The following is a 144,179-nucleotide window of genomic DNA, read 5'->3' as shown; positions in this document are numbered from 1 at the left end:
GATTGATAATTTGAAATACGCTCACACTCGAGAGTGTTACATGTTAATTATTATGCGTACTTGCCTATAAAAATTTTGTTTCTTTGAACTTTTCTGGAATATAAATAATTGACTCCACCACGGGATTTTGATCGCTGCGTAAATTTGTCCAATTAACTACTTCTAATAATATAGATTCATTATGCTCTTCTTATCATTATTACTTAGGTTATGGAATTTTATTGAAACGGAGCTATAATAATAAAGCAACATTTCAAACTTGAATTATATGGACACATTTGGATTACACCTTTTAAATTTATCAGTAATGACTGCAGTGATATTTGTGGATATTTGGATGGTAGACTTTTGCTGTAACTATTATGATATCAAGTTTTGAACAAGTCATGTCCAATGATTTTTGCTGTGTTTTCTAATCATCGTTCAAGTTTGTGCTAATCGATTGTTGTTATTTTCTGTTTTCGTCAGCACAGTGAGATGTTTTGTTATATTTTCGACTGTCATACTTAATGACAGAATAATTCGGAGTGACAATTATCATTAATTAATCAGCAAGATCTACACACGAAGGCGATACATATCTTCTTGTTTCATTAATTTTTGATAAGTAAATTTAATAAATTGAAGTCCATTTTTGTGATTTGCTTTGATGGTGAATTATCTGTTATTAATTTTTACCTTTCTTAAATTTTTGAAAGTTTTACTTCGGCTACAAGCTCCACAAAGTCAATTCTTGTGAAATGGAGAATTAATATTAAATAATAATAATAATAATAATAATAATATTCTAATGTACCGGAATGAAATGTGACTTATTAGTTATGATCGTTAGAGATTATTTTGTGTACCCCATTTATTTGGAAGATGGCCCGAATACTTGGCTGAATGGTCAGAGTTGAGGTTTTCGGTTCAGAAGGTCCCAGGTTCGAGTCACGACTGGGTCGGAAATTTTAATCGAGTCTGATTAATTCCTCTGACTAGGGGCTGAATGTTTGTCCTAACACTTTCCTCTTCATATTCAGACAACATGCCACATTACCAACCACCACAGAATCACGCAGTAGTGATTACATCCATCCACATAGGATCGGTGTCAGGAAAGGCATCCGGCCGTAACACAGGGCCAGATCCACGTGCGCTGCACAGTTCGCGCCCGACACCACATAGGTATGGGAAAAGAGGTAGAAGAAGAAGATTCATTCGGAAGATTATTTTGTAATTTAGCTTCTCATTCATTATGTGGTTAAGCATTCTCCATCATCATGCATTCAGTTAGGATTTTCTTTCAAACTTATTCTTTTACCATATTAGGAATAAATGAAAATGAAACATGAAAATGCACAGCCAGTTTCTAGTCATTCAACCAGGTCAGGAATGGAATGAATCAAGCCCCCAGATAGCGGCGAGGAGAGGAATTGTGCCGGCTGCCGAAGCCTGTCGCACTCCTCTGGGGCAATGATTAATGATTGACAGATGAAATGGAATGATATTGGAGAGTGTTGCTGGAATGAAATATAACAGGGAAAACCGGAGTACCCAGAGGAAAAACCCGTCCGCCTCCGCTTTGTCCAGCACAAATCTCACATGGAGTGACCGGGATTTGAACCACGGAACCCAGCGGTGAGTGGCCGACGCGCTGCCGCCTGAGCCAGGGATGCTACTTAGGAATAAATAATGACGTTTATTTTAACAGCCTAATAATCATTTTATCACTTAATTAACAAAGTGTACTTTTTGTACTCTATGTCCCCTGACGTTGAGATACTCATATGGGCTCAATATATCATAAATATTAATTAATAAGCACACTTAACTATATGTGACCGAAAAGGATACAACATGTATTTTGTGGAAAGTTCTCATTTACTGGAATCATTAAAGCTCCATTGGAGAATAGTAGCTTTTAGATCAGTAACAGCCAGCAACTTGTTGATAAGGTTGTGCGTCCTTAATTTCCGCGAGAAACACAGTATTACTTGTGCAGTTCTGTAAGGCTCCGAGTGACAATATTCTTGACTAATGGAAGGCATTACTGTGTCCTAGTTTCCGTGTTCTAACTGTTGTTGAAGTTATCTTCATGTTCTATCGTCTAGTCTGTCGAGACACATACGTACAGGGGTGTAACAAGGTCGCAGAAAAGAAACAAGTTCACGTTGTGTGAATTGCTATCGGAGAAGAGATGCATAATTTTACCAGATAGGCAAAGCAGTATAGGATGACAGAGACCACCATAAATTTAACTAAGTAATTCCTCGTGAATTAGAGATAAGATCGTTCAGATTCAAATTTTAATAACAACAATATTATGAAGAGGTTTTGGGAGCGAACGAGACAGGAAGCCGAGAAGCAGGAGCATAAGCTATGCGGGGTCCATAGAAGGCCAAAACGAATGTGTAATAATAATAATAATAATACTAATAATAATAATAATAATAATAATAATAATAATAATAATAGGCTACTTAAGTTGGCAGGTTACATCCAGGTTTCTTCAGTGGTATTTGAAAGAGTTCAAACACGCCAGTCTGGAATCGGTATATTTACTGGCACATGGGAGAACTTCTGCGGAACAAATTTGCCGCACCTAGGTATCTCATGAAACTGGGAAGGTAATTAGAGGGACGTAAAATTAATAACATTTCAATAATAATAATAAAATTATTATGATCAAAATAATTCTTTATTTTTATACGTATCGTCGTGAGATCCAAGACTAAACAAAGCGAAACAAATATGAACTTCGTTCTGAGCTCACAATTTGTAAATAAATATTTAATAAATATTTCACAGAAACGTTATTACGAATGGTATTCATGTGTCCCTATTAATAAGCATTTGTAAATTATTATTATTATTATTATTATTATTATTATTATTATTATTATTATTATTATTATTGTTGTATTTTTATATGTATTTTGAAGTATTTGTGTAATGGTCGAAAACATGAAGCATTAAGTGTAGGGATTAAAATACGAGGGCTGATCAAGAAAGCCAGAGACTGATTTCTTCCTGTAGCTTCCGTGATGGTTTCCTATGTGTAACATACATATATTAAAAGAGCTGGTTTTCATGTACAATATCTGTAGGCGGCAGCACTCTGGTTTCGGTAGGTTGGTAGTAATGCTCTATTTTGTAGACGCTACGTGCATTTCGCATACCAGACAATGTAGGTGACGCGAGAGGAGCAATACAGCGCAATCAAATTATGTTTTCGTTTAAACCATACAGCCACTGAAACTTACGAAAAGCTGAACCATCATTATGATCTTGAAGGAAAACAAGCCAGCACAGTGTGGAATTCGGCAAAAAAGGCAAAAGTTGTTCCATCTGCAGGGAAAGTGATGGTGATCACATTTATTGACTGTAATGGAATGATTTACCGACATGCAGTTCCCCCTCACACTACTATTACTACACGTCAGTATTGGCTACACTGAGGAAGCACATTGCAAAGGAACGACCAGAGCTTTCTCGGACTGGGTGGCGACTTCATCACGACAATGCACGACCTCACGTCGCAAATCAATTCATGCAGTTTCTGGCTTGATTCAGCATTACCTGTGTACCACATCCACCTTATAGGCCTGATCTTGCACCTTGTGATTTTTTAAATTTCCATCACCAAAGGCAAAGCTTAAGGGCATTCGATTTGAGAACTCTGAAGCAGAGCTCAGGAAAAGTATGGCGACCTGACAAAGAATGGTCTGCAGCATATGTCAAGGACTGGTAGAGGTGCTATGAATTGCTATGCATTAAAGTAGGAGGGGACTACTTTGAAGAAGATCATGTAAACATTGAAATGGAGTAATAAACATTTGTAAAAAAAAACCAGTCTCGTTCGTTGTTGATCAGGCTTCGTATATGAAATCACACTAAACGAAATTTCTTCTTCTTCTTCTTTTCGTTTCAGCCATCTATGGGCTGCAATTACGCAACTTCCATACCTTTCTCAAGTTCTTTGTCCTTCCTCTTTCGCCAGTATTCCTCCATCCGTTGGCTTGCTCGTGCTCGTTCTTCTGCCGAGAATACTCTATCCTTCCTCGTTTTCTCATCAGCTAGGTCCTTCACCTCCGCAATTATCTGCCTGAAGATTTTTCTGTTTGTTATATCTTCTGCCGTGATCCCACATTTTTCTAAATCTCGGTGGACTTCTTTTACCCATGGGACTTGTGTCTTCCTGTTGTCTTGGAAGGTGAGGATCCTGTTGGCGAGTCTCTCCGATCCCATCTATTTAATATGTCCGTAGAACGTCAATCATCTCTTTTTCATTGTGGTGGTGATGTTTTCAAATTGTTGGTATAGTTCTCGGTTTGGCCTCATGCGAAACGTAAACTTGTCTGATGATTTTATGGGTCCAAGAATCTTTCTAAGGAACCTCCTTGCTTTCTTTTCCAAATCTGAGAGACCCTTCGTGGCTATTATCTCAGCTGCGTATAAACATTCAGATTTGACTATCGTGCTGTATTGCTTGAATTTGGCCTGGTAGGAGAGTGACTTAAATTTGTAGGTGTTTTGACATAATCTAATCGCAGTTTACATCTTTCTTGCACGTTCTTGAATTGCTGCTTCCTCATTCATGTTTGGAGTCAAAATCTCTCCTAGGTACTTGAATTTTGTAGTTCTTTTTATGTCACCGTACTTCGTCCTCATTGTCCAGGTTGGGTCAGTGGTATTTATGTTCATGTACTCTGTTTTCTCAAAAGATATTTGCAATCCTGTTTTGTCTGATGTTTCTTCGAGGAGTTCAATCTGCTTAATTGCAATTTGCAAAATTCTGCAAAAAAAGACTATATCATGTGCAAATGCGAGGCATTGAAATTTAAGCCCATTTCTCTTGTGACCTAATCTAATTCCATTTTGAAAGTTGAATTTGCTCATTTATTTTCGCCATTGCCTGATAACTTTCTCTAAAACACAGTTGAACAAAATTGGAGAGAGGCCATCTACTTGTCTCAAACCTGTTTTGATTTCAAAGGGCTCCGACAGTTCTCCTAAATATTTTACCTGTGATCGCGTGTTTTTTAATGTTTGATGAATCACGATTGTTGTCTTATTGTCTATTTCAAATTCCTTAAGCACTTCAATTAGTGTGTCCCGGTCTATGGAGTCGTATGCTTTTTTGAAATCCACGAATGTCATTATCACTTTCTAATCTGCTGCTAATGTCTTAGTTTTGATTAAGGTCTTAATGGTAAAAACCTGTTCTGCACATGAGCGCCCCTTTCGAAAGCCAGATTGATATTCTCCTAATTGTTTATCTCTATGTCCTCCTATCCTACGCTTGAGTGCTATAGAATGTATCTTGTAGGCTAGTGGTAAACGTGATATCCCTCTATAGTTATTGACATTCGTTCTGTCTCCTTTCTTGTTCAGGGGGTGGATGATAGCCTCCCTCCATTCATCTGGAATCTCTCCTGTGGACCAGATCTGTTGAAAGAGTGTTTGAAGTTGTTCCAGGAAGTTATCCCCTGCATATTTCAGAATTTCAGCAACAATTGAGTCCTTGCCAGATGCTTTGTTATTTTTCAAGCTTTTGATGATTTCCTTTATTTCGTTCTTATCTGGCGGGGTTGATTCATGCAGTGTGATTTCTGGTTTCTGGAACGTCAGTTGTTCTTGAGGTGTCTTGAGGTGGATAACAGTTGAGCAGTTCTTTGAAATATTTAGCCAAGTGTTCACAGTTCTGTTTGTTGCTCTTAATCAGCTTACCTTGATCATTTCTGAAACAAATGTTGGGTGACGAGTAACCTCGAAGTTTTGTCTTAAACGTCTAGTAGAAGTTCCTGGTGGTGTTTTTCTTGAAATTCTCTTCTAACTCTCTCAGCTGGTCTCTTTCGAATCTTCTTTTGAAACTCTTGAACAACTTTGCTGTCGTTTCCCTTTGGATCTTAAATTTTTCCAATTTCTGTTTGTTGGAGTTCCACTTGTTCCAAGCTTCTGATCGTCTTCGTAGAGCATCTTCACAATTATAATTCCACCATGGATTTTTCTTTTTCTTAGAAGAAAAATGTTTGTTTCGCTGTTTCCTGAATCTTTCGAGCCATTTTGTCCCACTCATAGGACTCCAAGGTGTCGAGTTCTTTCTGATATTTCACTACTATTTCTTCGCTGACTTTGAGTTCTTCAATTCTGTACTTCTGTATTCTGAGGGGTTTCTTTCTACGGTTACAAGGTGTGGGCTTCACTTTTATCCTTGTTAGATGGTGGTCGGAATAAAAATTAGCAGCTTTTTGGACTCTGACATTCATTATTTCCTTCGGGCTGTTGGTCACTACTTGGTCAATTTGGAATTCTCCTAACATGGATTTAGGTGATCGCCATGTCATCATCCGCTTGGGAGCTCTCTTGAATTGAGTGGACATAAGTTTCATGCCAAATGATTCACAAACATCTATCAGTCTTTCACCATTTTTGTTTGTCCTTTTATGAGCCGTGTATGTTCCAACGATGTTTCGAAATTTCTTCTCTTTTCCAATCTGAGCATTAAAATCACCCATCAAGATCTTGACACGTTTTTCTGGGGTTCTGAACAGTTCTTATTCAAGTTGTGACCAAAATTCGTCTACTTTCTCTGGATTCTTTCTGTTATCTTCATTAATTGGAGCATGAACATTGAAGATGGAGTACAATTGGTTTCCACTTTTTAGAGTTAGTACAGACAGTCTGGGAGATGGAGATCTGAAGTCTACTATAGATTCTGTTATAGGGTTGTGAATAAAGAAGGCTGTCCCGAGTATTAACACTGGATTCTTGGTTTTCTCTGACTTCTTAACTTTTATATCTGGCCGTCCTTTCAGTATTCTGTAGTTTCTAATAGCCGAAATTTCATCTGAAATAAATCTTGTTTCTTGAACCACAAGAACATTGATCTTATATTCATCGAGTACTTTGATCAGCTCCTTTTGTTTACCAACTTTTGAAAGGGTGTTCACATTGAGTGTGCCAAAGAAGTGCTTTTCTTTCGTTCTGAGTTTGCGGGGTGATAGATCCTCCGACTGATCCAAACATGATGGTGTAGGTCCGCCAGAATCCTTAGCCCTACTTGAACCAGAACTCTGGCCCCGGATGTTACCGGCTGGGGTACTACAGATTCCGTACGTTTTGTCATCATGTTAGTTGCGGGGAATAGGGTAGAACCCGATCCAAAAGGTAAAACCAAGTTGGTGAGACCTGGAGTTTTTGAATAGCCGTCCCTAACATGGAATCCGACGCTGACGAGGAAGCCGCCCGATTCGGGAACAGTCGCGCCTGGATTTTAAGTCGCTTTTCTTTTCGGGGTGTGCTCCCTTAGGTTCTTCCTCTCTCTGTGCCGTTGGAAAATAGATTACTCTTCCGCCGCTGAGACCGTTGACCAGTTTCGCCTAGTAACCCTAGGTAGGGGCCCTGTAATCGGGTGCTACCATCCGGAGCCAGATGGGCCCTGTTTTTTTTTTACGAGGTTGATACTCCTCCCGCTCCTCCGTCCTCATCACTTGCAAAATGAGGCCCCGGGCTTGCGACCGACACTGGCGGAGTTAAAGTACATTTCATTAATTATGAATTAGTTTGTTAGTTGCAGAAATTGCTATGAATTAAACGTGTTCAAAATACTATTGTAAAAACGGTCTTTAAGTATTGAGCAGTCTTTCTCAGAAATCATCAGCATGAATTGCATGACACTGCGCTATGGCACATCCTTAAATGTAAATATAAATTTATTATTATTATTATTATTATTATTATTATTATTATTATTATTATTATTATTATACATTCTTCCTGCAACAGCTGCAGGTTGCCTAAAGACAAAGAGTAAATTAACAACAGTAACGGATATGGATACAGTAGATAATGTGTTCGTATGATAAGTGTAGGTAATGGAGTGAGGCATGTCAAACATTTATTTGAGGTCCGCAAGCATGGTTCTTGAAGATCATGATGGGACTTCTTGAGCGTGGTAATCGCGATGTTATAGATGAAATCTCTATTCAGCCCAAAGGTATTGCAGAAGTTGACAAAAAAAATGTGGGTATGGTTCCTCGAGCACCTAACATCAAGACGATTACAGAGATGGATGACAGCTTATACTCTCGCTTATAGAAGTCCACCGTTTCTTCAAAATTATTCTGATGGAATACGTATCAATATGTAGCTGGAAGGCGTGACCAGTCTTAAGGGAAATAATGGATAGGAAGAGCATTGTCACATTCGCCGTTTTGGCAAAACAGGGACGATATGATTTATGAAATTTGAATTTTTGGTGGCGCAGAGACCACGAGAGCCCCAGTTTGAAGTTTGAAGTAGACCAGTCTACTTTCGCAAAAGGACCTGAAAGTCAAGATATTTTTTTTATGATATTCGAGTGGGAATATGAACCTTCTCATACTGTAGTAAAATCAAGTCTTGGTATCGATAATGGAAGAAGAGCGTAGTTGATTTCCGTGATACAGTAACAGAAAGTCAAACTCACATTGTGACGATTTTACATATAACTGTATTATTATTATTATTATTATTATTATTATTATTATTATTATTATTATTATTATTATTATTTTGTGAATTCACATTATTACCGTTGACATTGATAACCTCCTTACCACCAGGTACAGAGAAAAGATACTTTGTACAGATTACTGTTTTTTGTCTGTACATTGCTCAGAATTTGAAAATAATGTTATTTCTGTATCGATCATGACCACAGTAAAAAGGAAATGTACATATAACTTTTCCGTAATTTCTCTATGTCTGTCTGTCTGTCTGTCTGTTCACGTATCACGAGAAAACGGCTGAATAGAATTTAATGAAAATGGGTATGTAAAGTCGGGAGATGAGCCACTACACTCTAGGCTATAAATAATCTTATTCACGCTGAGTGAAATGGTACCTTAAGGGAAGGCATAAAATCGAATTCTCAAATATTTGTATTATTAATGGTCGTATCGATAAATGTCACATAACTAAAGTTATATAGAATTAAATTTCCGATCATTTATGTCTTATACATTTTTACCGTACTGATTATGATAACAAAGATATTCATGAATTTGTATTTTTGTTGCTAAGTCCATATCAATTTTCACCCACGAGAAAATGGGTAAACAGAATTTAATGAGAATCGGTATATAGAGTCTGGGAATAAGAAAATACACTCTAAGGTATAAACAAATGTATTCCCCCTTGATGAAATTGTACTTAAGGGAAGGCGCCTAAAATGTAATTTTTAAGTACCTATATTATTAGACCTATCGAAAAGTACTACATAAAAAAGTTATAGAAATTAAAATTTCTGATAATTTATGTTTCATTCAGTTTTACCGTACCGACTATGATAAGAGTGGTATTTCAAAGTCGGAAAGAAACTAAATGTGAAGGCCTACAATATCGAAATATCAACGATAACATTGTCCGACTCGTTGGCTGAATGTTCAGCGTACTGGCCTTCGGTTCAGAGGGTCCCGGGTTCGATTCCCGGCCGGTTCGGGGACTTTAACCTTCATTGGTTAATTCCAGTGGCTCGGGGGCTGGATGTTTGTGCTGTCCCCAACATCCATGCAACTCGCACACCACACTTAACACTATCCTCCACAACAATAACACGCAGTTACCTACACATGGCAGATGCCGCCCACCCTCATCGGAGGATCTGCCTTACAAGGGCTGCACTCGGCTAGAAATAGCCACACGAAATTATTATCATTATTATTATTATTATTATTATTATTATTATTACGATAACATTACATTGACCATTGTTTTTTTGTAATGTTCTGTCTCTTATGCTGCCACTCAATTCCGGTAGATGGGATTCCTGGTGCGTACCGAATATAACAGCCTGACTGAATATTGGCGGGACATACGGTAGTCGGGGAGTTAGAAAACTTCCTTCTTTAGCATGCCATTCGTCTGGTTCATACATTTTCTGATACTGCTCGTACGTAACACACTGCTTCATCATTGCATTCTAGCTATTCGATCCCTACTCTGACGCGCTGTTTTGAATGAGCAGTGTACACACATAAGGCAGAGGCTCACTTGGAGCGGTATCGGTACTCCACATACCACCCATCTCTCTGGAGATGGGTAACACATACGGAAAACCAGGGTGTAGTAGCAGCAGCAGAGTGCCTTGTTATATAATTGCAATTTAGGCTTATTCCAAATTATAGGACCACAATTCACTAAATAACTCAAAATTCAACCCTGAAAAGAGCCATTTCTTAAGAATAGCTTCGTACTCTTCACTTAAGTTCTACATTCGTTTTATTCCAAATTAGCAGTGAAGAGGGGTTTATCCTCTGGCTCGGAGGAAAACTTTGTCTACAAGTCAGATAGATTTTTCCGCCGCCAGTGTAGTGAACTGAGATTTTCCGACTCATCGATTACTCCTAGGAAACAGATTAGTAAAAGGGTATAGTTATCACACTGGGACTCTCCACTATTCGACACACATATCCCCCCCCACCGCCTCTAAAAGACGAAGAGTGTTCACGGATCACGGCTCTCTGCGGCTTGGTCATTCCAGCTCTGGAACTATGGACTGGTAGATCGGCAGCGTAGTACTGTTCGTTAAAAGTGAGAAAATCTGTAGTTTTTCACATGATCGAGTATTTCATATGAAAGCATTGCTATTAATCGCGCCATTGCTGCTGACGTCATTGTAATGGTCTATGTTCATTTCAGTTGCAAAAACCACTAAGACAGTTTTTCTGAGGATGTAAAAAGGAAGGTGGAGATTGAGTGTCTGCAATTATCAGTCTGAATGTGACTCATGGTAGGCAAGCGGGCCTACCATTACAATGAAAATTCCCTAACCCAGTCCGTATGAGAAAAGACTTTTGATGACTTGCCCGTCGCGTTAAGAGCCATGCAATATAATACGATCTTGCTCACAACGTGTACACTACCCAACCTGGAATTCAATATACAACATAGAATTCCGTAGCGTAGCACGGGTACATCAGCTAGTATGTATATATTTATATACAATCTCTTTACAAACCTACAGTTATGCAGTGGATGTTCCATCTCCAACAATATCCGAACATTGTGACAAGTGTCTGTTATGCCTTCTCTTTGGAATAAGACCATTACACGCTATAATTATTGGCACAGTGATAACCTCCTTAGCCCTTCACTTTGCTTTAATTTCCGCCAACAAATTCTTCCATTTCCTTTTATTCTTATTGTAGTGAATAAGCGAGCCTTGGTGGCTCAAATGTCAATGTGCGGCTTCAAAACACTGGGTTCCGTGGTTCAAATCTCGGTGTCTCCCTGTGAGATTTGTGCTAGATAAAGTGCAGGCAGGACAGGTTTTTCTACGGGTACTGCAGCTTTCCCTGTCATATTTCATTAAAGACTGCCTGCTGTAATTTCTTGATGGATACAGTACTTTTGCATCCATCTCTTGGCACAGGCCAGAGTAAAGTGTAGCTTCCCCCGAAGTCCCAGTCAACATCCATGGCTGTGACAATATGGAAGTTGCTGGGGTATGGGTAGTGCTGAGTAATGACATTCAGAGCATGACTAGTGCATCTGAGTGTTATGAAAGGTGCAGCTCATAGGGTCAGTTGTGCTGCAACAGTACTTTCTGACCCAGTGAGGAAAGCAATGGCAAACTACCTCACTCCTCATCTTGCCTAGTACGCCTCATTTTGGTGCTGCCATTGGTTTTTGGGGTTTCCTTATAACCGCATAACCTTTGGTGGTGCTATTTGAGGATCCAACCAGCCTGTGGGCTGATGACCTAACAGACAGATTTCGTTAAAGAAAAACTCTCCAGTAACATTTCTTTTCATCCATGAGTCATTAATCACTGCCCCAGAGGAGTACGTCAGCCTTCGGCAGCCGGTAAAATTCCTATCCTCGTCACTAGATGGGGGTCATTCATTTCCTTCCTCACGCGGTCGAATGACTGGAAACAGGCTGTGAAATTACAATGAAATCTCCGTGCATCTATTACCGATACAACGATAACTACCTTGATAAAGATAAAATATTCTGGTCCCATCATTAATTCAATGTAAAATTCATCATAATTTAATGATGCTCACGATAACGATAAATCTTAATATTACGATTGCTTTTCCAGAACACACTGGCGTGCTTTTCTCCCGGTACTAAGGAAATGTGATCAGGGAGAGACTCACGAAAACATATCGCCATAATTATCGAAGAGCAAACATTTGAATGAACCACCTTTATTACTGTATGTAATATTAATATTCATGTTATGAATAGTGAGCGTAATTAATTCAGCTGAATTGTAGGATATTTACAAATACACCTGTCGCAATGAAAAAAGAATTCTAGCTAAATCCTCGATATAACGATAATTCCTTCTACAACAATTTTTTTATCTTGTAGGCTCGGTATTGTTATATCGAGATTTTACCATGTTTTGTTTACTGCCTACCGTTACATAGACCGTCGTAATCAACAGGAAGAATGGTTTTGCTTTGGCGACTTTAAATATATATTATATAGGTATATATAATATATATGTGATTTGGATATATTACCAAGAACTTGAAGTTACGTTATAGCATTTCACTTGAGTAAAGTATGGATAAACTCAAGAGGAAATCTGTCTCCTTTATCCGAACACAAAACTGGTATTCCAGTATCTAGTCTCCCAGCGCTTTTCCCCCTCAGTTCTATCACAGAGATGTGGCTTCATTTTTTTAAAAAGGAATTCAATGAATGCCGATGTGCTCTTGCCAAACTTAAGCTATTTGTACTTCTAAAGAAAAATTACATCCTGCGTATATTTAGCTGAAAACATATCTCCATAATTTAGTCATTGTTTCGAGTGAAGTTGTTTGAGTGGGAAGACAATGCTGAATGTTGTCTTTCATCTTCACTGAGCCCAGACGATTGAGACGAGACGAAGCGGGATTCAACTTTAACACAGAGCATAGCCTCCTGCTCTAAACAAAGCTGCGAACTTGCTGCCATTACATTACGAAGATGTCATGTTTACTTTCTACAGCAGTCGAAATTTACTGATGGAGATGAAAGAAAGAACAGAAATGACAAGACAATGAGTTCATTTATAAAAAGAATCCGAACTTACAACTTTTAACAAGCATTTTAACACGCTAATGTCTAAGTTCGTTTCATGGTACATCAGAATCCCTCGATTTTCTTGGAAACGTTCAAGTAAACCATTTCTCATTTACAAACAATTACAAAGATAATTCACTTTAACTCTGGTAGATCCGGAACTATAAAGAATACAAACAAGCAAGTAAACTTGCAGTTTTAAGTGATTACTAAACTCCGGATTTTTGACAGAAATCTGTATAAAATCAGTCTGCAGTGATAAGAATCGAGGGCTTTGAAAAAGAAGCAGCAATCCAGAAAGGAGTGAGGCAAGGCTGCAGTTTGTCCCCTCTCCTTTTCAATGTTTACATAGAACAGGCAGTAAAGGAAATCAAAGAGAAATTTGGAAAGGGAATCACAGTCCAAGGAGAGGAAATCAAAACCTTGAGATTTGCCGATGATATTGTTATTTTATCTGAGACTGCAGAAGATCTCGAGAAGTTGCTGAATGGTATGGATGAAGTCTTGGGTAAGGAGTACAAGATGAAAATAAATAAGTCCAAAACAAAAGTAATGGAGTGCAGTCGAACGAAGGCAGGTGATGCAGGAAATATTAGATTAGGAAATGAAGTCTTAAAGGAAGTAGATGAATATTGTTACTTGGGTAGTAAAATAACTAACGATGGCAGAAGTAAGGAGGACATAAAATGCAGACTAGCACAAGCAAGGAAGAGCTTTCTTAAGAAAAGAAATTTGCTCACTTCAAACATTGATATCGGAAATTATTTTTGCTAGGGGCTTTACGTCGCACCGACACAGATAGGTCTTATGGCGACGATGGGATAGGAATGGCCTAGGAGTTGGAAGGAAGCGGCCGTGGCCTTAATTAAAGTACAGCCCCAGCATTTGCCTGGTGTGAAAATGGGAAACCACGGAAAACCATCTTCAGGGCTGCCGACAGTGGGATTCGAACCCCTATCTCCCGGATGCAAGCTCACAGCCGCGCGCCTCAACGCGCACGGCCAAATCGCCCGGTGATATCGGAATTAGAAAGGTGTTTTTGAAGACTTTCGTGTGGAGCGTGGCATTGTATGGAAGTGAAACATGGACGATAACTAGCTCAGAAAGAAAGAGAATAGAAGCTTTTGAAATGTGGTGTTACAGAAGAATGCTGAAGGTGAGATGGATAGATCGAATCACGAATGAAGAGATACTGAATCGAATTGGTGAGAGGAGATCGATTTGGCTAAATTTGACGAGAAGAAGAGATAGAATGATAGGACACATCTTAAGACACCCAGGGCTTGTTCAGTTGGTTTTTGAAGGAAGTGTAGGTGGTAAGAACGGTAGGGGTAGACCAAGGTATGAATATGACAAACAGATTAGAGCAGATGTAGGATGCAATAGTTACGTAGAAATGAAAAGGTTAGCATAGGATAGGGTGGCATGGAGAGTTGCATCAAACCAGTCTATGGACTGATGACTCAAACACAACAATGTTAGAATGCGAACTAATTTGGTTATTAGGAAGTGTCGACTAGCCCGTTCTTCAGTTATGTAGCAAGAGTAACATAAATTCCAGGGGTTCTGATAGGTGTACCCCTAAATTTTATGCAAGATTCATAACATAACCGTTGTGCAGGTAGACTATATTTGTTACCAGCTTCAGTATGTTTGCATTCTAACCTATTACTGCTTAAAACACCGGAGTCTAATGATTACTGACACCATGTTCCGGTGTGAAATGAAATAACTTAATAAACACGGAGAGACAGCAAAAACTTGCCGCCATTTTAGACGGTGTTGCCAAAACAGGTGGGTTGAGGAAAAGCTTGCTTTGTTTCTGAGTGGTGGAGATAGAGTGAGCCCTGGGGCAGCCCAGTGATCATGGTTAGTGGTAAGAGTACGGAATCTAATATCAGACCGGATGGTTACAACGACTTTATAAATAATTAGAATAAACTAAATCATTTTCTTGTAGGTTCGTGGAGATTGAGTACAAAGTATCTGAAGGTGCTCCGAAAAGGTGAAAATTCTCGAGTTTTTCATATTTCTTAATTTTCCATAAATAATAACTCCATTAAATCTCCGCTTTCCAGTAGTATGCAATACATGCAGTTATCTTATTACATTGTAATTATTTTGAAAGAGAAACTGTAGGTGCGTGGGCCGTGAGGAGCAATCAAAATAGCACTGATTCCCGAAAGAATACTTTTTGTTGTATATCATCCAAAAATTTGTCTAACAGAAATGGTTAATATAACAAACTGTACAATGGAAGTGAAACCTAGCAACTGTGCATTAAGACATATTTATGATATGATCATTATTGATTTTCCCGTAGGGAAAATATTTTTCTCCGAATTGTTGAAGAAATATCTCCATGGACAAAAGCCCAATCCAGACGAGAGTGTAATTTGGAATGTAATTTTACGAACAACTTATGTGGTCATAAAACAATGCGTTTTGATATGCAATACGCCGCTGTATGGTCCAAATTCAAGAGGATGGAACTAAATGCTGGTAGCAGTCGCAAGGGACGTGTAAGGGCTTTTGATAGGGCAATTAGAAGCGTTGAAATGTTATGCAGAATAAGAAGTAAACACTGACAACTAGAAGACGTGCACCTCGAATGTATTAAGAGGCTTTTCCAAAGTTCGATGCTTGATTTCCGAAAATTTTCTGTTGTACGAAGAACAGTTTTTTCAGGATCTGATTCATGGATTTGTTTCAAATACTTGTGTACATTAATCGACATTCAATATGTTTATGTTTACAATAGGCTTTACGTCACACCGACACAGATAGTTCTTATGGCGACGACTGGATAGGAAAGGGCTAGGAGTGGGAAGGAAGCGACCGTAGCACTGATTATGGTACAGCCCCAGTATTTGATTGGTGTGAAAATGGGAAACCACGAAATACCATATTAAGGGCTGTTAACAGTCCGAAATAAAAATCACAGGTGCACTCTCCTAACCGCACGACCAACTTACTTGGTGTAGAAATAAATATTATTGAAATTAGAAAAAATAAGTGCCAGAAAGTAGGCAAGCATTATCACGAAAGATATTATTTATATGAAGAATAAAAGTATGTAAGAAAGCTTATGTTTCGTTATAGATTGGTCATCAATGTCTAAGCTGTACAAAAATAATTGCACATTTTCCAGCACTTTTCGAATAAATGTGTACTTTACAAAAACTGTTTTAGCTTAAACAAGGATTTTCTAGAAATGACAAAAGCATCCGTTAAAAAAGGAAGGGGTAATGAATCATTAATGAAGAGGACTTCTTTGGGACTCTGTGACCGGTCATCGTTCTCTTGTTTGTGAGTGGTCCCCCAACGGGAGCAGCAGTAGGCGAAACAGCCATTAACAACCTCGAACTGATGCATAATTGATGCTCCGGGCAAAATGAAGCACTTGGGAGGGAAGACTATCGCTCTACGTCGCTCTCTCCTCGCTCATCGCCCAATACGGGAACGCAGTGGGCTCTTTTTTTTTTAAATAAAAAAGGCCAGAGAAAATTGGACAGGGCAGCAGGCCCACGGACCGATATTAGATGTCACGTAACGATGATCGAAAGTGAAGAAGCACCTTAACTGTCCACGATAAGGCAGCGGAGAAAGTTCACAGAAATAACATGTCATGTCTTATCAACCAGTAATAATAATAATAATAATAATAATAATAATAATAATAATAATAATAATAATAATAACAATAATAATAATAATAATAATAATAATAATAATAATAATAATAATAATAATTGTACCGGGCGGTACACCTCTACTCTGTTTATTTAAAAGTTGCGCCAGTTGAAACACCTCTTCTGGAGGAAGGTTGAACTTTATCTATTCTATTAATTCTCTACTTTCTCAGAAGATGTCACCACGTGGAAAATTTTGAGTTTTTGAACTGTGTCACTTTTGATGTGTTTTTGTTTCGCTTGAAGTAAGAAGTGGGAACTTTCTCTTCTAGAGGACACTACTGAAGAATTACAATAGTGCAACCTAGTGCGAAATCAAAGAACTATTTTGTTGGAGAAATTTTTATTTCAAAAGTTTGTTTCTTGTTAAATTTCTTTCTGTTATTGTTTAAGTTGGCTGTATACCCCTCTTTTTCCCCTTAGTTTGGATCTAGCCAATCCCGAATTTCTTTAATTAATTTTCCACCAATAATGTGTTTCTTTTTCCTCTATGTAGGGGTTTCTTTTCCCGAACCAATAAAGATTTTGTGGGAGGGTGTTTTATTTCCCCTAACGCCTAGAATCTTCCGCGAGAGGATATAAACTGCTGATTTTGGGGTCTCCGGGCCACTTCTGTTCCATCTTTCAGTGTATTAAGTACATTGCAGGAGGCGGGAAGCGCCTCTTTCCTCGGCAGCGATCTACTACCAGGTAATGGCCTATTAATATCTTCTTTTCTTGCTAGGTCGGCAGTTTAACTCTCGCGGCGGGTTCGAAGCGTTTTCCATCATGTAACCTTTTCCTAAAATGTAACTACTCTTTTCTTCTTTTTCTTGTAAAGTTACATATTGGGATAGAGAGTGCTAACCCTCTCGAGCTCCCACTCACATTTGTTTTGAGGTGAACTTATTTTCTCAAACTTTTCTTCGTTTATGTAATGTAAAGTGTTCTTCTCTAAGTCACCTCTGTAGTATGGGATTAGCCCTTGCGTTAGTGGCCCAGAGCCAGATTAGGTTTTAAAAGCAAAGTGTATTAGGAGTGCAAGTTCGCCTCCTCTCAAGTTGTATTTTAGAGGTCATGTATTAATCTTTTCTCCCCTAATAGACCTCAGTAGGTTGGGTATTTTACCCCTGTGTATATGTCCTTTGAGGACAACTTGAAAGTTGAGTTTGGTGTGGCCTGGGAGAGGCTTAACTTTAAGAGCGAGTGGCTCTTTTCTAAAACTGAGAGTTGTATGCCTCGAGGAGGCTTTGCTGTGTAATTTGGAGCAAAGGCTCCAGGGTTTGAGTGGGGTCTTCTGCCCCTTTTGTTAAAATTGGTATATCGTAAAGTTGAGCTAGTTGCTCAAGAATTGTGTTTTCAGGGCTCGAAGCCCAAATTCTTTAATCCCTGTAATTGTACATTTCAAGTTGTATTTCGGCTACTAAGTACCTGTTCTATTTGTTGTTACCTAATTTTGAAAAGAAAATATAACCTTGTTAAATTTTAAAATTTAATTTCTCTTTAGTAGCTTGAGACCTATTCACCACCCAGCACCTTCTTTCATGCTTAACTACCACAAAAACTCGGTAACAAGTGGTAGCAGAGCGTGGTTGAATGGGTCTCAATTTAGCCCCTTTTGACGGCTAAACATTGCTTTGATTCGAACTCTAACAATTTTCTCAGTTGCTGGAATTTTTTGAGTTTTTCAAAATTGTTCTGTCATCATGCCCGGCCCTCGCGATGTTCTCCTCCTTAACTACTTGCGCAAAGAGGAGTTAACTATCAGAAACGTTCAATCTGGAGGCACGGTTGCAATAGACACTAACAAGCTTAGAGAGTCCCTTGATTTGCCCATTTCCATCCCCAATTTGGGAGAGAAAGAAATTGACGACTCTCTTTCCACGATTGTCGAGAATATTACTGGGCTAGCATCGGTAGTCAGCTTTTTTGATGAAAACGATCCATCTCCTAATCAAATTAAGCGTGTGCAAGGCAGGCTGTATCACTTTGCAAATAGAGTTAATGATCTATTGTCTCTAAAGGTGAATGACGTTCAGAGGAAGCAAGCTAATACGCTCCTTGAAACTATTTCTGAATTGTCTAATAAGGTCACTCAATTGCTAACCGGCGAAGCTCCTCCCAAAACTGATCAACCCGCCACGGTGAATGTAGGTAACGAGGAAGAGCCTCCTCAGGGAGAAGTCAATAGGATAACCGTTGCTGCTCAAACTATCTCTGCCCCATCGAACAACGAATCTGAACGCCGTGCGTCATTGAGTAACATCCGCTCTGAATTAACTTCCTTGCCCTTGAAACCTTTAACGACTATGACACCTGGGTTCAGCAGCTTGCCTCATCCATTGGCAATGTTGCTTAGAGGTATCTCTAAGTTTTCCGTCAACACCACCAGTGACGTAATTTCATTTTTAAGATTTCTAGTGGAATTTCAGGATCATGCCCTTGTGTTTTCTCTTTCCCCATGTCAAATTTTGCAAATTATCTATCCTTATGCTATTGGTGTTCTATCTGACAAAATAGTTAGAGTCATTGCCGAGCAATCTTCTATTGAGGATTTCCACGCCCATTTGCTAGCTAACTTCATCCCGGCTAGGGCCAGGTCCTCCCTTATTCAGAAATACTATTATCGGGTACAGCGCTTGGATGAAAACCTGGCAGACTTCATCCAAGATATTAAGTTTTATACTAGGGTGTTTGCTCTCCACTTCCCTGAGGATCAGATCGTGCAAGCTATTGTTGAAGGGATTTCACCACCCTACAGGTCATATTTGTGTTTCGCGGCGTGCCCGCAAACCTTCTCTGAACTGGAAGCATTAGCCGTCTCTGCGGAAGGAGTTAGGTATGCCGATTCCTTGCGTGTGGCGAAAGAACCCCCGCCTTCCTTTAGTAACACTCGGCCTCCACCTCGCCGACCAGTCAATCCCCGTAAATGTTATGCTTGTGGGTCGCCTGACCATCTGCGGAATAAGTGTCCTCTGATCAAGTCAAGTGGGACAAGGAATGGAGTAGGGTCATCACAAGGCTGTTTTAAGTGTGGGGCCTTCTCACATATCGCCAAGAATTGCCCAAACTCAAATAGCACCCCCTCCTGCTCAACTTCTGGTGCAAATTCCAGCTATTCCAATAATAAAAAGTGACTAGTGGCGTCGGCTGAGCCGACTAATCCATCTTCCCGAGACTTAGCCCCTAGTAAACAGGTTGTAAATGCAGAGAACGACCAGCCTTCAAATTCATCTTTTGAATGCCCTAAAGAGTGTCTTAGGATTGCGGCGGATACCCCCGCACCTGTTCCTTTTCTTAAGATTGAGTTAAATAACGAGCCTATAACAGCTCTCTTAGATTCAGGCAGTGTTTGTTCCATTATTTCGGCTGATTGGTATTCTAAATTGAAATCTGTTTGTAAACTCCCTGACTATGTCTCTTCTCCTGTTCAATATGTTTCGGCTAATTCATCTCCATTAGAAATTCTAGGTTCCATACATGTCAAAATTCGGGTTTTTAAGTTTACATGGAAGATCAAATTGTTTGTGGCCAAGCGTTTGTCTTGCCCCATCATATTGGGAGCGGACTTCATTTCTCACACTGGTCTTGTGCTCGATCTCCAGAGTAGGTCGTGCATATTCAAATTTGCGTCCAATTGTAGAATTCCCTTGTTAATGTGTAATTCTGTATCATGTTCATCTATTTCGCCTACCCAGGATGAGATGTTGTTAGACCTTAGACATCTACCTGAGGAGCAGGCTGATAGTATTCGGAAACTGTGTCAGTCGTTTCCCGAGGTGTTCTCTGATACTCTTGGTGTTACTGACCTTATTGAATACAAAATTGAGGTCACGGATTCAATTCCTGTCCGTTTTCCACCGTATAGGCTATCTCCACCTAAAATGAAGGCTCTGAAAGAAATCATCGATCAGATGTTGAAGGATGGTATTATTAGGCCCTCTAAGTCAGCGTATTCTTCGCCTATTTTTCTAGTCCCGAAACCCCAAGGAGGCTTCAGGCCTGTCATTGATTACAGGGCTCTCAATCGGAAGGTGGTGTTGCAATCTGTGCCCCTTCCCGACCTTCATTCTTGCTTTTCATGGTTTCGTAAGGCCAAGTTCTTCACCATCTTGGACTTGAATCAGGCCTATAATCAAATTCCCCTTGCCGAAGAGTCTAAACATCTTACAGCGTTTGCCACGGACTGGAATTTATATGAATACAACCGCGTGCCTTTCGGGCTCCCCACGGGGGCAGCTGTGCTCACTAGGCTACTAGATAGGGTCTTTTCCGACATCAAATTTGAGTACTTATATCACTATTTGGATGATGTCGTCGTATTTTCCGAAACCTTTGAAGAACATCTAGATCATTTGCGAGAAGTTCTCAATCGCCTTCGTAAGGCTGGGTTAACTGTTAAGTTGTCCAAGGTTGCCTTTGCTAAGCCCTCTATGTCATTCCTAGGGCATATTGTGTCACCTGATGGTGTAGCAGTCGATCATTCTAGAACACAGGCCATCCGTGATTTTAAACCTCCTAAGGACATCAAAGGTATCGCTAGATTCATTGGTATGGTGAATTTCTTCAGGAAGTTTATTCCTAACTTCGCTAATAGAGCGGCGCCCTTAAACCTTCTTCGTAGGAAAGGCATCAAATTCGAGTGGGGACCTTCTCAACAAGCCGCTTTCGAAGATCTTAAATTAGCTCTCTGTAATGCCCCTGTACTTGCTATGCCTGATTTCTCGAAGAAATTCATCGTCCAAACGGACGCGTCGTCGTCAGCTGTAGCTGCAGTCCTTCTTCAAGAGACTGAACTAGGGAGGCGTCCCATCGCCTAGGCATCTAGGACTCTATCGGTTCAAGAAGCCAAGTATTCCATCTATGAGCTCGAAGGGTTGGCAGTCTTATTCGCCTTAGAAAAGTTCCGTCTCTATCTGGAACATGTCAAATTCGACCTGGAGACAGATAATCAAGCCTTAAGCTGGGTCTTAGGTAGGCCGCGTCGTACTGGTCGTATAGCCCGTTGGGCCATCCGTATTTCTGCCTTCCAATTTGATGTACGACATATCAGAGGTACCGAAAATGTTGTTGCTGATGGACTCAGCCGTATGTTTCATAACGACGTCGAGACCCACGAACCGGTCGATAGTTCATCACCTTCCGAGTCCATACTATCTGGTGTTAATGCCATCTTAACAGGTGCTCCCATGCTTTTTAGGGATATTGAGAAATACCAACGTGAAGATCCGACGCTGGCTCCTATAATGGAAACCCTTTCTTCTGGGGAACATGTTGTCCCTTATGTTCTGAGGAATGGTGTTCTATGTTGCCCTTCGAGGCATGATAAGTTGATGAAAGTTGTTGTTCCAGCGGTTCTTGTACCTATGATCTTCAAATACTATCATGAGACCCCATTGGGGGGGCATCTTGGAATCTTTAAAACTCGTGAAAAGATTCGTGAAATGTTCATATGGAAAGGTATGGACGGTGAAATTCGAGAACTTGTAAAAGCTTGTAAATCTTGTTTGATCAGTAAACCCACCATGTCCACTAAAGTAGGCCTTTTGTCTTCTCATCAAGCGTCGCGCCCCATGGAACGCCTGTATATCGATTATGTGGGACCCTTCCCCCAGTCAAAGGGTAATGCCAACAAGTTCATCTTTGTGTGTGTAGATGGTTTTACAAGATTTTCCTGGTTATTTCCGACTAAGCTGGCTACCGCTCAGTCCACCATTACTTGCCTAAATTCTATTTTTGCTTCTTTTGGTCCGTGCCAATACATTGTATCTGATAATGCTAAAGCTTTTACATCAAATCTGTTTCGTAAATTCTGTTTTGACTTGTCCATCTCTCATGTAACTACATCTGCTTATTACCCTCAACCATCTCTGGCTGAACGGGTTAACCGCAATCTCAGGTCCGCACTTATTGCCTATCATCATGAAGATCATTCTAGGTGGGACACGTCCCTGCATTGGTTAGCTTTTGCTTTGAATTCGGCGGTTCATGAATCTCACAAATTTACTCCAGCTTCTTTGATGTTTAAGTTCGTTCCCAACACGCCGCTCTCTAACCTCTGGTCTCTGAATGACATTCTGCCCGAGACAATAGATCCGGACAACATTAAAGATCTTTGGAAGAAGGCTAAAGCTAATCTTAAAGTGTCTCATGAAAAGGTTAGGGAAAGGTATGATCGTGGACGGAGACCCACCACTTTGAAGGTAGGTGACCAGGTTATGGTCAAAAATTTTGTTCCCGCGGGCAAGCTTGCCCCCAGATTTCATGGGCCTTGTATCATTCTCGATTTTCTTACGCCGGTTACCTTATTGCTAAGTAATCCAGCCACCGAGAGGATATTTAGAGTTCACCTGTCCCAGGTGAAACCGGTGTAATTTCTGTGTTAACTTGCTCCATATTATTTTGAAAGGATATGAAGGTTATATTTTTTTTGAGTTTCACTTTTAAGGCATTCTGCCCCTTCTGTAATATTTTGGTTTTAGATGTAAGCCTTATGTAAAACCTGCCCCGACCCGTTAAACTGCCATCCTGTTCTTGCCACGGCCATTACCACGCTCCCGTCTCCTGCCCGACTCTACACAGTGGCTTAATGAATACCATGAATATCTGCACGCCGCTGGCCCCTCACTCTCTCTACAAGCCTGTACCCTCAAAGAAAATAATTGTCCAACACAATTCTGCCGCCTAGCTTTAATGTTTCAGCGCCCCCGCAGCCGCGCAGCGCCGTGCAGCGACTGGGGAGGGGGATGGGCCCACTCCTCTCCAGCGAGGACGACATGTGCACGGCGAGCCGGAGCTCACCTCCCGGCCAAGGCTGATGTGCGGCGCACGACCTGCTACATGCCCGCAGCCTGTATCTGTTCACCGCGGGCGCGGCGTACTTCAACACCTCTGCTCCCCTCATAGTGCGGGCGAGCGGTATCTCAGGGTACTTGAGGGGTCCGAGCGGCCTCCGTTGGACGCAAGCTGCAACGGCCGGTCTGGCCATCCGACTCAATCTACATCAACTACATGGACAGTCACCATAAGCAATAATTACATTTGGGAATTTAACAACAATATTTGGTGGACATTGCAAAATTTTTCTTCACCTTTAAGTATTAAAAGTTTATCTTCAGAAATACAAACACTACAAACATAAAAACTTTACTGCACCGGCAACAACAAAATTTTGAAATTGCAACCAACCAAATTACTAAAATCTTATAAATGCTTCCGCAATTAATCTTAATATCAACATCAAAACTTAGACCTTATTTTGGAAACAAAGCTTATGTTCTTCTGTGTTACCCCTTGGAGGAACTTTTGGGGGGGGAGGTCTGTACCGGGCGGTACACCTCTACTCTGTTTATTTAAAAGTTGCGCCAGTTGAAACACCTCTTCTGGAGGAAGGTTGAACTTTATCTATTCTATTAATTCTCTACTTTCTCAGAAGATGTCACCACGTGGAAAATTTTGAGTTTTTGAACTGTGTCACTTTTGATGTGTTTTTGTTTCGCTTGAAGTAAGAAGTGGGAACTTTCTCTTCTAGAGGACACTACTGAAGAATTACAATAGTGCAACCTAGTGCGAAATCAAAGAACTATTTTGTTGGAGAAATTTTTATTTCAAAAGTTTGTTTCTTGTTAAATTTCTTTCTGTTATTGTTTAAGTTGGCTGTATACCCCTCTTTTTCCCCTTAGTTTGGATCTAGCCAATCCCGAATTTCTTTAATTAATTTTCCACCAATAATGTGTTTCTTTTTCCTCTATGTAGGGGTTTCTTTTCCCGAACCAATAAAGATTTTGTGGGAGGGTGTTTTATTTCCCCTAACGCCTAGAATCTTCCGCGAGAGGATATAAACTGCTGATTTTGGGGTCTCCGGGCCACTTCTGTTCCATCTTTCAGTGTATTAAGTACATTGCAGGAGGCGGGAAGCGCCTCTTTCCTCGGCAGCGATCTACTACCAGGTAATGGCCTATTAATATCTTCTTTTCTTGCTAGGTCGGCAGTTTAACTCTCGCGGCGGGTTCGAAGCGTTTTCCATCATGTAACCTTTTCCTAAAATGTAACTACTCTTTTCTTCTTTTTCTTGTAAAGTTACATATTGGGATAGAGAGTGCTAACCCTCTCGAGCTCCCACTCACATTTGTTTTGAGGTGAACTTATTTTCTCAAACTTTTCTTCGTTTATGTAATGTAAAGTGTTCTTCTCTAAGTCACCTCTGTAGTATGGGATTAGCCCTTGCGTTAGTGGCCCAGAGCCAGATTAGGTTTTAAAAGCAAAGTGTATTAGGAGTGCAAGTTCGCCTCCTCTCAAGTTGTATTTTAGAGGTCATGTATTAATCTTTTCTCCCCTAATAGACCTCAGTAGGTTGGGTATTTTACCCCTGTGTATATGTCCTTTGAGGACAACTTGAAAGTTGAGTTTGGTGTGGCCTGGGAGAGGCTTAACTTTAAGAGCGAGTGGCTCTTTTCTAAAACTGAGAGTTGTATGCCTCGAGGAGGCTTTGCTGTGTAATTTGGAGCAAAGGCTCCAGGGTTTGAGTGGGGTCTTCTGCCCCTTTTGTTAAAATTGGTATATCGTAAAGTTGAGCTAGTTGCTCAAGAATTGTGTTTTCAGGGCTCGAAGCCCAAATTCTTTAATCCCTGTAATTGTACATTTCAAGTTGTATTTCGGCTACTAAGTACCTGTTCTATTTGTTGTTACCTAATTTTGAAAAGAAAATATAACCTTGTTAAATTTTAAAATTTAATTTCTCTTTAGTAGCTTGAGACCTATTCACCACCCAGCACCTTCTTTCATGCTTAACTACCACAAAAACTCGGTAACAATAATAATAATAATAATAATAATAATAATAATAATAATAATAATAATAATAATAATAACATACATACATACATTACCATTATAGACTGTTATGCCTTTCAGCGTTCAGTCTGCAAGCCTCTGAGAATTTACTAAACGTCGCCACAATCCTCGATTTGCAACTAGTGTTGTGGCCTCATTTAGTTCTATACCTCTTATCTTTAAATCGTTAGAAACCGAGTCTAACCATCGTCGTCTTGGTCTCCCTCTACTTCTCTTACCCTCCATAACAGAGTCCATTATCCTCCTAGGTAACCTATCCTCCTCCATTCGTCTCACATGATCCCACCACCGAAGCCGGTTTATGCGTACAGCTTCATCCATCGAGTTCATTCCTAAATTAGCCTTTATCTTCTCATTCCGAGTACCTTCCTGCCATTGTTCCCACCTGTTTGTACCAGCAATCATTCTCGCTACTTTCATGTCTATTACTTCTAACTTATGAATAAGATATCCTGAGTCCACCCACCTTTGGCTCCCGTAAAGCAATGTTGGTCTGAAAACAGACCGATGTAAAGATAGTTTCGTCTGGGAGCTGACTTCCTTCTTACAGAATAATAATAATAATAATAATAATAATAATAATAATAATAATAATAATAATAATAATAATAATAATAATAATAATAATAATAATAATAATTGTACCGGGCGGTACACCTCCACTCCGCTAATTTAAAATGTGCGCCTGTGGAAACTCCTCTGCTGGAGGAAGTCTGAACTTTAGTTACCCTATTAATTTTCTAGTTTCTCAGAAGATGTCACCACCTGGAAATTTTTGAGTTTGTGAACGGTGTCTTTTCGACGTACTTTTGTTTTGCTTGAAGTAAGAAGTGTGAACTTTCTCTTCTAGAGGACACCACTGAAAAACTACTATAGTGCACCCTAGTGGGAAGAAAAATAACTGTTCTTTGGAGAAAATTTTATTTCAAAAGTTTGTTCTTTGTTAAATTTCTTTCTGTTATTGTTTAAGTTGGCTGTATACCCGTCTCTTTCCCCTTGTTTTGCATTTGACCAATCCCGAATTTCTGTTATTAATTTCTGACCAATCATTGGTATCTTCCCCCAACTTGAATATGTTTCTATACCCTAGCCAATAAAAAGTTTGTGGGAGGGTGTTTTCTTTCCCCTAACACCTAGAACCTTCCGCGAGAGGATATAAACTGCTGATTTTTGGGTCTCCGGGCCACTTCTGTTCCATCTTTCAGTGTATTAAGTACATAGCAGGAGGCGGGAAGCACCTCTTTCTCCGGCAGCGGTCAACTATAAGGTAATGGCCGATTAATATATTCTTTCTTTGCTAGCTCAGCAGTTTAACTCTCGGGGCGGGTGCGAAGCGTTCCACCATGTAACCTTTTCCTAAAATGTAAATGTAACTACTCTTTTCATCTATTCTCTTGGAAAGCTACATTCTGGGATAGAGAGTGCTAACCCTCTCGAGCTCCCACTCATATTGTTTTGAGGTGAACTTATTTTTCTCAACCTATTCCTCGTTAATGTAAAACAAATTGTTCTCTTCTTAAGTCACCTCTTTAGTATGGGATTAGCCCTTGTATTAACGGCCTAGCGCCAAGTAGGTCTTAATCTAGTGTATTAGGAGTGCAAGTTCGCCTCCTCTCAAATTGTTATTTTAGAGGTCATTTAATTAACATTCTTTTCATTTAATAGACCTCAGTAGATTGGGTATTTTACCCCTGTGTTTATGCCCGTTGAGGACAGCTTGAAGGTGGAGTTTGGTGTGGCCTGGGAGAGGCTAAAATTTGAGAGCGAGTGGCTCTTTTGAAAATTGTATGTTGTATGCCTCGAGGAGGCTTTTCAGTGTAATTTGGAGCAAGGGCTCCTAGGTATGAATGGGGTTTTCTGCCCATCTGTTAAAACTTGTGTTTGGGGTAAAACTGAGCTCATTGTCCAAGCATTGTGAACTCGGGGCGCGAAGCCCAAATTCTGTAAATATTGTAACTACCTTATTTTGACTTGCTATTCTGTACCTGCCATGCTTGTTACTTATTTATTTTGAAAAGAAAATATAACCGTATTAAATTTTAAATTTACTTTACAGGCACTATAATTTCGTAGCTTGAGATCCATTCACACCCGCACCTTCTTTCACCTCTACCTACCGCTAAAACACGGTAACAATAATAATAATAATAATAATAATAATAATAATAATAATAATAATAATAATAATAATAATAATAATAATGTGCCTTTTCACTGTTTGTAGTGAAGTTTATTTGGAGCAAAAATTGTGTTTAGGCCGTGAGAACGTCAGTAATGAAACGTCAAAGTATTCATAAATGTTAAGAGAAGGATGCTCTCATCAGGTGCTTGAGGGGAATGAAATATAGAAGGCGGTGAGAAAGAAAGACGTCAGAATATTGTTAAAATTTATTATTGAAAAATAACATTCGATTTCACTGGAGACATACTAGCAGAACGCTACGCAAATCAATTTGAGAAGAAGGCTAGTCCTAAACAAAGAAGACCAACATTAAAGATTATATTATAATAATTGTTCATGGGAACATCGCTAGACATCGTCCATAAAGGATTTACTCAACTCTGTAGAATAAAACTGTACAGGCGGATCGGAAAATTTCCGCATTGCTACGTCACGAGATCCCAGCAAGGCGACGTATCAAACGATAAAGTTTAACCTTAAGAAGCTAGATAATAATAACGGTTGCGCAAGACAAAGAAAACGTTTGATTACAGTCAGATTGAAGCTTACTAGACATATTGAAAGAGTCTAAAACATCATAAGAGATCATTTTAAGAAGCGGTAGTCACAAATTATCAATAGATCATAGCAGGCTGTGTGTCCGTGAGATGACGACAATCACCATGTTGACGTAATTTTCTGTTCCAACTGCGTAAGAAACCGGAGACATCATGTGCTAAAGATGCAACGGTGGAGCTATCTGGGTTATGGTGACACGAACAGACAAATCAAGCCCATGACGACCGGCGATGACCTAAGACCGTGAACCCAAACACAGCATGTCCTAGCCAGCTGGACATGTGACAACAGCAATGGAAGCAAGAGGAAAGATAATTCATTAGCGTTATTTCTTATGTGAGTAAATGAAATATATATTTGTTTTAAAAAGTGACATTCTATATTTTATGTTTCTTTATTGAAAGATATCGCTATGAGCCCGGATGTTTCAAGATGGCGTCCCTACGCTGTGCCGGCGTAATTTAGACTCTCAGAAAAAAATCACAGTTCTGTCAGTTTTCGCATTATAAATTAACAAATTTATATACATATTGTACAAAGAGTGGGCTATCCCACGAAATTAAATAAAAAATGCTTATCTTCAGCATTGGAAAGAAAAACTTAGGCTACATTATTGGTCCATTCTGATATACTTGTTCACACACTTGAATTACTAATTTACTAGAAAAGTTCGATAGTTTTTAGTCACTGAATAACAAAATTACACATTGTTATTCCCAATACTTAGCTTTGGTATGGTAACACTCAAAACACTCTCCTATGCAAAATCCTACGTCACATTTACGACAATATATGGTTGTCATTTTCTTCACAGCACGACCGGTGTTATGTTTGGACTTGTCGTAGCAAACCTTGCACGTACGCTGCGCGTGTCCTTCCTTCTTCACGCCTACTGCAGGTATTCTGTGTGGAAAATGATCTCTACCTACTAGCCTTCCCGCAGTTGATGCTCGTGATTCTTCAGTCATTTCGGCCCCTACACTAATCACCAAATCATCCCCTAAACGTTCACAAAATTTTGAAAGGGGAAGTTTTTGTGAAGAAGCCTTACGATACAGTATATAGGCATTCACTATGGCAAGATCAAACAGATGGAAGAATATTTTTTCCACCACTTGATCGATGTCCTTGTGAATGCATAGTATGCCAACAATTGGTCGGACTTATCAACACCAATTTTGAATTTATTATATTCTACTACTGCTGATGGTTTGGATTTCTCGTGGCTCCCTCTTGCTGCGGGTACTTCAGTCATCTCCTCATCATGTGCAGTGCTCAGCATATACACGTCTCGAACATCTCGCCACTTTATTGCTAGAAGGTGTTCTTTCTGCAATGACATTTTTTCACCCTTTTTCAGTTTTTTTCACGAACTCTGATTTTGGCATTCCTTTCCGATTTGGCATCACGGTGCCAGCTGCTTTAGTCTGACAGTCCCACAGATGAAAACTATCTGTCCATATACACTGTGTGCCCCCTATTTTTTACTGGTTCGCACAGTCTGTCAACAACATTGAAGGAAGAATTTTAATCCTCCACTGTGACTTGGGCCCCATGTTGCACACGTAACCACTCCTCGCTTCACAGAGTTGAAAGGTCTTGATTCCATACTTCTGTAGCTTTCCTCTCATGAACACACGAAACAATATACGTCCCCGAAATGGACATATTGCTTCATCGATTGTCAATGATTCATCAGGAGAGTAACAATTCTGAAAACTTGTTTTCAGGCAATCTAGTATTCGTCGGATTTTGAACAGAGGACCGTAGCCTGGATGGCCCCTTTATTTTTGCTTATCATTGTCGTTCAGATGCAACATTGTCAGAAAAGCTAGAAATCGGTCTCTCGACATTCCAATGGACTTTGCGTAGTCAGTTTTTAGAATTGGTGTTGTGCTCCAGTAGTCCCGGAGGAAAGGTTTCACTACTGCAAAAAAATAACTTTAGTTCATTCAGAGTCACTGGTTTCCACTGCGCATCCGCTGATTTAGGTTTCAGAGGGCCTTCTTGCTTCTTTATATGTATTTGCTGTAGGGCATATCTGTTACTTTCCACTCGGATAACATTCAGTACATTACTGTCAAAAATAAACTAAAGAAATCTAGAGGTGAAGTTTCTGCATAAATACCAAGGTTATTAGCATTCAGTCCTGGTGCGCCTGTTCACAGGAGTAATATCTTGTTTCCATTGTGTTCCCGTGCTTCTCACCTCCCTTCGTCTTTTTGCGACTGGTTCTTCTGGTGATGAATCTGATGATTCAGCATCCTGAGGGACTTGTATATTTTCATTTTCTTCTTCACAATCACTTTCATACATATCAGAATCTGAATCGTTCACAAGTTCCGTAATAATCTGTTCTTTTATCCGTGGGCTGTATGCGCGCGTAGGATTTCCTTTACTTGTACAAGGTCCGGGATCCACATCTCAATAATTATACAGTATAAATCGACTACTTGAGAGATGATTGCAGACTGTTGCCTCACTACACTTTCATTCTAAACCTGTGAAGTTATATAATATATCTTTAGAACACATGCACATAAATTCGAGCTTGTCTAACCGGAGCGCGCGAGGAGTACGTATGTCAGCAATTACGTAAGATCTAACTGAGCGCACGTGGCTACGAAACGTCGTCCCTAAGTTGCACCACCAATCACTATCAATCGACATCACCACCTAACGATAGTAAAGGAAATCGACAACACGTCAAAGCAAAAAATAATTTGATAACGTGAATAGCTTTCGAGTGGCTGAATTTCAAAATTCGTTGTAGTAGTATTACTAACAGCGGCACTCAGGCGCACGCTGCGTGCTAGTAATACAACTACCGGCGGGCGCATTGTGATATACGAAGTGCTATATTATTATTTTTTTCCAAAGAAGTGATGTTACGTGAAAAGACAACCCAAGTAAATACGTTAGAGGTTATTAGGTAGTCATCTACCATGAATGACAAATCCATTGATGTAGGAAGTGGTTAGCCAGTGATAATCTAATTTTACGTACGCAATGCTGTCAATGTTGAATGAGAAGTGGTTAATTTAGTTTCAATGCAAATATAACGCGATATTGTGGTGAACATTAGGCTTACATTAGGGCATGTGCTGTTAGGCTGAGATGAAATGAGATCGTATATAGGATATAATGACGTCATAGCAAGATATATGAAGATATTTTATGGAATTTTGAAAAGATTGAGAACAGAATGGAATAATGTGATGGATGGCTAATGATGACAGAATAGCTAGTGTCAAGTTGAGATGAATTAATATGTTTATTGTAATGTAGAGTGAAACATTAGATGTGTAATGTGAAATGAATGATTCATATGTGAAGAATGGTAGAAGGTTATGATTAATGGTGTTGGTGATGATTATTGTTTCGTCGTAAATGAAGGTTCAGATTATTTTAGCGACGATATTAGTTCTATTTACGTAATTTGAGATGGAGAATGGTTATAACTGGTTCTCAAATGGTTGCTAACTTTTTATCAAGCCATATATAGTACTAGTTACGATCTAGATAACGTTCCTATGTTGACATCTACTTATTGGATCATCAAATAATTCCGGATAGGAAGAGTAGCACAAATGTAGCCTATATTTATACGATTTTTCTAACCACAAATATTCTCATTCAGATAACGAAAGCTAGGAAGCTTATTTAACTGCATTAATCGATACCACTGGTAAATTTTCTCTATGATTGAAGGCTAATAGTTATTGGTAGAGTCTTCTTACAAGATAGATCACTTCATATCCAGCAGAATCTAGTTAAATAATTGCCAGATATGAATGATAGCACAGCAGCAAATCACATATAATTACTATGTGAACACTCAAATTAATTTTTTTGAGTTTAATAATTATTTCAAATGAACAATTTGAATAAGTATAGGTCATGACATTTCGATCACGTTATTATAAAGGTAGTAATGACTTAATGAATTATATTTCTCTCCGTACGAAGTGAAACATAATACCAAGAGTTTTTAAGTGATTAAAATGTTTGAGATATTTGAAATATGTGAACTATTTAAAGTATTCGTAATAATTTATTGAGGAAGCATTTCCTTATAGCAAATAACATTCCTGATAACTGAATATGAACAGCTACGGTCAAATGAATGTATAGCACTCTGATGTGATCAGGGAATATTTAAGTAAAAGCAAGTAAGAGTTTTGGAAGCATTTCATGTAACTTTTGAGGAAAGACGACAATGTGATTTTAATTTTATTCTTAAGTTATTCAACACAAAGAATTTGCGTCAGACACATTTTTATAGCTCCCAATCAGGATTGTAAAATATTGTAAACATATCGTCGTTGCCGGGACAAAACCTCCTATGTGAAATATTTTAGCTTAGAACTTTGGCCGGTAAGGTTCTGTCATCTAAGGTGCAATATTGTGTGAATATTGTCAAGGCATTCTCGCTCTTCATAATGTATGTGCAGCGGGTCAGTATATCTCCAAAAATATTATCACATAGGAGGTTTTGTCCCGGCAACGACAATATTTATTATTTTTATTTAGTTGGAGGCCTCTAATTTGAAAACATTTTAAGATTAATTGATGAGACACGAAGTCAGTTCTTTACAAATTACTTCTTCATAACATTCAAAATATTTAAACCACTTTCTGAGATTTTTCCTTATTTTCAATAAATAGTATTATATAAAACTTATTTATTATTTTAATGACTTCCTAGGATAAGTATTTAGTTTTAAGTGATTGTTAGTTAAGAATTATAGTAAGTTATGCGGAAACTAACCAGATTACGAACAGGAGATGTCCGTTACATAGGTTAGGTTTATCTGACAGCATACCCCGGTGATCTTCTCTCGATGCAGAACCCATAGCTGAGAAATCCGATTTACTTAGACATTGATATTGTATTCGAACTAGTCTGGATCTTACGCGACTCGATCTGCACGCGGGAACGGCGCAATAATAATAATAATAATAATAATAATAATAATAATAATAATAATAATAATAATAATAATAATAATAATAATAATAATAATAATAATAATAATAATAATAATAATAATAATAATAATAATAATAATAATAATTTCATGTGGCTATTTCTAGCTGGGTGCAGCCCTTGTAAGGCAGACCCTCCGATGAGGGTGGGCGGTATCTGCCATGTGTAGGTAACTGCGTGTTATTGTGGTGGAGGATAGTGTTATTTGTGGTGTGTGAGTTGCAGGGATGTTGGGGACAGCACAAAGATCCAGTCCCAGGGCCACTGGAATTAACCAATGAAGATTAAAATCCCCGACCCGGCCGGGAATCGAACCCGGGACCCAGTGAACCGAAGGTCAGTACGCTGACCATTCAGCCAACGAGTCGGACATAATAATAATAATAATCGGGCGATTTGGCCATGCGGTTAAGGGCGCGTATCTGTGAGCTTGCATCCGGGGGATAGGGATTCGAATCCCATTGTCAGCAACTTTTGAAGATAATTTTTCGTTGTTTACCATTTTCATACCCAGAAAATGCTGGGATGTACCTTAATTAAGGCAGAAGTGCTTACTTCCCAGCCCTAGGCCTTTCGTGTTTCTTCGTGGCTATGAAATCTGTATGTGTCATGCGACGTAAGGCAACTTGTAAAATAATACTTATAATGATGACATAAAATGAAGAAGAAGAACATCTGCCTCTGAGAATCAGTGGTAGAATATCAGCCTCCGGATCCCAAGATAGCGGTTCAAACCCGGCAGAGGTAGTCGGATTTTTGAAGGGCGGAAAAAGTCCATTCGACACTCTATGTCGTACGATGTCGGCATGTAAAATATCTCTGGTGACACATTTAGTGTTTACTCAACTAAATTAATTAAATCTCAGCCATAGACGCCCAAGAGAGTTTCGGTTTACTCGGTCTGCCATCTAGTGGGCCTAGAGTAAAACGGAATGTCGAAATTGACAAGCAAACAGCCAGATGGTGTCAAATTGAAATATCTGCACACGGTAGCTGAGGCCATACTATTATTATTATTATTATTATTATTATTATTATTATTATTATTATAGCGTTATTAGTTGTTCGCCCCACTAAATACTTTTACGGTTTTCGGAGTTGCCGAGGTGACGAAATTTTGTCCTGTGGGATTTCTTGTACGTACCTTCCGACACGGCGCTGGCGTATTTCAGCACTTTCAAATACCAACAGACTAAGCCTCGATCAAACCTGCCAACTAGGGCTCAGAAAGGCAGAGCCTTAACGTCTAAGCCATTCAGAGCGGCTAGCAAATGAAAAGGATTTGTTTGTAAAGCATACCGTGTAACCGTACGACTCGGCTAAAATCCAGATGTGGTGTTAACTCCAATTAAATACGCGAGTACTTGATTTGGAAGGATGCGTGTACCCGACGCGAGAAGAAAAGTTGTCAGTGGGCTGTCATTATTAAGGGTTTCGTCGACTTACTTATTAGAAATAGTAATTGCACGTTCTTCCTGAGTAGGCTACTAATCAAATCTTTCTTTTCCATTATTAGATTTGTTACTCTATACAATTGTCCACGATGTACTCACAAGGACAGGCGACCTGCGGCTGAGCGCGCAAGTCAACACAGTGCAATCTTATAACAGAGTATGCGTGTGACGTCACATATTTAGCACAAATTTTGCCTTATTTTGAACCGGTTGTTTCTTGGGAACTTCGTTTCAGATTTTCAAATGTTTTTGCAACAGGTGGCGTCCTATTTTACCTGTCAATTGAGACATAGTCGTAAGTTAATAGTACCTCGGTCCGTTATCGAGCAACGTAAGTGTTAATGTTGCCTCCCTAAGGCGTGGAATCGGAACATTTTTCTATTGACCTGTAACTATGAGCTACAAGAACTGATCAATGGTTGCCAGGTAACTTGATGGTTATGAAGTGCCGGACTTTTCCTTTTCAAATGCCAGGCTTTAGAAAAGCCATCGAGATAACACTTGTGCTATAACTCTTGTGCTATCCATCCCCCATTATCACAGTAACGATGTCAAGTACAGTCATTACAGGTAATTTAAATGTGCCTGAGTCAGCGAATGCTACATATCGGGTGGATATCTCGTCACATCAGATTCAAAGGAAAAATTTGATCATTCATTCTTTATCTTTCTTTGTAGCGAGTAGGTACTATATTGTTCACATCCATTGACTGTGGGTTGGTATTTTCACACAGTGAATATTGTAGCAACAGGAAGACCATTTGAGTTTCTATGCTCAAACAAAATCCGCTGCGAGTTTTCGGATATAGAGTTCAAGGCCTGATCAAAAGGATTACGCACGAGGGTTTTCCTGCAGTGGACATGCAACGTAGCGCGACTCCGATGCAGGTATATTTGTTCAGTCTTCAGCCCTACGGCTGGTTGGATTCTCAACAGCTCCACCATTAGCTGTCATACGTGGCCTAGGCATTACTGAAGAGGCGTGCTAGCCAGAAGTTGCTATTACATATCAGTGCCAAGCCCTCTGAGATGCTTGCACTAACCGACCCTATGAGCTAAATTTTCACAACATTCATAGCAGGGACTGGCTGCAGAAAGAATGGCATTACTAGCATCGCTCATACCTCAGTCGCTTTCATATTGTCAAAGCCAAGGAAAAGACAGAGACAGATCAATGAAAGTAACAAAATCACTTTAGCCCACACCAGTTGACATAGCGCACTGTAAACACTAGGTCGTACCAGTAAAGGCGTCCGATGCGGGCTTGAAAAGTAGACGCTCATTTTCGGATGACGATGTGCAGCGGGCGGTTACCGACTTCTTCATGCAGCAGGACGCGGTATTATACAACACGGGAATCTTCAACCTTGTGATCGGTGGGATGAGTGTCACAACGCTCACGCCGAATTTGTCTGAATGGCATCTCAATTCAGGACTGTACGGCCGTCGAACGGAAACTTTTTTTATCGCCCCTCATTCGTCAAAATTCAGCACTCAAACTTCTGGGGATGATAGGACAGACAAAAAGAGATGTTTGTCTGTATATATAAAAATGAATGTTTGTTTGTATGCATGTCTCTAATGGACTCAAGAACTACTGGACCGATTTCGCTGAAAATTTTACAATTTGTTCTTATTACCCCTGGGAGGGTTTAGGAAGTGGTTTGAACGAAATCCGATGGGTAGTAGGAGGTGAGAAGGGTGAAATAAAAGAAAATAGGGGAAGGTAAGTAAACCGCATGACAAGTCTGATCAGCGGGTTGCCTAACGAAAAACATTTCTTCTTCTGTAAACGGTATATAAAAACGAAAAGTCCAAGTTGAGTCCCCATGGCATAGGGAATGAGAAAGAGTGAAGAAAAAATGTCGAGAATGACAGAGATTACGGGTGAATGTATGTAATGTTAAATTTATCTGATTTAGGTACATTTATCATTTATTATGCATGATAAGAAAGTAAAACTTTAGTGGCTGATAGAGCATGATTGTCTCTTCTAAATGCCAGTTTTGTAGCTAGATAGTTTGCATAACTTGGCTTTTAACAATCATTTCGTAAGTTATTAAAAATATCCTTATTTTTCAATTTAATTACTTGATAATTACGAATTTCTCAGAAACTAACCATCTTAGAACAATGAAAATTATACATATTACAAAGGGTAAGCAAGAAATCATTTATGCATTTTTCTTAGAACTTGAGTAAAATAGTTTGGTAATTAATTCATTAATTTCAAAAATATGGATTTTCAATAAGTTACGAAATGATTTCTAAAAAAATTTGTGCAAACTCTCTAGCTACAAAAATGGCGTTTTGAAGAGACAATAATCCTATATCGGCCACTAAAATTTGACTTTCTCAAAATACGTAGTTCTAGGGATAAATGTACCTAAATGAGACAAATTTAACATTGTCAGTATTCAAGGTACAATAAAGTACCGTCACCTTAAAAACAATGTTTTCTCAAAACGATACCATGGTAACATATTATTACATTTTTAACAAGTTTTTAAATAAATGTGTAAAAATTTTACACTTATTCCATACTCAGCTGTGGTCTTATTGACTTTTGATGGAAACAAAAAATATAGGACGCTTTTAGTGTTTGGACAGAACGCACATTTCGCCGAGAGTATATGACAGAGAGAAGAGGAGGCTATTGATTCTAAAACGATGAATGTCTGACACGTAGTTTTCACAAAATAGCGCTTCAGAGTAAGGCAAATTTTCTGCTAAATATGTGACGTCACACGCATACTCTGTTTAAAGATGGCGCTGTGTTGACTCGCGTGCTCAGTTGGAGGTTAGCTGTCGTTGTGAATACATCGTGGTCCCTTGTATGGAATGACAAATTAAATAATGAAAAGGAAGGATTTGATTAGGTTCTGGAAAAAAAACGTGCAAAAGTAAGAGTTGAAAGGAGAAAATGATGAACAAATAAAATAAATTGAACGAAAAGAGCGTAATATAAAATGAGAAATTGAAACAGTGAAACAGCGTACTTTGAAGTAAATGAAGGTGCATCTACATCAAGTTCGATTTTGTTAGAAGTCAAGAAAATTGACTCAGTGGACATGAAAATTCTACAATTGGATGTGATTGATGAACAAAGTTGGAATCTCATTGATGTATCTTGCAGGAAGTATTTCAAGGAGCCTTTTCTTTGCAATTAATTTGGTTTTGCGTCTTATGTTTGCAACAGACTTTGGTTGATGAAAGATGTGTTATAGAAAATGAAGTGGGAAAACTTCGTTAGTATATTGCAGGACGCATTTCCAGATTCAAATATAGATAGATTTTTGCAAGAGGTCATTGTATAACAATATGGTACAACCAATGTCCAAAACAAATGGTTCCATTTATCGGAATCGTGCAGATTTGCAGCCAAATAAATCGCTTATTTCTTATTTCTCACATCACAGACTCATGCTATAGCGAGTTATTACCCACACTCATAGTTTACCGCGTTCTGTTTAATAACATTTATTATCCACACAATATTTGTTTTTTTAATTTCTAATAAGAAAGTGTACGAAACTCTCAGAACTCTGCGGCCGTTACCATAGTGCCAGAATACCGCCAATTGTTTATGTTTCTGGCTTAAGCGTATAAATTACCAAACAGGAAAATAGCAACATAGAAAATAATCTTCACTCGGCATTAAAACAGTTAATATACTCACAAAGCATGTATCGACAACTGCATAAAAGTTTAACACCATAGGATTAATAGTTTCTGAGAAAACCGCAGTGAAAGTTTATCAGTTTTACATTGCGGAATAGTACTTATCATTTCAGACTTCTTGACGGGGTATCGAACCCACGTCATTCCGGTTGAAGCTAGCACACCTTAGCCACCAGAGCCAAGCAGCCTCTATACTCCGTATTAATGAAAATAATGCAGTTAGTAACCGAAAAAAGGCAATATTGATTTGTTTCTGAAATTAGTCCCAATTTATTGATGTCAATATTTGATGTGGGCTTGGCACAGTTTTACAATTGGATGCCCTTTCTGACGACGACCGTATATTGAGGAATGTATTAAATATGGCCTGCTTCTGTGGTGGTTGGAATTGTAGTGTATTGAAAGTTCTATGGATGAATAGAATTGAAAGCAAACACAAGTCCCCAAGCACGAGGAATTAACCATTAATGAAAAACTTCGGTCCATCTGGGGACAGAACTCGGGTTTTGATGCTGATAATTATGGTTGTTGTTTAAAGGGTCCTAACATCTAGGTCATCGGCCCCTAATGGTAAGAAATGAGACGAAATGTAATGACAATTTGAAAATTCAAAATCATCCGCTGACCATAATAAGAAACGTGCTGATGGATGAATGGATGGATATGAATTTAAAGCTGTCAGTGGACCCGACGCAGAAACTATCATAAACAATAGCATTACAGAGCGAGGGACTGCTTCTAAAGCACAATCCTGAATCGAGGATGCTTGTTGTCCAAAGGGGTCCAAAATCCAAGTCAACGGCCTCTCATAATGGTACTTATCGCTAGTAAAGTTCAACCATGGTATCTGTCATGTTGCGGTACTAATCAAAAGTGCCGGCCCCGTAGTGTAGGGGTAGCGTGCCTGCCTCTTATTCAGAGGGCCTGGGTTCGATTCCCTGCCAGGCCAGGGATTTTACCTGGACATGAGGGCTGGTTCGAGGTCCACTCAGCCTACGTGATTAGAATTGAGGAGCTATCCGACGGTGAGATAGCGGCCCCGGTCTAGAAAGCCAAGAATAACGGCCGAGAAGATTCGTCGTGCTGACCACATGACATCTCGTAATCTGCAGTTCTTCGGGTTGAGCAGCGGTCGCTTGGTAGGCCAAGGCCCTTCGAAGGCTGTAGTGCCATGGGGAAACAACAAACTAATCAAAAGTAGTGTAGTCTGACAGTGCTCCACACATTATGGTACTACTCACAAGTATTTTACGTTGCACAGGTAACGCAGACATTTGATGTTTCTCACATAATGGCGCCACTCAGCCAACGCAAATGCATGGTGTTCCTCACCTAGGTGTACTAATCACGGGCGCCGGTATTCTCGTGGTGTTCCTCATATAGTGGGTACTGAAATCTCGTATGACTTTTAGTGCCGAGCTATCCCAGGACGGGTTCGGCTCGCCAGGTGCATGTCTTTCTATTTGACGACCGTAGGCGACCTGCGCGTCGTGATGAGGATGAAATGATGATGAAGACAACACATACACTCAGCCCTCGTGCCATTGGAATTAACCAGTTAAGGTTAAAATGCCCGACCCGGCCGGGAATCGAACCCGGGACCCTCTGAACCGAAGGACAGTACGCTGACCGTTCAGCCAACGAGTTGGACAGTGGGTACTAATAATAGTCAACGCCCAGTCCCGTGGTGTTTCTCACAATGGTACTGGAAAACCCATGCGGACTCACCTTCCGCTGCTACTTATCACAAACCTATTACGCACCGAACATAGTGGTACTACTCGCAAGTAAAGGCGACCCATGGTGTTTCCTGCATGATGGTACTAATCACAACTAGTTCATGGTTATAATACAATCATCCCTTGGCCGCCCCTTTTAGTCTCCTCTTACGACAGGCAGGGGATACCGTGGGTGTATTCTTAGAACTCGGGTTTTCTCAACTAAAGTCCAGTACACTGACCATTTAGCTGAGGGGCTGGACGAAGTGAGAGAACATACAAATAAAAATGATACAACCGAACAAAGTTTTGATTGTCAATGTCTGAAAACCTTGAAGTGAAGAATGATTTACTCTAGTTTCACTGTAATGGACTAAACACTGAGATCCAGGTTATTTTTACTGATGTCCTTCGTAAATTTACACTGAATTGAGGAATATATTGTATCCTTCGTGCACAGAACAACTTCTGATGAAGATGATGATGATGACGCTTGCTGTTTAAAGGGGTCTAACATCGAGGTCATCGGCCCCTAATAGTAAGAAATGAAATAACAAAAAGTACAAATTCATCCACTGACCAAAATAAAATAAAAAATGTCATGAAGAATGAATGGATGGACATGAACCCAACAAAAACAAAAAACAAACAAAAACAGTGGATCAGACTCAAAAAAAAAAGATCGTAAATAATAGTATTACTGACCAAGGGACCACTTATAAAGCACAATGATGCTTGATGTCTAAAGGGGTGCAAAATCCATGTCTATGGCCCCACAGAATGGTACATGTCGCGAGTAAAGTAGAACCATGGCATTTGTCATGTTGGCGTACTAATCAAAAGTAGCGAAGACTCACGGTGGTCCACACAAGATGGTACTACTCACAAATATTGTACTTCGTACAGGGAACGCAGACCTATGGTGTTTCTCACACAATGGCGCCACTCACAGCCAACGTAAACCGATGCAGCTCCTCACCTAGGTGTACTAATCACGGGCGCCGGTATTCCCGTGTGTTCCTCACATAGTGGGCACCAATCACAGGCAACGCAAACCGATGCAGCTCCTCACCTAGGTGTACTAATCACGGGCGCTGGTATTCCCGTGTGTTCCTCACATAGTGGGCACCAATCACAGGCAACGCAGACCGACGGTGTCGCTCATATAGCGGTACAACACACCGGCTGCGCCCAGCCTCGCGATGTACGACGCACGGGTACTGGAAACCCCCAAGCCAGCCTCTTTACTGCTACGAATCACAAACCTATTTCGTACCTAATATAGTGGTACTACTCGCAAGTACAGGCAACCCATGGTGTTCCCCGCATGATGTTACGAATCAAAAGTAGTTTCATGGTTCTAATTCAATCATCCCTTGGTTAATCCTTTTAGTCGCCTCTTACGACAGGCAGGGGATACCGCGGGTGTGTTCTACATGTGCGTCCCCCACCCGCAGGGGGTAGTATGTTTGGTCCGCGAGAGGTATTTTATTTCCCTCAAGTCCGCCGGCAAGCCGGTTAGGACCCCCCTATCCGCCACCTGGGACGCGCCACGTGGGAGTATCACCTCTCCCCCTGGTACGCCAGCGTAGTAGGTTCCTGAGAACAACTTCTCATGTATTTGAAGAATATAAAACCAGCACAAGACGAAGAGGGAATAGTGCTGTCGTTGTGTATGCAGAAGCCGCTGAGTGACAACTTTGTCGGGGATATACCTACCCGCAGCTCTTCCACCATTCGGAGTGATAAATATATAACACAAGGGGTGGTAACGCGGGTTGCTGTCAGTCCCCTTAAAGGTGTTTTTATTTATTTCTGAATTTTTAGTAGGTACAACGACGAATTTTGTCAGTTCAATTCGTTTCGAAAGAACGGTAAGTAAACAAGTTTACGAACACTGTTGGAAAAACAACAAAATATTGTTAAACTCTGAGGTACTTTGTCAATTTATGACTTCTGATAGCAAAGCTAGTTTCACATGGATAATTTCTGGCTCCATGGCTAAATGGTTAGCGTGCTGGCCTTTGGTCACAGGGGTCCCGGGTTCGAATTTTGGCAGAGTTCAGAATTTTAACCTTCATTGGTAAATTTATCTGGCACGAGGCTGGATGTGTGTCGTCTTCATCATAATTTCATCCTCATTACGACGCGCAAGTAGCCTACGGGGGTCAAATCAAAATACCCGCACCTAGAGAGCCGAACATGTCCTCGAACACTCCCGGCACTAAAAGCCATACGCCATTTCATTTTTTACATGGATAATGGAGGAGGTGCCTATTTAATTGACAGATGTTTGTGTACCGAACACTGATTTAGTGAAGATTTCTTCTTCTTCCTACTCCTCTTTTTATTCTTCTTCCATTTAATATTCTGCTAATTACTATCATAGCAGTAAAACATGTCTTAAATGGAACGACCTTCCATTAAGTGAAAAATAGTAGCCTATTTGATGGAAAATTATCTCTTCCCCTTGATTTGGGCGCAAAATGTATTGTAAATCATTGTGAATTAAGCGATAAATGTCAAACGCGGAAACGGAAGCTAAAATTGGTCTTAATATTAAAAATTTTCAATCCTCTTAGTGGTTCGTTTAGGAATATTTTAACCATCCTGTATATTATAGACGGTTTATGGTGAATGACAGACACCGCATGCGGCACAGTCCATTTATTCTTTTCCAGTCTCTTGGTTTTTGGTCGATCTGAGTGGCTCAGATGGTTGAGCCGTTGGCCTTCTGACTCCAACTTGGCAGATTCGACCCTGGCTCAGTTCTGTGGTATTTGAAGGTGCTCAAAGACAACAGCCTCGTGTTGATAGATTTATCGGTACGTAAAATAACTCCTGTGGGACAACTTACGGCACCTAGACTTCTCCGAAAACCGAAAAAGTGGTTGTATCTTTGTTTTGGGGATGAACTACTGGGTAATTCCTTCGACCGATGGGACCACCTGAACAAACTCATTTCCCGTGCAGTACTCTAAAGATAGTGTGGCTATGTCTCAGGAATTCGACACCTATGGTTCAGTAGCTTTCCTAAGGGAAATAAAAGAGAGGAGAAACGATTGAGAACGTATCGCCATGCCATCAAAAGTTTAAATGAGCTACATGAATATTCGCCCTACGGACATGTTCGTTGTAAGAGTTCTGGTGAAAAGTCAAAGTCGGGCAATAAAGACCACTGCAACTCAGAAAACTGTATTTGATTGCTGCAGAGAGTATAGTACTGTACTGATAAGAAAACGTTTCAGTAGTCTCCGTAATTTTAGGCAGTAATAGGTTAGAATGCAAACAAATTCGGTTATCAGGAAGTGTAATCTAGTTCGTTCTTCCGTAATGCAACAATAGTAACAAATTCGTGGGGCTCTGATGAGCCGAACCCCTAATGTCTATGCAAAACTTATAGCACAATCGATGAACACACTGAAGTATACGTCTTTCTCGCTATAATATATTTGCACTCTAACCTAAAAATTTGGGCCCTATTTATCAATTTTATGTATTCCGATAACTCTGAATTGTGTTCGAGTGTCTACTTTATCGGCAAAGAATGTGATCAGATTATTGATCAGTTTAAATTGTTCTGATAATGACCGACGTGTTTTAAGGATATAGTGCAAATTAATCGATAATGTACATTATTTCCTGGAGCATCTTCATCAAATGGAAACCTTGCTATTCCGTTTAAGACAGCTTTAATTGTATTATTATTATTATTATTATTATTATTATTATTATTATTATTATTATTATTAAAATTATTATTATTAAAATTATTATTATTATTATTATTATTATTATTATTATTATTATTATTATTATTATTATTATTATTATTATTATTATTATTCTGGCATTATTGGGAAATCCATTGATTTGTAAACCGACTGGAGTTGACCAACCGTAGATTCTGTCTTTAAAGGGAAAGTGCGGTCTGTTCTTATTGATCGTGTTGTCTGTCAGTCAGTAAGTCAGTCAACCAGCCACCAGGAAGGCAGGCGGGCTTCCTTCCTGTTAGTGAGAGGATATCCGGAGCGAACCTCCTCTCTCTCTCTCTCTCTCTCTCTCTCTCTCTCTCTCTCTCTCTCTCTCTCTCTCTCTCTCTCTCTCCCTCAATTCCTTGTTTATTTTTCTCCCTTCCTTCCCTTTCTTGCTCGTTACGGCCATAGACGTAATGGACAGACTATATATACACTATATTGTGTAGCAACTGATTTCATCAAACAGGTTGCGGGTGGCGGACGTGTTCTACAGATTTATGTCTCTAAAACTAATATTTGGAGTGATTCATTCACGGGAGATTGACTGTAAGAGATCCTTTTTTCAATAAACGGAATATTTTCCTCGAATATTACTATATAATTCTGAATGTAGGTATGTTTGTCCGTCTTTGTTTCAGGTAAGAACTGCTTGCCCCATGGGACTCAAAAATGGCAACCTTTTATCTGATACCCTCTGTTAACATATAGGTTACTTATTATACGATGATGCTGGATTTAGAATGTCAAACACCGGGCGAGTTCGCCATGCGGTTAGGGGCGCGCAGCTGTGAGCTCGCATCCGGGAGATAGTGGGTTCGAACACCACTGTCGGCAACTCTGAAGATAGTTTCTCGAAGTTTACTATTTTCAAACCAGGCAAATGCTGGTGCCGTGGCCGCTCCTTCTCAATCCTATGCTTTTACTATCCCATCGTCGTGACGGTGCGACGTAAAGCAGCTTCTTGTTCTCTCTTCATCCTTGACACCCAATTCTGCCAGGTCCTTGTGCATCTGCGAAAGCCACCCAGTCTGTATTTTCCATTTTCCTTGAAGATGGAGTATTCTCTTGGTCAACATCTCTTGATATTTATGAGTCCATATTATGTTAGCCCCCTTTCCATATCATTGCTGTAAATTTCTAAAGCCCCTGGCTCGATTTCAACCGGAAAGTACGTTGGTCATTTTGCAACATATTTGGATCCACGATTTTTCAAGGTATTTTTTTCAAGGTCTGAGTCTGCCACACTTGTCAGTGTCTCCGATCCATAAATTCAGTCTGTTATGACCACTATTCCATAATGTTTGAATCTGGCTTGAATGGAGATGGACTTGTAGGCACTATTATTAAATAATAATAATAATAATAATAATAATAATAATAATAATAATAATAATAATAATAATAATAATAATAATAATAATAATGTTATTGGCATTACGTCCCTGTAATTACTTTTCCACATTTAGGAGACGCCAAGGTGCCCGAATTTAGTCCAACAGGAGTTATTTTACGTGCCAAGTTGGGGTCAGAAGGCCAGCACCTCAACCGTCTGAGCCACTCAGGCCGGCTTCTTCTGCTTCTTCTGCCTATTATTACTATTAATATGTGTGCAATATAAATCATTGCGCTAATGCTTGTCGTAAGTAGCCACTGAAGTGGGAATTTCCAGGGAATGTGGAATGGCAATCACTTGTATGAAGCTGAGCCTGGAATTACTTCCACTTTTGAAAGGTTGCTCACTTCCACATTTCCTATCCGACATCCCTCGGTCATCCCGTATTCTGGTCCCTCCCCCATGGTATTCCATTTGCAAGCCCCGTGGATCTCTTTGATTTTCACGTCCTTCGTGGTTTTCTCCTTATTCTGCTGAGTCTTCGCTATCACTCTACCAGGCAACTTCATATTTTTAAAGCCGAGACAGATGATCAATGGATGTTAGAAACTTGCTCCAGCCCATATCATAAAACATACTTTACTGAAAACGCGATGTCTCACAATAAATATACCTGGTCGTTTTCTCTCATTTACCCCATTTCCTGAAGGATCTCCTTCTCGCAGCATATTATTTTAAAATACAATAAAAATCGTTGTTTGCTATAAAGAGTATCCCTTCTCTTGGGAATGATATGGAAAGATAGAACATCCCTGAAGCTATTTTAAGAAGAAAATTGCCAGACACTATTTGTGAACGGAAAAAGGAATTACGGCATAGCATAAGAAGGATCATGTAACATTTAAAGAAGAAAGTAAGAAAATGATGGAAAACATCACCAGCGAAACATAAAAATACAGATGGTAAGAGAATATTTCAACTAAAGCACAACATACAAAGCAGGAACAAATTAATTTTACCTGTAAACTCTTCACTGTGAAATGAAAATTTCATTTACTTGCGTCTACATGAAGCGTGAACATTTTAAATTCCAAACAGCTCGAAGGAAATTTTAATTAAGAGTGTGGATAAATTACTGCACATTACTTTTTTTTTTGCTTCAGCAACAAGTATAGAGCTGAATAAAAACATAACGCAAGAGTTGCATTCACTGCCAGTGGTCATTAATAGACTCAGGATTTTCAGGTAGTATAGGGGTAGCGTGCCTGCCTCTTACACGGAGCTCTCGGGTTTGATTTCTGGGCAGGTCAGGGATTTTTACTTTGATCTGAGCGCTGGTTCGAAATCCACTCAGCCTACGTGATTACAATTGAGGAGTTATCTGGCGGTCAGATGGCTGTCTCGTTGTGCTGACCAGCAACGGCCACTTGGGGCTCTTGTGTCAAGAGGTTTGGTTTTATTTTAATAGGTTTGTATGCAAACTTATTCAAACGGGTAATAAGTATAGTCTACCGTACACAACGGTTATGTTACGAGTCTTACATAAGCTAAAGGGGTACGGCCGATCAGAACCCTTAGAAATTATGTTAATTTTGCTACATAATGGAAGAATGGGCTAGACGACACCATCAAATTAGTTTGCATTCTATCTTCTTATCGCCCAAAAATACGGGGCTTAGTAATCAGAAATAGGACTCGCTGAGACTGAAGTCCTCTCTGTTCAGTGTTACAATGGTCAGTTCACATGCACCAACTAGGGATGTCCCTGAATTCTAAACAAACTTATCCATCATGAAAACAAAGTGTCCATGTATTCGAAATCATCTTCCATCACTGGGGCGGTAGATGTGCTTGCTTGGACTCCAGGAAGGTAGAACAGTTTTTACCACGCTCTGCCACCTTAAAGTTCAGTCACTCCCGAAAATACTTTTTTGACGCTTAGCATTGGAGATTTAGGAAATTCTGTAATTCTGGCATGTATTTCTATCCTCTCTATTGCATTTTCGATCATTTTGAAGTAATTATTGTCCGTATATTAGGACATTTTCGAAATAAATGATTTGTCTCCTTTCAGTGTATCACAAAAGTTCTGATTTTGAATTTATTAGCCGTAGAAGTAACTGAGACAAATGACGCGACATTTTTCATGAGTAACTGATAATTGCTTAGCACGGTGGTAACTGGGAAAGCGGAAATTTTAGGCAGTAATTGGTTAGAATGCTAACTAATTTGATTATTAGGAACTACAGTCTAGTCCATTCTTCCGTAATGTAGCGAGAGTAACATAAATTCTAGGGGACCTGATGGACCATACCCCTAATGTTTATACAAGACTCAAAACACAACCGTTTTGTAGGGTGGACTATACTTGTTCCCCGCTTTAATATGTTTGTATTATAACCTATTACTAGAGCCCTGCGCGGATATACAAAATAATATCTGCATCTGCACTTCCTTCATCCGCACCCGCATCCGCGAATAATTTTCTGCATCCGCAAACTGGTTATCCGCGGAAAATTTAAATATTCAACTACAGTATATTACACCCAAGGTATTGAAACGGATAGATCTGTTAACAATACAATAGGACTGACACCTGGCACAAGAACTCCTACAGTCGCAGGTTTATGAAGGATTTTCTCTTGCGACAACTACCGACCTATTCACCTTTGTTCCTTCCTTCCATTAATTGCGGGAAGGAGCCGGTTAGGCTTAGATAAGATTAACGGCTTTATGGTCGTAAGGGTCTTTATATATCACTGTTCTCCCGTACCAATGTCAAGGGTCGCCTAACCACAAGCAAAAACAAGAGTATACGTGAATAAAAATCAATAAACGCCATTATTTAGAAATTATCAGCAAAAGCATCCGTGCAGGTCTCTACCTACTTCTGTCTAAAATCCAGAGTCCAGTGATAACAGGGACTTATCAAGATTAACATTTTTAACTTCTCCAATTTACCTCTTATCAAAAGGAAATTTAAAAAGCAAGCACATATTATTACGACAAAGTCTCACCCAAAATTTGGCGTTGATTATTTAATTGGTTGCAATGTTACTGACAAACAATTTTATTTATATATGTTGCATGGAAAATGTTACATGCGGCAAAGTTTTTAACTTTGAACCTATGTTGTCTGACAGGGTGAGATAAAGGGGCGTGGGCTTGCTCCTTATACGCCGAACCGCTACCTTTTAAATTTGGATTTTAGAGGTTTAAGTATGGCGTTAGGAAAAGCAGACAACGGGATTTGAAAATTGAAGAACTAGGGATTTTTGAATGTGAAATTTAAAATTCGATTTTTAGGTCAAAAATCTCTGCATTTCGGTCATGGTGGAACTATATTTTACTATTACTTTTATGTCACCCTGGCACAGACAGGAGTCATGGCGACGATAAGATAAGGCAGGACTATGACCGGGAAGGGAGCGTCTGTGGCCATAATTAAGATAATATTGCGCCTCTCAAAAAGTTACAATGCTGTGAATCTTTGACGTTCCTCGCCTTGTGTCGTGCCATTGACAGGTTTAGTAGACTAGGGAAAGTTATTCCTTGAGTTAAGCCACACCAATGACAGCCCTGGAGTATCCATTTTCTAACTGATCTAAGAACAAGGTGGTATGGGTGATTGTACTAACGAAGACCTTGGCAGCCGTGTGTCCATCGAAAGTAACCGATGGTTGCAGAATTTATCTCACAGCCTGGTCAGCGCCATAAAAGAACAAATTATTTATTTATGTATCGTTATTTTACTCATCCTTCCTTGCTACTCTGCTGTTCATTCCATGATAAATCTACCCTTGCAATTACAGTATTTTGATACCTCCGGTATCCTCGCTCCGCGCTGCCCTACTAAAATCGCACTCTACGTCGATAAAGAAAATAAATTTATTTAGTGCAGAAAGATAATAGAAACTAGGAAAATTCTACGTATAACTGAAAACTCTGATAGGACATTGACTTTACTCTCCTTAAGTGAAAAACTACTAGGGGTGCAGTAAAATTAAGAGGAAGGCTGGAGAGGAAATTGACGGTAGATAAGGAGGGGGATTCTACATTTAATAAACAATGATGATATGCCTTGTCTCTATAGCACAGTTGAAGTCTAGGAAATACTTCTAAAATTCTGATAAATTATTAAATTATTAAATTTAAATCAGTAAATTTAAATTTAAATTAAATAAAATTAATTAAAATTAAAATTAAATTATTAAATTATTAAATTATTAAATGTAACTTCTAAAAAAAGGCACTACAGATATATACATATATACATTCTTGAAAATAAGTCCAAAACAAATGTATTGAAGTGCAGTCGAACAAAGTCAGGTGATACAGGCATTATTATATTAGGAAATGAAGTGTTAAAGGAAGTAAATGGATATTGTTGCTTGTAGAACAATATCAGATGACGGAATAAGTAAGAAGAGCATAAAATGCAGACTATCAAAGGCAAGGAAAATGCATTCTTAAGAAAAAAGTATCCACTTCGAACAGTGATACATGTATTATAAATTAGGCTTTGAAGCCTTTATTCTTGAGCGTGGCATTGTATTGAAGTGAAACATGGACGATAACTAGCTGAGAAAGAAAGATAATAGAAACTTTTGAAATGTGGTGTTACAGAATACTGAAGGTGAGATCGATAGATCGAATCACGAATAAAGAGATATTGAATCGAATTGGTGAGAGGAGATCGATGTTGCGGAATTTGACCAGAAGAAGAGAGAGAGAAAGTAACAGGGCACAGGACTTCTTCAGTTGATTTTTAGAGAAGTTTAGGTGATAAGAATGGCAAGGGTAGATCAAGGTATAAATATTACAAACAGATTAGTGTAGGTATAAGATTAGTGTAGAAATGAAAATGTTTACACAGGGTAGGGTGGCATGGAGAGCTGAATCAAACCTCTCTATGGACTGATGATCCACAAAAGACACAAGTAAATTATACTACAATTTTTAAATTTTATGGTGCATCGTCAGTGTTGTAAATTAAAAATAAAGAACTGTAGATTACTGTAAGATTTGGTGAAAGTTGTCTTCGCAGTAACTGGTCATCCTTAGTTACGCTATATTATATGTAGGAAAGTGAAAGTAATTCTTCGCTCACTACTGTAAGTCCAAATTTCTACTTGGTAGGTTGTACAGATGAAGTTAAACATTTACTCACGGTCCCAGTTCCAGGTAACCATAGCGACAGAGCTGTTCCCTGCATTCACGCTCTCTGCTGGGTAAATAGTGAGACTGAGTGTGTTGAGTCGCCAACATTGAAAAAGTCAAGATCTCCTCCTCTTCTTCAGCAGAATGAAGAGAATATACGACTTACCTGGGGAAAAACAACAAGAAAAAACACCGATAAGTAACTTCTAGAAGGCTCTCACAAGAAAAAATGCATAAAGTTCCTTTCTAGGATGGAGATGATGATATGAAACATAAACATATGAGAACAAAAGAAAAAATAGTTAATGTGAAACTGTTTGAGAAATGCTAGATTACTAAACATATCCTAACTTATGCAGGGTTATATTAAATTTCTTACCCTGGAGCCTAGATCATAGGCAGAACTTTAATTTTACGAAATCTATTGTGGCGGGTTGTTAGGGTCCTATAAAAATAATTAAAAATCCCTATTCAGGGTGGTCATTTATAATTTCACTTATGTTTTGGTTTACCAATTTACCGGGCGAGTTGGCCGTGCGGTTAGGAGTGCTCAGCTGTGAGCTCGCATCCGGGAGATAGTGGGTTCGAACCCCACTGTTGGCAGCCCTGAAGATGGTTTCCGTGGTTTCTCATTTTCACACCAGGCAAATGCTGCGGCTGTACCTTAAATAAGGCCACGGCCGCTTCCGTCCCATTCCTAGGCCTTTCCTGTCCTATCGTCGCCATAAGACTTATCTGTGTCGGTGCGACGTAAAGCAACTAGCAAGAACAAAGTTTACCAATTTTATTCACGCTTCACTCTCTCACGCGACCAGTCACACAGCACTCCGGCACGTCAAACACCTAGTTTCCAACAAAGAGATTGTTCACTTTGCGACCAACAAAGCCATATTGAACTCTGCGTAACCGTCTGACATACCCACTCATTGCTAGACTCCGGATTTTTACGCAGTAATAGGTTAGAATGCAAACTTATTGAAGCGGGTAACTAGTATAGTCTACCCTACACCGTGGTTGTGTTATGAGGCTTGCATAAACTTTAGGTGGTAAGGTCCATCAGAACCCCTAGAATTTATGTTACTCATGCTACTTAACGGAAGAATGGGCTAGGCGATACTTCCTAATAACCAAATTATTTAACCATCCAGCTGGACTCACGCCAAAGGCAGAGTACCAGTATTGCATCAATTTGATAAGTTTATTTGGCCAGAATTTGAATAAAAAAGAAAATGAATAAAGAAACAAGCGATTTTAGGTTTTTTCCGGAACTGCATTTAGGCCGGAAGTGATTTTCGAAATTTGTTTGGTACAGCTGAGGAGCCAACGGCCGTAGCCGTGTTGAAACACCGGATCCCGTGAGATCTCTGAAGTTAAGCAACATTTGGCTTGGTCAGGAGTTGGATGGGTTGCCACGCGCTGTTGGTGGGGGTAAGGGAATGGAGGAGCGGAAAGGAACTGGCCACCCTACCGCACGTAAACTCCGGCTCAGGAACGCCTCTGCGGAGGTTCGGACCTGCCTTCGGGCAGAATAACCCTTACCTTACCCAATTGAGGACGTTGCCTAATTTTACGTTTTTCGTAGCGTAGGGACCCCCACTTTTCCTACTAAGAAATGTTTTAAGATTGAAACATCAAGAATCACCACTGCCACCACAAGTCGATAATTTCTTGCCATACGGCTTGCAGAGCTGCGATATAATCTTGGCCACCCCTGTAATGGAAACTGACAAGTGCAGAGTAATGTCTGTCCTTTCCATTGTCAAGTCGTAAAAAGAGCAGACCACGAGCAGCAAAAGAAGAAGAAGAAGAAGAAGGGGGAGGAGGAGGTGGAGGAGGAGGAGGAAGTTAGTATGTACAAGCGGAGGCAGTGGGTGAGGCGCTTTACAAGACCAATCTCGTGCTGGTGTGAGTGATCAATATTGTACAGCAGCCGTCTATTGTGTTCAGCGGTCTGCCACTTCGTATTTCTTTACTTTGATCATCTTCTACCTTCAATATGTCAAGAAATATTCTCATATAGTCCCTAAACAATCTCAGTTCAATGTCACCACGTGCCGGAACATTTGTCTTCGTATAGCGTTCGCCACGTGGTTGCAAATTTAAAGCAACCCAGCTGAGACTCACATTTCTCCACTTTCTCTTTCCACGCTCCTCCGTAGCTCAGACTGCCGGCCTCTCGGCAATGAGTTCCGAAGTTCAAATCCCGGTCACTCCAAATGACATTTGTGCTGAACAAAGCGGAGTCTTCCTCCGGATACTCCGGTTCTCCCTGTCATCATTCATTCCAGCAACACTTTCCAGTATCATTTCATGTGTTAGTCATTAATCAATGTCCCAGTGGAGTGAAGCAGGCTTCGGCGACCAGTAAAATTCGTGTCCTCGATGCTAGATGGGGCTTTGTTCATTTCATCCCTGATCCGGTCGTATGACTGAAAACAAGACGTGGATTTATATTTTCTCTTTCCACGCTCCATTCGTCATATTTCCTGTCCGACTTCACTTTGTAGACTCCTTCTGACACAGCTTCTGAGCCGTGCTTGGGCGGTACCCGTTACAATATTTTGAAAATTTTGGATGTTTCTAAACCAAAATAAGTTCTAGATTCCACGTTTGAAGTCATTGTCCAGTGTCTCAATCCGAAAGGGAAGGACCAATGGACTTAGCAACAATAGTATAATCGGAACGTGACTTCATGGGGTTATGCAACCGTACTACCATCTTGATGTTCTAAAATCGCCGTGCCGCGCGGCTAACATTTAGTATACCTCTGGATTATCGTAGCAGGTTTTGTGGTGGGTGTTTAATTCGTCTCTGTAGTTCTACATGAAAAGAAAAATCAAACGAAGAACGCTTCAGCGAATTGTGTTGTGAGGTTCTAGAAAAAAAATCTTTTTTAAATGTCCCGAAATATGGACAGTAAATGAGGTTGCACGAACTCAGCAACTTAGGATTCCAAGGTGGTGTGGCTCACATGATGTCACACTGTGCTACACAAGGCTGCCAACTTACGAACTTAGGTCCCACTAGTGACAACACCATTGGTCTGAATAGGTTATGTCCAACTAGTGACAAGATTTCGGGTCTGGATTGATTATGTCCAACTAATGACAAGATAATCGGTCTGGATTGGCTAGGTCCGGCTAGTGAGAAAACTATTAGGCTGGGATCGAGCAAAGGGCACCTAGAGAACTTTAGTTTTCCCTGGAACAGTATTTTCTCCTGTATGTGTTGCAGTGACTCAATGTCGACACATCCTTGCTTCTGCTACATGGGGGAGACTGTTGCCAATTCGTACTTGGGACTAAATGGCGCTATTCCCCAATATTATGTTTTGCTAACTTCGATTCCACCCAGGGAAATAGTTTCAAAATTATAAAAACAGATTTGAGAGAAGAGAGGAGCTTGTCATGATTTTAGACCAAAATTACCAATTTTGAGCATCAAACAGCTGAACAGGAGCGTCTCAGATTTTAGGCGGCTGAACGTCGTTACGCGAGTTGTGCGTTACTGAAACTCCAGTCCTGCATGTCTTCTTCAACAGTGATGGAAAATAATGTGGAGCACACGTTTTTGAAGATTAATTAAGAAATGAAATGTCATAAACAAAATATCACACTTTACTTCGTCAATATACGTAGTAAAGCCATCAACGTCGTGGACTGACCATCTAGTGTCGCTGTTGTGCTCTACAGCGGAGAGTTCGCACCATGTTTCCTTGACAGCTCTTCGCTAGTCCCAGCAAGAGGTAGTTGCGTGCTTAGATTATAAGCAGAACTACGGTCTCTCTTGCGAAGGGTAGTTATATGTCAGCGGCGGAACTTGAGAATGTGTTAGTTTAAGCAACAGGCAAATATCAAGTTCTGCCAAAAAATGGGCAAATCCGCTAGGGAAGCGCTCATCCGAGTCACCATGTCAGGAGAATTATGAAGAAAGACAGGCGAAATGACCATGTGATCAAATAACTGTTAGCGCCAATCCACGAACATACTGACTGTAGTACGCACATAGCTGTACACTGTGTTGCCTACACTGTAGGCGACAATCCAGGAAGTTATTGACTGTAGTACATGTGTGTACGCCGTGCTGTCTACACTGTAGGCACCAGTTCAGGTACTGACTGTAGTAGTATATCACGCGGTAACATGGTACACATTTTACGTCAAAACCTGAGGCCACACTCCTGACGTAGCATTGTTCCAATGTATTTTGCCAATATGACAGCCAAGGCACATCGCGTCACAGTTTCAATCCTAGTGACATATTTTAAAATTAAACGTTCTGGAGCTGATTGTTTCACGTCCATGCTCAAATTCTGCTGCCAACCTCGCAATGGTTCGGTACGGAAGGGCATCATTCCCCGCAGCTTTCACAAGCTCTGTATGATTTTCTTTGGTAGTTTAGCCCCGATGAACGACCAGAATGATTTACGCTCGCTGCTCTTGCCTCGTCACATCCATTCTGCACGGAGTCTGACTCACGCCCTGTGCGTGGTACCTGTCCAACGCGGCGCCATCTCGTTCTGTATGAATGTACTATGAATTTCACGCTTTCCAGCACACAATACCATTCTAAGGTTACACCGTGCAAACGCGAGGAGAAAATAGCTGGCGTAAATTATGCAACAACCCTCGTTAGGTACAAACCGCTGAGAACGATCACAGGAGGATTTTTAGAACGAGAAAATAAATGCTCAGTTCCAAGAGAAGTATATCGATTAAGCTGTACGCATTAATTGGTTTCGATGGTGAAGTCGTGTGATGAGAAAGAGAGAGGATATGTTACCTAGGATAATAATGAAGTATGCCTTGGAGAGTAAGAGAAGTACAGGTAGAGTAAAACCAAAGTGACGAATGATAGTATCATAGTTAATCATTTAGCGATAAGAGCTGAGGAATTATCCGAGGGTACAGAATTATTTGTGAATAGTGGATTGTAAAAGCTCCAAGTTAACTTACGAGGCTTAGAGACGGAAAGCCGGAAGGGAAAAAGTCCCATAATGAAGATGTATGTATGCTGCTTGGTCATAATTCTATATAGTGTTTGGATGTAGCTGTCCCTGTCACCCTATATTGTGCTAACCATTTCATTTCTACGTAACTACTGCATCATATATCTGCACTTATCTGTCTTTCATATTTAAGGATTATGTTCTAAACACTTTCGTTGTTACGGCCTACAAGCCCCTAAACAAATAACTATTCCTGGGTGTCTTAAGATGTCTCCTACCATTCTATCACTACTTCTGGTCACATTTCGCTAAATCGTCCTCCCCTCACCAAGTCAGTTCATTACCTCTCCATTCGTGATTCGATCTATCCAAGTCACCTTCAGCAATCTTCTGTAACACCATATTGCCAAATATTATCTTCGTTTCTGAGCTAGTTATTATGCACGTCGCACTTCCATTCAATGCCACGCTCCAGACTTAAGTTTTCAAAAAAATATTCTAATTCCTATATCACTGTTCGAAGGGAGCAGATTTCTTTTCTTAAGAAAGGCCTTCCTTACTTGTGCAAGTTTGCATTTTATATCCTCCTTAATTTTGCCAATCTTAGTTAACCTACGAACAAAATAGCAGTATTCATCTACTTCTAAGACTTGATTTCATAGTCTAATATTTCCTTCAACATCTGACTTCGTCCGAATGCACTCCATTACTTTTTTTTAGATTTATTTTTCTCTTGTACTCCTTCTCCAAGTCTGTGTCCATACTATTCCAATCTTCAGATTCAGTTAAAATAACAATATCTTCAACAAGTCTCAAAGTTGTTATTTCCTCTAATTGGATTGTGATTCCTTTTCCAAATTCCTCTTTGATTACCTTCATTGCCTATTCCATGATAAGAAGAGGGGACAAACTTCTCGCTTGGCTCACTCCTTTATGGATTGCTGCTTATTTTTCATCCCTGGAGACTGATTTTTCTGTAAGGGTTGTAGATACTCCTCCTTTCTCAGTATCTGATCACGATCACTTTCATGTATGTATTGTTACGTGCCGGCCACTTGTTAGCTCCTGTCAGTACTTCCAGGAAGGGGCTAGTGACCCAGACAACCTGGGATCTCCCAGGCGGCTTGTGGGGTGAGGTCAGCCTTTCTGTGTATCGCTCTAGTCCGCCGACTTACCTATGAGTTCCTTGGAGATTTAACGGAAATTTTCTGCCTTTAACCACCTCGCCAAATTTCTGGCTCAAATCCCCCGAGCTACAAAAGTGAGGCTAGCCGCGGACAGTCACATTGTTGGGCTTCGTGGTGGAGTCAATGTGAGACTCAGTGTGTTGGGGTTCGGTGACTGGGCTGAGGGCAGCAGAGGTGTTTGCTGCCGCTAGTGTATCGCCGAGGTCTGAACGAGGAGCTGTGGTTGTGGTGTTGGAGAGACCAGTGGTTGGATGGATGGGTGGATGGGCTTGAGAAGACGGAACGGTATACTGTACTGCGTATTCGCGAGAGAAGTCGCTATCGTGAGTGTGAAGATAAATGGACCTGTGTTAATATTCACTGTTGTGAGTATCGTGTTGCTGATGAACAATGTTGAGCTGTAAAGTTGTATGTGACTGTGCGAATTACTGACTGCCTGTAGAGTCGAACCAACGAACAGTCATCGTGTGTCGAGTGGTCCGTAGGACTGTCTACACACAGCTTCTGTATGAGGTGAACGGACGTGGGGAAGTGAGAGTAAGGATTAGCGTCTGAGGTATAGCAACGGACTGATCCGCCTGCTGTGCCGTAAGGACTTGTAAATAGACAGTAAATATTAAGTGTGGCCATTCATAGCTAATAAGAATTGCGTGGGTATATATGTGCGTGTCTACTTATTGGGTCATCCTGAAATAAATTTGAGTAATGAAACTGATAGGGATTCATTCGTAACAGTATGTATAATTCTGAATTTATTTGGAAGCTCGATAAAATTGTTCGCATTGTTTCCATAAGTAAGAACGTGCAGTAACAATTCGATATTATGGAACTGTATTTTTATACGGCAGGTATGACGTGGGATTGCTTTAACGCAACGTGTGAATGTTGGCATCCCTGCTCTGTGCGGAAATGGAGTGACTGCTACAATACCATGGGAAATACATAACGCGTCAAATAAAAAGGTATGAATATTTCAACTCTCAATGCCGTAGATATGAAAACCAATTTCTGAGCCTACTGTAATAAACGTTGTATACAAATGCGTCATTTAGGGAACTGCAAGGGAGTGGGGGGAGGATTATTTTAAATTGTTTACCTCCGTCAAGTGAAAGGTAATAAAATATCAGCTCAAAGTTGCGACTGGGACTGACTGGTTAGCGACATGCGATGAAAAATCGATAAATCGATATCGTACTTGCAGTTTGTTGTGGATGGTCTTGCTACCTCTGTCCTACTCTTCTCCCTCCTATCACGCTCCACCCCTCTTTTATAGTCCATCGCTGATAGATTAAACGGCTTCGAACTGCATTCCTTTCAATATACGTGTAGCTCTGTGTGTTTCAAGTGAGACATCCTCTAAATATTTCATTATCCCAGCGAATTTCAGACAGAGACTGGCTATTGAGTCGTTAGAGGATTGTCCAGAACATTGAGCAAGGGATTTCTTTTCCCTGGAAATTGTTTGAAGAGTGAACATTGGAAATATATATAGGAAAGATACACACGTGTGTGCAAAATAAATCTCTGTATAATCACGGTATTCCTTTTGTATACATTTATCCGTGTGTGCTTTGGAAAAATGTTTGAGTGGTACAGAGGATTCAAGAGGAGGGGGAAATATTTTTGAAGTTAATGTATTAGTTCATATGGAATATCTTTCCCATGGGTATTTTAATATTTTTGAGGATATTTCATGAGTAAGCCCTGGATTTTTAATCAGTAATAGTTTACAGTGCAAACTAATTTTGTTTGCTAGGAAATGTGGCCTTGTCCACTCTTCCGTATTGTAGTGGGAGCAACATAAATTCTAGGGGTTCTGCTTGGCCAAACCCCTAATGTTTATGCAAACCTCATAGCATGATCGTTGTGCAGGAGTTAAAATATATAAATTCAAGGGGGTTCCAGGAAAAACAAAATGAAAAGTCCAAAGACATGTGGTTAGAAGAGAGGAAGATGAACCACAATGAATTGATGAAGTTCTGGGAGAAGGAAACAGGACTAACCAGTAACTCAATTGTTTACTGTGGACCAAAGTAGGTCAAAATGGAGGAAAGAAGAAGAATGTTGAAGCTACCATGTGCATGCATTTTCATCTGACGTCATATAGGTTGCCTGGCCTTCTATTTTTTTATTTAGTTTTCATATGAGAGATGACACAGCAAACAGAGTGGTTTATAAGTACAGTATGAGGGAGCTATTCTCCAGTAGTGATCTCCAACTTCAGCTCTGACTTCGGATTTTGCGGTGCTATGTGAACCTCCTGATGTTGAAAGGAGATCTCTGCAGTCCACAGTGCAGTAAAATCTCCATGGAGACGTCTGCTGTAGATGTATATAATATCCGTCGTTATTTCACTACACTGAACTGCTATTATTGGAAGTGCTCTCCGGGTTTTAATTATTCTTGCATTGATATTGCACTTCATTTTCATATTACTATTAACTTTGGCATTACTGCCTCAGTCTTCATACTGAGAATTGGATTTTTAACTTTCAAGAGCGACACATTTTGCAATTATTTGTGGGATTTATGTGGAATCTGGCATTCAAAATTACAAAGTTCACTCTATGTATTTTGTATTTTTGCAAACTGACGTGTCCATTAGTACATGAATCATGCATTGGCAGAAGCATAAACCATAGACCGGCATTTTCCATCACTAGACGGTTTTTCCTCCTTTTGTAAAATTTATAATTTTTCGGAAGACCCCATTTTAACAACAACCGATTAGCGTTTTCCCTGTATTTCTTTATGTTTCGAAGCCATTTTCTGCAGAGGCGGACTGATGTATTTCTACGGAAGAATGCTCCGAATATATCCTTGGTAGAAAGGGAGATCAATGAGGAAGTCCTCAACTTGTTTCATAAGAAAGAAGATCTTCTATCAACCATTAAAGAACGTAAACTCCGGTGCATCTAACACATCATAAGGGGGTGAATGATATCAACTTCTCCAATTCATCATCGAGGGGAAATTGAAGAACGAACATCTATGGAGAGATGGAGAAATTACTGGCTTAAAGGCGTGTGCCGCTGATATGGGCGAACTTGTATTGGAATCTTTCCAGTCACTGTATCGCGAGTGATCATAAATAGACTAGAAGATGGTTGCTTAGTTGTAATTTCTTGTAAAACCATAATCACCACCACCACCACCACCACTGCCACATCGTATTTAGATCCGGGTTTTTAGGAAGTAAGAGGCTAGAATGCAAACCAATTTACTTCTTAGGAACTGTCGTTGAGCCTGTTCTTCCGTTATGTAATAAGAGTAACATAAATTCTAAGGGCTCTGATGAGCCGTAGACTACGTTTATGCGACACTCATAACATAACCGTTATATAGGGTAGACTATACTTCTTACAGCTCCAATACGTTAGCATTCTAAGCTATTACTGCCTAAAATTCCAGACTCTATTGATAATCATTTGGATCGCCAACCTTCGCAGGGAGACGGTGCTGCGTCCTAAAAAGGAGAAGGACAATTATGGCCAAGGTTTAATTAATTTTGTATCGGTCAAACAACAAATGTGCGACTAGAGTTCTCGTAGATTCGCGCGATGGAGTGTCGAAAGGACATCTTTCCACCTACGAAATTTCCAATTGCCTCTGTCAGGTTTAGAATCCCCGATCTCGTAGTCAAGTTTCAATGAACAGCTGGGGAAGCTCCTACTCTGATAAATTTCTACACGGTTTTTATGCACGCACCGTAGGCAGATAAGATTTTGTAATTACTGCAGTAGCGCCATCTAAATTCCGTTCACGGAACCTATGAAGTGTGGTCGCACATGACGTCACTCGCGAGAGGCAGAGTCTGTCAGCACATGCTCCTTTCCTTTCTAGCAACTAGTCTCAAGAAGAAAGACGAGTTAAGGTCGCTCTGAGGGACCTACACCAAAATTCGGGTGTGATGCACCAGACTTCTCTTATGTTTTTTGTATTCATACTACTACAGCCCAGAAGGACCATGACTGACCAAGCGACCACTGCTCAGACCGAAGGCCTGCAGATTACAAGATGTCTGATGGTCAGTGCGACGTATCCTCTCGACCGTTACACTTGTTTTTCCAGACCACCGCCAGAGAGCTCCTCAATTGTAATCACGTAGGCTGAGTGGGACACGAACCAACGCTCAGGTCCAGGCAGAACCAGGTGCAACATGGTGCCCAGCCGTGCATTACGTTACGTAGAAAAATCATTTCAAAGTGTTGGTGGGTGTTATTATTGTTTTAAGAGGAAATACCATACTATTAACAATAATCAGAGGGTGAACATGGCAGGTACCCGACATTCCGAAAGTGAAGGTATCGGACAAAGAAAGACCAAAGGCTACGAAGGGAGTGAAAACGAAGGACTCCCTAGGCCTCGAATGGTCTGGTACCGTTGGTGTCGGAAGAAAATAAGAGTTGACCGAGGGAGGTCGGACACGAAAGATGAAAATAAGTCAGGAACAAGTAAGTGGAAGCAATACTAGGATTCAGCTAAGGGCTCCGTGGTCACCATTCCAGCCTCTGAGGCCCCTTCAAGTCGTCTATTAAGACACGCACGAGATACCGTGGATGTAGTTTACCACCCTCACCCACAGGAAGGATAAAATAATTTGAACCTATCCGAAAAAAGGCAAGAGTACTAGAAAATTATGAAGGAAGATCGTCAATCTCAATTTAAGTTGAGAGTTTGCTCCCTGAACATTGTGTAGCCTTTTCTTCAGAATTTTCAAAACCGGAAAATGGCCTCTCAAATTATGTATGGATAATAATTATAATCAGGGCGTTTATAAATACAGAATAAAAATGGCTAAGTATGTTATCGATAAATAGATTCATTTATGATCAAAGGATGTTTAACCAATTATATAGATGATTCAATAAAAATATACACAGAAAATACACCTTAAATAAATAAAACTAATTTTCTAAAATTATTGCCAACTTTGAACTAAATCTAGTTCAATATATACGCATATTTACAACACCTTAAATAAATAAAAACGAATCTCCTTAAATAATTGCCATGATTGAACTGAATTTAGAGACATTTGTATACAGATTTTTATATATTAAAATGTCAGACTCCTTGGCCGAATGGCTAGCGCTGAGGAATTTTCTTCAGAGGGTAGCGGGTCTGACTCTCGACCGGGTCGGGGATTTTAATCCCGTAATTTTTTTTTAGCTCGGGGACTGGGTGTTCGTGTCTGCCTCAACACTCTCCTCTTCATTTTCATACAACATACAGTACTGCGCTACGAAGCAACACTGGAACATGCAACAGTGATTACATCCCTCTACATAGGGTTGGCGTCAGGAAGGTCATCTGGTCGTAAAACAGTGACAAATCGGCACGGGCGGCACAGTTCGCACAGTTCGAGCTCAGAGATGTGAGAAGAGCGGTAGAAATTGAAGAAAAGGATTTATATGTTTTACAGAGAGGGCATTATATTCTTGAGGTCGTTAGGGCCCGTCTAATTATTTAAGGGAATGAGTGGAAAAGTCCACTGATTGTACCCACATCATTCAGTGATTTTAGTGCCGTTAGTAGCCATGAGTTTGTCGGAGCCATTGTTCTCACATTTTTTTTCAAATTTGTTTTACGTTACGCCGAAACAGATAAGTTTTATGGCGATGATGGGATAGGAAAGGGTTAGGAGTGGAAATTAAGTGGCCGTCGCCTTAATTAAGGTACATCCTCAGCTTTTGCCTGGTGTGAAAATGGGAAACCACGGAAAAACATCTTCAGCCCTGCCGACTCCTGCAATGTGGACCAATCCACTTTATTCGTCAGACACTTATAAAGAAAGAGGGCTTTGAAACATCTGCGGCGCGAGAACGTATGGGCTTGAATTGGCGGTAGGCTCTCACTGTTGTAATGGACGCGGGGTTGTGAGGGTCCCATAGACTTACGCATCAGGAATAAAAGACAAATATTATGTGAATAATACATTGTATTCAATGGAACGTGGTACACTTGGAATGTGAGTAATCACTCCGTGTAGTATGGGCCTGCAATATAAAGTAGAAAAGAGACATAATTTAAGAATTCGGAAGTAATATTGCGAGTACAATTGAGATCAATAAATTAATTGTCCAATGTGTTGGGAGAGTTGCTCGGCACAACATACAAATTAAAGTTATGTTTCAGAAAATCAAATGCCTCTTCATTTCTTTGGATGTCTATATTAAAATCGGCCATCATGATGATTGGCACGTACATGCAACCGTCCACGATGTATTCACAACGACAGCTAACCTCCAACTGAGTGCGCGAGTCAACACAGCGCCATCTTATAACAGAGTATGCGTGTGACGTCACATATTTAGCAGAAAATTTGTCTTACTTTGAAGCGCTATTTTATGAAAACTACGTGTCAGAATTTCATCGTTTTAGAATCAATAGCCTCCTCTTCTGTCTGTCTTGACCTCCCGAGGCTGAGTGGAACCCGTTCCAGGCCTGGTACAACTTTTCAAATTTTTGTGGGAGAGCCAGGAATCGCACCCAGCCTCCGGGGATAGCAGCTAATTATTATTATTATTATTATTATTATTATTATTATTATTATTATTATTATTATTATTATTATTATTATTATTATTATTATTATTATTATTATTATTATTATTATAGCAGAAGATGCAGGGCATTGTGAACATTATAACACACCAGTGATGGATGTCGGAAGTTATAGAAGGCTGAATTTAATGGTCGCAACATTTTTGAAGAAAGGTTACATTTGTAACCTAACACCTTTATTCACTCGTTAACTCTTTAGGTTGTTAGAAGGACAAACAAAACATCGTGCCTCGTAAGCTGGTTGTAAACCTGAGTTGTGGTAACCCTACAGCGAAAGTTAGCAACTAGCTGACTAAAGAGAACAATACCTCCCCTTCCACAGGGTGGATATGTGTCAAGGGGTGGTCTATTGTTATGAGCTGTGAGGGAGAGAACTGTAGGAAAGGCTGAATATTATCCGCCCAACTCTCTCCTCCCCTATCCTTGAACAGTGAGGCATCAAGTTACCTTATATTTTAATATTAGACCACGGTACATTCAACATTTATAAGAATAAGACAAAGAGTGAAAACGTCAAGAGAGACGAGGAAGACATCGAGGAAGTGTCAACACTTCTTGGAAGGATAGAGCATCCACCAGGCAGATAAAGACTTGTAGCCAAGATTGCCCTCAAACAGGGAGATGAGTCCCTGTTAAGTATGTTTGGGCGGAGCTCCTAGCGAGAGCCCGGTGAAGTGTTCTATTATGGTATGTACCACTGTATAGAGCCGAGAAAAGGAAGGGGATGAAGCGTTTGAGATGTGGTGGTGGAGAAGAAGGAAGGGAATGATCTGGATAGCAAGGGTAAATGACGAGGGATTATTAGACAAAGAAGATGAAAACAGAAAACTGTTGAATGTCATCAGATTGAAGAGGAAGAACTGACTTTAGTAGTGACTACGAACAGAATGTTTGTTGGTGGACGTACAAGAAAGATCGACAGACAGAAAGAGAGGAAGAAAACATAGAAGATAACCGATGGTGGACATTGAATTTCGTTTGAACTTTCCACACAGCCATGTATGCGACTGGAACATCAGTGAAAACAGTATTTTCCGTAGCCTGAAATACAGGAAAATTTCAAAATCTAGCACATATAAATATGTAAGTAATTTTATAGTTTTGAACATTTCTGAGCTTGATCGAGCTCCGAGAATTGAACACAATAGAATTATTTTATTTTCCATGTATAGGGCACATAACACTTGCTGATTGAATTTTAAAAAATCAAAAGAGCCTACATATGCCGAATAAATACGAGATGATAATCACGAACTGGATATTGTTAATTCGAAATAGGGTTATATGTATGTGAAAATACAGAACCACAACTATATGACAGTTCAAGTTCAAAATTGGAAGACATGGCCTTTATGATAATAAAGTATTGTATCACTAAAGAGACAAGAGTTCTAAAATAAAAACGTATTGCTTGCGTTAATAGATGAGATATTGGAAGAATTAAAAATAATATAATATACTCTTATATATAAAATGTGGAAGATCCGGAGGAATTTCTGAATAGTACGGGCACAGAATTTGAGAAGGGGTACGAGATGAGTATAAATACAAAACAAAACAAAAGTAATGGTGTGCAGTCGAACGAAGTCAGGTGATGCAGGAAATATTAGATTAAGAAGTGAAGTCTTAAAGGAAGCGAACATTCTTGCAGCAAACGGGTCATGTAAATTATTCCTAATATTAATTTGTGTCACAAATTTTGAATAAATCTGTAAGTATACGTTACCGGGCCCATGTTGCCATGACCTTTTTTCTGCCCTCTTATGTGGGGAATCCATTCCTAAATTTTTGCCGTCGAGTTTTGGTATACTCTGTATAATGCAAATTATTAACTAAAGTTAGGATGAATGGGGAATCCAACCTTCCAATACTTGTTTGTTTTTATTGCTAGTCTATGTAATTATGTAACCTATTCCAGCCTAAAATCTATTCACATTACTTGAAAAGTGGAACACATTCAGCTAAAAAGATACAAAAGTTGACAAAAACGAAATAAAAACACTTATGATGATGATAATTATAATAATACGAAAAAAATTTCCTTCATGTTTGGTTAAAACCTCAAGAAGTCAATGTTCGAGTATGAGATAAAAAATCTTACGTAAGGGATCTTTCTTCAAAAGCTGGAGAAATACCTACTTCAGGACAGACTTTATTGAAAAATTTAAAATATCATGATTGGGGGAAACTCCTAAAGAATAATCGAAGTTGAGGTTGATTTTTTGTTTCAAAGCTTTAAATTGTTGAAGGGAGTCTCCCGGCCGGTCACGCTATGTTTACTTCTTCCCTTACGTCGTCATCTGACTGACAATTAAAATCTTACAGTCGTATCAGCACACAAATATTCACTTCATAACTAGTTTTCGGACACAGAGGTCCATCATTAGTGAATTAAAACTTATTTAAAACATGTTGATCCACATAGATGTCAATGTAAAATGGGGCAAAGTAAACTGTAAAAATAAAAAATTAGCAAATGATATTTGAAAACTAAACGCTAGACACTAAAATGTTGTTTTAAGGGTTGGCTGGACATGCCGTTAAGAGTACTAACCGGACGATCAACTTCGAGTGCGCTTAGAGACACGTGACATTACGTCATCTCCAGGTTGCGAACAGTATGTTGTTAGTAGCGGCTACATTTAAAATTTTGTTTGGTTCTTTTTCTGTGCCATAAATGTTTCAATATTTTCACAGGTATTTAACTCTACGCCGTAATTACCTTTACAAATTAATTGTATGTCTTTCTCAATGTCTTGAAAGTTGTGGTTGTTATTATATGTTCTGCGAAAGCTGAATATCTGTTATATTTTATTGCCTTATCGTTGAATTACTGATGACACATCTATGTGGATCAACATGTTCAAGATAAGTTTTATTTCACTAATGATGAGCCTTAATGTCCGAAAACTAGTTATGAAGTGAATATTTGTGTGCTGATACGACTGTTAGATTTTAATAATAATAATAATAATAATAATAATAATAATAATAATAATAATAATAATAATAATAATAATAATAATAATAATAATAATACGACACTACAACACAGTTGTCAAACCAGGAGTTCTTTATGCATCAGAAACTCTGATAATTTGTGACGGATCACTAATAAAAAATGAAAAACAAGAGAGAAAATTCTCAGGAAACTTCTAGGAGCTAAATGCAAAAATGGTATTTAGATGAAAAGGAAATAACAGAAAATCTATGAAGTAACAGCAAAAACACCGACACCATCAGAGAAAGAAGATTAAAATTATATTGTCACCTAATCAGGACGGATAACAACAGGCTAACTAAGAACATACTAAATATCGCAGTATATCTAAAAAAAACCTGGCTTATAAAATTAAACTAAGATCTTCAGAAAATTAGTATAAATGAAGAAAGCTTGCAAAACAGAAAAAATTCATAAATCTCATAAACTAACAGAAACAAAACTAAAAAAACCTAAAAGACAAGCTACGGGATGGACGGAAGAACGCAAACAGTAGCACAGAGAAAGGGTGAAGAGATTTTGGGAAGACAAGAAGAAACGTTGTGCTAAGTAAGTTCACACGTGCTCCTTAGTTGCGCATAACTAATCAAATAATAATAATAATAATAATAATAATAATAATAATAATAATAATAATAATAATAATAATAATAATAATAATAATAATACCATCAGTAGTGTTTCAACATAATTCTTTGATATTTATAAAGATTACAGCTCCTTATATAGCTTACAGGCCTGGTAACAACACTAAACAAGAACAACACTAATGCATTTTGAAGGTCATTCTAATCGTTACAGAGAATTGCAAATCCAATCATCTACATACCCGCCGATAGTGTGTAAGCGTACGTAGTTACATTAACAGCACCATTTCTTCAGGGTGATTCAATTCTTTTCTCAGGGAGTGTACATTAATTTCAAATCAGATGCTCCGATATTTACACTCCATTTACTGTTCATGATCCACCCGAATCTACTGCTCCATGATTAATTCTAATATATTTTATTCTTTCAGTCTAACTATTCGACAATCGAACTCGTGCAGCAAATAAATATTTAAAAAATGAGTTATACTCAAAGAGCAGAGAGACGACAACTTTGTGCAGAGTACTCTTGAGGCTCTCCGGGGGACAGGAGAGTACCAAGAGAACGAAAGAAAAAAAAGGTAGGGGCATCGCAATTACAGAAATTGCACGGAGTGTGGAAGGGGTTTCAATACATTTAACAGAGTGAATGAGAGCCAAGACAAGGATGAAAACGGCTGTAATTAATTAGTCTTCTTTAAACTTCCCTTTCTCCTGTCCTCTTTCAAATTCTTTTGCTCCGAACTTTCTTCTATTGTGATGCAAGAAAAACTTGTGCAAAACCCTAGAGAGGAAAAACTGGAGAATTAATGTTGCGTAACAAACGACCTAATTGTAGATAATTATATGCGGCCTAGATCTAACCACATTGATAATACTTTAGGAAGCGCGTTATTTATCTTATTCTCACTGATCATCAGTACAAATTACGCTCTGGTCAACACAAAATAGACCTCATTCAAATCTTAAAGATAAAATCAAACATTTGTATTGCGGTTAAATTTATTGCATTGAGGAATATTCTTTTGAAAAGTTTGACCTAATTTACAACTTGGTCTTATGTAAAGAAAGCCACTTCTATGCTTCTAATTATTCAACTTCCAGTGCGCTCAAGTCCTAAACCATTGACGCTAGGTAAATAAATAGCATCTGTTGTTTAGAGACTGGCAGTCATAGTGAAACAATAGCGATGGTAGAATTACTTTGCAAAGCTAAATTAATTGTAAATTTTCGGAACATTTTTTCTTATTCACTGCCAAACTATGCAGCAGGCGTTAGTGAGTTATACTTAAAATGAACAGAGAAGACTGACAAATATATTCTGAAATTTGAAGATGGTATATCTAGAGCATTCTAAACTAAGGCCGGGCTGAGTATCTCAGACGGTTGAGGCGCTGGCCTCTGAGCCCCATTTCGCAGGTTAAATCCTGGTATTTGAAGGTGTTCAGTTAAGTCCGGCTCGTGTCGGTAGATTTACTGGCACGTAAAATAACTCCTGCGGGATTAAATTCCGGCACATCGGCCTTTCCGAAAACCGTCAAAGTAGTTAGTGAGGCGTAAAGAACAAAATAACATTACTTATCATTATCTGAACTACGCGCATCAAACTTCCGGAAATTCCAAACTGAGAAAAGACACACACATAAACGTACAATTTTTTGATCGGAATCCTCGTCCAGATAACGTCACCAAAACATCCGATGAAGTTTTGCGAAGATTCATGACACTGTAAATGAAACTGTCTGTTTCATAGGAGGCATGTTCAGAATCTTTGAGAGATGGATATCAAGAGTTACGGTGTTCAAAGCTAAAACATTACAAGAATGAAAAGGGACGTAACACAGTTCACACTAAGTTAAAAACTTATTTTACTTGTAGTTGTAATACGTTCCATGAAATAAATCTCAGAATATCGTCGTTTCGCTTCGAAATAACGTTATGTGACAACAATGAGGGGACAAATACTGACCCGTAGCTCATATACCACTTAGAACGAGAATGTTCCAAGCTGTCAGTGCAGAGATGGCCAGGAATGACATTAGTAGACAACTGAGTTTGAGTGGTGTTTTTAAAAGTGGGAAAGATCACAACATGAAGATAAACTTAGAATTCAAGAGGAAAAATTAGGGACAAATATTAGTTTATAGGAGGAGGAGTTAGGGATTGGAATAACTTACAACTGAGACGTTCAATACATTTACAAATTTTTTGCATTTATTTAAGAAAATACTAGGATAACAACAGATGGGGAACATGCCTCCTGGGTAACTACCCTAAATGCAGGACAATAGTGATTGATTAACTGATTGGTTCTCTCATTTAGGTTTTTTATTCGGACCTCCTTTCTCACACCTTCGTTTCTCACTCTGACTTCTTAGGTATTTCATTTCCTGGCTGGAATTCTACTTTTCTTCCTACCTGTCACTGTTCAGATCTCGATAAGGGTACATAATACATTTGAACGTTATCTCTTTACACTTCCTTGGCACTTCCTCATTCCATACAAGATTTCTTGCACTCTGGTAGAAAGAATTAACCTGTTACATCCTCTTGCCAATCTCCATGTCCAACCATGTAATCTTCATTCATTCAATCCCGAGGTATTTTAAACTGTCTATAATTTCAAGGTTTTGATCATCAATTTCCAAAATGCATTTCCCTTGTTTTTCTCCTCTTGATTTCACCATGATCTTGCTTTCCTCTTCACTGATTTTCATAACATAATGTTCATTTTTTTTTCATTTCATAACAAAATAATGGTGTCACATTTACCTATGGCAAAATAAAATGATCATAAATATGTCTTAGACCCTATATGTCTCTCAGCCTGTCCATCCATCAACAATTGCTAATTTCAGATGATCGCAAGCCATAACACATGATCTGCACGGTTGCTAGGATACACATCCATCACACATTTTGTTACGTAGGCCTACAATATTTCCGTTACACAAATTTTCGGATGCCCAACTCTTCTCAAACTCCAGTTTCACATATTATGACCGGATGTATTTAACTTACATAAGTGTAAGTACCGACTGGTGGCGAATGATACGGTGTGGTATGGTTCATGCATGATCGGAAACACTTGACGATTTCACATTCACGCCCGTATCCGAGTTGGCCAGAATAAGCACAACCATGAATTGTAGCCGTTCCTACCCAGTTGTGTTTTATTTTTGTCACAATATGTGCGACAGAGATGAGGGTAATACTATTATGAATGCTTGTACCTGCTGACCAGAAACCACATGGCCTTGGAGATTTTCCTTTCAAATGCAGTTTTTTATTCCCCTTCTGAACGAAGGACAGTGCTGGCCAAGCTAGCTGCGTAGTTTTTTTGCTAGTGGCTTTACGTCGCACCGACACAGATAGGTCTTACGGCGACGATGGGACAGGAAAGGGCTAGGAGTGGGAAGGAAGCGGCCGTGGCCTTAATTAAGGTACAGCCCCAGCATTTGCCTGGTGTGAAAATGGGAAACCACGGAAAACCATTTTCAGGGCTGCCGACAGTGGGGTTCGAACCTACTATCTCCCGAATACTGGATACTGGACAGATAAGTCTTATGGCGACGGTAGGATAGGAAAGGCTAATGAGTTGGAAGGAAGCGGCCGTGGCCTTAATTAAGGTACAGTCCCAGCATTTGCCTGGTGTAAAAATGGGAAACCACGGAAAACCATCTTCAGGGCTGGCGACAGTGGGATTCGAACCCACTATCTCCCGGATGCAAGATCACTGTCCCGCGCCTCTAACCGCATGGCTAACTCGCCCGGTCGTAGTTGGTTTGTGATTGCGTGTAGTCACGTTCTGCAGTGTAACCAAAGCGCTTAGGGACAATATATAAGTGTTGACGAAATTGCCGACATCCTATTCAGTGAAGACTCAGGTGATGAACTAATTCCTGAACTAAGTGAAAGTGACAGTGATTACAGCAGTAAGGCAAACTGGCAGAAAGCACAGTATCTGAAGGTGTAACATTGGCTACCACACCTTCCAGAGGTACTAGAGGACGTTTAGTTTTGTTTAGTTTAAAACTTATTGTGAAAATAATTCCTTGTTGTTTGCTGTGCCACTAACAGCTAGAATAGCTGGGCCAGCCATTTGAATAGCTCGCTGAGAATGTGTTATGACAGGATGGATTATTGTAACTTACATAAGTGCAAGTACCGCCTGGTGGGGAACGATACGGTTTGTTATGGTTCATGCATAATCGGAAACACTTGTCGATTTAATGAATACAGCCCTGTAATTTACCAAGGAACTCTTCCAGTTAACCTATTTTTCGTTTAACATGTACGCATTTTGTATAAACAAGGGTTTAATCTCACAACAAAATTGAAGAACGATAAATGTTTTACAATATTGGGTTTTATAGTATCCGTGTAATTTTCTACCTTGTTATTTCTGTACCACTCTTTTATATGCACATCTTGTTTCTCAGTAATATTTAAGCTTAAGATGACCTCTAGGAAGGTCGAAACATCCTCTTATTATGTAAAGATTCAGATAAACCAGCTGCCTCTGTGGATCCGTGGTAGAGTGTCGGCCTCCGGATCCCAAGGTAGCGGGTTCAAACCCGGCAGAGGTAGTCGGATTTTTGAAGGGCGGAAAAAAGTCCATTCGATACTCCATGTCGTACGATGTTGGCATGTAAAAGATCTCTGGTGATACATTTGGTGTTTACCCGACAAAATTAATTAAATCTCAGCCATAGACGCCCAAGAGAGATTCGGTTTACTCTGTCTGCCATATATTGGGCATAGAGTAAAACGGACGTCGAAATTGACGAGCAGACAGCCAGATGGCGTCAAATCGAAATGTCTGCACACGGTAGATGAGGCCATACGATTATTATTATTATTATTATTATTATTATTATTATTATTATTATTATTATTATTATTCATATAAACCATTTGAAATGTTAACAAATTTGTATTTAATAAGATGAAAACTGTATTTGTAATTCATTTTAAGAATTATCTTCATGGTCGGACTCTGCTATCAGCCATCTGTCTCACGTTCAAGATGCACGCTGATTTTCCAAGTCAGACAGTCGGCGCCGAGTCGGCATAAGTATATGCTTTGTTGCTACACGGGACTGGCCGTAATGCACCTGCGCACTGGTAGTCTGACTCAGATGATTAGTTCATTCTGGTTTCAGACAACCTGCCGCGCAGGCTGTTGATTTTCGTGTTGAGTGTGTTTGGCATTTTGTTAACGATGGATATCGAGGATTTGATTTCACAAGTTCAACTTAATTCTCCGATGTGGCATAAGCGAATTAAAGGAACATCGCCTGTGTTCAATTTTTAACAAAATAAAATAAAACGTATCCGAGCTCATCCTGGAATATTCGAAAAATCTGTTTTCGTCGGCAAGTAACTGTGGAGAAAGGTGTTTTTTACTCCCCGTAAATAGATCATAATTAATTAATTCGATGTATATCACTTCTCATTCATTTTAACTTGGTTTTAACATTGTCACTTAGCAGCAATAGTGCTGCAGCCTGTTCTCTTGTTAGTTCCTTGCTACACAGATCAGTTGTATTGCATATCTTTTCTTCTGTGGTAGCTCTGTCTGCGCTGACAATCAGCTTTCATAATGGCCACATCCCACCTGCCGCTCGGAGTCAGACAGTCATCGCCGACGGTCTGACTCAGACAACCAGCGAGCATCTTGGACGTACCCATAGAAATTAGTTTGCCTTAGATAATCTCAATAATATTAATCCCTTAGTGCACCTGTTATGCCTTTGCTGGAGAGACCTACTGTTTACAGTGCACTATATTCCGTTGTGGACTAGAACAATTTTGCTACTTTCATTGATCTGTCTCATTGACATCCTTGGTTTTGACATTATGAAGGTGACTGAAGTATGAGAGGTGCTAGTAATGCTGTTCCTTATGCAGTCAGTCGGTGCTATGAATGGTGCAAAAATGTTACTCATAAGGTCGGTAGGTGCATGCATTTCAGTGGGCTTGGCAAACTGATATGTAATAGCAACTTCTGGGTCGATCGTTGATAATTTACGTATCGTTTAGTGCCATTTAAATACATGCTGCGAAAATGAAGTAACAGGGTGGAATAATTCTAAAACGCATGGTTAACTTAAACATATCGTGATCACTTTTGTCAAGAGCCTTTTCAAAATCAGTGAATACTATGTTCATCTGACTCCCCTTCGTCTTGCTCTTTGGAAATTTTTGAGTTAGGTTAACTAAGTTCGTAACCATTGTTCATCGATACAGAACTCTGACTAGGCCATCTATGACAGCTAATGGTGGATCCGTTGAGGAACCAACCAGCCTTCGGGCTGAGGATTGAACATACGTACAGTGTAGGCTACCTGTTGTTAGCCATTTGTAAGTAAAGTCTTTTTTTTTTTTTTTTTTGCTATTTGCTTTACGTCGCACCGACACAGATATGTCTTGTGGCGACGATTGGATAGGAAAGGCTTAGGAAGTGGAAGGAAGCCGCCGTGGCCTTAATTAATGTACAGCCCCGGCATTTGCCTAGTGTGAAAATGGGAAACCACGGAAAACCAGGGCTGCCGATAGTGGGGCTCGAACCCACTATCTCCCTATTACAAGTAATGTCTTAGCGTATGTTAAGTCAGACTTGAATCGCACGTTGGACTCACGAAAATCCCTTTCCTACCTGATTTAGACTTCGTGACGGGGAATCGAACCCACGTACTTCCAGCTGAACTGATCACGACTTCACACCTCTTCTATATTAGACAGTCCCTTATTTATAAGCAGATTAATATCATAATTACGAAGTAATGCTTAGTGAAGCTATAAAATTATTGGATCATAATGTTTGGGTAGCACTTTAGCAAATAAGAGTAAAGTTTCCACATCAAACTTCGGATTTTAATCTGATTATGGGAGTAAAAAAGTTTGGCTGCGAACTTGAGTGTGCTGAGTAACGGTGACTCAGCTTGCTCGTTCTGGAATAATTGTAAAATAACGGGCGCTGCCTCCTGAAAAGTTATTTCCTGTCACCAAATGAATGTCTACATGCGCTGGTCCTTGACAAAGACAGGAAGTGCAGACGGGCTATTGATTGTATCGGCAAGAGAACAGGGCTGCCCTCTGTATCAACCTTGTTGTTCCATTATGGGCATGTTTATACATAGAACAGATATGCCACAAGTTCTAGGCCATAGCGATAAAAAAATTCTTTGCAGGATTATTTTATTAATTTAGCGTATGGCACAAATGAAACAGGAATACTGAACAGATTAAATTAAGCAAACAGAAGCCTCTATGCTGGTCCTTTTCAATCCACAGGCACAGAAATATTCAACTCGATTCTTACGTGACATCTCACTCCACAGGCATGCATGCACGAGAATTTTGAGTCGCGAAAATCAACCTGGTTATCACCGGCTCTTTATGGCGAACTTTAAGAGATACATTCGATATTCTCTTATTTACTTAATTTATTTTGTAGGCCCCAATTATAGTGTACCTACTCTGCTTATTGGTAATATATCAGCCGAATTTAATAAAGTAATAATAATAATAATAATAATAATAATAATAATAATAATAATAATAATAATAATAATAATCGTATGGTCTCAGCTACCGTGTGCAGACATTTCGATTTGACGCCATCTGGTTGTCTGCTCGTCAATTTCGACGTTCCGTTTTACTCTAGGTCGGTTAGATGGCAGACAGTGTAAACCGGATCTCTCTTGGGCGTCTATGGCTGAGATTTAATTAATTTTGTCGGGTAAATACCAAATGTATCACCAAAGATCTTTTACATGCCGACATCGTACGACATGGAGTATCGAATGGACCTTTTTCCGCCCTTCAAAAGTCCGACTACCTCTGCCGGGTTTGAACCCGCTATCTTGGGATCCGGAGGCCGACACTCTACCACGGATCCACATAGGCAGCTATAATAATAATAATAATAATAATAATAATAATAATAATAATAATAATAATACGTCTAATTTTTTCTGGCAAAGTTAGGAATATACCGGTGCTCCCTTTCTTACACTTAACCAGTATTAATTTCGAACACTGTTAATAATAACTACTAATGACAATAATACGAAAACAATATTAACAATAATAAAGGTAATAAAATTAATAAAATTGAAAAACAAATCATATCATGCATATAATACACATCGTACGTAGATGACATTATAAATATAAGAATAATGGGTACTGTAAATACTACTTAAGAGAAAGTTTCGAAAATATACCAATTTCTACAATATCTCGAAATATCGCCTTCAATTGAGACGTGAGGAGAGGGGTTACTAAAAAGAAGAAAGACGAAGAAATAATCGTATGGCCTCAGCTACCGTTTCAATTAGACGCCATAAGGATGTCTGTTCGTCAGTTTCGACGTTCTATTTTACTCTAGGCCTACTAGATGGCAGACTGAAAAAACGAGTTTCTCGGGCGTCTAAGGCTGAGATTCAATAGACTTTGTCGGGTGAACACCAAATGTGTCACCAGAGATTTTTGCAGGCCATCATCGTACGAAATGGAGTGTCGAATGGACTTTTATCCACTCTTCAGGAATCCGATTATTTCTGCCCGGTTTGAACCCGCTATCTTAGGATCCGGAGGCTGACACTCTACCACTGATCCACAGAGGCATCTGAAGGACTGTGAAAGGGAAAGGGAAATAATGGTGAAGAGGAAGTATGAAGTGGTATTTGCAGGTCAAAACTTGATGATTCATGCATGTTTACCCAGTATTCCGACACAGGCATGTTTAAAAGCTGAGCTACTGGACATTCCATTGTCGGGCTGCGGTAACGGTGAATGATTTCGTGTGGATTGTTGTTCTGGTGTACAGAAAGGGATAAACACATGGTGCTTCAGAATCGGGTATTTTTGTTATGGTCTGTGGAACGGAGTTTGATGCGATCACGGAGAGAGATTGATTGAGAAGGTTTAAGAAAATTCTGCATAAATGCAAAGAGTATGAAGTGTGCGTCGTTCTTGGAAGCTAAGCCACCAGAGCTGCGTGTACGACGATGTGACATGGTCAGCGTAACGAAGCCCATGACATGAATTGCGTGTTTTATATCAAAACTGATAACAAACTTAACCAAATATATTTAAACCCAACATAAATACACGAAATTAACATACAATATATTTGTTACAAACTTACAGACGGATTAACCTATCAATTAACACATTACACACCATTAATTATCTACAGTGTATATAGAAATTTTTAGTGCTAGCGATGGCAGTGCTTATGACAATTCAGAAACTAAACAGGAATTGGAGGAGACGAGTATGAAAATCTAGGTTCTGGATTTCACGAACAACTCTGTTGTACAGACTGCACGGATTAATTGTTATGCGAAGTAGTTTTTGCTACAGGTTCAGGGTTCTTAAATGGTTCTATTGAAGGAATACGGGCTACATTGAAATTTAGGAGTGATAGGAAGATTGGATTACCAAGTGTTCCATTTGTAATTATGTATAAACATTTCATATCATACATCTGTATTCAATACTTTTTTCTGACCAAAATGTAGAATTAATTCCTCCTAAGATACCAAGAAATTGTATGTGTCTGTTTCTTTTTCGAGATGCAGGAATCGGAGAAAATGTTTCTGAAATTGTTCTATGCTTTTGATATGAATTTAGCATCCCGGATTCCAAATCTGGCTCGTATAATCGAGTTTTGGTGGTACAATAGCATTGTATGAATTACAAAGAGATTTTCGTTACGAGTAAAACAAATCGACCTTGCACTTGGGTATGTTAAATAAGGCTTATTTTCTAAAGTAATTTGCATCACTTTGTCTAGATCATATTGGAGTTAAAAACAGTCTGTAATCGAGTTAATGGGCTTGAATACTTTGACATCATCGTCATATAGTAGGCTTTGGAAGTGCGTGATCCTTTACGGTAGGTCATTTATACAAACCGAAAATAGCAAAGGTCCCAGGTTTAAACCCTGAGGTACCCCAGAATTAACAGTGTATTCACGAGAGATGAATCGTTGATAATTTACGTATCGTTTACTGCCATTTAAATACATGCTGCGAAAATGAACGGGGTGGAAAATTTCTAAAACGCATGGTTAACTTAAACATATCGTGATCAATTTTGTCAAGAGCCTTTTCAAAATCGGTGAATACTATGTTCATCTGACTCCCCTTCTTCTTGCACTTTGGACATTTTTGAGTTAGGTTAACTAAGTTTGTAACCATTGTTCATCGATGCAGAACTCTGTGCTGGTACACTGAGACGATCTTGAGAAATGTCTTGAAACATATACTTGGACTATAGAATTAGCTATCCAGGTCTCTAGGCGAACAGTTTGACAGGTTCTCTATAATGCAGGCAAAATTATAGGATAATACTTCTCCAGTAAATGTAGAAGCTATGCTTGGGGAGTGTAGGGGAAAGAAGGAATAATAATAATAATAATAATAATAATAATAATAATAATAATAATAATAATAATAATAATAATAATAATAATAATAATAATAATAATAATAATAATAATAATAATAATAATAATAATAATAATAAAAATAATAATTGATTTGCTTTACGTCCCACTAACTACTTTTACGGTTTTCGGAGATGCCGTGGTGCCAGAATTTAGTCCCGCAGGAGACCGTTTATGTGCCAGTAAAACTACTGACACGAGTTTGCGTTTGTGTCCAACCAGCAAATAATGCACAATACTAGGCGTGACACATTATCACCATGGTATTGAAGGACTCTGACACAGATCAGTTTTCCAGTAGCTACTAACGCTACCTAATAAGAGTCATTCTCTAATAAATTTATGTCATTTTCATCGAAATCCGAGTTGACACTAATAAAAAATAGTATTACTTCTTGATTCAGGTGACTCTGGATAGTATCATTGAATAAAAAGTACTTATGTCATAATTCAAAAGCAGAAAGTAGATGTCGCCAGATGTCATGTTTTAGAAAAGATTATAGTGTACGAGCAGAGTAGTTGAGACAAAAATCTCCGAAAAGGACCAGTAAATTCGTCGGCCATGTGGTAGCGTACCGCCACCCCTCCCCCCCCCCCGTGTAGTAATTAAAATATTAAAAGTGACTGGTGATATGCTTGCTTCTTCCTCTAGAGGCCGATGACCTGCGATGTTAGGCCCCTTAAAACAACAAGCATTATCATCATCATCAGCTTCTACCTCTGTTCATTTCTTTTGTCATTTGTGAGTTCATCATACCTCATCACAGCCAGCTGCGATTGTGCAAGGAATTGAATGTTCTCCTTGACCTAGAGTGTGCAGAGAAATGCAGATCGAAGCACTTGAAATTTGTAATATAGAAATAGTAACTAAATATATATATACAGTATATACCTATCAATAACGAATCAATAATAAAAATAATAATAAGAAGGAGAAGAATTCACAGCCTGTTCCGGTTTCAACCAGGTCAGGAATGGAGTAAATAAAACCCCATATACCGGCGAGCATAGGAATATGCCGGCTGCCGAAGCCTGTCGCACTCCTATAGGGCAAAGATTTATGACTGACAGCAGAAGAGAAATGATACTGGAGTGTGTTTCTGGAATGAAATATGACACGAACACAGGAGTACCCGAAGGAAAAACTGTCCCGCCTCCGCTACGTCCAGCAAAAGTCTCACACGGAGTGATCAGAATAATAATAATAATAATAATAATAATAATAATAATAATAATAATAATAATAATAATAATAATAATGATAATAATAATAATCCTCTCTGATGTAGTAGTTAGTGTAATTATTTGTCAGACCCCGAAAGCCCGGGTCGAGATCCCGCTCTGCCACGAGATTTGAGAATTAGTACGAGGACTGGAACGCGGTACATTCAGGCAAGAACTGTCAAATGAGAAGAGGGGTTTCGATTCCCACTTTTGTCATCCTTGAAGTGGTTTTCCGCGGTTTCCCACTTTTCTCCAAGCAAATGCCGCGATGGTACCTAACATAAGGCCACGGCTGCTTCCTTCTCTCTTCCTTGCCCATTTCTCCTAATATTCTCATCCTCAACTAGGCTCCTGTTCAACACAGCAGGTGAGGCCGCCTGGGCGACGTTTGGTGCTCCTCTGCTGTTGTATCCCCTACCGAATTTCTCACGCTCCAGGACACTGCCCTTGAGGCGGGAGGGTTAGGATCCCTCGCTGAGTCCTGGGGAAAACCAACCCCGGAGAGTAAGCGAAATAAATAAATAAATAAATAAATAAATAAATAAATAAATAAATAAATAAATAAATAAATAAATAAATAAATAAATAAATAAATAAATAAGTAAATAAATAAATAAAAAATCCTTCCAGCTACAGAGTATTTGAATACCTCCTCAAATAGAAAAAACGCTAAAGAGAAATGATAATCCTAAGGAAAATGATGGAACCTACTTGGAAGAACGGCATGTAGTAATGGAAATGAGAACAAAATTTATACAGAGCATCAGCAAAAATGCAGATGCTTTCAGACAAAGAAGATTAAGAAACATTTTTGAACACTATGCAAATAAAAAAGCAGCATTGTTCAAAGAAGCGAAAAAGATTTGTAACTACTCAACCTCACAAAATACCAAATTGCAAGTAGAAAAGAATATGGGAAAGCAATATTTCTTCATAGCATATTTCCAGAGAAAGTTAAGAAGAAGAATTCGGGTAGTAAATCGACGGAAGAAAGTAAAAACAACACCACCGGAAAAGGGAGAAGAAGTTTCTGGAAGACAAGAAGAAGGAAACTGTTTCATGCGGCCTTAAGATATCCTAATCGAATGAATACTATACTATTACTAATACTGGTAATGTTACTTTTACTATTAAAGTTGTCAGATCGTCAGTTTTCTGCGCAACACAATTCCCGTCTCTGATCAAGAAGACCCTACTGTGAGTCCTCGAAGTACAAGAAAATAAATTTCAGAGAAAGATAGCAGGACCAGGGATCCTTCTAGACAGAAGGCGATGGTATAAACCAAACCGTGAACTCTACCAATACCAAGAAAACATCACAGATGCCATCAGAAGACGACGGCTGGCTTTCTACAGACACATGCATAGTACTGACTCCCACAGGCTGTCCAATACGATCTTCAAAGTTGCCAGTAAGAGTAAAAGCAGTGGGTCCCTGTGGATCAAACAGACAAAGAACGACCTCGTAGAACTTTTAATCAAGACACAGTAACTAAAAGAAATAACTACCTTTCAACTATCGACCTTTCACCTTCAACCCTTCCTTGCATCCCTTACAGAAGATAACCAAAATAAGACCAGAAAATGATCCGAGGAACTAAGGGTGGAGTTCAGCAAGAAAATGAAGGATTCCTGGGCGAACAGAAAAATGTTGACGGTACCAACAAGAAAGCGGCCATTAAACCCACTATCAAGAACACCAGATGCGGGAAACAACAACAACAACACACCTTAGTAACAAGCACCGTGACCCAAATGAACTGAAAATAACAATAATTATTATATAACAGCATAATAATAATGAACCTGAAGCAAGGCTGATCCACTGAAAGTTTCTCTTGAATAATTCAAGTGATTCAAGTGGTAACTGCCCATATTGTTCCAGATCAATATAAAGAACTGAACGCATTCCATCAGGTTGTCCACATCCAGCAAATTCACAATACAAACACGATAAGATTAAGTACGAAACAATCTCCAGCAGAAACTACTCCTTCAATGTAACCATTTTCCTAAATCCTCTAACTATTTTAAATACAAACCAGAAGTTGTGTTGTAAAACGAAGGATACAAACTCATTTGGAGAAGGGTTGATATAATGGATGTAACTAGGAGAAATGACAGATTGGATATTACCGTTTTTGGTAAGGCTAGGAAGACTGCACATCTCATTATGATTGCATTCTCCAAGACTTGCAATCTGTAGAAAATAGCAAATAATTTACCATAGTGCATGGAACTGGCAAGAGAAATACAACGCCTATGGAAACTTTGCTGAGTAACTACCCTTCCAATCGTTATGATAAAACGCATTTTTAGGCGGTAATAGGTTAGAATGCAAACTAATTTGGGTATATGAAGTGCCGTCTAGTCCGTTCTTTCATTACCGAGCAAGAACAACATAAATGATAGGGGTTCTGATGCCGTACTCCTAAAGTGTATGCAAAGCTCATAACATTACCGTTGTGTAGGGTAGATTATACTCGTTACTCACTTCCATAAGTTTACATTCTAACCTACTTCTACCCGACTCTAATCATATTGTACTGGTGTCATTCCCAATCTTCTACACAACTTTTTTGCCACGCTGAACTACATCCATACACATAGCTTCAAAAGGCTGTTCTCTTGAATTCCATTTTCATGTTTGTCTGTCTCTTTTTCCCTCTGCTCCACTTCCCACATTATTGTCCTTAAATATATGTTTATTCATGTTCCTAACTTCACTCTCCTTTATTTTTCACATTTCCAATGATTATTTTTATTTCGTTCACTCTTCCGATGTTTTATTTAAGGTTTATTTCAAAAGCATCTCAACATCTGTAACACGACGAATTAATTATTTACCCCTGTCTCCGTCACAAGTGTGATATTTCGTTGGCGAGGCTGTAACTGTAGGAGAGACGTGAGTACGAAGTTTGTCAGGGACATTATCAGTTGGTTAGACGCAGTGATATAGCAGTTTAACTGCCGTACTTGTACGTAACACGAGAGTCATAAACAGACGCTAAAGTCGCTCGTAAACTGGAGAGAGACGAACTCTCCCATTTCTTTGGATGTGCGCTGGTTGCTCCAAGCGCTCGCTACCTGTTGACAAGACAAACATCTGTTCTCAAGATCATTATGCAGTTCATGGTTAAGCCAAACAAGATGGAGACAGAATGAAACTTATTTCTTACGAATTCGTGGTAATAGGACCTTCATAACTTCATGTTGAATTCGGATATATATATTTTTTACATACCAGCTTTATGGAAAATTTTGTGCACAAATTTAAGATTTTCGACTTATGATGGTGCTGCAGTTATGTTACACTGTTCTATTATTAAATTTAATAATAAACTGAGTGGTTACCTGTACTGTTAGGGCTATGTATCCGTTAGCCTGTACTCGGGAAGTTGTGGGTTCTAATCCCTCCGTCGGCAACCCTCAAAATGTTTTTCCATTATTTCCTCTTTCCACACTAGACAAATACTGGGGCTGTACTTTAATTAAGGCCATGGCCACTGCCTTCCTAATCCTAACCTTTTTCCATTTTTGTGTCGCCAAATATTTTCCATGTGTCAGTGCGACGTTTAAACAACTAGCAGAAATAATTGCATTTTAGGTTTCACACCCTCACCTCCACTACCATCCCTCTCCTCCCTATTTGAAATTTCAGATGCCACCCCTGTATTTTTTTACTTATATTTGAAAGTGCATTCATTTTTAGTACATCTCCTTCATTTATTCGGATACTTTTCTATCGTCTTGGCAACCTGGGTTATTGTTTTCGTTGACCAGAGCTGAACATAAAAAAATCACACACTACTAAGCATTATTTATTAGAATAGTGTTCGCCTCTCCAGCGTAAATGTCGGTGCTATTAGCAGCCGTACTCGGGGATCCGGGTTCTATTCTATGTACTGACAGCAATTTAAAAATGACAGGACTGCTGATATGTGTTTAAAGTGGTTCATGCACCTCGCCTCCATCGGGGTGGGCCTGAAGAAACTGCACCACCTCGGGACGAGTGCACGAATTTACATCAGAATTGTTGTGCTTGGGTAATTAATTATTAAAAATGGTGTACAATTTTCGAAATATAATTTTCAAACCAGGGTTAATTGGATTTTAGGTTTCACCCGTTGACCTCCTCTTCGAAATTTCAAACGACATCCCAATATATTCGTTGCGCCTGTGCAAACCACTGTGTGAAATATATTAGCTTAGAACTTTGGCCGGTAAGTTTCTGTCATCTAAGGTTTGATACTCTGTGAGTAAATTCATAGAATTTATGCACTTACGAAAAATGTGCTGCGGGTCAGTATTTCTACCAAACATTGTTGCAGGCGCAACACGATGTGGTGTACAGTGATGTGACAGGATCGTATGCTTGGGGAAATTACATTAAAATACGCATAAATGACCCCACTATCTGAGCAAATCATAGTGCTAACATACTGAACGCAATAATTATTGAACTGCTCCATTAATTCACTGGACTAGATTAATGATAGACCATAAACCAGCTGGCTGAAAGTTACGATATCATTATGACTTGGTGTATATCAATGTGAGATTTAGACATATACCATGGAGGATCATCTTAACGAGAAATTATCAGTTATTGTGTGGGTGTTTCAACAAGGCTGATGGCCACTCAGTTATTGAATAGACATGATTTATCAATACGTCCACCTTGCGTCTCCTTCATACGATACGACTTGCAGTATACCAAGCGAGCTGCATCTGATGTCAATAGATTAGTGTGGTCCATAGGAAAGGCTTTATAGCCAAGGTAGTAAAGGCATGCACGGTTCACCAGAAATAATAATAATAATAATAATAATAATAATAATAATAATAATAATAATAATAATAATAATAAATACAAGAAGACCGAGCCAACTAGATTCAATGACGTGTAAATGGACCTACGAGAGATGGTGATCACTTATGAAGATATACAAGAACACAATCCACTCAGAAGGAAACTAAAAGATCACCAGGTTTTTCTAGAAAGGCTGAAGTTGAAGAAGGGAAAGACATTGATGGAGGAAAGGAAATAGCAACACTGGCAACGAATAAAGGAGCAATGGGCAAATATCAAAGCCCAGATAAGACAGGTGAAATAACGAGATCTTTAGCAGGCCGATATGAACAAAGATTATTATTATTATTATTATTGCCGTGCGCGTAGAGGCGCGCGGCTGTGAGCTTGTATCCGGGAGATAGTAGGTTCGAATCCCACTATCGGCAGCCCTGAAGATGGTTTTCCGTGGTTTCCCATTTTCACACCAGGCAAATGCTGGGGCTGTACCTTAATTAAGGCCACGGCCGCTTCCTTCCAACTCCTAGCCCTTTCCTATCCCATCGTCGCCATAAGACCTATCTGTGTCGGTGCGACGTAAAGCCCCTAGCAAAAATATTATTATTATTATTATTATTATTATTATTATTATTATTATTATTATTATTATTATATTCATGTTATATATACGAGGTCTAGAATGTTTATCATTTTCTCACAATTCATGAACCTTACCATTTCTTATGGGTACCCTCTCTTTTTCTGTACCCTCTCTAAGTCTTAAGACGCTACTTAGAGAGGAACAGCCGAGGAATTTGTACTGGCTCTCTTGTTTTGTAAACCCGAAAATATATCCTTGAATCTATGTTATTTTCCGTGTCGAAAACGCAGGAGTACAAATCATTTTATTTTAAATATCGCTTGTGGTTTAGTTAAGAAGGGACGAAGAGTCATGACTTTGCTACTCTCATAATCTAAGTACTTAGACAGGTAGGCATTCCCTCTGTTGTTCCCCACACATGGCAGTCAGGCCACTCAGAGAGCGGCACTAGATTCCTGCAGGTGTAGAATTACAGATGTACACCTTTCCATGACATGAAACACTCGCATTACGATGCACCAGTGAACGCAACGTGAAAGCGCGGCACCGATCGTGGACGGAAATGAAGTGGAGGGCTGCAACCCGCATATCACACACAGCCAGCATCATTAGCAATGTGCTTCAACTGTGTGTGATTAACACTCGCGAATTATAACACGACCTCTGCGATACACTCAACAGAATGTCTGATTTTAGAACAAATTTAGGAGCCACTTGTTCAGGACAGTTAGATGTTTAAAATAATCTTCGCATTTATTCATTTTCTCCGCTTACATTGACATGATTTATTGATTTATTTTTTATTTACTTATTTATTTACTTATTTATTTATTTATTTATTCCTGATTTGTTGAGGCCCCTCGGACAACGTGGTTCGTAACTCTAGTGAGCCCAGTTTTCCTCTATTTATTTATTTATGTATTTATTTATTTATTTATTTATTTATTTATTTATTTATTTATTTATTTATTTATTTATTTATTTATTTATTTGACCTAAGCTGTGGCGAAGTTACGGCTCGTGGCCTTCTCGTACACTTAACCACGTAAATTACAAGATAGTACATATATAACGAAATGTACTGTTCTTTCTATTATAAAATCAAAGAAAGATGAGATAAATTACAGGTCTGAAGAACATATCGACACTGTAACGGCAAAACCTTGTATCCCACAATTCCCTACCCACCCATTGTTCTCCACAAAGCTGGTCACGCCTCCCAGCCTTATATGAATATGCAGTCTATCTGGACAATTTTCGTTGTGTTCATTTCCGTACGTCAAAGTGTAAAGGTTATGATCCAGGTTCTGTTTGTAACGCGAACTATTCTCCTTATTATTATTATTATTAGTACAGTGGCTTAGCTGCGGTGTTCTCCCCCAACGAGTTTCTCCGTCTCTTTCCCAGAGAGGCCGATAATTTACCTGTGTCAGTGACGAGATAAAACAGCTTCCAGGAAGGTAACACTGACTTCTTCACTGTGACACTCACGTATTGAATAAAATATTACCTCTTCACCTCCAAGTCATTTTACACTTGGTACCTCCCTTACTTACTTTCTTGGTAGGCTGCACACTTTCTGATGTTTTGTTTACTTAGTGGCTTCACTGCTTCCTCAATTCCTTATTCTATCACTGCTTACTTGACTGCTTTCTTTCTTCCCTGCTACCTTGCTGCTCGCACACATTCGTTCTTTTTTATTTATTTTTTTGCTCGCTTGCGTCATTTATTTGTTTCCTTGTCTTCTGTATTCTTCTTTTCGTTTCTCCTTGATTACATATTTCCTTCCTTTATTTCTTCGTTCTTTTATTTTTATTTCTTTCTTATTTTCCTGTTTCCTAATCTATTACCCAATTTTCTTTCTTTCTTTCTTTCTTTCTTGTTTTTAACTTATTGCATTTTTGTTGCTTGCCTGCACTTTTTATGCTTATTTTTTACTTACCTTTCTAGTTTTCTTTCTCCCTATTTAGCATGCCCTGTTTATTCTTGGTTTTCTAACTATTTTCTTGTTTCACAGGAACAGAAACAGTTTTTGGGTGGTTATGCCGTGTGCGTTTGTAGAGTTTCGCCCAGACGTGCCATTTGGGCTCATCAGTTGGATTGGCACGCCCCTCCAAGACTCTGCTTAGCAGTGGCAGACCACTCCGAATGGCACGTCTGGGCGAAACTCTGCAAACACGACCTAACCACCCAAAATCTGGTTCTATTCCTGTGATCGTAAGATCTGCGGCCGTGAAAGCCATTTTTAGTATTATTTTGTTTCCTTACATTTTCACTTACCTACGTTCTTCCTTGCTTACTTGTTTGTTTGTTTGTTTGATTACTCCTTGTTTGTTGCTTCTTTGCTTTCAATATTTCTTTAGTCCTCTTTTGCCTGGTTTCATTCTTTCCTTGTTTTCATTTCTTCCTTGATATAGCTTTTATGATTGTCCATATTTATCATTCCTTTCTTGTTTCCTTGCCTTGTTTATATGATTCTCTCTCTTTCCTCCCTTTTAATTTCCATAGGTAATCTTTCCTCCTTTCTGCTACATTCTTGTTTGGTTATATATTTTCTTTCCCTCTCTCTTTGTTTCTTACATTTTATTTGTTTTTTTATCATTCATCTATTCCTTATTTCCAACTTTCCTGCTCCAGTTCTGTTTCCCTTGCTATATTACCTCATTTCTTTCATCATGTATTTTTGTTTTCCTTACCTGATTTAACCTTGTTAATTTGTTGTAACTTTCTTTCCTTCCTGATGATTTGCACTCTTTCTGTATATCCTTATTTATTCCCACTTGCCCACTTATTCCTCGATTACTTTCGTCCTTCCATTTCTTCTCTATGTCATTTGCTTGTCTAAAGTTTTATTCTTTCCGTACTTACTTACCTAACTTTCATTCTTTATTTCCTTTTCATTTCCATACCAGCTCACTGGGTAGATTACTACTTCTTGTTTGCCAATCTTCTTTCTCTTCTTCTCTGTTTTTTCTACATTGTTTACACGCCTGATTTTTCTATTGTTGCTGGTTAACTAGATTTCTATCACTCACTCATTCCATATTTCTCATTTACCTGATTCATTTCTTTCTCTCTTGCTTGATTACCTTATTTTTCCATCCATCCTTTTTATAACACGATTTCTTCCTTTTTATTTCTTTGTATCTTTATTTAAGACCTGATTGCTGGCCTAGAAACTTGATGACTTCCTCATCTTTACCTCTACTTGTGCTGGTTTCCTTTTGCATTTACCTGCTCATTTATGTGATATTAATATCTGAAACTTTTTAACTCACTTTATCCTCTACAAAACTAACATGTACAATAGACTTCTACGATAGCTCTTAGATTTTAAAAACATGCATATAATTGCACATATATGAATTCCAAACAGAGAAGCAATTGCACGCATCACTAGGAAAAGACCCGAATGTAATGTTTGACAATAGCTTCATGGAGGATAATTCCATTCTCCCATTCTCCCCAGCTTTCAACTCGCATTTATAATTTCCAATATCAAAAACAAACGAATAATGAGTCAGGCTGTCCATTTGTTCCACGCAGACAGGAACAAAAGCATTCCACATGAGTGAACGAGTGGCAAATCTTCCCCTGTTTTACAGGCAATTTGAAGGAACAATGGAGTTCACAAACAGTGGCGAATTTTTATCTCTATGACCTTTGTAATTTTGTGCATCTGCGTTCGTGTGTGTAGGTTTTTTTGTTATTAATAGCATTCGACAAAGGGCGACCTGTTCGATGTCAGAATGTTGAATAACATTATATAAAAATGGAATTAGAGAAAAATAGTGATCCTACTGCACGTGGAAATATGTTTAATTTGCGGTCAAAACAAAACAAAGGGACGAATATACACTGACTGACAGAGCAAATGCAACACCAAGAAGGAGTGGTCAGAACTTTATGCCAATTGCAGGGTAGACTGACGTCACTGAGGTATGCTCATGATGTGAAATGCGCCGCTGTGCTGCGCACGTAGCGAACGATAAATGGGACACGGCGTTGGCGAATGGCCCACTTCGTACCGTGATTTCTCAGCCGACAGTCATTGTAGAACGTGTTGTCGTGTGCCACAGGACACGTGTATAGCTAAGAATGCCAGGCCGCCGTCAACGGAGGCATTTCCAGCAGACAGACGACTTTACGAGGGGTATGGTGATCGGGCTGAGAAGGGCAGGTTGGTCGCTTCGTCAAATCGCAGCCGATACCCATAGGGATGTGTCCACGGTGCAGCGCCTGTGGCGAAGATGGTTGGCGCAGGGACATGTGGCACGTGCGAGGGGTCCAGGCGCAGCCCGAGTGACGTCAGCACGCGAGGATCGGCGCATCCGCCGCCAAGCGGTGGCAGCCCCGCACGCCACGTCAACCACCATTCTTCAGCATGTGCAAGACACCCTGGCTGTTCCAATATCGACCAGAACAATTTCCCGTCGATTGGTTGAAGGAGGCCTGCACTCCCGGCGTCCGCTCAGAAGACTACCATTGACTCCACAGCATAGACGTGCACGCCTGGCATGGTGCCGGGCTAGAGCCACTTGGATGAGGGAATGGCGGAACGTCGTGTTCTCCGATGAGTCACGCTTCTGTTCTGTCAGTGATAGTCACCGCAGACGAGTGTGGCGTCGGCGTGGAGAAAGGTCAAATCCGGCAGTAACTGTGGAGCGCCCTACCGCTAGACAACGCGGCATCATGGTTTGGGGCGCTATTGCGTATGATTCCACGTCACCTCTAGTGCGTATTCAAGGTACGTTCAATGCCCACCGCTACGTGCAGCATGTGCTGCGGCCGGTGGCACTCCCGTACCTTCAGGGGCTGCTCAATGCTCTGTTTCAGCAGGATAATGCCCGCCCACACACTGCTCGCATCTCCCAACAGGCTCTACGAGGTGTACAGATGCTTCCGTGGCCAGCGTACTCTCAGGATCTCTCACCAATCGAACACGTGTGGGATCTCATTGGACGCCGTTTGCAAACTCTGCCCCAGCCTCGTACGGACGACCAACTGTGGCAAATGGTTGACAGAGAATGGAGAACCATCCCTCAGGACACCATCCGCACTCTTATTGACTCTGTACCTCGACGTGTTTCTGCGTGCATCGCCGCTCGCGGTGGTCCTACATCCTATTGAATCGATGCCGTCGCATTGTGTAACCTGCATATCGGTTTGAAATAAACATCAATTATTCATCCGTGCCGTCTCTGTTTTTTCCCCAACTTTCATCCCTTTCGAACCACTCCTCCTTGGTGTTGCACTGTCACTGTCAGTCAGTGTATATGTATATATTGTACTTAAAATTAGTTTACAGCATATAAAATAGAAGTACAAAAATAGTAATTTTTTGTTGGACTTTGTTGAGACTACATATATTATATTTTGCATATTCATCCTAGAGAAAATATATCTGAATTGCTGATGACATATACAGGTATAATTTCCATTAGAATATAATCATATTTGTATATTTTGATGTGAATAATGCATTGTTAAGATTGGTTTAAAATATTTAACAAACATATTTTAGTAAACGTTCTGATAACACACTGAAATATATTTGTACCTCCTGCAAGCAGGAAATGTACTGAACAAGATAAAATTCGTTCATCAAACATTACACAAATGTTTAGCCCCAGAACGGAATGGTCTTATCAGTTGGATGCTGCATCTCACCAAAACACTTGCCGGCTAGCACGCCGGCAGTAACACCACTACAACTATTACTCAATGTTTTCATTCCTACCCTGAATGGGGAGACGGGATTCTTGAACAGTGATGCTGTCTCACAGACCAGGGAATGTGCAACAGTGAAGGAGATAATCGGAGAAGGTGAGAGGGTTGGCGGCCGTGGCCTATACTAGGAACTGTTCAGGCATTCACGCTAGTGCAGGATAATGGAAAATGGTGGGGACCAGCCCCTCTCCATCTTCAAAATGAAGAGGTTTAGAGCCAAAATAGAGTCACAGCCACTCCTCCTGTGCTCGGTTGGCCGGTCGGAGTGCAGAAGCGCTGGACCATGGACTATCCGTGACCAGTTGTAGGTCGAAACCCACTCTGCAACCGCCAATTTTTTTCGAGGGGTCTCTGAACTCTGCAAACCCCACGTGGCGACCAACACAAATCTACGTCAACGTACTGTTAGTTCTAAGTAGAAAGAGACAACAATGAGAATAGGGAATGTGATACTGCAACCGACAGTGTGTACCAGCCCCTCTCAGTCTCCCAAATACAGAGGTGTAGGGCGACGGTAGAGCCATGGTTATCCCACCTTTACTCGGTTAGTTGGTCAGAGTGCAGAGCTGTTGGGCTATGCACTAGCCGTGGCAACTTGTAGATCGAAGCGTACTCTGCATCTGCTTACGTGACATTTTTTCGTGGTGATGCCAAAATCTGCACCCCCCGCGTAGCGATCAGCACAAGCATGCTGTCAGTTTTAGGTAGGAGGAGGCAGCGGGAGGATTGAGAATGTGGCCAATGGAAATGTCGGTCTGTTCCCTTGTTAAACGTGCTACCAGACAGATTTGGTATTCGTTTTCGTGGTACTGGAGATTGGTAGTATGGGTCAAGGAAAACCCATAGGCGGAAAATAAAGTTTTCTCCAGGTAAAACCTAGTATGCTATACGCGATATCACTGCAAGCAATTATGTGATAACCACAAATGCAGTACCGACGTACTAGTGTACATATTTGTTTCCACTTCGAATATATTCTCTTCCGGGCTAGCATGAACAAAAATATGTTCTCCGATTGAGGTAACTAAATAACATTCAGAAAACTCAATCAACAGTGTCATAAAGGCCATGGCACACTGGAGCGAAATTCTGGTCATTTTTTGACAATCGAGTTTCCTGAAATTTATTTACAAATTCCGGATTTTTAGATAGGAATAAGTTAAAATACAAACTAATAACGGAATTGTCGTCTGGCCCGTTCTCCAGTTATGTAGCAAGAGAAACGAATTCTAGGGGTTCTGACGGACCATACCCCTAAAGTTTATGCTACACTCATAACATAACCGTTTTGTAGTGTAGACTATACATATTACATGCTTCAAAAAGTTTGCATTCTAACTTTTTAATGCCTAAAAATTCGGACTCTAGTTATTTAGCTAAGCCGCACGGCAGTCGTAGTTTTGGCCATGTACTGAAGAACTTGCACATGGATCGATCAACGTGGATATATTATAAGAGTATTATGATATTACGATGCAGGTTCTCATTCTATGCTCTTAACTACCTATGGTGAGTGCCAAAATAAACGCTTTGAGACGTATTAGGATGTACCGGTACGACTTGTGGTGATATATACAATTATCTCAGCATGATACAGCTGGTAAAGCTATTTTTCTACGACGATGGTTTCCCGAAGTGCAACCATTTCCTATAGTGTTTGATCGCCAGGTTGATTTCTGGTTATTGAGGTACTCATCGATGGTGTTTCTACGAAAATCAATTGGAAATAAAGGAATGACTTATGCTGTTATGCTTACGTGTACTACGTTTACATTCATAACTGCGGTTTTATTTCTAACCTAGTGGCGTTATAAGTAAAAATAACAAAATATAACAGATTCATTTAAAAATTTCGTACTACAGTTTATTTATTCATTTATATATTAATTCATTCATGAAAGTCCCCAATAAAGCTCATTTAAAATAAGGGACTGTATACATACGACATATGCATAATAATCAAAATCTAAAATTTAACGTATTCAAAATGTGTGTTAAATCCGTGAGGTGTAATGAAATTTAAAATTTAAACTGCTACAATAATACTAATAATAATCTGAAACGAATCTAGAAAATAAAACTGAAAGAAACTACGTTATAGCCTAACTAAATACAAAGGCGTTTACGTGTTTTACTTAGTAATTTACAGAAAATTATTTTTACAGGATATTGCTTTTAGACCAGGTAGGACCGAAACAATCATTACCTTAGATTAAGTTCAAATTTACTAATAGTTGAAATATGTATTTTATTTCATGAGATAGGTCGTTGTGCTATAGAGAAACAATTCTTCATACTCTTTGTTCCGTAAATGATTGTACCGAATTACCATTCATCGCATTACAAATCAACCATTTGCTTGTAACATACTACATAACGTTATAAGGATACATCATTTTCTATAATTCTATTCTAACTTCAATTCAACATTTCGGCTATCTAATTATATGCAAATTATTTTGATATCATGTAGTGTTCTGGCAAGTAGCATAAATACAAATCTCTTAGTTTTGTTCTTCCTGCATGGCGCAAAAATATTTTGTGATAAATGGGAATCAATTACTCAAAATAATTTCATTGCATTCTTTGACAAAATTAGTGACTAACAGGTAACTAATTCAGATTCACTGTGATCAATTCAATGTTATCTTAAGCGGATGCTTACCACCTATATCTACATTTATTTTTGAGCCCCGACATTGTAATTCCAGTCAATGCATGTACGAGGGCTAGGGAGTCCTTCATGACTCTTCCCTTTCTTTATCCAATATCTTCATTCTTCGAATTGTCGGTCTTCTTTTTCCATATGTCTAATGGTAATAGAGCGAGGTTGCCCAGTTGTAGTGTGGAGAAACGCATTAATTCTCGAGCGACACTGAATGCGGTTTTCTGCATTCGGCCATTGAAATAAAATATGGACTGATTTTTATGTTTCTAGCTTGTTGACATAATAAATATCCTATGGATTTTTACGTACTAATAGGTTAGAATGGAAAGTAATTTTTATTAGGAAGTGTCGACTACTCGTTCTTTTGTTACGTTGCAGGGGTTCCAATGGTCCGCACCCCTACATTGTATGCAACACTCATAACATAACCGTTGTGTAGGGTGGACTATACTCTATTCGCTTCAAAACGTTTGTATTCTAAACTATTACTACCTAAAATTCCGGAGTCTAGTAATAAGCCACGTAAAGATAGAGAAACATGGCAATTAGTGGTATAAAAACAAATTCCCAATCTGACGTCACGATGGTAAATGCGTGTTTAATACAGCAAAGCGTGCTCAAAGCAAGCTCTGATAACTTCCGTGGCATATACAAAGTTATTAATTGAGAAGATAAGTAGTTTGTTTGCTGGTTGCATGGGGACATTACAGCATAGGCTGTGTCCTGCGAGATTTCATATTTTACCACATAAATTAACACTTAATGAGACGTATAACCTGCTTCTGGTCTATGAAAACATTAACATAGGTCGTACTTCTCAGTTAAACAATCACTGTGACTCTGTTGGAATACCAGCAGCATTCGATAGCAGTAGCTGTTGGCAGGTAACTATAAGCAGGACGTTGACAAAACATTAAAAAAGTTGAACGAGACTGTGTGGAGCGTACAGCTGTAAGTTTCGACGTACAATTGTTTTTCTTACAATCTGCCTTACTTCGCACCAACGCAGATATGTGTTATGGCGACGAAGGAATAGGGAAGGGCTAGGAGAGGGAAGGAAGTGACCGTGGCGTTAACTAAGTTACAGCCCCTGCATTTACTTGGTGTAAAAATGGGAAACGACGGAAATTGAGCCATGTCTAATCCTGAAAATACCATCAAACAAGCACTCATTCTACGATCAATTCTCACTGCAGTCCACTTGAACATTTAAATGCATTTCATTGTTTTTAATAATCTACCATTAACCCCACAGTCCCTCAGTACCGCTACATCTTTTCCATCGGTACTCTGTCATTTGTTATCTCTAGATCTACGATACGTGAGCATAACCGTCTATTTCTCTCGTATCATATTTCAATTACCTGGCACATTCTGAAAATATGCAGTCAACTTACGTTCTGATTTAGGACGACGTGAAAAATACATACAGCACATCGTTATTCAGATGCATACAGTTCAAGAAGTTGGGAGGCCCAAAGTAACAAGTGTTCGGAGAGGTAGATTTTTAGTCCAAACTCCTGACGTGTGCAGATCTGTGCAGATACACGATCTAATATGAAGCAGGTAGTGTAGAATATTGGAATGAAGAAAAAAGTAAATAATCAGTATTTTCATTATTACTCAGAACACATGATACAGAAAATACTTTCTATATTCCCTTCCTCTTGTTCTACACCAGCCACTATACACCTCATAGCGCTCGACGGCATGGAGGCTATAATATTTCCACTTACAGCTCTGGTCCTTCACACAAGATCATCCTCTTGACAGATAATGTCGCGTCGTCACTAAAGCCAGAACTTTTATTTTAATGTAGTTAAAATATTCATAAAACCTAAAATATTTTATTACGAGAGTCTAGGATTTTATGTGCTGTTGATTCTGATTGCCATATTTCATATCTTAACCCTTTCATTCCCAGTGTTGTTCCTAGACAACACCGTATTTAATGCTGTTATATACAGTATTATGTTTATCAATCCTTGAAACCCCCTTGTTGTTGAGGGACAACAAGCTTCTAGTATGGTATTTTGCCACTTGGTGGTGCATGAATCTACTTCAGATGTATTAATCTCTCTGACTTGGATGTAAGGTTAAGTTGCTTACTGAGGATGGCTGTTTGTGTGGCGTATCTATAATATTTTTATTGTTATTTCAGCAGTGAATTGTTATTTGTTTGTTTCTTTGGTGAAGGTTATGCCTGCATTATTGCTGTGACATAGTAATTATCAATTAAATAGTTTATGAATTGATAATGCACCTCAATAAACATGGGTGTTGTCCATGAACAACATTGGGACTACAAGGTTAGGAATTGTCAATATCAAAATAATACTACATTTTGCTGTTTAGATTGATAAAATGAGTGATAAGCGGAGATTCAATTCTCACAAGTATTCCATTTACTTTATTTCAGGTGGTACTATTACTGGATTACTAGATGGGTTTCAATTATAGGCTAAAACTATGAAAGCTTGTGTATATTTATAACTTTTGGTAAGCTAAAGACAGTTTTACAATGGAACGTTTGGATTTAGAAAATATGATTATTGAGGAAATTCACAAACTTGTTGAGGGTGTAAATGATGGAAATTTATCAGAAATTAGTGGTTTCTCAGATGATGATGATGATGAGCTCTTCCGTATATGTGGGCAAAGGTACCTGTGGTGATTTCGGACTTGGTTTTTCTGGGGACATCGTAATGGCACTTTGTCAAGATTTACCCGAAGGACAAAATTACAAAGTTTTCTTTGATAACTGGTTCTCATACTTGCAATTGGCAGCAGCACTAAAAGCTGGCACAATTAGACAGGATAGAATGGGAAAATGTCCTTTGGTAAATGAGCAAGATCTGAAGAAAATGGGGCGTGGTAGTAAAGACTGGAGAGTTGAAACCAAGTCTAACCTTACCCTAATCCGGTGGTTCGATCAGAAAGCCATCAATTTCATATCATCATATGCTGCCATACAGCCTGAATCGAAATGCAAGAGGTGGTGTGCTACAGAAAAGAAGGCTGTAGAGGTGGATCGACCATTTGTCGTAAAAGAGTACAACCCGTTCATGGGAGGGGTCAATAAAGCTGACATGCTTCTGGAGTTTTATAGAACTGACATACGGTCGAAGAAGTGGTATATGCTACTGGTATTCTGGTGTCTGGGGGTAGCAGTCATGAACAGCTGGCTGTTGTACAGGCGACACCCAGAGCAACGAGGGAAAAAATGTGAGTACTCACTGATGCAATTTCAGGCTGATATATCAACAGGCCTGACAAGGAGTGGGAAAGTCGATGTGAAAAGGAAAGGGAGACCCAGCAGTAGTGAGAAGAATCTGAAGAAGAGGAAGGTGCAAGTACCAACAAATCCAATTGCTGATGATGTCATATATGTTAATATTGGCCATTGGCCAGGATATGATGTGAAGCAAGGCCGGTGCAAACTTTGCCCAAAGGCTTTTGCACATATGTGCAGAAAATGTGGTGTTCATTTGTGCTTGACAGCAAAAAAGAATTGCTTCAGTGAAGAAGTAGTCGTTGCATGGTGAAGAAACATTGGTGTCTTTATTTCGGTTGTAATTGTTTCATAATGTTTGTATTTTATTTTTTATAATTATTTTCATTTTTGTACTTAGTATGACTAAGAGTGAACATTTCACCAAATAATGTGTTTACTTATTTCAGATTTTTAATAGTTTCCATCTGTTGTGTTAGTGTTATATTTCCCATTTCATTTGACCGTCGAGTCCCATTGTTGTTCCTGAACAACATAATGTAAAAAATAAATTATTTGATAAAAAATATTAAACAACAAATGTTTGTGTTTAGTGCGTTGTATTAATACAGAAAATACTGAATTAAAAATTTTCCACGGCTGAATTCATAATGTGGGAATGAAAGGGTTAACAAACATATGCACTTCCTGCCTAACTTTCTCTGCTTTCCTTTTTCCCTTTATATGTCAATCACTTTTCTAACTGGTGTCAACTTAGGATTAGAGTCATTTCTTTAGTGCTGTAGATACTAATTCTTGATTTCTTTATGTTTCTCCTTTCTCCTTTTATTTTTATGTATTACATGTTTCGATATTACAGTAAGTTCCTCCTAACATTTATTATTTTTTATAATTAATATTTAGTGACTAAGCCACCTGTCATTGGAGAAACATCTCTGTTGGTGGTATGAAATGAATAAATAAATAAATAAATAAATAAATAAATAAATAAATAAATAAATAAATAAATAAATAAATAAATAAATAAATAAATAAATAAATAAATAAATAAATAAATAAATAAATAAATAAATAAATAAATAAATAAATAAATAAATAAATGCATGAATTAAATAAATTAAATAAATAAATAAATATCACACATGTAGCCACGCAAAATCAAAATCGAGTTTTGCGACTTTTCCACACACTGTAACAGCGTATCTACCAACTCATGTTACTGTAACGTCCCTGCTCCATTCAGTAATAAACAATATGTTCTACTGTGAGCGAAGTCACAACTTTAATAAATACTCCCTCCTGTCGTGCACAATACCTGAACCCAACTTGCAGTAGTGAGTCGTAGTAAGGCTCGTTTGCTTGTAATATGAACTACAGAATTCAACTTTAGAAAGAGTAGACCATTCCGCTTCACTGGTAAAGCAGAGAGGTTGCCTGCACAGCAGGAGTTTGGACTAAAAAATTCCCGGAGACACCTGTTACCTTAGGCTACCCAAGTTACTGACATCTCTGTGTCTGGAACAAGCGGTACAACGGTTATCAGTAAAATAGAAATGCATTAAAAGTTGCGCATTAAATTAACATATAATATTTATATAGAAATACAAACTATATATAGTAAGTTCAGTGCAATTTAGACGATCAGTATGTTATAAAAATATAGTTGTAAGTTATACTTGTATTACAAATAAAATATACTTGTATTATAAAAAGAATGCGGTATTCATCCCACCTTATAAAACAGGACGTTTAATAAATTATCCAATAAATAAATAAATAAATAAATTAATTAATTGTCCAATAAATAAATAAATAAATAAGTAAATAAATAAATAAATAAATAAATAAATAAATAAATAAATAAATAAATAAATAAATAAATCCAATTGATACACTTTTCAATTTCCCCTTAAACCATTTGACAGACTAAAAATATTGCAATTTTACATTTAAATAAAGAACGTGAATATTTTACATTTATATTAATAATAAAAAATAATAAAATGGACTTTTAAGTGGAAACAAAACGCCAGCTTAGTTTGTGTACTCAGTTTTAAAATATGTTATCGTTCGAAAATACATAGACCGACATCATTTATCATTTGGCAGTCGACTGAACAATACCTATCAGCAGGGATTTGATGGGCCAAAGTCTCTGCTTTTTAGTGCTGTCACGATTCAATGAAATATCCATTTATTAACACTTTTGGCGTTTAAAACAAACCAGGTCTGGACAGAAATATCCACAAAATCTGCTGCTGTGTTCCAGATGTTTGATAAATAGAACGGAAGGGAACAGATATTTTCAGACACGTTCCCAATTATAAACGATACACCGGCAATGATACAGTAAAAGTTTGAAAGTCAAGGCATCATCTGGATGATAAGTTGGATCCTCAGTAGGACGACCGAGTTTTATGCAGTTATAAGAAAATCGCAAAATACCATCGGTGCCAAAATGATACTTTCTAGGCAAGATGAGGAGTGTTTTCCTCAGTGAACCGAACTTAGCTGCAGTCCCCAAAGGCCGAGGTTTGATATTTGGTACTGCCTGAAATTTGAGACTGACAGGAAGGATGGTATGTGGTTTGCAAAGGTACATGCAGCTCGCCTCTATTCGCTATGAACCTAAAAATAGCTGCGCCACCACGGGCGATGACACGTGTTTATAACTGTAAATTGGGAAGTTCTTAGTAATTTCCTCATTAACAATCTCCGCTTGTATAATTTAGGCTACTTGTTCCGAGTACCTCAAAGGAGGACAACATCGTGAAGATATTATAGTAAGTTTATGAATGTCTTACTGAAATCCATATAGCGAACTTCAGCAAACCATTATTATGATAAATTTCCGTAAAAAAACAATAGAAAGTTCAATTCATTTAATAAATAATAATACTTTAAAAGTATATTCATTCAGAAAATTTTTCAATTCCCTTTCATAGTGATGAAGGAAGAAAAACCGAAAATACAAGGTTGAATCAACGTCAGGCCCTCGTTCGTTCCCTTAGTGTTTATGAATATAATTTCGAACGAGTCCAAGAATGTAAATATCTGGGTTCTGTACTGTCAAGCAGAAGTGAAATAATGAATGGTCAGACAGTGCACAATGAACGGTAACCGTGCCTTTTATAGCCTGAATGACTTATTAAGTTGCGTCTGATATAGAGAAATAAGATTCACCCCCATGTTACGTAATTATGGCCGGTACTTGTAATCAGTGTGCGACTCCACTAACAACTGATGGAAAAATGTGTGCCTTCCTGAGGAAGATCTACATCATGGAAGAAAGATGTGTACGATAGCCGAGGACCACTATCAGAGGTTTGAAAGGATATAGGTGGGGTGATAGGTAGGTACGATGAGACTACTGTGGTTCGGATACTTCACCACGGCAGACCAATCGAGTACTTCACTCTCAACCGGTTGCGAAACGGCCAAGAGGACGCCCCAGGACGTGGTAGAAAGATCGCTTCATAGCAGATTTGGAACACTTGGAGCTGACGGCCACGGAAGGATATGCGCACGACAGATAGAGATGGAAAACATTAAATCTTGGAGGAAACGGTGACCTCGGCAAGCCAGGAAAAGCAACGGGTGACCAGTTCTTCGCCAAGGCAGGTCCACCAGCCCTGGAATCCATACTGCTTCAATCATAGGACAAAGAACAGCCAATCAGTGACCGTACGTCCACCATGGTGGACGAATAGGCTAGCGGCACACCGTAGCCTGCTTTATCATAGGCCAAAGAACAGCCAATAAAAGAGCGTCCCTCCTCCCACCATGACGGACCACATCCTGCACTATATACTTCGTAGCCATCGAAGTCATTCGAAACTCTTGAAGATGGTGAACGCAGTCTTCGGTGAAACGTCGGGACCATTGTATGCTCCTAAACCACGGCCTACAATCCCTAAAAATATATGATGATGATGATGCCTGTTGTTTAAAGGGACCTAACATCTAACTTCACGGCCCCCTAATTGCACGAGATGGACGACATAATATGATAATTAAAATTTTAAACTGTATCCACTTACTAGAATTTAAAACAAATGAAGATAAACAATGATTGTGGATTAAAAATAATCACTGAATCTAATTCGAAATGCCTTTTTCGGTAAAATGATAGATTATGGTAGAATAAAACATTGACTTAAAATGCAATAATATATCGTTCAAATTACTATTTTAAAAGACACATTAATGTATACCAACACAAACTAAAAAGAATCAAATTAGTAAAGCGTAGTGAACAATAATATAAAGACTAATACGAAAAATTACACGTTTATATGCGATAAAAAAAACACTATGATGACGGCTCGTCATTCCGCAGTATGAGGGAGACGATACTCGGGAGTTTTAAACTACGGTGTAGATCGATCAGGTCCACGCACTCCGTAAGGATGTGTACCACGGTAAGATGATCGCCGCAAGTACACACCGGAGAGGTTTCCCCTTTCAGTAAATATAAATGCGTTACTATACCGTGGCCGATCCAAAGAAGATATAATAGAACTGCTTCCCACCGAGAAGCCCGAAGGGAAGACCTCCATACCTTCGTTGTACTTTTTATCGTTCTCAGCTTATTTGGAAGTGGAATGCCCTGCCGAATGGGACATAACCGAATGTCTCAGCTAAGAGCGAATATCACTTGCTGGAATATTGTAAGGCAAAGGGGTAATGTAACAGCCTCCTTGGAAGCCTTATCAACTAACTCATTTCCCTCTACACTCATGTGGATTTCAAGCCATATAAACGTGATTCTGGTGCCGGCATCCGAACACCCGGCCAGCAGTTCCTGGATACGCTGCACTAGAGGGTGCCAAGAAGTATCAATATACTGTAGCGAGCTCAAGGAGTTCGTACACCGAAAAATACAGGCATTATTCATAACGCCACCAGTGAAAAACTCAACTGATATACAGTATGCCCAGAAAGAACATGAACTGAGTATATAAGCGTTAGAGCGTTGGTCATACTGATATTTAATATCAAAAAGTAACATCGATATCACTCGCCGTTGTCAGAGTGTCACTTGCTAAAATTAGCCGATCAGGTCGCTTCGCGCGCGATTCAAATGGGCTTTACGATGCGGTGTTGCTAAACCTGCACGTAGCTTGGTCGGGCTTGAGAGCAATGCCGAGAAACGAGCATCAAACAGTAACACACAGTGGGTTTCAGCCAATGAGCGTGCTTGTTATGGGCCGAGCCTATCAGCAGGGAGGTCTTTTGTTGAAGTCCCTTCCCTGGAGAAGTTTAACTCTTCTATTGGCTCTCAAAGCAGGTCATAAGCCACGTACAGATTTAGCAACACCGCCTGGCAAAGCCCATTTGAATTCGCCCGCGAAGTGATCTGATTGGCTAACTTCAACAGCTGATAAAGTGATACTCGTGCGAGTTATCGACGTAACGTTTTCAAAATATTTATCAGTATGACCAACACTCTAACGCTCATACACCCGGTTTACGTTGTTTACGATCATCCTGTATAGACACGGACGGTCCAATATTTGCACTACGTATTTCTATTTCTTACCTCCTGTGTGACTGACAAATTCGTAACATGCCTCATGTATTAGTTTTTCTTTGTCTTCTGCTGTGGGTCTTAATGGCCTTCTTCTCCTTTCCAAATTTGGCTGCCTATGGACCGCAGTGAACTTAAGACTTTCTAAACTCCTTCGTCTTCTTCTGCTCCCAGAACCTGTTCATCCTTTCACTTCTGATCTTCCTTTCTTTGTCAGATATGACCAATTTGCGTCTATATTTCGGTGGTTTCTCCTGGAATGTTTTGATGCTGTCCACTCGGCTTCTAAATTCCTTTCTGTTGTGAATCATATCCATTTAGGATCCCAGAAAAATGCTGATGGGGAGTGGAGGAATAAAAAAAAATGATCTCCACAAATACACCGAAAAAATCACTGTCAACATGCGAAAGTGAAGGCTAAAATTCGATGGGCATCTATATCATATCATATCCATCAAGTCCACTTCCTATTGCATCTCTTTTTACCTCTTCTACCCACTTCGTCGAAGTCCAGTGCAGGAATTGTGCAAGCTGCCGAAGCCTGTCGCACTCCTCTGGGGCAATGATTAATGAATGCCAGATTAAATGCAATGATACTGGAGAGTGTTGCTGGAATGAAATATGACGGGAAAAACAAGAGTACCCGGACAAAAACCTGTCCGGCCTCCGCTTTGTCCAGCAAAAATCTTACATGGAGTGAACGGGATTTGAAGCACATAACCCAGCGGTGAGAGGCCATCGCGCTGCCGCCTGAGCCACGGAGGCTCTGATAATGATGATGATGTCGAATCGAAATGAGATTCTGAAATTTTTATGTGACAGCTCACTACTTGATAGTGTCTCGACGTTCTTACAAATTAGTTCGTTCCACTTCGTGCTAATCTGAGGTAATGGTGAAATGGCATGTCTTGTTATTATAACCAGGCGCGATCAGTGAGATATGACCTCACATCTGACCTTAAAGTCGCTGCTCATTCAGATAATAACGACCGTATCAAATGGAAGCCGTTATATTTAATCGCTGAAGATAAAATGGGAAACTGCGATAAGCTATTCGATCTCTACACGAGTCATAAATATAAAAGTAAAGTGTCATTAATGAAATCTGAAGTTCTGTCTGGTTGGCACACTCAACATCTATTTTAATATTTTCTTAATTATTTCTTTCTGATATAGTGACAGGTGAATAATTTCAAGCCTGCATGAAATACGACATTCATAACTTTCATGCACGTGAAAGTAGGCCTATGGGAAAAGAGTGTATGATAATAGCTGATTATAATTAAATAATTATTTGCTATATGTTACCATAGTAGAAAGTCTTGCCGGGATTTCGTCCTAAGGGTTCATCCAGGTTGTATGAATGCACGGGTTAATGTGAGAGTGAATGATGTAGTACTTAAGTATTTATATAAAGTCGTAAGTTACTAGTATTAAGATGCAGCAAGTCATGTAGAGAATTAGCTTCTTAACTCTAGAACCAATGGTGTATATTGTGTTATCCTTCTTTTCTCAAACGTCCGAAGACGAGGTTCAATATAATATATGTTCATTCTGGATCACTGTAGGGAAGGTTTTCTTGTCTCTTTTTGCCTTTTCCAGCGTTGTTTGGCTTATAGGTCCTTTTTGAGCCAAAATCACTTTCTTTCGAGTAGATTTGTACTGCCCATTCTCAACTCAAATCATCATTAGCTCATCGACCACTTCTTAAACAGGTTTTCTGTAGTAAGCATGTACATTTAAACCATATCTATAAGGAGAAAAAATGAAGTGAAAAAGTAATGAAATGAAAAATGAAACTAGTGCTTGATAAAAACCAGCAGTATCAAATTATGTGCAAAATAAGACAACTATTGAAAGGAGAAAATTTCGATATGAGTGGTTTGCGAAGAGGAATATCTCACTTGATTCAAATTTGAACATTTAACATCCAATGATGTGGAGAAACGTATCTCGATGTTTTCCAACGTGCTGTCTTAAAACCAACGATCCTTTACGCCTAAGAACCTGGAGATGACTAGTGTGATAAATACTGCAAAGCCAACTGAGGTAAGATTTCCGAAATCTAATTTCTGTAAGCCTCTTGTGGTTAAACCAAATGTGATTCCAGTTATACTAATTTTAATTTCTCTATCCAGGATGTACATTGGGGATCCACTCAATTCATTATAAGTGGGAAAAGTATTTAGTTCTAAATTCTGCATGTACATTTTAATAAGCATGGAATTCCTTTCATAACTTATCTTCATCTAAAATATATACGTCTGGAAGAATAAATACTTCACCCATATATATTTGCACTGTGTGTTGCGTACCACCAGAATTTTGCATTTGTAAATATTATATTCCTTCATTAAGTATGAAATTAAAAATAAAGTTATGAAAAGATTTGGATTGCATAGTTACACCTTTGTGGGATAACTTTAGGTCTTCTTGTAAGTCTTTTTAAGCAAATTTCTAGCCCTAGTTATATAACTTACTTGCTTGCTTTGAATATTTTTAGAATGATCATTATTACCCACTGTCATCTAGTTCCACACAAAGTGTTGTTAATATGTTGTCATAAAATTGCTTTTTATTATTCACAATAGATTGTTGAACTATATAGAAGTGATTTGTTAAAGTCTGCTCTCCATCATTAAATTCATCATCATCATCATAATAACCATCATCTTCATCATCGTTGTCACAAACATCGTTGCATTAATGTGTACAAAAAGACAATTTAACCTTTAGCATCCAATGTGAAAAGTTTAAGAGTGTGCCAAGAGCCTAAACTACGTCACTTATAAATAAATAAATATTGATAGATGACCGGGCCTAACGGTATAAGTGTAGCGTGCCATCTCTTAAATGGAGGCTTCGGGTTCGATTCCAGCCAGTTCAGGGATTTTGAGTGGAACTTATAGATGGTTTTAAAGTCCACTTAGCCTACCGTCATTAAAATTGAGCTATCTGACTGTAAGATAGCGGTACCGGTCTAAGAAGCCAATATTAACGGCCGAGAGGATTCGTCATGCTGACCGCAAAACACCTCGTAGGCCTAGGCGCTTCAGGGTCGTTGCGACATAAGTGGGCGGGGGGAAGATGGTATTACGAAATATTCGATATAAATAGAAACAAAATAATTTATATTTTATAAGATACGAAACTAATTGAGTGTTATGTCCTACTGGTTTGTGCGAATGCTGTCGTTTAACACCATACTAAGGCCCACAGGACTCTGTAAGATCGTTAATTAAGGAGAGAAGAATGCATTTTTCCGTCGATATCTGCTCCATACATCAATATTTTAAAATCATGTAAATAGAACACTTCCTAGATAACTTGAGATAATACTACTTGAGCAGTGGTAATGCGGGATGCTCCCAGACCCCACGGTGAAATCTCGAATTAGTGCGTCCGTGCTTGTTTGGCTATAGTGATAATTATAGTCCGGATTTTCATGCAGTGATAGGTTAGAATACAAGCCTCCGGAAGCGAGTAACGATTCGAAAGCTTTTGACACCATAAGCAGAACCATACTGTTAGAAAAAGTGGAGAGTTTCATTGGTAGTACGAACTACCTTATACCGCTGATTAGGAACTTACTGCTCAACAATTCAATAGAAGTAGACGATGGCATTACCAAATCTATTATTTTGGAACAAACAACCGGGGTATTACAGGGAGACCCGTTAAGCCCATTATTATTCATCATTGCGACAGCAGACATAGTAGATTTGGTAAACCAGGAAAGCGTCAAACTATTAATGTAAGCTGATGATATGGTCTTAACATCAACGTCAGAGAAGTAACTCCAGGAATCGTTCAACGAAATAGTAGGCTGGATAAAGAAAAATGAGCTCAAACTGAATGTAGAAAATACAGTGTCCATGACGTTTAGAAGAGGGGTACCTCATGGAATCTTCTATTATGAAGACCAAGAACTTAAGTCCGTAATGCATTTTAAATACTTGGGTGTAATTTTTCAAACCCAAAGTAATGTTTTCACCCTCCATCTCATAGACCGTCTAAATACATCTATGAAAGTAATATCTGACATTAAGCACCTGAGAAACTTGTCTTTAGAAACGGCTATAAAACTATAGCAACATATGGCTTGGAAAACATTTGGGAACATTTGAGTATGAAACAGTTAGATAAAATCGAGAAGTTGAAGGCAATCTACTTGAAACGGGCTCTGTGCCTCTCCAAATATTCTCCTTCCCGGCTCGTGTATGTGCTATCCAGAGAGGGATTTTATGTGGAAGAGCTAAGGTTACAGTTGTTACTTCCAGCAACAACACCCTATGTACATCTGCTTCGAGACCTACGATCGAAGAAGGCTGACATCTGGGAAGATTTCTACTCTACCGATGCCAAGCTAAATCGCGAGTGGGTTCAAGGTGGATATGAACTGCGGCACTTGCTGACAAGGTTCTCCGTTTATGGGTTCTATTATAAACTGTGTAATATAAAGCGTTATCATGAACCAGGTTTGAACTGTGTATGTTTAAGATGTGGTGCACACTGTACTAGGTACCATGTTTTAAATTGTAAACAGCGATCAGAATTGCAACGAAGACTAATGATTTATATAGTAATTCTTTGCACATTGTGCGCGTTAAATAAATTATTATACTCTTATCTGCACAACGGTTATGCTACGAGTTTTGCATAAACATTAGGGGTCAGCCCATCAAAATCCCTACAATTTATGTTACACCCCCTACATTACGGAAGAGCGGGCTAGACGACCAAATATCGTTGAGCAAGTGAGTTCGGGTAGGTTAGATGATAATGAGGAGTCTGGCACAAGTAAGTGTAAGCAATGACGTGGTGGCACAGCGGCTTTACGCTTTTATGCCTCGTGTCCAAATCACGATGAACTTTGTTTTGTTGTTGTTCCATTTATATCCTCTTGCCCATTGACGATTAATGCACGGATGATTCTTATTAAGTTAGTGGATATAAGGGCGTTATGTTGCTTGTAAAATTACAAGTGGGTTTCAAAATTAGTGTTATGAATTTATTATATAATTAGTACTTTTCAGGGATTACAATGTTCTGTAAGTCAATTCTTATATTAACGCTTCAGGGAGATACGGCGCATTCCCTCGGATGATACCGATCGTAGAAACATTCGAAACAAGTAAATTTCGTACGCTACGAGAAAGGCGTGAAGGCACGTTTGCCATAGTTACATTTCTGGGTGAGAATGTAACACGAAAAGGAACATCGTTAACATTACTGTAGATTTCACGTGTTACCAGTAAGTTTGCAACAATGCGCCCATAACGGATCTTTTTTTTTCCAAAAACCGACCGTTTCTGACAACATGGCGTACTAATCAAGTCTTAAACACTTCGCTGTGACGATTTCTTCCACGCACTGATATTACTGAGCCTCAGTGTTCAAGGAAAATGAGCTGTTTTATATTATTGCCGCTGCGTTCTGTGTTTAGTAGACTACCGGTAAATAAATGAAAGGCAAGGTCAAAAATGTTCTGATTTACTCAACAAGTAGGCATGCTTTGATCATAATATGAACCGCATGATGTTGAAAAGGAACTTTTTGTTATTAAGAAATGTTTGGTGCTGATGCGATACGGGGCCACCGTTTGGTGTTGAAAGGAGACCTCTAAAGTCCATATAAAGACTGTGCCGAGATTGTGAAATCTCCGCGTGATGTTAAATGGTGACATTTGTAGTACCGGGTGAGCATAATTAAGCGGAACCGCTCCATCCTGTGCGTGGGAATTCCTCAGTGAGTGATGAAATACACTGACTGACAGAGCAAATGCAACACCAAGAAGGAGTGGTTCGAAAGGGATGAAAGTTGGGGAAAAAACAGAGACGGCACGGACGAATAATTGTTGTTTATTTCAAACCGATATGCAGGTTACACAATGCGCACGGCATCGACTCAGTAGGATGTAGGACCACCGCGAGCGGCGATGCACGCAGAAACACGTCCAGGTACAGAGTCAATAAGAGTGCGGATGTTGTCCTGAGGGATGGTTCTCCATTCTCTGTCAACCATTTGCCACAGTTGGTCGTCCGTACGAGGCTGGGGCAGAGTTTGCAAACGGCGTCCAATGAGATCCCACATGTGTTCGATTGGTGAGAGATCCGGAGAGTACGCTGGCCACGGAAGCATCTGTACACATCGTAGAGCCTGTTGGGAGATGCGAGCAGTGTGTGGGCGGGCATTATCCTGCTGAAACAGAGCATTGGGCAGCCCCTGAAGGTACGGGAGTGCCACCGGCCGCAGCACATGCTGCACGTAGCGGTGGGCATTTAACGTGCCTTGAATACGCACTAGAGGTGACGTGGAATCATACGCAATAGCGCCCCAAACCATGATGCCGCGTTGTCTAGCGGTAGGGCGCTCCACAGTTACTGCCGGATTTGACCTTTCTCCACGCCGACGCCACACTCGTCTGCGGTGACTATCACTGACAGAACAGAAGCGTGACTCAGCGGAGAACACGACGTTCCGCCATTCCCTCATCCAAGTCGCTCTAGCCCGGCACCATGCCAGGCGTGCACGTCTATGCTGTGGAGTCAATGGTAGTCTTCTGAGCGGACGCCGGGAGTGCAGGCCTCCTTCAACCAATCGACGGGAAATTGTTCTGGTCGATATTGGAACAGCCAGGGTGTCTTGCACATGCTGAAGAATGACGGTTGACGTGGCGTGCGGGGCTGCCACCGCTTGGCGGCGGATGCGCCGATCCTCGCGTGCTGACGTCACTCGGGCTGCGCCTGGACCCCTCGCACGTGCCACATGTCTCTCCGCCAACCATCTTCGCCACAGGCGCTGCACCGTGGACACATCCCTATGGGTATCGGCTGCGATTTGACGAAGCGACCAACCTGCCCTTCTCAGCCCGATTACCATACCCCTCGTAAAATCGTCTGTCTGCTGGAAATGCCTCCGTTGACGGCGGCCTGGCATTCTTAGCTATACACGTGTCCTGTGGCACACGACAATACGTTCTACAATGACTGTCGGCTGAGAAATCACGGTACGAAGTGGGCCATTCGCCAACGCCGTGTCCCATTTATCGTTCGCTACGTGCGCAGCACAGCGGCGCATTTCACATCATGAGCATACCTCAGTGACGTCAGTCTACCCTGCAATTGGCATAAAGTTCTGACCACTCCTTCTTGGTGTTGCATTTGCTTTGTCAGTCAGTGTACAATGCCGGCTATAATCAAGGACGCACTATCACGCCAGGTTTCAGTCTTTGTTGTGCATTTGCAAACGTGGCACGTGTTTCGTTGGTGACATAATACAGTGTGTGAAATGAACGAAATGGCTCATGTGGCTCAAGTCGTGTACCAGTATTATGTTCCCCAAAGAGTACACATTTACGATTCATACGTCCGTACAGAATGCTTGAGGGCCGTAAGGAGATTATTTCAAGAAAATTTTCCTGATGTTCAAGTTCCAGATCGGACTACGATTCATAGATTAGTAAATACATTTCGTAAGGCGGAAAGTCGTCTTCATAAGAAGCGTAATAAACCATGTGCAGTACCCACACAAGAAACTGTAGGCAACATTGGTAACACTCTGGAAAGGTCTACAAAATCACTTCGACAACTTGCTCAGGAAATAGAAGTTTCCTCTGCTTCTATTCGAACGGGTACAATGTTACTGAAGTTAAAGCCGTATGAAAATTACTGCAGTGCAAGAACCTAAACCGGGTGATTCTGCAATACGAATGCGACTTTTTGAATGGGGTTTGAATGCGATACATGACGGAGAAATTGATCCTAATGTAATGTTCTCTTCGGACAAGTCGTGGTTTCAACTAAGTGGGTATATTAATACACACAATAATCCTTATTGGAGTACTGATAAGGTTAATCATCTTCACCAACTCCCCCTGCATGATGCAAAACTAGGAGTGTGGTGCGCTATTACCGGCGAGAGAATAATGGGCCCATTTTTTTTCGTAAACTGTCAATAGTGATAGATACATGCAAACCATCTTGCGGCCGTTTTATCGAGAATTAACAGAGAGGGAAAGAAGTGTCGCGTTTTTTCAGCAAGATTACGACAGCACATACAGCCCATTTCTCCTTACAGGAAATCCATGCAGTGTTTGAAGATAGAGTTATCACTAACAATATATGGCCTCCTCGGTTGCCCGAATTAACCCTCTGCGATTTTGTTATCTCTGAGGGGCACTGAAAGAGAAAGTGTACAAAACAAATCCACACATTTTAGACGAACTTAGAAATAACATTCGTCAAGAAATTGTTGCCATTTCTCAGAGGAAACTGCCAAAAATTCTTGAACAACGAAGGGAGGCAGTTTCAACATCTCTTGGCGTGATATAATGTATGTGAGTACTTTAATTATTTGTTTGTTTGTTTGTTAGTTTGTTAGAAATAGCTTACGCGACAATGTATTTACTGCGGACCTCCTGTCACGTACGCACCTCCCATATGCAGGCTGCGGGACTGGTTCCGCTTTATGTTGCTCACCCTGTACATAAAATCAGTATTTTAAAAATTAATTTTCGTTCATCAAGTGAAAATTCTGAAAACAATTAAGCTCTTCAGTCTTTTTCAATTGTGAAATTCCCAGCGTTTCACCCCAGTGTAGCAGTGGACTCATCAGTTGGGTTGCAACACGTTTCTAAGATGCTTGCGGTTAGTGCGCCGTTGAGACACCACTGCAAGCCTCTAATGTAGGACAATACAGTGACGGTGCACTAGGGGAAGCATGTGCCTCGATTTGTATAAATGACTGCCTTTGACTTTTATATCCAAAATTTAGTTCCCAGAAGGAAACTGTAATTTAATTTCTTCAAGTACTGTTTTGACATTATTACATAACATTGAACTGCTGTTATTTTTTGTGTTCCAATGATTCTTGCATCGATATTGTATTTCGGTTTCGTATTACTGTTAACTTCGGCATTATCGCTTCAATGTTCTTATTGGGAATTGGATTTATAGCCTTGAAAAGCAATAACAATACATTTTGTAATTATTGGTGGGTTTTATGTGGAAGTTAACACTCAAATTTCCAAAGGACACTCTATTTGATATTTTCTTACAAGCTGTGTTAAGTCGCACCGACACAGATAGGTCTTATGGCGACGATGCGACAGGAACGGGTGGAAATGGGAAACCACTGAAAACCATCTTTAGGTCTGGCGACAATGCGGTTCGAAACCATTATCTCCCGAATACTGGATACTGCATTTGATATATCAAGGCGATTTTTTTTCATAATTTTGAATTGTATTTTGTGTTTCCATGCGCTTCACTGTGAATTAATACATGTACCATGCTCTGGCAGAAGTGTAAAGCATATAGCCTAACGATATTTTCTATCTTCTAGACAGCTTTTCCCTTTTCGTTTAATATTTAGAAATTATCCGAATTCCTCCTTTAACATCAAGCGATTCATATGTAGACTAATGCTTACTACGATAATAACTGAAAGCCTGCCCTGATTTCAGCAACAACACCAATATTTCGAAGTTATTTCGATGTTCTTTCCATGAGTAAAAAAGGAGGGACATTGATTTTTATTTTGGTAAACTGGGAATGTACATTTTATACGTGCTCGTTGCAAGATAAGACGAGAGCCCTGTTCCGCTAGTAATGCGGAGAGATACCATTTAATTAAGTGAGCAGAAAACACACACATACATACACAGAGAGAAAGAGAGAGACAGAGAGAGAGAGAGAGAGAGAGAGAGAGAGAGAGAAGTATTTAAATGTGGAATGAAGATTTCTCTTCAAAATATGCTTGCGACTACTCGGGATGGTTTTGTCCAATTTTCGCGACATAGAGTATATACAATATAGAGACTTAAAGGCAATATTTTCGAGATATATGACACTAAATATTAATTAACAATATTATTGAGCCTCCATGACTCAGGTGGCAGTATGCCGGCCTCTCAACGCTGGGCTCCGTGGTTCAAATCTCTGTCACTACATGTGAGATTTGTGCTGGACAAAGCGGAGGCAGGATAGGTGTTTCTCCGAATATTCCGGTTTTCATGTCATCTTTCATTCCAGCAACACGTTTGGGTCTATTGAATATCAGCGCCTGTTCCATTATTATTTTTCGATTAAATAACATTTCTTTATTCGAAAGGTTAAGCAGAAACTTTGGTAGCATACAGAGGAATCGTTTTAAAGCTTCTGCTATCATTCCGTTCAAAATTAAAAAAAAATGGGCGAGAGTAGTGGGTATAGGGGAATAATGGACCAAGCAGTAATTGATGTCACCGGTCACGTGACAACGAGGTCACAAAGCGCGTGCGGTGGGTGGCGTGTGCTGCGTTCTGGCGCGTGATGTTAGAACTAGGTGGCTAGATGTGCAGGCTTGTCAACTTGACAGAGGGAGTGCCCGCCATACAGAAACAAGTTCGATGCCTGTCAAACTCCAGGCTTAAATGTCTCACCAGGCAAGATGGCTGCTATACACTACCTATATGCTCTCTTATTGTTGTTGATTCATTAGGAGATTTTTAACATCGCAGTTATCAGCCCAGAGTACTTACATGCATACAGATTATATTACTGTAGTAACTGTAATAGTGTGTTAAGAATTTACTCGTGTAAGGGGGAGGGTGAAAACACACCTTAACTTAAAAATATCTTCAACCGATAGTCGTAGAAAACTGATTTTTGCTTAAAATTTATCAAAAATTAACTTCCAACAGGTAATACAGTGAAACATCGGAATGCGAGTAACTTGGTCTACGAGTGTTTTGCAAGACGAGCAAACATTTTAAATAAATTGTAACTTGATAAGCGAGTGAGGTTCCGCAATACGAGCGTCACGTGTGTCTACCTTTTCCCCTCCCCTGTTCGTTTGTTGAATGGAGGAAAGAGGTCTTTGGTCCTGTAGTGAACAAATACCTTTCAGAACATAATCTGCCGCTCAAAGTCTTGCTGGTTATGGACAATACTCCCGCTAATCCTCCAGGCCTTGAGTCCTTGAGGACGACTTACTGGAGGAATTCCAAGTTCGTTAAGGTTAAGTTCCTTCCTCCCAACACTACTCCAGCCTATGGGTCAGCAAGTCATTTCGAACTTCAAGAAGCTACACACCAAAGCACTATTTCAGTGATGCTTCGAAGTGACCGAATAAAAAACCTTATCCTCGGAGAGTTTGGTAGAAATTATTTCCCGATCGTGAACTGCCTGAAGTTCATCGATAAAGCCTGGGATGGAGTCAATAAGAGAACTCTCACCTCCGCTTTGGGAAAGCTATGACCTTTGAGGGGGTTGTTAGTGACAGTGAGCCGCCGATTGTCGATGAAATTGTGTCCTTAGGGAAGACTATGTGGCTGGAGGTGAATGACGTGGACATTCAAGAGCTGTTGGAAGAACATAGCCACTAACTGACCACGAACGAACTGATGGACCTGCATCGCGAACAACAGGAGGAAGTTATGGAGATATCGTTCGGAAAAAAGGAGGAGGAAAAGTCGATGGAATCTCTCACTTCAATTGAGACTCGGGAGAAGTGCAAAATGTGGGAAACGATACAACATTGTGTAGAAAAAACACCCGAATTAGGCAGTGCGAACGATGAATCAGTTCAATGACAATTCAATGTAATATATTCGTGAAATCATCAAAAAGAGGCATAAGCAACAGTCATTGGACAGGATCCTCGTTAACGTTGCACGAATGGAAACAATTCCAGTGAGCCAACAGACAGCAGTGATTCCGTTAGTGAAATTCGTGCTACACAGCAGCTCTTCTCATGTCATCTCTCGTCTCCCTCACACCAACAATGATTCTATTGTAAGGAAAAGTGCAGTTTAATTTATTTTACGTTATATTCTGTTTTAGAAATGATATGCGAATAAATATTTTTGTGTTGTGGACGAATCATCCGCGTTACAACTTGCTTTCAGATACGAGCGCTTTGGATTACAAGCATGTTGCCGAGACGAATTATGCTCGCAATCCAAGGTTCCACTGTATATAACAATAACTTACGACAAACTATTTCTTTGGAAAATTTGAAAACTTTAAAGAAGAAATATTCGGGGATGAGTTTATGTGTTTCCCCAGTTACGGGGTATGTTTTTATAAATTTTAAGCTAAAAATCAGTTTTCTACGACCATAGGGTGAGGATAGTTTTACTTTGAGGGATGTTTTCACCCCCAAAATATTTCTTGCTCTAAACTCTTTTAAAGTACCATCCGAGACATTTTTAATGTTGTAAGTCATTTTTACTCCAAAACATTGAAAGCAAACCGTTAGGGTGAGTTGTTAAATATCACCTGTTACAGAAAAATATACATAAACAAAGTTGTAGGGGTCCGCTGTCTGTAAATTCGTTAATTTGGCCAGTTTTCTGATATTTATCAGTTTTAGGTCAACTCAAGACCGCATCAGAGCTTTTAGCTTTCGTGTCTGTTTGCCCGGCTGTTCCACCATCACAGTGAAATGGCTGGATAGATCTCGGCTAAACTTCATATTTAGGGTATACTCATCCAGGGGCATCTTTTGATATACAGGTGATTAAAAATCGCTGAATAGACTGGGGGTTTAGGCCTTTATTAAAACCAGAACGGGTGTTTCCATTTTCTCATATACTATTGATTTTCTGTAAAATTCGAAGACCGTATGTGAACTTCTCTTCATTTTAAACAACTTTTGTTATGTATTAGTATTTATTGAACATAACAGACGATTAGCCCCGATACATGTTCACAAAGCCGTTTTCCATGCAAGAACAACTAACAACAAAAGAAAAGAAGAGAAACAAGAGATTCCTTGGGCATGCCATTAGGTCCATTGACACTCCCAAGGGAGGGTCACCACAGCACTCATCCTCAGTCCCTACATGCCACGTCCATCGTCTCCACTTAATATTAAGAAACAAAAAAATAAAAGATAATAAAATAAAAGCAAGAAATATTATTAATGAGAATCAAAGAAGGATAAGTTAACACTCTACTGCTACTGTCCAGCCTTGTCATCACCGCTGGTGGGAGGAAAGCCGCCCTCCCGATGATGACACGACCGGCCTTATCCGTGGGGCCCAAAAGAAGACCCCAACAACCTTACCAGACGACAGTGCGGTTCTCTCACCATTCCACTGCGGCCGGCCACGTGAGGCTGAGAACTCTCTCCTCCCGTATCCCGCCGCTCATGTCTCCCTTCTTTTACATATTTGGGGTAGACCCGTCCTACCCCGTCCTCTTACTGGTATGTCCTGTTCTCCCTTGCCCATCACTCCTTGCCATCTCCTACTATGCGTAAATAGTGAGAAAACAGCACATGCCCAAATTTATACACTGAGTACCATGCTGCTAGTCTACTACGAATAATAATAAAGTTATAATGCTCAACTTTTGTTATGTACACAGTTTAGCTTACTCTTCAAATGACGGAGAATATTACTATTTTGTGCGGGTTTCATACTCGGCATTGAGTTACCGACAACGAAACTATCGGTTACAATGGCAATGTCTCTGGCTATTTGCCAGCAGGGAAGTAACGTAATGCCACCTTCGTCATTATTCCTGTAAACTCGTCGTTGTTCGTTGGGTAGAAAGCGAGATAGACGTCAAGCTGCCATTCTGCGGGATATTTGCAAAATACCGTTCGGGGTCACAATCGTCTTTGAATATCTCTAAGTGCAATTGTTAATATTTCAACAGTACGCGGAGTGTAGCCCATTATTTCATACCATAGAGTGTTTTCTGCGTTTTGCTATAACTTTAATGTATGTCTCTTCTATTTCCTTTTTTCTTCTTTAATGTCTTGCTTCTGTCTTGACTGTTAGATAAGTAATAATACCGTAACTCATTTTCTTATCTAAGAATCCGTGGGCCTAAATTCGCCTGTTACCGCTTTCTCAAATCCGTAGCTATTATCATCACAACTTAATGAGGGAAATTTCGTTTCTTCAATACATCCACTTCGATTTTAGCTTTACATAAAGTTGCATTTTCCGATTATAATAAAAACCCAACTAGGTTCTGACTAGCATTCGTAAAAACGCCTATCTTTATAATGAAAACTCCACATATCCATTGTGAGTGGTAGTAGACAAGTGTACCTGCCCATAGGGTGGAAATTCCAGAACTATATTGTGAATTTCGGTAGGAAACGTTGTCTGCCATTTGCATCAAACCTCCCCAAAGCGTACCTTACATCGCAAACAACGTATGGGATCCTTCCAGTGGTGTTCCTTGAATATCGCAAGAGACATCCAATTTAATATAATTTTACTCACTGCGTGTACAGCGATTTATGTAGAAATCCGAATAAGATGTGGAATACCGTCGTAAAGCACGGGTACATTAGCTAGTTATTTATAAATTTCAAGCTAAAAGCGAACTCAGAGCCTTGGAATAAGACATAGGCACGCTACCTATGCATAGGACTGGATGATGATGATAATAATAATAATAATAATAATCATAATAATAATAATAATAATAATAATAATAATAATAATAATAATAACATCTCTATTTTGTGTATTATATGTCCTTCATTTGCTCATAATTCATGTGACCTAATATTGTTTTGAGGTTACGCTGGTTTTTCTTGCGATTTATCAGAACACTTTTTCTCCACTGGGGGTGGAGTCAAAGAAAACATTATCTCTAACGTCTGCATATCGTAAGAGGCTATTAAGAGGGGACAACTTCCCCAAGCAACACAGAAATGGCAATCAATGAAATGATAGTCCTCTGTGCACACAGTTTAGTTGGATACTGAACACTGAATTATTTACAAATGCCTTTCAAACGGCCGTCCACCAGGTACACGGTCAAAGGAAATCACAAATGTTCAGATGTTCGGGCTCATACACAGATGGGAAATAAAAGGAGTATTTAACCACAAATAACTTGCTTTTCAAAAGGAGCGACCATCGGAAACGTCCGCCGTCGTAGCTATCATTAACGTTATGAAGTACTTTGCATTGCCTACATCCCTGTCTTTACACGTGTTTTTATCTTCAGTGGTCTCTCGTTATATGATACATTAGGACAGACTTTTTAATCCGCACAAAAAAATGTGAATAGACAGCGGTAAAACACAGAGAGTTGGAGAGATTTATCCCTCTACCGTTCACGTGGTCAGTGCGGATCGCAAAGTGAATTAGTGATGCCTCGCTGGCAGAGGCTTCATTTAAGATTACAAAACTACTTAAGGGATTACTGGTCGGCATCGCACGCAACACTGATCCAACAAATGGATGGCATTATGAATTATAATGGGTTCTGTAATTAGAAAGAAGAGAGGTTTCTTTTTCCTTTCAGCTACAGATGTTGTTTGTGAAGGACAGAAACAATACTTCTTTGAGGTTTATCAAGTAGCGAAATTCAAAATTAAAATAAAAAATGTGAAAAGTTTTGTTACAAATTGAGATATGTTCTACCCCGACTAAGTAAATAATGTGATAGTAATTTCATTCCTGAATAAGAAATAGTATAAAGATCGATTTCCAACGTATTCACTGGTGAGTAATTTGTGGAGGCCTTGCTTCGACGAAAAATAAGAGCCATGGTCACGCATAATAATCTAATTCGGATGATGTTATTCTGTATAGAGTAACAAATAAGTTACAAGATTGTGAACAACTGCAAAATGACCTTGATAATGTTGTGGGATGGACAGTAGGAAATGGTATGATGATAAACGGGGTTAAAATTAAAGTTGTGAGTTTCACAGTTTTAATTACTCCATTGATGGGGTGAAAGGTACTTTTGGGGATCACTGTAGGTGTTTAGCAGTTAATATAATATCTTCATTGGGGTAATCACATAAATAGGGTGACCGGCTCCATGGCTAAATGGTTAGCTTGCTGGACTTTGGTCACAGGGGTCCCAGGTTCGATTCCAGGCAGGGTCGGAAATTTTAACCACAATTGGTTAATTCACCTGGCACGGAGGCTGGGTGTATGTGTCGTCTTCATCATCATTTCGTCCTCATCACGACGCGCAGGTCACCTACGGGCGTGAAATCAAAAGACCTGCAAATGGCGAGCCGAAGTCCTCGGACACATTCCAAAACAAAAAGTTATCATTTACATAAATGGGATTGTAAATAAAGGGTAGAGATCTCTGCACATTATGATGAGAGTATTTAGGGCTTTTAGTAAGGATGTGAAAGAGAGGACATATAAGACCCCAACTAGCGTATGGTTCCAGTGTATGGGACCCTCACCAGGATTACCTGATTCAAGAATTGGAAAAAAAATATGCAAAGAAAAGCAGCTCGATTTGTTCTGGGTGATTTCCGACAAAAGAGTAGCGTTACAAAACGTTGAAAATTTAGGGCTGGGAAGACTTGGGAGAAAGGAGACGAGCTGCTCGACTAAGTGGTATGTTCCGAGCTGTCAGTGGAGAGATGGCGTGGAATGTCATTTGTAGACGAATAATTTTGAGTGGTGTCTTTTAAAGAAAAAAAACAATAATATGAAGATAAAGTTGGAATTCAAAGGACAAACTGAGGCAAATATTCGTTTATAGGAAGGGGAGTTAGGGATTGGAATAACTTACCAAGGGATATGTTCAGTAAGTTTCCAATTTCTTTGTTATTTAAGAAGAGGCTAGGAAAACTACAGATAGGAAACCTGCTACCTGGGCGACTGCCTTATATGCTAATGAGTAGTGACTGAAATAATTGAAGGGTGAAGAAAAATTGAAGAGACACTTTTCAGGAAAGAAGAGGGGAACTACTGAATACAAGAGTCTACTCGCAGCGTACGTTCTATGGTTCGAAAGGCGAAGGCGTACGAAGAGAACCGAAGCTTACTAGCCGACTCGTGATGTCATGGAAGTTCCGTAAAACAAGATGGTTGCTTCCCATACAAAATGTAATAACTTGGTGCTTCCTTCTTTGTCCACTGTAAAATGTGTAGGTTTTTATGTTTTCTGTTTCGCTTTGGCTGAATTCACTTATTTTAAACAATGTCTCAGATGAAAACATTTACGCGTCTGAGTGTGGAAAGGGTTTCAATTACAACAAAAATCTCAGAAAACATGAAGCGCAAGCCCATTCTAATAAACTAAATGAAATGGCTCCAAGTTAAAATTCGAAGAAGTTTTAGAAACGCGGGGACGATCTATCAGTTTGCGGACAGGGCTGAAACTGTGCAAAACCGCATCGCGGTGGGTCCATCGATGTATTCACAACGGCAGCTCATCTGCAATAAAGTGCGCAAGTCAACACAGCGCCATCTTATAACAGAGTATGCATGTGACGTCAGATAATTACCACAAATTTTCCATAATTTGAAGCGCTATTTCATGAAAACTACGTTTGAGATTTTCAATTTTTTCAGTAGGTAGCCTCCTCTTTAATCTGTCAATTGAGACGGTCAAAATAAACGTAGGTTAAATATTCTACGCGAAATACGCGTTCAACCCGAAAACTGAAAGCGTCTTTACTTTTTTATTTCCTGATACCCATCGTAGGGGAAGGTAAGTCTAATTTTAAAACCATATATTTTAACCGTGCGTAATATAGACGTTCCTAAATAGCTGGAAAATATGAAGGAAAATGTAGTGGCTCCACACTTGACGTACCCTTCCTTCGAATCCAGGAATCCATTCGGATGTCATCTAATTCATTCATATGCAGCCTTAATATCCAGACCTCAAATATTTGAGAAATGCGCTGATTTGGTGTCATTATCAAGTACGCATAAGACAAACTGCTTACTATACTACATTCCTCCTCCCCCACCCCCGTAGAACCTCATACATTTCAGTAGATGATCCATCGCGCGCAGCTGTGAGCTTGCATTCGGGAGGTAGTGGGTTCGAAACCGAAATGTCAGCAGCCCTAAGGGTGGTTTTCCACTTTAACACCAGGAAAATTCTAGGGTTGTACCATAATTACGGTGGGACACACACCTATGACCGATCAACACGTGATTTTTCAATTTATTTTTAAATTTAAAATTGAACTTTTCTCTTTAGAATAGTGCACAATTTTTCTTCATATCTTCAATATTTTCGGAGTTATGACCAATAACGTGAAGCCCTGTCACCCAAGCGAGCCCTTTATCGGTAAATTTGTTTCTCGTTTCCCTTAAAACTCCGAAGATCCCCTCTACCAAGTGCCAACAGTCTCCTTGAGGGTGGATGAGCGGGTAGAGGTTAGGGCACTCTATTGTCTTTGGGACAGGAAATGGTCCCAAAAGACTGAAGAACCTACAACTGGTGAACGGCATTGTGATGCGGAAGGCAATGGGAAACCACTGCATTAAAGATCCTGAAGGATATCCCTTCTAAGTTCACATGGCATGGTTCTGTTTAACATAAAATTATTATCAGGAGTTTATATTCCCCCATTCGGATCTCCGGGGGGTGGGGGGGATACTTTCAACGTTGGTATGAAGGACATTCGAAGATGGCACAACTGCACTTCAGAAGATGCTTTCCATGCTGTAACATCACATTCGGAGCTGACTATGTGGACCGCCAACCTCTACTAGGAGAAGACGCCTCAAGAAGATTAAGATGAAATTTTTCATGCATGTATATTTCATAGAGAAGAATAAGATATACTAGAAATATTGAGCTCGCTTCATTAGTTAAGTTTAAAAAATTCGCTCCAAATTAAAATGAATGAAGAGTTGACTACCTGAAAATAACTTCATGAAAAATATATTTATACTTTATGGAACGCACCGATTCTTGTGTATGTTGTAGCTCTAACATTACTAATCATAATAAAAAAGAATCATAGAAAAATATTCTTGTGTTTTGAAAATTATGAGGGAAACGGCAAAATAGTGTCCACGATACACTGCCATAGGTTTATATGATTTATAAATTTGTAGGCATAATACTAAGGAATAATGTATTTTACAAGGTGTAGGTCTTATGGCGACGATGGGACAGGAGAAGTCTAGGACTTGGAAGGAAATGGCTGTAGCCGTTATTAAGGTACAGCCCCTGCATTTGCCTGGTGTGAAAATTGGAAACCACGGAAAACCATCTTCAGGGCTGCCGGGAGTGGGGTTCGAACCCACTATCTCCCGAATACTGGACACTGGCCGTACTTAAGCGACAGCGGCTATCGAGCTCGGTAAGGAATAAAGTGTTAACATACTAAATTTCCTCTAAAAATTCATTTTCATTGCTACGAAAAAAAGTTAATACTCGCATTTTCTCGGTTCAAATGTTTAGGTCCTCCCTTAAGACCGTGGTCGCTACCTTCCCATCCCTAGCTCTTTCCTATCCCATCGTCGCCATTAGACCTATCTGTGTCGGTGCGATGTAAAGCCAATTGTAAATATGATCCATGTAAACTATCAACTTTTCTAACCTAATAAACAAATAAACAAACAAATAGGAATAGACTCCAGTATTCTGCAAATTGTGTGTAAATGTCTATGTGATGGTGTCGTATTTTAATGGAACGCTCAACCCGCTGTAATTCGTAGTAGTAATGCATCTAAATTATTTACGTTATGTGTGAATTTGTATATGAAATTGCTGTATTTACAATGTTAAGAAAATAGTTAATAATTGGACCGCACAATCTACGGTAAGTTATAGTGTAAACGTTGTAAATATCTGAGGTGCGTCTGAATTTGTATATGACGGTATTGTAATGTTTAGCTAGTAATAAGCTGAACCTATAGTATTGTAAGCCATAGTATAAGCACTGGAAATAGTTGTACTTAAGTTGTGTGTGAATTTGTATATGATGGTGCTGAATTTAGAATGTTAAACTAGTAGTCGTTCTTGTAATGCTTGTTGTACTCGTGTTGTAGTTGTTGTTATTGTGTAATTATGTTTTAACTTTGCTTTATTATCACATTAGTGTAAGTAATCATCGCCACCTGAATAGTTTACAACTGCGATTTATTTGTGAATAATACTAATCATAATAATAATAATAATAATAATAATAATGATGATGATAAATAGCATATGTTATAATGTGTTTGAGATCGCATGGATTGACTGTATAGAGTATATGTTTTATTCGGCGTGCAGGCTGAATGGGTATTAATATAATAAATGGTGACCGTTGAGTTAGAATGTACTTGTAATTCAGAGAAGAGGTACAAATTATTCGAGCACGTATATATTTGATATTAAATATCCAATAAATGTTTCTCCTAATTGAAGAGGGTTTTACATCACCATTAACATCGTAATGTGAGCCGAATGCCTGCCGTTAACAGCACGCGCGTGCGAAATGAAAGCACGCATATACAGAGCGAGATAGAGTGAACGAGTTCGATACATCTATAAATAACTTTGAATACTCGTGTTGCCTGCATTTGAAGCATTTACTATACAGTATATTCATACAGCAGCGAGACAGATCAACTGCAGTGGCGATTACAACCTGATTCTATACGATCGTGACTTCGGTTTCAAGTATTTCGATGACAATGATCCTGGTTTAACACTGAGGGTTCGTAATTATTTAAGGTATTATTCCGGGGATAAAAATCGATATTTTGTTCTTTTTGGTAAAAAACATTTATGACTGAAATTGAAAGGATTGAGTTTATTTTTTCTTGTTACGATGTTATTCCGATGAATTCAAACAATTTATCACTGTACTAATGCTCTATTTGACAGTTGTAATTTTATATTTAATTCCAATATTTTTCTCATAATATTCTGCCAAATGTAACAAAATTAATATGGCATATGTATCACAGCTATATAAAGAAAGCTGCGTGTGGAATTTTTGCTTGTGGAATTTTCTCAAATAGTAGGGATTTTTAAGTCCAGAATTTTAGAACGTAAAAATTACACATACGATATATCTCCTTATATAAATTATGTATAGAAAAATTGATAAGTAGTGTTTTTTAAAAAAGTATTATCTACCTAATTACGAATTTACATTGACATGTTAATCAAATTTCATGAAAAATATTTTTGAAGATCTATAAACTTTATATGAAAAAAGTTTTCGTGATATCTCTACTTTTATCTAGGTGACATTCCCAGAAAGTTTCATGAAAATCCATGCATTAGGTAAAAATACATTTTCATCTCCGGAATGTCCCCTTAAGACATACTATTGCGCTTCGATGATGTCTTACAAAGAAGATAATTGGGAGGGTGAGCATAGATCTGTACATACTTTACATAATGGGATTTAAAACTACTTGGATGTGGGAAGAGAAAGTCAAGAGGAGTGTAGAAAAAGCTGAAATTACACTAAAGATGTTCCGCAATAGAAGAGAGTTCAAAAGGAAAGTCGACAGTATAAAATCATTTGAAGGTAAACCACTGCCAAGGAATCCCAAACGGATCATTTTCGAGGAGTAGAAAAAGGTAAAATGCGAAATAATTAGGAGGTTCTGGGAAGAGAAGGAGAAAAAGGGCAAGAAGCCATAAACTGTTTACGGTCTATAATTTTCCCAAATTCAGAAACAGAAAAAATATATTGTTCCACTGCATAGCTACCAGGAGACAAAAATTTTGAATTCCTCAGTGTTATTCACTAAAGTGGATCATAAGGTATCAGAGATGTTGAGAAAAATGCCAGAAAAATAATCCACTAGTAGAGAGTAAAAATTGATGGAGGACATAATATTTGTCTGGTATAAAAATGGGAAACCACGGAAAACCATCTTCAGGGCTGCCGACGCGGAGGTTCGAGCTTACTATCTTCCGAATACTGGATACTGGCTGCACTTGAGCGACTGCAGCTATCGATTTCGGTACATCTCAGATCATTATTACATGAAAATATTTAATACATCGTCGCTGCGCGAGAAATACCTCTTATCCCACAAGGCTCTTCCTAGCTTAACGATGCAAGTGGCTGAAATACCGTGGTCACAGCCGGCTGAAACGAAGAACACGGTGAAGAATGTCTATCAATACAATGAAATGGACGACAATGTTATTAATATTTAACACAAATCTCTGTGTACCTCACTATCTGATTGGCTGATCCGAGTGTGCAGCACATTTCACCATATCGGAATATGAATTTTGAGTACAAATATATTATTTTCTGTAAAGAAATTACTCAGAGAAAACATTTTTTTTACATTTTGTAACAGCAGTGCATTCTCTAATGAATATTACAATCAGCACACGCGTATGCACTTCATATAGCCCTATTTTATACTCGCAGGGAGTTAGATCTACTCGAGAATGAAATCTGTTTCATTAGCCCATGAGCCACCACACATAAGATTCAGCGTACCGAATACTGATTGATACATAACACAGCATTGAATTAATATCATGGATAAGGCACAATACGACATGTATGTTCGTTGAACATCCTGCCAATTGTCTTCCTGTCTGCATCGGCAGAAGGGGGAAGTAGAGAAGGAGGATAGGCGAGGTTGTGTGTAACCAAAAGCTCTGTACTAAACAAGATTTTAGGTAATAACTTTGACTTAATGTATTTTTAATAATCTAACCTTGCCTCTATTTCTAATATTAAATTTTGTAAAACGATTAGAGAAATAGTTTTCAACGGTTGCTCCGTGAAACTGACGAACCTTCGTGAAGGTCAGAAGTTTAGCCAATAAGAGGTTACAATCCAAATTAATTTGACTAGTAGGAAGAATCATCTAACCTGCTCTTCTATAATGTAGCGAGAGCAACATAATTTCTAGGGGTTCTAATAATTATGATCCCTAATGTTTATACGAATCACATAGCTGAACTGTTGTCCGTGCTATTGCATACTTGTCACCTATAAATGCCTAAATATCCTGGTTTTTGTAATAATGTAGCTAGAGTAACATAACTCCTAGTGGTTCCAGTAAGTATGACCCTTAACGTTCATGCAAATCACATAGCTGAACTGTTGTACGGGCTAGCGTATACATGAAACCTATACATGCCTAATCATTCTGGCTGAAAGGAAAATGTTCACCCAATCTAATATATTCTGAATTTTAGTATACTCTACAAAATTGTTAAAACGTACGATTAATTACCGGATAAAAACGTATTGTAATCGCATGCATGAGCAAACTAGACTGCATGAGGGATCAAGTAAAACCAAGAGGACATCTGAAGACCAAAGTAAATGGCTACGGTAGCGTCACGAACACAAGAAAAACCTTACTTCACACAGTCAAAAAGTTCGTGGACTTGCGCCTACAGTGTAGGCAACACGCCGTTGACTCGCGTACTACAGTCAATAACTCCTTGGACTACTGGCAACACAGGGTACACATATGTACGTACTACAGTCCGTATGTACCTGGACTAGAGTTAACAGTTTATGGATCACATAATTTTCTGACCTGTTTTTTCGCGTCGTTTTCGAATGTAATTGGGGCGATTTCTACTTGTTAATCTCAGACGTTTCGCTAGTAGATTTGGCTCAAGCTACGACATTCTCAAGTTATGCCGCTGACGTTCAACTACCTACCCTTCACAACAGAGTCCGTTTTACTGTACGCACGCAACTGCCTCTTGCTGAAATGAAAATGAAATGTCGTATGGCTTTTAGTGCCGTGATATCCCAGGACGGGTTCGGCTCGCCAGATGCAGGTCTTTCTATTTGGCTCCCGTAGGCGACCTGCGCGTCGTGGTGAGGATGAAATGATGATGAAGACAACACATACACCCAGCCCCCGTGCCATTAGAATTAACCAATTAAGGTTAAAATCCCGACCCGGCCGGTAATAGAACCCGGGACCCTCTGAACCGAAGACCAATACGTTGACCGTTCAGCCAACGAGTCGGACACTGCCTCTTGCTAGGACTAGCGAAGAACTGTCACGGAAACATCCTGTGGTACAAACTCTCCGCTGTAGTGCACCACAGCGACACTAGACGACCAGTGCGCGAACTACCACGTATAACTGTTTGAAAGTTACTAAAAATTGGGCAAATTACATGGTGAAAAATATCTTTCAGCATGTTTGTTATTTCTGATTAGAGAACACAACTGTCATTTCATGTAAATAACTCCGGCGTCTGCACCTAGCACAGGCTACCAGTTCTTCTTGACGGGATAATGTCTTTCTTGCCGAAATAATAAATAGAAATAATAAACTAGAAGAACTTATGAAAAAGGATATCGGCTCTTACCCAAAATCATTTCACATTCTCCATAAAGAACGGTTAATTATCCCAGAAAATGCGACGGATAATACAAAGAGAAAATCCGCACATAATTACACTAAAGGGCTAATAACAATTAATTCAATCCATTAACTTACTACAATAAATTATTACCAGAAATAATCAACAGCCATTTTGATAAGATAATCAGCTTATCGTGCATTGCCGCTGAAACGCCCGTCGCAAAGTATGACGCTGCATTGAATAGCTGATATCTCTGTATCTATTAAATATATCACCATTATAATAACAAAGTTGAAAAAAGTATTCTTGTACTATAATTTGACAAATTATTTCACTGACGTCACGCATAAACGCAAGATGGCCGCCAGGTAATACTCTACTTTGGTGGTAACACGTTCGAGGTCAATCATTGCAACTTCCGAACAGGAAGTTCTATTTCAAAACATAACCTCTCGTTTGGAATCCTACAGTTAAAAATCATTTCTTTGGTCAAGCAGTTAGCAATAAACACCTCTTTGAAAAATATATGTTGTGTATTTTTCGAAAATGTTTCATAATAGCCTAGATGGAACCACAACAAACCAAGCGTAAACATCCGATTACTCCACCATTGATACGATGACTATATTTCGAACAGTATGAGACAGGCTCTTCAGGACTAGAATCGAGCGCGCAACGATAAAAAGAATTATAGTTTTATTATTTGCTAGAGACATTCATGTATTTCCTAAACTTTCCGTCGCACAGTTCTTTTATCATTACGCAATATTTCATAAATGTGTGTTGAAATTACGTGTTAGAATAAATAAATAAATAAATAAATAAATAAATAAATAAATAAATAAATAAATAAATAAATGTATGGATACATAAATAAAAGTACTAAAATATGATCAAATTCAGAAGAAGAGGAATAATGAATTGGAAAGTTTATATTTTAGAAGTATCTCAAGTTTAAAGTTAACGCCAGTATGGCACAGCCTCTGCAAATGAAAATGAAAATGGCGTATGAACAAAAACAATTGAAGTGAACATGTTTAATGCATAAACTCTCTCTAGAAGACAGTCAAGTTTGCCATATTAAGGCGGGACCAACACCTTTGGGGGTTCATAAATGTCATTTTTCAACGTTTTAATGCATTATTAATTAACATTTATTATTCAGTTTTGAGAATTTATGGATGTCTATAATACTTTAAATGTTATGACCTAAAAACTGTGCAAGGCCATCACTCACTTTAGCCTTTTAAATTCAAGACATTTTCCATCACTTGAGGGATTTTGTCGCTCGTTTTCTTTAAAATATGCTTTTCAAGTCTGGTACCTCTCGGCGTTTTCAAGACACTCAGTGAAAATGTTGTACTCTTCTGCAGCAGTGTGTAGAGAACAACACCGTGTAGTAAAAGTGAACCTCTGTATTTTAAAGTTAGAAATATTATTAGTTCAAATAATTCCTTCAGGGAAAATTAAGCGTCTAACACTGTGAGATCCTTATTAGCGAGCAGTCTCAAAGAAACAGCCTTGAGGTTCATGAAGAATTTCACTGTGCAGCAGAAGGCGTATGTAACCTTCGTGTTGATATAATTGCCATCAATCGGAGACAAAACAAAGCAGAAGTCATTGACACTGCGGTAAGGTTTTAAGACTATGTTTCTCAGCCAAATGACGTAGATAAACGAAAAAATATATATGCACCAACAATACCCTACTTCCAAACAGTCTACAGCGTCAGGAAGATAAAAGCAAGTTTTTGTTCTGGATGGTTGTGAGCACAAAATAGGACATTCTCACGACACTCATTACGAGAGCGACACGAATTTCTGAGCCATTATATATCCAGAAAGAGATGGACACACTCAAATTCACGTTCAAGGTAATGGTTACAACGGTGTACAGATTCATAGAGCCCTGCACCCAAGAGGGACAACTAAGCAAAGCTCACATAAATAAGAAGTAAAGGGAACTGCTATCTGCCTTACATTCACAACACCACAGAGAGAATTGCCAAGGTCCTCCACAAGGAGAATATGAAAACCGTCACTAAAATTACTCACAGTTTAGGTACATGCAAGGACAAATATCACCCACTGTTACACGCTGGGGTATAAAACATTCAATGCACTGGCAGCAAGGTATACATTGGCCAAACATGGAGGTCCATTGGGACTCGCATCAAGAAACACCAGACAAATATACGCCTCAACCAGACAGACAAGTCAGCAGTAGCTGAGCACACCCTATCGCCAAGTCATGATGTGTTCCAAGATGTTCGAACTCTTATCCACACTAAACACTACAGGTCTAGGATTATACGGGAACCTGTGGAAATACGGAGAAATCCTAACAATTCACCAGGGACACTGGCTATCAGTTAAGTAATACGATGTTGCCAGCAATTAAGGATTTTTTTGCCAGTGGCTTTACGTCGCACTGACACAGATAGGTCTTATGGCCACGATGGGATAGGAAAGGCCTAGGAATGGGAAGGAAGCGGCCGTGGCCTTAATTTATTTTGCTATTGGTTTTACGTCGCACCGATACAGATAGGTTAAATGGCGAAGATGGGGTAGGAAAGGCCTAGAATTTGGAAGGAAGCGGCCGTGGCCTTAATTAACGTACAGCCCCAGCATTTTTCTGGTGTGAAAATTGGAAACTACGGAAAACCATCTTCAGGTCTGCCAACAGTGGGATTCGAACCTACTATCTCCCGGATGCAAGCTCACAGCCGCGCGCCTCTAACCGCACGGCCAACTCGCCCGGTCATATTATTGTATCATTTCGGTGTTTTTCAAATTCAAACATTCGTCATCACCAGCTGGTTCACTCCGAGCTATGTGTTACGTGTTAATGTCATACTTTCATAACGTGTGAAAACCGGTTATACCCCCCTCCCACACCGTCCCACATAATTACCATCCTCTGGTTTTCTCCACATACTTTCTTTCCATTCTTCAGCTCTGTTCTAATTTATTCTGGTGTATTTCGTTGCATTTATTTTATTAGTTTCTATTTTCTTCTGTCACATTCATCACTGATTCATGTGATGCCCTCTCTGATATTTCTCTTGCACATACGCTGTGATATGAAGTCTTAATAGGAGCTTATTGTTGTCGTCAGCTCTCGCTTGGAGCGCTGTGCCAGCATACAGCGAGCCACCTGGCGACGAACAAGCGTACCACTACAATTCTCCAACGGTAGAATATTTTTAAATTCAAACCTTTATTATTGTAGAAGACTCCCTCGTGATCAGTCGAGATTTTCTTCCGAAGACGCGGAGCAAACTTCACCTTGTCTTCTTGACAAACCCGAAAGCCCATATCATATTTAATGTCCGGCTCTATGGCTAAATGGTTAGCGTGCTGGCCTTTGGCCACAGGGGTCCCGGGTTCTATTCCCGGCACAGTCGGGAATTTTAACCATAATATGTTAATTCCCCTGGCACGGGGACTGGGTGTATGTGTCGTCTTCATCATTTGATCCTCATCACGACGCGCAGTTCACCTCCGGGAGTCAAATCAAAAGACCTGCACCTGGCGAGCCGAAGTCCTCGGACACATCCCGGCACTAAAAGCCATACGCCATTTCATTTTCATATCTAATTTTCTGCAATTACATGCACTATGTAACATTTACACATTACATGGTCATTATTGGGAGGAACTGTATATTTTCCTCATTAAATTTCATTTTATACACCATGTCTTATCCTGAGAAAGAAAATGTGTCATTCAATGTAGCTTTTAGTCCTTAACCCTGGAGGGGGCGCGTAAAAATAATCCCGTGAGGAGGCGCTCACGGTGTTTGAGACCGGGTCATGAAAAAATAGCACAAATTAAGAAAAAACTATGTTTAATATTACAGAACTAGTAAATCATTCTTTACGAACTTGTAAATAATGATCAAAGGTATTTTGACAACATAAAAAATCGGATGTTAAACAATTGATGTTCATTCTGCGACATCACTAGATTCTTGACTTTCCGTACTGCAGCGAACACATGTTACTGCTGAGTGTTATTTGTATATATGTCACTGGCATACACAGCATCTAGTCTTGGTTTTCCTGCTATTTATTTTTTCTATTTCGGAAGGCTGCTCTTCTTCGGACAATGGTAACATTTAGCGAATGTTCCTTTTTTTAGCCCCATAGGGAAAGTTTGAATACCGTTCTTGCAAATAACTCACTCATAGCTGTTGGTTTAGTTCTTTCAAATAACTACTTCTTTGAATGTTGAAGTTACCTTTCACATGCTTGTAAATAATATGTATACGAATTAATTCGAGTAATTTTCAAGATAGTAAAGAAACAAAGTCATTTTCCAACGGTTGCCTCTGCGTGAAACTGAGCAACGCTCTTTATAAGTATTTTGAATTCTCTTTCCCTGTTTCTGTCCATGATGCTTTGGACTTCACTATATACGAAGGCACTATTTTTCACGAAAATAAAACAAAACAGACACATTTTTGGTATATTAACTGAAAGAAATAGTAAAACTGAACTCATAAACACGCATACGTCATGGGGGGTGCCAGGAGTTTTAGACCGGGCCCGTCAAGCAATGCACTTTAGCTTAAACTGAGGGGCATGCGGGGTGAATTGATTACACTGATAATGGACGGGCCCAAATTAAGGTACAGATAGGATGGAAGCTAGCGGCCCACTACGTTAATAACTATTAACATTTATCTCTGAACGCGGTCGTAAAGACCATAACGCACCCTTTCCAGGGTTAATGGTATTGGTCCATCCTTAACAGACCCTCTGTCAGAACATAATTTCTATAGAACATGATTGTAGTCCCCCACTGTGAGTTCCGGGCAAATGTTTTAAGCTCGGTTGTGAATACTTTGGGACTGTGGTTGTTGGCGCGAACTTTATTGCACAATATCACTCAGACTTACAGGAACAAAGCCTGCTCGAAACAGTACCAGTCACACGCGAGACGCATCTCAAACAAGAAAGCCCCTGTTACTCTAGGCATCCCACCTTACTGGCCTGTATATATTGTGTTATGAATGTACCTGCCAGGTAACAATCCCAATGTAGGTCAACTCTGCGCATGTCTGACCTGGCATTGTACGCGTCGAGAGTAATTAAATCTTGTCTGAAAGTAGAATTCTGGCAATTTTTTACTTGCTCATTGCTTTACTTCACACCGATTCTAATTACAGCGATGGGTGGTAGTGGTAGTGATTATTGTTTTGAGATGTAACTATCATCGATATATCACTAATCATAGAGAAAAAAGAAAGAGATGCGACGCTTCGAAAAATAAAAGTAACGGTCAAAGTAAAATAAGGTTCACAAAGGCGTGAAAAGGAACCACTTCATAACCCTCGGAACCTAATAGCGTCGGGGTCGGAGAAGAACTAGAAAAAATATGAAATAGCGTATCGCGTTTAGTGCCGGGAGTGTTCGAGGACAAGTTCGGCTCGCCAGATGCAAGTCTTTTGATTTGACGCCCATAGACGACCTGAACGTCGTGATGAGAATGAAATCATGATGAAGACGACACATACACCCAGCCCAGCGGAATTAACCAATTATGATTAAAATTCACGACCCTGCGGGGAATCGAACACTGGACCCCTGTGGCCAATGGCCAGCGCGCTAACCATTTAACCATGGAGCCGGACGGAGAAGAACTTGAGACCACCGAGGAAAGACATTTAAGGCAGATGAAAGTGAGGAGGTTGGCACAATGCCGGGACTCAACTAAAGGTCCCCGTGGTCGCCTACCCACGCTTTCAAGTTGAGAGCTTCTGTGGACCCTTTTAGTCTCCCTTTATCGCAGACAGGAAATACCATGGGTGTTGTTCTAAAGCTCCCACCTACAGGGGGTTCAAAATTATGGGATAGAATAGAGCAATGTCTGGGTAGGCAGCATTTTATTTTCGCAAGTTGCTTTACGTCCCACGGACACAGATAGGTCTTATGGCGACGATTGGGTGTGAAGCGACTGTGACCTTAATTAAGGAAGATCCTACACATTTGAACATAAAATAATGGGGTGAACAAAATCTGTTTTTTTTTTACTCATCGAAGGAAATGAATACCATAAGGAAACTTAGTATGACAAACACATTATTCCTTAACAATATGTCTACATATTTAGAAATCATATAAACATATGCCATATTATAAAATAAATTATTCAAAACGGCACCACGGTGTTTCATGGCCACTATTTAGCCATTTCCCTGATAATTTCCAAAGACATGAACATTTTCCTATTATTCTTTTTCATTATGATCAGTAATGTTATAGCTACATCATAAATAGAATCAGTGAAGTCCACTAGGTATAAATGATCTTTTCATGAAGTTATTTTCAAGTAGTCAACTTTTCATTAATTTTCATTTCAAAATATTTTTTAAAGTTAACCAATGAAGGTAGGGCAATAATTTTAGTATATCGTATTCTTGTCTATGAAAAAAAAACATGCATGAAGAATTTCATCTTAACATCTTAGAAACTTTCACAGTAATTAGGGAAACAGTGTTTACGGGAAACTAGCAACAAACTTATCGATGATTGGGTGACAGAGCTTCACGTTATTGGTCCTAACTCCAGAAGTATTGGATAGATTAACAAAACATCTGAACTGTTATAAAGAGAAAAGTTCAATTTTGAATGAAGGAATAAAGTGAAACATCTCAAATCAAAGCTACCTGTCCCCCCTTATTGTACAGCATGATGCGGAAATGGTACACCACGGAAAGTGATCTTCAGGAATGTTGACAGTGGGCTCGAACCGATTAACTACTGAATGCAAATTAAAAGCCACAGGCCTCGAACCGCGTAGTCAATACACTCTTTATGATATGACATAAGAAAAATTCTTCTTAGATCAATGCAGAAGTCCTGCGAAGACACGTGCAATCAATAAGTGGAGAAAGGGATGCATACGTCAAAGGGGAAGAGTAAACTCGCCGCAAGAAGCTTTAAATCACCTGTAATCTATCACGGCTGAGTGAAAACATCAATCTATATTCGTAAATCCGAGAGGTAGCATCCATCAACCTGTCAACTTACCACTCTAATGCTACCTTTGTCTTATAATATCATTTGATCACAAGTAGTTGATATATCTTCCTGACTTGGGACATAACCTCGTCATAATAAAACTATGCTGACACTACCGCTGATCCATGGAGGCGACCGTCCTAAAAATAAAATATGTTTCTTGGGTAACTGTTTGGTGTACTGGCACCCCCTGTGGGTGGGGGACGCAGATGAAGAATACACATACGGTACCCCCTGCCTGTCGAAAGAGGAGACTAATGGATGATGGGATTAGAACCATGAGATCACTTGTTATTAGTACCATTATCTGAGAAACACCACGGGTCTGTGCGTTGCCTGTTATTAGTACCACCATATGAACAACACCATGAGTATATATAGCCTGTGATCAGAACCACCATATGAACAACACCATGATGATATGTAGCCTGTGATCAGAACCACCATATGAACAACACCATGAGTATATGTAGCCTGTGATCAGAACCACTATATGAACAACACCATGAGTATATGTAGCCTGTGGTTAGAACCACCATGTGAACAACACCATGAGTATACATAGACTGTGATCAGAACCATTATATGAACAACACCGTGAGTATACGTAGCCTGTGATCAGAACTATTATATGAACAACACCATGAGTATACATAGCCTGTGATCAGAAACATTATATGAACAACACCATGAGTATACATAGCCTGTGATTAGTACCACCATGTGAACAACACCATGAGTATACATAGACTGTGATCAGAAACATTATATGAACAACACCATGAGTATACATAGCCTGTGATTAGTACCACCATGTGAACAACACCATGAGTATACATAGCCTGTGATCAGAACCACCATATGAACAACACCATGATTATATGTAGCCTGTGATCAGAACCACCATATGAACAACACCATGAGTATACATAGCCTGTGATTAGTACCACCATGTGAACAATACCATGAGTATATGTAGCCTGTGATTAGTACCACCATGTGAACACCACCATGAGTATACATAACCTGTGATCAGAACCACCATATGAACAACACCATGAGTATATGTAGCCTGTGATCAGAACCACTATATGGACAACACCATGAGTATATGTAGCCTGTGGTTAGAACCACCATGTGAACAACACCATGAGTATACATAGCCTGTGATCAGAACCATTATATGAACAACACCATGAGTATACATAGACTGTGATCAGAACCATTATATGAACAACACCGTGAGTATACGTAGCCTGTGATCAGAACCACCATATGAACAACACCATGAGTATACATAGCCTGTGATCAGAACCACCATATGAACAACACCATGAGTATATGTAGCCTGTGGTTAGAACCACCATGTAAACAACACCATGAGTATACATAGCCTGTGATCAGAACCACTATATGAACAACATCATGAGTATATGTAGCCTGTGGTTAGAACCACCATGTGAACAACACCATGAGTATACATAGCCTGTGATCAGAACCACTATATGAACAACATCATGAGTATACATAGCCTGTGATCAGAACCACCATATGAACAACACCATGAGTATATGTAGCCTGTGATTAGTACCACTGTGTGAACAACACCATGAGTATATGTAGCCTGTGATCAGAACCACTATATGAACAACACCATGAGTATATGTAGCCTGTGATTAGTACCACCATATGAACAACACCATGAGTATATGTAGCCTGTGATCAGAACCACCATATGAACAACACCATGAGTATATGTAGCCTGTGATTAGTACCACTGTGTGAACAACACCATGAGTATATGTAGCCTGTGATCAGAACCGCCACGTGAACAACACCATCAGTATATGTAGTCTGTGATTAGTACCACTATGTGAGCAACACCACGAGTATACATAGCCTGTGATCAGAACCACCATATGAACAACACCATGAGTACATGTAGCCTGTGATCAGATCCACCATATGAACAACACCATGAGTATATGTAGCCTGTGATCAGTACCACTATGTGAGCAACACCATGAGTATATGTAGCCTGTGATCAGAACCACCATATGAACAACACCATCAGTATATGCAGTCTGTGATTAGTACCACTATGTGAGCAACACCATGAGTATATGTAGCCTGTGATCAGAACCACCATATGAACAACACCATGAGTGTACATAGCCTGTGATCAGAACCACCATATGAACAACACCATGAGTATATGTAGCCTGTGATTCGTTCCACTGCGTGAACAACACCATGAGTATATGTAGCCTGTGATTAGTACCACCATGTGAAGAACACCATGAGTATACATAGCCTGTGATTAGTACCACTGTGCGAACAACACCATGAGTATATGTAGCCTGTGATTCGTTCCACTGTGTGAACAACACCATGAGTATATGTACCCTGTGATCAGAACCACCATATGAACAACACCATGAGTATACGTAGCCTGTGATTAGTACCACTGTGCGAACAACACCATGAGTATATGTAGTCTGTGATCAGAACCACCATGTGAACACCATCATGAGTATATGTAGCCTGTGATCAGTACCACCATATGAACAACACCATGAGTATATGCAGTCTGTGATCAGAACCACCATGTGAACAACACCATGAGTATATGTAGCCTGTGATCAGTACCACCATATGAACAACACCATGAGTATATATAGCCTGTGATCAGTACCACCATATGAACAACACCATGAGTATATGTAGTCTGTGATCAGAACCACCATGTGAACACCACCATGAGTATATGTAGCCTGTGATCAGTACCACGATATGAACAACACCATGAGTATATGGAGCCTGTGATCATAACCACCATGTGAACAACACCATGAGTATATGTAGCCTGTGATTAGTACCACCATGTGAACAACACCGTGAGTATACATAGCCTGTGATTAGTACCACCATATGAACAACACCATGAGTATACGTAGCCTGTGATTAGTACCACTGTGTGAACAACACCATGAGTATATGTAGCCTGTGATCAGAACCACCATATGAACAACAGCATGAGTATATATAGCCTGTGATTCGTTCCACTGCGTGACCAACGCCATGAGTATACGTAGCCTATGATTAGTACCACTGTGTGAACAACACCATGAGTATATGTAGTCTGTGATTAGTATCACTGTGTGAACAACACCATGAGTATACGTAGCCTTTGATTCGTACCACTACGTGACCAACGCCATGAGTATACGTAGCCTGTGATTAGCACCACCATCTGAGCAACACCATGAGTATACATAGCCTGTGATCAGAACCATTATATGAACAACACCATGACAATACGTAGCCTGTGATTAGTACCACCATGCGAGGAACACCATGAGTCTACGTTACCTGTGATTAGTGCCACTATAGTATCATCCCAGAAAACAAAATACTGTGAAATGGATCCTCCGACTGTTTTGGTTTCAGGGTCAGTTTTCAACATCATTATTTTTAGATTCCAGTCAGTGGATACATTTTGAAGTTTTAATTGTCGTTTCATTTTGTTTCCCCTCATACCATCAGGGGTCTATGACCTAGCAGTTAGGCCCCTTTAAACAACAATCATCATCGGTATAGTGGTCTTCGTTTCTAAGGGTTCAGAGTTCGATTTCAGGCCAGGATGAGGTTTTTATCTGGACACAGTTAATTTTCCAGGTTCGGGGACTGAGTTTTCGTGTTTTTACCAGCACTCTTCTCTAAATTGGCACTCAAAACACAAGATCGAAACACACACTAATTTATACAATGATCCATGTATGGCTGTCATTAAGAATGGGAGCCGACCACAAAACTGGGACAAGAACGAAGTCAAATGCCAACATCAATAATTTGGAAAAAGGACTGGGAGAAGAAAAATGAATTGCTTCAGGTCTTATGTCAATTAAATTGCATGGAAGGGAATTTCTATCAGATGTATCTCCCCTTGGCGTATTACTATACGTTTTAGCAATTAAATGGTCGAGCCTGCTCTTTAAACTTTTTTCTTCCCATCTTTCATTATTTGGAATTTAGGGAATGGAAAAGGAAGACCAAACTCATTTCAGTAATGCGCTATTTTCTCTAACGAGAAAAGAGATTGATGAATTTATCACGTAAATTTGATTTGCTCTATTTAATTTTACTTAAAAGCTTGGATTAACCGTGGTAATGTTAGAACCTGTAATTTTTTGCAGTTTAGTTCTCGTGTAACGTAACGCAATGAGGAAGAGGATACGCTTCTAGCAACCTGATCTACCAACTGCTATGTGGACCATAGAACCCTCCCATTGGCCTATTCATTACGCAAACAAGTGAAGTATCGACTAGCGATAATTATCGGTACCTCTGTGTGTGGCTGTAGTTCAGTTACCAATTACAGATATAATGGAATAGATGTAATTACATACTGGTACTAAGGTAATGTGTGGGAAATTTTCCCTCTTGCAGCGCGCTTCTTTTATATTTCGAAGTCTGCTGATGTGGCCCAATATTTCTCGTACAACCTAGCTGTGAGGTAGTTCGGGATTAAAACAATAACTCCCCAGAATAAGGGTGTAACTAGCAAATTTTTGAAAAGTGAAATTTCAGTGGAAATAATGTGTATTACCACGTCTCTATGCTGGAGTGTCATCTTATGTCTTACATTTGAGCTTAAAAATGGTTTACAGCCAGCAGAACTTTGTCCTGCGTGGTGTGAGGATAGAGAATGTATTATCATATAGAAATAGAGCGGTGATTCGGAATTTTTAATTATGGAGGTCCGAACAGGTGAGATTTCAGGATGTGTACAGATCCACGTGTGGTGTTCATAGCCAGGTCGAACTTCTTCCAGAATTCAATGAACAATTCAGGTACTGTGCCACGGGCGCCAGCCATACTGTTCTTATTATATTTATTTTAACTTCACTTACAAAACATAGAAATAATTACTGTAGAATATGTTCTATTTTTTAGAATCCTATGTCTATTAATTTGATCAGACTATTTCTATTTGCTTTCAAAAATAGCGATTTATGTCCAGTGAACATACTGCAACGCGAGTGGGTACATGACATTCTTTGTTTTTCCATCTGGTGCGAAAATGAACAGATTCCTCGGCAATGAGTCACCTAGTGACATGAACCTCGTAGCAAGGATGGTACTTCATAAAACATGGCGGCGTGTTCCCATCCTCCTAACATACATCATTTCTTACCGGACTATCATAATACAGAGTAAGTCGCAGTCGTCTAGCAACAATCTGTCCATCAAGGTCGATCCAAATCCTGGTGCCCCCTGTAGGTGGGGTTGGTAGAATAACACCGACGGTCCCCTGCCTGGCGACCACGGGGCCCTTAGCTGAGTCCTGGCATCGCTTCCACTTACTTTTGCCAGGCTCCTCACTTTCATCTGTCCTATCCGACCTCGCTTGGTCAACTCTTGTTCTTTTCGGACTCCGACTGTATTACGTATGGAGGCCTAGGGAGTCTTTCATTTTCATGCCCTTCGTGGCCCTTGTCTTCCTTTGACCGATGCCTTCATTTTTCGAAGTGTCGGACCCTTCCATCTTTTCTCTCTGATTAGTTTCATATACAGGATGGTTGCCTAGTTGTACTTCCTCTTAAAACAATAATCACCACCACCACCACCACCACCACCAAATCCTGCTGCGTTTGGTAATTAAATGAATTACATAAATATATTTCCGTTGACTTTTCAAAAAGTGCGAGAATTTTCTGTACTACTGAGGTGATTTAGACGATTTTCGTACAAGCTCTGGTTTAAGAGCTTGAGATTGGTGAAACGTACACATTAGCGTTTTATATAATACTAGCAAATGTACTCGTGCTTCGCTACGGTATTCTACATTGTGTACGGATATCGAAGTAAATTACTGTACATGTAAATTGAATGTCTCTTGGCGTTATCCGAGAAACAGCATAGGGAGGTCCGCACACGTTGTTTCCAATGTAAAGTGCGAGTTTCGGAGTTGTGATAATAACGACAGGTCCACTTGTCTACTGCAATTCACTATGCGTAACATCAGTCACATTTTGATGGGTAAATTTGTTTATAATGGGGGGCACCCTTGCAAGGGGCCACATTTACCTACTGACAAACAGAATTCGGCAAAAGGAGTTTTGAAAAAATTGCACGCTCCCTTGACTTCTGCTAGTCAAATCGAGAAGGGAATTATTCATTACAATGGTACACATGAGTTGGAGGAGTTCCCAATTCCTACTGCCAGTTAAACGCGATGTGGGGAGTACTGATTACAATAGCAGACGCCCTCCTGATGAGAGTCACTATTGATTTGTAAAGTATTAATTACAATGGCTGACACACCCTTTCTAGATCGCTACAAATCGACTTAAATGAATAAATATAGATCAACATACGAAAGTATATGCATGTTTACCTTCATTTACAGAATAATTGCTGCTAAACGGTACAAAATACCGAAAAATGGATTGTACGATAAGACGCCTCTGGCCTCACTTGGCGATCTAAATATTTCCTTGTATCTCATTTATTTAAAGGTAAGATTGTTTTAGAAACGTTGAATACGGTAAAATTTGTGGAAGGTTTTCACACATTGAATTACTTTTCAGATACTTATGTGACAGCTTCAAACATAGATTTTGGCTCACTAATGGCCACTGGGTGGGCCAATATTCGTGTTGAATTTGATTATGCTATCTTTCCTATAAGTGATTCAAACCATCAATTAAACGTGTACAAATTGCAAAATTTATCCAGAAATAGAGCCAAATTTAACGTATAAGGGATAGAGATACAACAAAATGTCATAGCACCAAAGTTGTAGATCACTCCAAATTAAACGGAGATTGTGCCATCCGCTTTGTGATACGACTTACCGTTTAGCCACTAAATATCTCAAAAGGAAGGTCTACATCGTCATTAAAGTAAATATTTTAAATATCTCGTAAATTTCCCGGCGGTTACAGGCTAAAAGCTATAATTTTGCCAAATTTCAATTTTCTAGCTCGTCTGGCAGATTGTGCCGCCGTCTTGATATGGGGACGGGGTTAAAAATTATGGCTTTCCGGGAACTTTTAAGCCCATGAAACCTATAGGTTATCGTTTTGGATAAATATGTCCGACTGCGTTCTGATGCAGATTTGAAACTCCCAGCGTGTCCCCCTCAGAGAATTTTGAGAATTTTCCATTTTTCCAGGGATGCTGAAATTATCACTTTGTCCGGTACCAGGTTTTAAGTTTCTATGATGCCTGGAAGTGTCTCAGTAATACACGCATCTTTTCATTTTTATGCCTGTATATATATGCAGTACAGTATATATAGATCACTCCATACTAACTTCCTTTTATTCATATGGATTATATTTCACCCCCTTCCCTAGTGGATCTGGGGGCGTCTCACTCCCACAGTATATTTTCCAGGTAGTAAGTAATACTTGTAAGTCATACTGGAACATACACACGTCCATTGTCTCGGTCATTTTAGACAATTTATTTTCACCCTTTCCCACCCCCTATGACAAAGGAGGCTGAACTTGGACTTAAAAAAATCCGGAATATTACTATTCATCTCAGCGACCTGTAAAAAAATGGATTCGACACTACTTTCAATTATTTTTATATCTCTCCCCCTACCCCCACCCTAAAGATGGCTAAACTTCTAGTTTTAAAAAATCGGGAGTGTTACTATTCTTCACAGCGAGCCCGAAAAGTATGGATTCGACACTATTTTCGATGATTTTTATACCTCAGCACCCTTTCCTCCGCCCCTAAAATTTTCTGGGGTGTATTACCCCCACGTGGTTCCTCTCCTGATACTAAAAATCCGGAGTGTCACCATTCATCTCAGTGACCGCTAAAACTATGGATTCGACACTATTTTCTATTATTTTTATATATCACTGACCCCATCGGCTCCACCCCGAAGGGGGATGAATTTGGACATTAAGAAGTTATGGAGTGTCACTATTCATTTCAGCGAGCTCAAAAAGTATGGATTCGACACTACTTTCGATGATTTTTATATCTTACCCCCTCGCTCCCCGCCCCAAAGGATTCCTGGGATGTCTTAACCCCGCGTGGTTTGTGTCCTGCTACTAAAAATCAGGAGTGAGCAATTCACTTCGGCGACCCCGAAAACTATGTATTCGACACTATTTTCGATTAATTTTATATATCACTCGCCCCTCGCCCCTCCACCCCAAAGGGGCATAAACTTGGACTTATAAAATATCCCAAGTCTCACTATTCAAGTCAGCGACCCCGAAAACTATGGATTCGACACTATTTTCGATTACTGTTATGAATCACTCTCCCATCGCCCCCCACACCGAAGGGAACTGAAATTAGATTTTTAAAAATTCAGGAGTGTCATTATTCATCTCAGCGACCCCGAAAAGGATGGATTCGGCAATACTTTCGATGATTTTTATATATCAGCCCCCAAGCCCCCCTCCGCCCCTAAGGGTTCCTGGAGTGTATTACCCCCACGTGGTTTCTCTCCTGATACTAAAAATCTGGAGTGTCACTATCCATCTCAGCGACCCCGAAATCTGTGGATTCGACACTATTTTCTATAATTGTTATATATCACTGACCCCATCGCCACCATCCCCGAAGGGAGCTGAACTTAGATATTTAAAAAATCCTGAGTGTCACTATTCATTTTAGCGCGCCCGAAAAGTATGGGTTCGACACTTCTTTCGATCATTTTTATATCTCAGCCCCTCGCCCCCCAATCCCTAAGGGTTCCTGGGGTGTCTTACCCCCACGTGGTTTGTCTCCTGATACTAAAAATACGGAGGGTACAATTCACCTCGGCGACCCCGAAAACTATGTATTCGACACTATTTTCGATTACTGCTATATATATCACTCCCCCGCCCCCACCGCAAAGGGGGTTGAACTTTGACTTTAAATAATTCGGAGTGTTACTATTCATCTCAGCGACCCCGAAAAGTGTGAATTCGACACTATTTTCGATTATTTTTATACCTAACCCCTCTGACCCCCCCTAAGGGGGCTAGAGGTGGCTTACCTCCACAGCGCTCATCTCCAGATAGGAAATGATAAATGTTCAATATTTGATTGAAATTACTCCAGTGGTTTAGGAGGAGATGTTATTTACACACATACATACATCCATTTTTATATATAGTAACATTTTTATATCTCACTGCCCCCTCGCTCCCCTCCGCAAAAAGGTGACTGAACTTTGACTTTAAAAAAATCCGGAGTGTTACTATTCATCTCAGCGACCGCGAAAAATATGGATTCGACACTTTTTTTTATTTTTATAACTCACTCCCCCCTCGCCTCCCACGAGGAAGGGGCTGAACTTGGACTTATAAAAAAGTGGATGTGTCACTATTCACCTTACCAATCCCGAAAACTATGGATTCGACACTATTTTCGATTATTTCTATACCTGACCCCCCTGATCCCCCACCCCTAAAGGGGATAGAGATGGCTTACCCCCACAGTGCTCGTCTCTAGATAGCAAATAATAAGTTTTCAAAATTTGATTGAAATTGCTCCAGTGGTTTAGGAGGAGATGTGTCATTTATAAACATACATCGATTTTTATATATAGTAAGATAAGATAAGATATAGATTCTGGTTCATTTTGCTGACCTATAGGGTAAGGATTGCTTTAAATCGTATGGAAAGTTTTGTCTGCCATGTACATTTGTCCAGACCGGCTTCATGGCTAAATGGTTAGCGTGCTGGATATTGGTGACAGGGGTAGCGGGTTCGATTCCCGGCAGGGTCGGAAATTTTAACCATCAGTGGTTAATTTCCCTGGTACGGGGGCTGGGTGTATTTGTTGTCTTCATCATCATTTCATCCTCATCACGACGCGCAGGTCGTCTACGGACGTCATATCAAAAGACCTCCATCTGGTGAGCCGAACCCGTCCTGGGATCTCCCGGCACTAAAAGCCATACGACATTTCATTTCATTTTTCATTTGTCCAAATGTAAATTATATTACAGTGGGTTATTTGTAGAAGGGAACTGTTTAATTTGAGATTTGTGAAGTTAATAAACGTTGTGTCAGGTCCGAATGGCCATTGTAACGATGTGTCCCTCAGGAATTCCTTAACGTGCAGGAACTCGATGAAGAGTTCCTGCATTTGACCTCATCTAGGTTTGAACCCGTTCCCTTCATGATAGAAATACCAAACAATAACGCACAATTTATTTCAGTATTGAATGAGGAACTTCTTGAGCAGTTCATCCGAGGTAATTGCTCTCCCGTAATTCAACTCTTAGGGAGTCAAGATAATCTCCGGTCTACGATGGCTGAGTGCCAAAGATGATGCACGACTAGTTGAGGTTGTGGTAGACCTCGCAGTGTAAACTGTATGGCCTCAAAGGTGTGGCAGAATGGAGGTGAGCAGAAACCGCTGCCGCTGCTGCCAGGTACAGTAGGTTACCATAGCTACGGTGAGGTGAAAAGACGAAGCAAAGAGAGATGTTAGTCTCCGAGCGCCCGTTTCCAGAGAACTCGACAAATTATGTCGCAAATTCTAGAATAAAATTCTTCTCTAGCCCATCTCACGGAATGCATTCTCCTCAGTCTTGCAAGCCCAATACATAAGTGCTCTACCTGATGTTAAACAAAAACCAAACTCCACGGCTGATCACTGCTGAGTCTGATGGCTCACTCAGTATGAGATGACGCATGGTCAGTGAGATGAATCGTCTAGGCCAATATCATTGGCTTACTAGAGCAGGGCCGCTATATGTTCGTCCATATACAGAGCTCCTCGCTACTTCTTAAATAAGTGCCTCCGTGGCTCAGACGGCAACGCACCGGCCTCTCACCGCTGGGTTCCGTGGTTCAAATCCCGGCCACTGCATGTGAGATTTGTGCTGGACAAAGCGGACGTGGGAGAGGTTTTTCTCCAAGTACTCTGGTTTTCCCTGTCATCATTCATTCCAGCATCACACTCTACTATCATCTCATCGGTCAGTCATTAAACATTGCCCCAGAAGAGTGCGACATGCTTCGGCAGCCGGCACATTTCCCATTCTCGCCGCTAGATTGGGGCTTCATTCATCCCATTCCTGGCCCAGTTGAAACCGGAAACAGGCTGCGGATTTTCATTTTCATTAGTTTTTGCATAACCTGACTGGACCACACGAACAAGTTTTCAAATCCAGGTAATCTTTTCTGGTCTGGCCGGGAATCGAACTCGACACCTTCGAGTAGGTGGCTCACTATGACTGTACTGCAGGATCAGCAACCTAAAGATAATAATAATAATAATAATAATAATAATAATAATAATAATAATAATAATAATAATAATAATAACAACATAGGGTAGATCCCACAGAATCAACATGGACAACCTAAACCTATTCAGAAGAATATGCTGGAAATTTTACCTACATTCAGAATAATTTACTCTAAGAAGCGCCCTCAAATATTAGATTAAGTCAAATGAATAAAATGTAAATGTAAGATTAGTAACATTATAGTTGAAAATTTTCGAGGTATAGTTTTAATAATAGTAAATACTATAAGTTCATTTTTAAAATGTTAAAAAAATTATGATACTTTTACATTTCAGTTAAATTACATTTCACGTTTATTTTAAATTATATTAAACTTATTTTTAATTTTAAGTAGCTATAATGTTCATTACATTATGTTTATGCAGGTGTACAATTATATGGTTTGGAATAATAGCAGGCTTCATAGGCTTTATGTACAGAAAGACATAAATAAATAAATAAATAAATAAATAAATAAATAAATAAATAAATAAATAAATAAATAAATAAATAAATAAATAAATAAATAAATAAATAAATAAATAAATAAATAAATAAATAAATATATAAATAAATAAATAAATGAAGACCAAGTATGGTGATATAAAGAGATGCTACAAATTCAAATATCTAGGGGAGATTCTGGCTCCTAAAAACAACGAGAAGCCAGCTATCGAAGGAAGAGCAAACACGATGCAGATTGCATTCAGACTATGCCAGGAAACTTATAAGTCCAAACAGTGGAAATTGCCAGAAAGGGGATTATTGAAATAGAAAAGAAAGAGCGTAAATTTATGAGGAAAATTCAGGGGACCCAAGAAGGCAACAGGAAATGAGGTTACTTTCCGTTTGATATCAAATCATGAACTGTATGGACAATGTGAAAACATTTCAACCTCGACAAGGAAAAGGCGACTGACATTCTATGGGCACCTGAGAAGAATGGGAC

This window comes from Anabrus simplex, chromosome 11 (assembly GCF_040414725.1).
Source record: "Anabrus simplex isolate iqAnaSimp1 chromosome 11, ASM4041472v1, whole genome shotgun sequence".
NCBI lineage: Eukaryota > Metazoa > Arthropoda > Insecta > Orthoptera > Tettigoniidae > Anabrus > Anabrus simplex.
Note: the sequence above shows the minus strand (reverse complement) of the source record.